The 144,179-nt window shown below is 44.1% G+C and overlaps 5 protein-coding genes across 9 annotated transcripts; 2 read left to right on the top strand and 3 right to left on the bottom strand.

Moving 5' to 3' along the window:
* Positions 1-18,999: 18,999 nt before the first annotated feature.
* On the bottom strand, positions 19,000-34,434 carry LOC308300516 (uncharacterized protein; the record flags this gene model as incomplete). The annotated part of the gene is made up of 5 exons (XM_080744364.1): positions 19,000-23,501; positions 23,946-24,385; positions 26,713-26,872; positions 27,211-27,411; positions 34,371-34,434. The coding sequence occupies 5 exons, from the start codon at positions 34,432-34,434 to the stop codon at positions 19,000-19,002; spliced, it is 5,367 nt and encodes a 1,788-aa protein (XP_080600490.1).
* Positions 34,435-46,855: 12,421 nt separating this feature from the next.
* Positions 46,856-79,929, bottom strand: LOC308303326 (uncharacterized protein). Of its 3 annotated transcripts, XM_080747679.1 has the most exons (13): positions 79,329-79,929; positions 78,090-78,212; positions 75,794-76,226; positions 69,654-69,957; positions 68,270-68,635; positions 67,270-67,818; positions 65,817-66,022; positions 58,888-59,343; positions 57,612-57,726; positions 50,926-51,087; positions 49,235-49,337; positions 47,487-48,304; positions 46,856-47,318 (listed from the first exon to the last, which is right to left on the bottom strand). In XM_080747679.1, exons 1-13 carry the CDS (start codon positions 79,837-79,839, stop codon positions 47,076-47,078), a joined length of 4,389 nt encoding a protein of 1,462 aa, XP_080603805.1. In that variant the 5' UTR covers positions 79,840-79,929; the 3' UTR covers positions 46,856-47,075. The 3 variants fall into 3 exon arrangements, with proteins under 3 accessions (XP_080603805.1, XP_080603804.1, XP_080603806.1); XM_080747678.1 differs by having other exon boundaries at positions 46,856-48,304; XM_080747680.1 differs by lacking the exon at positions 58,888-59,343 and having other exon boundaries at positions 46,856-48,304.
* Positions 79,930-90,917: 10,988 nt separating this feature from the next.
* LOC308303755 (uncharacterized protein) lies at positions 90,918-108,465 on the bottom strand. 2 transcript variants are annotated; one of them, XM_080748251.1, is made up of 7 exons: positions 108,419-108,465; positions 103,179-104,178; positions 101,634-101,850; positions 99,184-99,615; positions 96,326-96,557; positions 92,984-93,263; positions 90,918-92,084 (listed from the first exon to the last, which is right to left on the bottom strand). In XM_080748251.1, exons 2-7 carry the CDS (start codon positions 103,239-103,241, stop codon positions 91,617-91,619), a joined length of 1,692 nt encoding a protein of 563 aa, XP_080604377.1. In that variant the 5' UTR covers positions 103,242-104,178; positions 108,419-108,465; the 3' UTR covers positions 90,918-91,616. The 2 variants fall into 2 exon arrangements, with proteins under 2 accessions (XP_080604377.1, XP_080604376.1); XM_080748250.1 differs by having other exon boundaries at positions 96,326-96,560.
* Positions 108,466-113,783: 5,318 nt separating this feature from the next.
* Positions 113,784-119,537, top strand: LOC308294798 (uncharacterized protein). Its single transcript, XM_080737661.1, has 2 exons — positions 113,784-113,957; positions 118,665-119,537. The coding sequence occupies exon 2, from the start codon at positions 118,674-118,676 to the stop codon at positions 119,247-119,249; it is 576 nt and encodes a 191-aa protein (XP_080593787.1). The 5' UTR covers positions 113,784-113,957; positions 118,665-118,673; the 3' UTR covers positions 119,250-119,537.
* A 4,626-nt stretch (positions 119,538-124,163) lies between these two features.
* On the top strand, positions 124,164-129,678 carry prss1 (serine protease 1). 2 transcript variants are annotated; one of them, XM_080737982.1, is made up of 6 exons: positions 124,164-124,218; positions 125,615-125,777; positions 127,765-128,018; positions 129,089-129,225; positions 129,422-129,529; positions 129,571-129,672. In XM_080737982.1, the coding sequence occupies exons 1-6, from the start codon at positions 124,179-124,181 to the stop codon at positions 129,610-129,612; spliced, it is 744 nt and encodes a 247-aa protein (XP_080594108.1). In that variant the 5' UTR covers positions 124,164-124,178; the 3' UTR covers positions 129,613-129,672. The 2 variants fall into 2 exon arrangements, with proteins under 2 accessions (XP_080594108.1, XP_080594107.1); XM_080737981.1 differs by having other exon boundaries at positions 129,422-129,678.
* Positions 129,679-144,179: the final 14,501 nt, after the last annotated feature.

Here is a 144,179-nt window from a genome sequence, read left to right on the forward strand (position 1 = left end):
TGGGGCCTTTTCCACCAAAAGAACCTTGGTTCAAGAACCAGTGCTGTTCAACTTTCTTGGAACCTTGGGTCGTTCTTGCAAACCGGACGCAAACCGGCTTGCGTTTCCACCAGATTGAACCAGATTGAACCAGATTGAACCAGATTGAACTAGATTGAACCAAGGGTTTTGTGGTTCCAGTTCCGAATCAACTTTTATGTAGGGATGGGACGATATGAGAATTCCATATCACGATTATTGTGACAAAAGAAATCGAGATTTACGATATTATCACGATAATCAAAATCCATTATCCTGGGGCGGAACATTTGCCAAACAATAGCAGAGCTACAAGCTCACAACGCGTTGCAACGCGATGCGTTGTGAGCTTGTAGATCGGCTATCTTTTGGCAACTAGACATTTGATAGAGTGAAAAAAAAAGACTGTATCAAGTACGTATATTATAAGTACCTTTTACCAATAGAGGGTTTAAATGGTACCGGATATGCAGCTCGGCAAATAAAAGTTGAATTGATCCCAGTGCATGACGGAGGATGATATCACGATAAATTAAATCTCCGCGATACGATTATCGTGAGTGTTTTTTATCACGATAAACGATAATATTGCGTATCGTCCCATCCCTGCTTTTACGGTTCAGAACCAACTGGGTTCTCGGTGGAAAAGCTCACCTCTGGATCATCCCATAGGCGGGAGAAAGAACCAGAACCGGTTCTTTGCCCTAAATCTCATCCATCTGGATGTGTTTTCTGTCAGTTCCTTTAATAAATGTATTCAATCGACGCAGCACGTCTCTTTCTGCTATTCATCGTACAACAAAGTAAGTCAGGGTCAATATAAGCGGTGAATAAGTGAATTATATATTATTATATTTGGTTGATTGCAATGTGTTGCATGACCCTGAGACACAGCGGCTGGTAGGAAGGAGGGAGGATGGGAGGTAAGGAGGTCGTAGCTGAATGAGGGAGGATGGGAGGTAAGGAGGTCGTAGCTGAAGGAGGGAGGATGGGAGGTAAGGAGGTCGTAGCTGAATGAGGGAGGATGGGAGGTAAGGAGGTCGTAGCTGAATGAGGGAGGATGGGAGGTAAGGAGGTCGTAGCTGAAGGAGGGAGGATGGGAGGTAAGGAGGTCGTAGCTGAAGGAGGGAGGATGGGAGGTAAGGAGGTCGTAGCTGAAGGAGGGAGGATGGGAGGTAAGGAGGTCGTAGCTGAAGGAGGGAGGATGGGAGGTAAGGAGGTCGTAGCTGAATGAGGGAGGATGGGAGGTAAGGAGGTCGTAGCTGAATGAGGGAGGATGGGAGGTAAGGAGGTCGTAGCTGAATGAGGGAGGATGGGAGGTAAGGAGGTCGTAGCTGAATGAGGGAGGATGGGAGGTAAGGAGGTCGTAGCTGAATGAGGGAGGATGGGAGGTAAGGAGGTCGTAGCTGAAGGAGGGAGGATGGGAGGTAAGGAGGTCGTAGCTGAAGGAGGGAGGATGGGAGGTAAGGAGGTCGTAGCTGAATGAGGGAGGATGGGAGGTAAGGAGGTCGTAGCTGAATGAGGGAGGATGGGAGGTAAGGAGGTCGTAGCTGAATGAGGGAGGATGGGAGGTAAGGAGGTCGTAGCTGAATGAGGGAGGATGGGAGGTAAGGAGGTCGTAGCTGAAGGAGGGAGGATGGGAGGTAAGGAGGTCGTAGCTGAATGAGGGAGGATGGGAGGTAAGGAGGTCGTAGCTGAATGAGGGGAGGATGGGAGGTAAGGAGGTCGTAGCTGAATGAGGGAGGATGGGAGGTAAGGAGGTCGTAGCTGAATGAGGGAGGATGGGAGGTAAGGAGGTCGTAGCTGAATGAGGGAGGATGGGAGGTAAGGAGGTCGTAGCTGAATGAGGGAGGATGGGAGGTAAGGAGGTCATAGCTGAATGAGGGAGGATGGGAGGTAAGGAGGTCGTAGCTGAATGAGGGAGGATGGGAGGTAAGGAGGTCGTAGCTGAATGAGGGAGGATGGGAGGTAAGGAGGTCGTAGCTGAATGAGGGAGGATGGGAGGTAAGGAGGTCGTAGCTGAATGAGGGAGGATGGGAGGTAAGGAGGTCATAGCTGAATGAGGGAGGATGGGAGGTAAGGAGGTCGTAGCTGAATGAGGGAGGATGGGAGGTAAGGAGGTCGTAGCTGAATGAGGGAGGATGGGAGGTAAGGAGGTCGTAGCTGCCACAGAGCGGCCTCTTTGTTTTATGGCTGTGTGAAACAGATAATGTTCTGGGCTTGGTGGAGAAGAATGTGTGATGTTTTGTTTTAGCCAATTATGAACAGACTGTTAGGAGAAGGGAAGCCAGTCTGTCTGTGTGTGCCTTGCTGAAACAACATGTCAGATGTGTCAATGCTAACAGCGTGTAAATACATCTTTCTATAGCAGTCAAAAGAAGTCCAGGAAGTGAGATTCTTCAATTCCGCTTCACTTTTAAGACTGGAGTCCATAAATGAAGACTGTGGTTCTCAACCTCAGGCCGCGACCCCCAAAATAATCATATTTTAATTGGGGACCCCCAAAATAATCATATTTTTTAATTGGGGACCCCCAAAATAATCATATTTTAACTGGGGACCCCAACATAATCAATCATATTTTAACTGGGTACCCCCAAAATAATAATATTTTAACTGGGGACCCCCAAAATAATCATATTTTAACTGGGGACCCCCCCACCACCACTACCAACCTGATGAGCACTAAGAGTTGAGGCATTACATTTTGTATAACACGGTTCTATTGTGAAAATAGCAGATCTACATGCTTGCGAGGCGTTGTGAGCATGTAGATTCTTTCACGATTTCTGCCTAATTTGCCCAATGTTACTAATTTGTCATTTTAGAGGTATTAAAAAGTCCTTAAATTGTCACTTTAGAAATGTGAGGATACCCTATTCAAACGTTATGTTGGTTTGTTTACAGAAAACAATGTTGCACATTAAGTTAATCATCTGGGGACCTGCGAAATAATGTGGGGGCCCCCCCTGGACAGGTTGAGAACCACTGAATTAACTCATTTCCTGCTATCCCCGTCGAAACCGGAGACTTCCCGCTGTACCGCCCTGCTATGCCCGTAGATCCCGGAAATTTTATTAGCTTTAATCATTATGAAACAATTAAAAGTATGATCGCTGTTTATCACCGATTCAGACTCTTTAGGCCCGCCTCCTAACTGTATCCGGCCGTATTTCCTGTTTTGACCAGATCTAGGTTTCCGTATCCGGTCTAAGGCCCAATCATAGCTCCGCTCCCATAGGTTTGCATTGTAAGCAAGGAAGCTGCCTGCACGGCCATAGCATGGTCTTTTTTCACGCGGATTCTTTATTTGGAAGCTGTTATGATTCTTTTACCCGCCTGGCCCACCTTACCGATCATCACCACGAAAGCGTGGGGTGGCTCAAAGTAGCTGACAGAGTACAGCATCTTGCAATGGGCCTGGTGTACAAGATACACTACACCTCCAAGATTCCCATGTACCTGACAAACTACTTCTTAACACAACTCGTGCCTCTTAATCTGAAGGTTGCTTGTTGCCTTGGTGCCGCGCCGTTTCCTCCGTCGGCCGCCGCTATTATTTTGAAGGGCTGGAAGGGGGTTGTTTTTGTTTTTTTGGATTATCACTTGACGGCAACGATTACGTCATCTAGTCACATGACAGTGTGAGCCGAGAAGAGAAACATGGCTGCGCCCTTCCGTGTGTATTGTTTACATCAGATCTGGTGCAAAATGGCTCAAAATGGCTCTTTTGGATTAAATGAAGTATCTTTATGGGCCTCTCCATTGACTTAACATGGAGGAGCTTCACTTCGCGTGCACGCCCAACGTGCGTTTTAAACAAATCGCGGACATTACCGATGCGGCCGCGACCGGGGCGACATTATGTAAGTATTAATACATTTACTGTAAATACAGTAAGATTGACGGTGAGCGCTGTCAACGGCGTCATGTAGTCACCGATTTGAATGACGGTGAGGATCGTCTACAGCAGCAGAACAGTTAAAGGTCAAGGATGTTCACGATCACAACACCAGAGGCAGCTCCACTAATCATCATCAACGTAGATTTAACACTAAACAAGGATCTAACTCGTTCTCCTGCTACACCATCAACATGTGGAACGCCCTTCCACAAGCCTTAAAGGAGAGCAAATCCCTAGCCTCCTTCAAAATTGGTATGAAAAGTCACCTTCAGACAGCTGCTACCCGTGACTTGTAAATAGACTAAGCCCCCATGCTCCCACCCCCCCTTTTCTTTTTTTGTGCCTTTGTATTTGATGTTATGCTTTTGAAACTGATATTATCCTAGATAAAGTACTATGTTCTATCCGTCTGTCTTTCAATGTTATATGAGATACTTAAAGTGTGGTTGCTGTGGAAATAAGCCTCGGCTTTCTAGGATCTCCTTTTAGTTGACCTTGTACCAGTGATTTGTACTGTCATGAAACTGTACTTTTTTCTATTGCAAACTTCTAATAAATTCTTCAATCAATCAAAAGCATATGATCTCCTCACATATCGTCCGCTATGTGCGCGAACGTGCCCTCGCAGGACCAATACTCCAGCTAACACCACTCCCAGATTTTCCACCTTGCACCTCATTGGCTAAGGGCCCTGCCTTTGTACTGTCTGCGACGGGACTGACACGCAGTTCAGCCATGTTTAAAATGGCAGCAAAATTGTTAAGTTAGGATTCAGCGGTGCAGTCAGACCTTTCTTCTTGGGCTGCTGCTGCTGCGGTGTTAGGAACACAAATGTTTACTAAAGAAAATGTCAAACTTTTTGAAATAAAATATAAAACTCAGTTGAGAAGCACATTTCTGCTGGCATGTGACTTTTGTTTGTAGGATATTATATTTTGTTTCATGTACATCAAATGTATATTCTCAATATAACGCTGAAAAAAAAAGTAACTCAAGTTACCCAAGTTACTTTTTCTATGTAACTTGAGTTAAGTTATATTTCTCCAGGGGTATAACTTTAACTTGATCAAGTTGCTGCCATGGTGAGTTACTTGTAACTGTACAAGTTACGCTTTCAAAGTAACTTCCCCAACACTGTGAAAATGTTCTCAATCAACATAGACGGTGTCTTTCTGCCATTCATGGTACAACAGAGTATATCAGGGTGGATATGGGAGGTTCGGTCAGACCTTTCTTCTTGGGCTGCTGCTGCGGCGGTGCTTCCTGGGCCTGGGGCGCCTCAGAGTCGTGGCAGAGCTGGTGTTTCTGCAGAGCCTTGGTCTGGCTGAAGCGCGCGCCACACTCGCGGCACACGTAGGGCGTCTCGCCGGTGTGCGTGCGGCGGTGGTACTTCAGCAGCGTCAGCGTCTTGCAGGGCTTGCCGCAGTCCGTGCAGGCGTAGCCGCCCTCGCCGAAATGCACCTTCTTGTGCAGCGTGAGCTCAGAGGACTTCTTGAAGGCCTGCGAGGAGAGAGGGGGGGGGGGGGTCATCATGAATGATCATAATCACCATAAATAATCCTGACTCTGACATCCATACATACTCTACCTGAGAGCAGGGAAGTGCAGAGAATGTTAAGAGAGGCAGGGGCTTAAAAGTCGGAAAAAAGGCCTTTTGGTGAAAATATGGAAAATAGCAGACCTCCAAGCTCCAAGCGATACTGGAGATGTGGCGTAACCGTGGCATGGATTTCTACACAGAGAGGGCAATTCTTTCAACATAAGATGCTGCATTCAAGTTCAGGAGGGTTTGGACAAGGCAATTCTTCTTGAACGCTGCCTTCAGGTATGGCATGGAAAGAGGGGGCGTTTGCATTTCTTTCACCATAGTAAAAACTGCATTCATGGTCTGGAGAGGGCACTTTTTAAAAAATAATAATTTTGATTTAGTTTTAGTCATAGTCTTTTGAATAAAATGTAATTTAGTTGTAGTCATAATTTAGTCACCTGAAAGGTTTTAGTTTCAGTCTAATTTTAGTGGACTAAATATCATAAGATTTATGCGACTAAATATACAGTTGATTTAGTCGACTAAAAGGTATTTTGGCAGGCCTTGATGGCATCGTAATGACTGATTTTACACTTGGTTGTGTGCTGAAAATAGCAGATCTACAAGCTCACAACGCGTCGCAGCGCGACGCGTTGTGAGCTTGTAGATCTGCTATTTTATATAACATAAAATGACTCTCTTCTCCACTAGTCCCTCCCTAACGTTTTAGTCTAGTTTTTATTTTGTTGACAAAATTGTCAATATATTTAGTCTTAGTTCTAGTCATCACAGCTCGGTTTTTATTTCGTTTTCGTCAGTGAAAAAAAACGCAATCGACAAACATTTTGCGTCATAGTTTTAATTCGACGAAATCAACACTGATGTCTGTGTGTGCAGGACGGTGCTGTGTACCTGTGAGCACAGGGGACACTTGAAGGGCTTCTTCTCCACATGAGCCTTCTGGTGGACCATCAGCTCCGTGGAGTTGGTGAAGTGGCGGTCGCACACGTAGCAGGCGAACAGCGCCTCCCGCAGGATGCACTGCTCGTAGCGCGCAGGGTGGTTGAGCTTCAGGTGGCGCTCCATGCTCTTACTGTCACTGAAGATGATGTGGCACTCCAAGCACTGCAGGGACATCTGGGAGGCTGGGGACACAGGGAGGGGACATTAACCCATTTAGGGCCTAGAATTATTGAAAGCTTTAACCAGTGAAAAATAGCAGATATACAAGCTTACAGCGCGGCACCGAGTGCCGCGCTGCGAGCTTGTAGATCTGCTACCCCAGGGTGCCATGGTATATAGGGCTCACCCCAGGGTGCCATGGTATATAGGGCTCACCCCAGGGTGCCATGGTATATAGGGCTCATGAAAAAGGGGTGAAAATGATTGGATTAACAGAAATAACATTCTGGACGTTCACAACTTGTTGCAACGTGACAAGTTGCAGATCAGCTATTTTTGTATCACAACATTATCAATCACTAGTCTGGGATCGCTTCACTTTTCAGGGTTGTAACCGGCCTGGAGCGGAAACCACAACACGTCATGCTGTAGTACTCAAAGGACCACAATTTGCCGGAAAGATCAAACCGGATTCAGTTTTAACCCAAAATATTCCCCTGCACTCAAGGACATACTTTTATGGCCTACCTAATAAAGTCCTTGATGCGGAGTAGTTTTGCTTTTGAAAAATTTGTTGTATGCATCTTTGTCCAACTGTTAGCGACTGGCAAGACTACACTAGCCTATTCAAGCATTTTAATAGGGATTGGGGAAACAAACGGAGGGAACCAAATCAAAGCGACGCCGCTTCTTCTAGTGGTTTCCGCGCTTTAGGCGGAAACCAAACGGCCTGTAGTGAACGAACACCAGGCTTTCCCCCAGAAAGCCTGGTAGGCGAGGTTAATCAAACACCCTGTAAAGTATGACCAACAATCTCAGACAACTCACAGGAGAGAGGCATGACCACGGGCTTGGACATGTCCATCTTCAGAGGATCAAGAGGCCGTTTGCCCGGGAAGTATCTCCTGGGCAACGGTCCTCCTACTTTCTCCATCTTCTTCTCAGGTCCTCCTACTTTCTCCATCTTCTTCTCAGGTCCTCCTACTTTCTCCATCTTCTTCTCAGGTCCTCCTACTTTCTCCATCTTCTTCAGGCCTGCGGCGGGGCTGGCACTGGGCTTCCACCCCGGGACAGAGGCACTGGGTTTAGGGTTGGTGTCCGTCCGTCCTCCGGGACCGTCCGAGGAGGACTCCGTCCTTGGCTGCTCCGCTGCTTGTGACGCCGTCTCACCGGACACTGACGGAGCACCTGCTGTCTCACCTCCTGGTACAGCTGTCTCACCTCCTGGTACAGCTGTCTCACCTCCTGGTACAGCTGTCTCACCTCCTGGTACAGCTGTCTCACCTCCTGGTACAGCTGTCTGACCTCCTGCTTGTGTACCCGTCTCCCCCTCATCTCCAGGTCGAAGAGCAGCCGTCTCACCTAGGGGTGGGCGATATGGTGATAAATATCGTTGAGAAGATACAATGTCTCCACAATATGCCTTTTCAGAGGTATCATATATACTGTATATCGTGATACAATTGAGGGAGCCTTGTAAAAAATCCTGTTTAATCGTAAATACAGAGATTGCAGAATTCAATTAAACCTGCATTTTGGTCAAAATCAGTAGTTCTCAAACTTTAAAATGTCAAGGTCTCCACTTAACTCTGACAGCATACAAATGAAACCAAATGGACCTGTTACATACTTTTCCCAAAAGGAACCCAGAGAGTCTAGTTTTAGTCAAGTAACTTAAAGAATAACCATAAAAACCAACGTGAAAAAGAATCGCGATAAAATCGTGTGTCGTGATACAGCTTGGGAAAACATTGTGACATCGTATTTTTCCATATCGCCCACCCATAGTCTCACCCTGCAGATGCTGCGTTGATGTTTCACCACCCGTCTCTTCAGATGGTCCTACAGACTCCTGCTGTGATATTAGCGTTAATGTTTCATCACCAGTCTCTTCAGATGGTCCTACAGGCTCCTGCTGTGATATTAGCGTTAATGTTTCATCACCAGCCTCGTCAGATGGTCCTACAGACTGCTGCTGTGATATTAGCGTTAATGTTTCACCACCGGTCTCTTCAGACGTTCCTACGGACTCCTGCTGTGATATTAACGTGATCAGCGCCTCGCTGGTGAACAGCGGCTGCGAGCCCAGCATCATCACGCCGTCAAAGTTAGTGGGACTTCCCGTGACGGGCGTGATGGGCTCGTATTCCACCGCTTGTTGCGACGTGGTCGTTGCTGTTGGGTGTCCGTCGTCCGTCGTGTCCGGTAGCTGTGGTGTTGTGGTCTCAAAGATCTCCAGAGGTGGCGGCGACCCTTCGTCCAGCTCCGCTGGTTCCAGCCCCGTTGTCTCCATCGCCTCCATTGTCCCGGTCAGACCGTAGGGACGGTTCGACCCCCCCTGCCGCCTCCTCAGCGGGACGACGAAGACCTCTACGAAACAAAGACCCTGTGAAGAAGAGTAGAGACGGGACGATATGAACATGTCATGTCAGGATTATTGTGAGCAAAGAAATTGTGATTTATGATATTATTGCGATTAATCAAAATATGCCCAACATCCATTATCCAGGGGTGAAACAGTTACCAAAAAAAAAATAGCAGATCTACAAGCTCACAACGCGTCACAATGCGTCAAAGATGAGCTTGTAGATCGGCTATTTTTTGGCAAAGACAATTAGCCAGTAGCTATGCCCCTCCCAAAAAGCTTTTGTCCAATGCTAGCTTAGAATAACTTCCTGCTTGCCAAGGTTTGCCTTGGCAACAGCCTTGGCAAGCTGCCGGTTGCTAAGCTAGCATTGGACAAAAGCTTTTAGGGGAGGGGCATAGCTACTGGCTAATTGGTAGAGAGTGAAAAATAAAGACTGTATAAAGTACTATTTCCAGGTCCGTTTTAACAATTATAGAGGGTTTAAATGGTACCGGATATGCAGCTCTGAAAATAGAAGGTGAATTGATCCCAGTGCATGATGGAGGACAATATCACGATAAATTAAAAACTCCACAATATGATTATTGTGAGTGTTTTTTTTCACAATAAACACAATAACACAATAACGATTATCATCACATCCCTAGTGAATGAAGAGTGACACAGTGACACACATCTTTACACAGATTAGGGCATTAACGAAAAAGTCGACAAGTCGACTCAGTCGACTTCATTAGCCTATACAAGTTGACTCCCACCAGAGAAAGTCGAAAGTCGAAGTTGAAAAAAATTAATTGTGAAAATAGCAGATCTACATGCTCACAATGCCTCGCGATGCGAGGTGTTGTGAGCATGTATGTATCGGAATATTGATATATTATTGAATTCAGCGGTTACAATTCCAAACATGCAAACATGACCCACTTTAGTTACTTCAGTCTAAATGAGTAGCTTAATGATGACAAGTCTTTTTTTGTATGTCCAATGTGTTTGTATTTAATTTAATAGAGTTTGATTGATTGATTGAAGACTTTATTAGAAGTTTGCATAGGAAAAAGTAGTTTCATGACGGTACAGTTCACTGGTACAAGGTCTACTAAAAGGAGATCCATGAAAAGACTAAGCTTATTTCCACAGGAAACCATTTAAGTATCTCATATAACATTGAATGACAGACGAATAGAACACAGTACTATGCAGTAGATATGTAAAGAAAAGAAAATGAGAGAACAGAAGAAAAAAAAAGAAGGGGCAGGGGAGGGTAGGGTTGGGCTAGGTTAGTTTATTTTTTACCAGTTGCGAACGGCTGCTGCCTGTAAGTGGTTTTTCAGGGCAATTTTAAAGGATGCTAGTGATCCACACTCCTTTAAGGCCTTCGGTAAGGCGTTCCACATTTTGGTGGTATAGCAGAAAAACGAGTTTGACCCTTTGTTGGTTTTGACTCTGGGTTGAAAGTGATCTGTGGCGCTGCCTCTGGTGTTGTAATTATGGACATCCTTAATGTTTATAAAGTATTTTGACAGGTACTTGGGTATCATAGTGGTGTAGTGTATCTTGTACACCAGGCCCATTGCAAGTTGCTGTACTCTGTCATCTACTCTGAGCCACCCCACTCTTAACTGGTGAGTAGCGGTGAGGTGAGTCTGATAGTTTTGTTGAGGTTCCAATTAATACATGGTTAACTGGCGGCCCCCACCTCCACTTAAAGCAGCCTGCAGGTTAATATCGGAATGGAATATTGATATATTATTGAATTCAGCGGTTCAATTCCAAACACGCAAACATGACCCACTTTAATTACTTCAGTCTAAATTAGTAGCTTAATGACTTGACAAGTACTAGTCTTTTTGTCTAGTCACAATTATGTCCAATGTGTTTGTATTCAAAGGAGTATAGTTCAACCCCCAAAAATAGCAACAAAAAAAAAGAATTCAGGATTGTACTGTAATGTATAAATTATATTGTAATAACATACTCTAGTCTAACATACTGTATAAGTTCTATAGTATATTAGTATTAACACTCTACCATACAGATATATACAGATATATTTAGTTATAAAGTATCTATCAATCCATCTGATCTATCTATCTATCTATGCTATCTATCTATAATGACATTTTTTTAAAGTAGCAATGTTAGTCAAACCCTCTAAATGTCCCATAGTCATGAAAGCCAGTAGAATAACATCACATTTACTATTATTGTGTTACTTTTACAAATCAATCCGTGCACTGCTCCCTCCATGCAAGCTGACATGCATGGGTCGACAGATGGGAGCCTGAGAATGAATGAATGAATGAATGAATGGCCTTTCTAACATTTGTATTACAATAGAAAGGAGGGCTGCTGTGCTGTGATGCAGAGGGCAGACACTGCACTGATAACAAAACAACCTCATCATAGTAGCGTCATTTATTCCCATAATAATCCATGAAGCTCGATGAGGGCCCATCAGTCTGGAGGACTAGTTTAACTTCTCAACAACCTTCATGATAATTAAATAAACACCAGACAGACCATAATAACACAAGCACTAATAATAATAGCAGCCTTGTTAGCCCCGATACACGTTCACTCATTACATGCTTGCTTTCTGAGCCAAAAAAGTGGGGCGTCGGAATCGAACCCACACATGTGTGTGTTAGTGTGTGTGTGTTAGTGTGTGTGCGTGCGTGCAGTGATAGACAGATGATGGAGATAAACGTACCTAGATGAGAGTCAATCCTCCCAGATCAGATCATCATCCTAGCTTCTCTCTCTCTCTCTCTCTCTCTCTCTCTCTCTCTCTCTCTCTCTCTCTGCACAAAGCAAGCTGCCTCCTGCAGCTGCAGACCCCGTGACGTCATCGCACGCCGCCAGCCGCGGTGCAACATGGGACGTGTAGTTTTTCTTCCCCCACACACACAGGACAATTTTATGTACCACATTGACCATTATTTGTTTGGTGAAATAATTAAATATTGTGATATCGATATGATATTGTGTATAAGTGGATAATTCTTTCTTTCTTTCTTTTTTGGTGAAAACAAGGTTTGTTAAGTAAAGCTAGAAGAGCTGTTTATTAAATAGAAAATAGTAGGTATTTTCAGGTTGCCCTGGCCAAAATATCCTTTAGGATTCTGATAGAAAAATCCTTTAGAAAATCCCATTAAGAATCCTTTACAGTTTTGGAACAGATCCTATTGGATATTTTCTTATAGGATAATAATCCTATAACAAAAAAAAATTTCCCCTAAACAAATCCTATTGGATTTTTCGTAATGCCTTAGGTGCTTGAGTCCTGTTCTGATGCTCTGCGCCATGGGTGTTTAGACATGCAGTATTAGATTGTGACATTATCATTGACATTGTGGGTGAGATTCGAACTTATAGTCGGGGGATATCTTTAGAAATAGTGTCAAATCCTGGAATAAATTCCTTACCAAAAAAAGTCTTCACCAATGTGTTTGTAAAGGTGTCTAGTAACACATCTCACAAAGACAGAAATTCAGTTTCCCTAGGAAAATCTTTGACAGCTAGGGTAATTCTGGGTCTCATTCACTCACTATACACTACTAGTATGGGGGGGGAAATCACCCCCCCCCCCCCCCCCCCCCCCCCAAAAAAAAAAAAATGCTTTAAGTGGGATGTGAGAGGTCTAACTAGGTGTTTTTAATTATTCTGAATCCATTGCAAGCATTTGTTTTGCACCAAAAACATTCCTTGGGCTAGAAATGGACCCCCATACCACTGTGAAAAGTGATGACTCATCACTAAATCATCATTTTATGGACTGTTTTTAGCCCAATTAATGTTTTTTTGTGCAAAACAAATGCTTGCAATGGATTCTGAATAATTAAAAACACCTAGTTAGACCCCTCACATCCCACTTAAAGCATTTTTTTGGAGAGTGATTTTTTTCCCCTATAGTATAGTGTATAGTGAGTGAATGAGACCCAGAATTACCCTAGCTGTCAAAGATTTTCCTAGGGATACTGAATTTCAGTATTTGTGAGATGTGTTACTAGACACCTTTACTAACACATTGGTGAAGAAATGTTTTGGTAAGGAATTCCAGGACTTTATAAGATATCCCCCGACTATTACTACCTCTGGTGCTTGAGTCCTGTGCTGATGCTCTGCGCCACAGCTCCTGTTAGTAAGAATGGGTGTTGGGCTAGGAGGAGGAGCCGGGAGAGCCGGGGCCTGTACCCACGCGTATCATCACAGTAGTGTATGGCATTACAGTACCATAAAAATGTAGGATCCCTGGCCAAAATATCCTTTAGGATTCTGATAGAAAATCCCATTAAGGACCCAGACCTTTTGTTTAGGGCCCCCTAAAAACCTTGTGCTGATCCTACAGCCCTACTTTAACACCACAAGATACTGCTAACAATAAGCAGGCAACCCGGCCTGTTTCACCAAGGCAGGATATTAATTAGAACGGGTACACATTATTGTGTATCATTATTTTATGCTTTAACAATTGAAAAATAGCAGATATACAAGCTCACAGCGCAGCACCGAGTGCCGCGCTGCGAGCTTGTGGATCTGCTATATTTGAAGAATCGTGAAAATCTGAATTTTGATCCGATTCTATAAGTGTGTTTTGAATCCTTCAAAGGTTTTTTGAAAAAAACTATGTTTCTATGTCATCAATCTGGCCAGCCATCGTCAAAGAAAAGGTCCTTAACTTAACTGGAGCTCAGTTAGTCTGTTCTTGAGAGACTATGTCTGTGGTTCTCAAACCTTTTCATGTAAAGGACCCCCAAAATTATATTTATTTGGCCACGGACCCCCATCTCAAAATATCTAGTTCCAGGGATCCCCCAGGAGGCAAAATATTAGTTACAAACGTTCACTTTGAAAATACATATATTCAAAGATTTGCACACATTTTCACAACTTTTTCCAAAAATAGCAGATCTACTAGCTCGCAGCGCTCGGTGCCGCGCTGTGAGCTTGTATATCTGCTATTTTTCACTGGTTAAAGCATTCAACAATTCTAGGCCTTAAATGGGTTAAGGATTTAACCTGGATTAACCAGCTCGCCTGATTAAAATTAGCGAGGATCAGGGCTCAATCGGTTTCATGAAAGTGGAATTATCTAGGCCGATTAGCCTCGCCATGCAGTTAGCCTGGATATTTTAAGCAAGAAGCCGGTTTCACGAACATTATCCCACATTAGTTACCATGAAGAAGAACCTGTGAAGTTAGCCTGCTCCGTACCAGGCTAGCAGCCAATAAGATTAGTTAATCCAGTGCCATTTTGTTCAGGATTTGTGAAATAGCTGTCCAATTGTAAACAAATTACTTTTTCCACAGTTAATTCAACACCTATGTTAGTATATATGTTACAGTATGTTCAAGAAACCAGTAAAAGTTGTCAAGGAGCACTCGTTTTGACGTTCACCACACACTAATCACCACCAGATGGCGACGTCAGCCACTGCTCTGCCATTCACCAGAGTGTATATAAGAGAGTTACGTCACGCTTTGAACTCGCCGCAGACCGGAAGTGTTTACTCTTTATTTACTAGCCTAGCCTAGCCTAGCCTAGCCATTAGCTCCATTGTAGTCACTTGGACAGGGCGTTTAACGTGCGCTTGCCCAGGCCTTACGGCCTGGGCATAAATATAACGATTGCATTCACCACGGCTTCGTAACTCGCGCGGCGCTCCGCCGGCCGCGCGGCCCTGGCCCGCTCTTCGCGACCACTCGCGCCTGCGGCGCTCGGGGGCGAAGAGCAGGACCAAGGTCCGCTGGCCTTCGCGCCGCTTGGGGCTTCGTGGACCCAGGGGGGCCTCGTAACTCGTTTGGGCTTCGTGGATACAGGGGGGCTTCGGTAGCCGCTCGCAGTGTCGTGGACAATAGAGCGGCGCACCGCCTGGAGTACGTTGTTGTGGCGACCGCTTGCTCCGCCCCGTGCCGCACCACGAGTGCTCCGCGTCTCGAATGTGCTGTTTCTCTAATATACTATGACATATAGACTCATTTGAATTTGCATTAAAATAAAACAATACAAAATACAATAAGACATAATCAATTCATGTGGCCTATTACTGAAATAAGTGTGTGACCATCTCTGTTATAGGCACACTATAATTCATATTGTTGTTAGATGATTGAACGCAGCTCTGTCGTTGGTTCCATGATTGGTCACGATCAAAGTAATCGGTGCTCGACCGCATGGGCTTGTCAAGGGATACATGGATGCGCAATTGCGCATTCAGCCAGACTTAATCCTTGATACTGGCTCGCCAAAGCTGCTGCCTCCCAGTCTGGCTTGGCGTTAGTGGAACGGAATACACAAGGCTATACGGAGGAGGCTTTGGCAAACCTGGATTTGTCTTAGATACTGGATTAGCTAATTCTGCCTTTGTGAAACAGGCCCCCACTAGGGCATTCATGAATAGTGATTTTTAGTATTCGAATTATTCGACCTCAAAGTATTCGAATAGTCGAATGTCCGATAGGACTGGCCAAACTGTCAAACATTAAGTAAGCAAGAGGCGAGCATAGTGAAAATAGCCGATCTACATGCTCACAACGCCTCACGTTTGCGAGGCGTTGTGAGCATGTAGATCTGCTATTTTCACAATATTTACCTGCGGAACCGAGTCACATTAAATATAATACCTACAATTCCAAGTGCTTATCAGGGTGGGGGTCCCCAGTTCAAATATGTTTATTTTGGGGGTCACGGCCTAAAAAGGTTTGAGAACCCCTGGTATAGACTAGAGCATTAACAAATTCATCCACCAGGGGCATTGACAACTCACTCTTATGACTTCCAATCTAGCCAAGTTTTATAAACTATATATTTTTTTTAAAGAGAGTTTTAAAAAACGTTGAATAGTGACTTTGATATTCGAATATTTCGAATATTTGGTGAATGCCCCACTCACATGGATCAAAGACGCAACACATACAACACAATACTTCATACACATCAACTGCAATTTAATTTTAAGCACATATCCAGTTGTAACTTCATTCCTGCAAAAAGCTTCCAACTAAAGTACTGAATGCTTCAAGGTAAAGAGAACGGTTAGCTTGGAAACAATGATGTGCGTGCGTACATTTAAATAGTACTAAACAGTGTCTTTATTCTAGTTCATGATTTTTTCTTTTGTAACTAAGCCAATACAACACACCTAAACAGCTATAGCCCACATGAACCGAACGTCCAAGTCTAAAACTGATGCAGTTAATGCTTTTCACAAATGGGGACGTTTTAATACCTTGAAAAGCTAATTACATACACAAATAAACGCATGGTTTAGTGGTAAATGGTTCCCCAAATGGAAACCCAAGGTGTTATCATTAGCAATATATGCAGCACAGATCTACATAACAGGCCAATATCGGTGCAATTGATAATCTCACAAACATGTCAGGTTCACGTTGATTAAATTGTACAAATTGATTAACCCCCCCCCCCCCCCCCGCCCCCTGTTATGTACAAGAGAACTTCACTCAAATCTCGGTGATGCAGAAGGAGTCTGTATCAACATAATAAACAATAATTAACTGGGTAGGAGTGTTATGGTTTACAAATTAGAGGCTTTTCAATTAGAACTTAGACTAGTATTATTCATGTATGGGCATATGTACTGTAGGGTTGGGCGATACATACTGTAGATATTATACCTACTGTATATCATGAGATATGAAACCAGATATCATCTGGGATTTAGGATCAAAGTTGGGATTAATACTGTGATTTTAAGTCTAGACTTTTCCTGGTTTTGATCACTGAAGTCTTGCTTTAATTCTTTCAAACATTTTCAAAATATTATTAATTTAATTTAAATATTGTTTTGGGGGGAAATAGTCAACCTACAAGCTCCCAAAGCATCACATCACAATGCGTAGGGAGCAAGTAGTTTAAAAGTCTTTTGGAGAAAAAGAAAAAAAAGAGGGCAAAAATAAAATAAAAAAACCAAATCACAATATCGATGGAGGTATTTTTGGTCAACAACATTGTGATATTAGATGACGTCGTCCATATCACCCAGCCCAGGACACACATAAATAAATAAAAAGTATGTTTGATATGTGAAAACCTAACACCCAACTATTTCAATACAAGACTCATCTGGTTGCTCACAGGGGGGATAGCAAGTCAACATCGTTGAGCCACTGAATATAGTTTAAACAAAACATACTCAAACTGGGACAGATTTAACGTAAATAATTTGAGGGGACGATAGTGGGGAGTATGAGTAGTCTCACGTATAGCCAGGCGAGCAGAGGTCTAAATTAGGGATGTCCCGATACCACTTTTTTGCTGACCGAGTACAAGTACGAGTACTTCATTTAGAGTACTCGCCGATACCGAGTACCGATACGAGTACAATTAATAATACAAAATGTCTTTAAATTACGTTTTTTTTTTTTTTATCAGATGTTCCTCACTTTCTGGCTGTATATAACACATTAAATTGCATTGCTTTCCCAGAACATGGCACAACTGCCACACATTTCACTTTTTCTTTCAGGTTTAGCCCATGGAAATTCCTGTACTGTGCATGATCTTCTAGATCTGCTATGCTCAAACTTATTTTTACTTTTGATACTTTAAGAAAGAGAGAGAAAGGCGAAGTAGCGGAACACACAGGGTACTCGGGCGCTTTGTCAGCAGTATCTGATGAGTACCGATACCACAAAATAGGCTGGTATCGGGGCGAGTACCGATACCACGAGTACCGATACCGCATCCCTAGTCTAAATGCAACGAATGGACTAAAACTGGGTGGGAAAAAAAAGGAAATATGGAAACAGTTTCAGAACCAGATCATGACAGAGAGTGTTAGGTTCGTTAGTGATTTCCACCGCCAGTCTAAAAGCCTTTCAATTGGCCCTATTCACGGCCTGTCCACTCAGCAAATTTCTCAGCAACCTCCTGGTGCTGACGTCAGTTTTGAAGGGGAAACTAATTCATAACAGAAATAGCTGGACTTAAAGCCAACAAATCATTATTTCGAACGGCTTTGTGCCTTTTACTATCTTGTGTTCTTGATCATGCTAGCCGTATTTTATACTTTACAATTCGGAAATTGCATTACATTTGCGATTTCTGTGTTAACTCTATGGGCTTTTAGCAGGGTTTTACCCTTCAAAACGTGACTTCAGCACCAGGAAGTTGCTGAGTGGGCGGGCCGTGAATAGGGCTAATAATTCAGATTTCCTCAGTCGTTATCAGTAGTCAAAGACCTCTTATCGCTCGGCTACACCAGACAACAGTAATGTGCAGAAAAGGCAACTTTTTTTGTCCACGCCTGTGGATTTGTTAACTTACAACAGAGATTCACTCTCATGAAACGATACACTCTTTGTACACATTATTCTAGCAACGAGTCCAGTGTGAAGAAAAACCTGAGAATAAGAAAACTAGATGAGCAGTTTATACAGCATTTCTGTTACGAGAGGAAAAAAACAAACATAATCAGAGCAAAACGGTTTGATTAGTCTTAAGGTCCATAAACACACATATATCTTTTAGTTTGAGCTTAATACTGAGGTAGAAGGACTACCGCATAACCTCCACAATCTACCACGTCTGCAGCTGTGTTCAGTTAGTCTAGGCCAAGGGTCTTCAACAGGGGCTCCAGGACCCTTAGGGGGTCCTTAGAGTTACTACAGGGGGTCCTCCAAATCTTTGTGTGAAAAAAGAAAATCTCCTTTTTAACCAGATTCTTAACCAGATTCGGAGAACTTTAGCCAAAAATAGCAGATCTACCAGCTCACAACGCCTCGCAGCGCAAGGCGTTGTGAGCTTGTAGATCGGCTATTTTCGGCAAAGAGGTTTGGTGCAGAGGGGAGAAGTAATTGACAGTTAAAGTGGTTAAATATCTGAAAACACAAATTGACATGAATCCAAAATACACTGATGATTGTGCTGTCAAACAACAAAAACGATATGGAATCTATGATAAGGTTGTGTGGGGGTCCCTGTGATAAGGTTGTGTGGGGGTCCCTGCTTCATCTCTCTCTCCACTAAGGGGTCCTTGGCCTGAGAAGAACCCTGGTCTAGTCTAACAACGACCCGCCAGAGTGTTCCACGTAGTGCTAGTGCAGCTCCGTCTCTAGACCGAAAGATGCTCCACATTCATTCGCGGCGACGACGACCGGGTCGGCGCCGGGCTCGGCGGGCTGCCCGCCGAACTCGACAATACACTTCTGGTGGTGATCGATGAGCTCCTGGATCTGTCTGAAGGTCCTGGGGCAGTACGGGCAAGTGTACGTGTCGCCGTCGTCTGCGTCGGCGCCGTGCTGCGCCTCGTGCTTGGCCAGCGCCGTCGGCGAGAGGAAAGATCTTCCACAATGCCTGCACTTGTGGCTGGTCTGCAGCCGCGCGGCCGGGCTGAGCGCGGTGGGGGACGGCGGGGAGCTGCTGTCCTTCTTGTCGAACGCCGATGCGGCGACGACGACGCTCGTCGGCCTGGGCGGCCGGGAGGAGGCGACGACAGAGGCGCTGAGCCGGTAGCGGAGCTCGATGGGCAGGCGGCGGCGCACCTCGTCGTGCCAGCTCAGGTGCTGCTGCAGCTGCGTCTCCGTCCAGTAGCCGTGGCAGCACAGGGCGCAGCAGAACGGCCGGCTGCGGCCCTGCGTCTTGTGGGCTCCCAGCTGATCCTCCGTCTGGAAGGCCTTGCCACACTTGCCGCACTTGAAGAGGTATTTGACCGTGTTCGACTGCTCGTACGGGCGGCCGGGCGACACGTGCACCTCGACGGCCGCCGCCGCCGTTTCGGGGAGCAGAGTCTCTCGCGCCGGCTCCTGCTTTACGGACAGCAGCTCCTCCTGGTGCCGCGTTGGACTCGGCCCCTGCTTGTTGTGGGAAGGCCCCCACTTTGGAGTCATCTCCTGCTTTGGAGTCACCGCCTGCTTTAGGGTCATCTCCTGCTTTGGGGTCCCCTCCTGCTTTGGGGTCCCCTCCTGCTTTGGGGTCCCCTCCTGCTTTTGGGTCCCCTCCTGCTTTAAGGTGGGCTCCTGCTTTCGGGGGGGCTCCTGCTTTAAGGTGGGCTCCTGCTTTCGGGGGGGCTCCTGGTCGGGCTCCTGCTTAAGCTGAAGGCAGACCTTCTTGTGGTTGCAGAGGCCCCCAGGAGAGTTGTACTTCTTCCCGCAGTGCGGGCAGGGGAAGACGCCCCAGTACTTTAACTTTGTCTTTGACCTCTTTCTTCTTTTGCGTTTGCTCACTGCTGCGACGCCGCCGCTGTGTTTGACGGCAATGCCTTCGCCGGAATGAGCCTGCCATCGGTGGGCGCGCCAGCCTCGGATCTTTGCAAACGTCATGAGACAGAGCGGGCACTGGACCCGGCCTTGTACGATCAACGGGGCGGCTTCAGAGTCACTGGGGTTGGCATCGGTGGCGCTGGGGGTGGCGTCGGTGGCGCTGGGGGTGGCGTCGGTGGCGCTGGGGGTGGCATCGGGCTGTTCCGGGGCCTGGTCGGCTGAGGGTAGCTGTGAGGGCTCTATGGGAGGGTCCGTGGGTTTCAGAGTGCCCCAGTGCTCGCTCTCATAATGCAGGGCTAGCAAGGAACCGCGGGTAAAGGTTTTGTTACATTCTGGACACGACAGCTCCGCGCCACCGCCGTTGCCCTCCGCTCCGCTCTGCTCTGCCTCGGGCCGAGTCTCAGCGGCGTTGGTTTGACCCGGGGTGCAGAAGAGCTGGTGGCGCCGGAGCACACACAGGTAGAAGAAGCCCTTGCCACAGTTCCGACACTGAAACGGTACTTGAGTCGGGTTCGTGTCGCTTTTCCGGTCGCCACTTTTTACCAGCGAAACGGCAAATTTCTTGTCCGTGTGCCACCGCTTGTGAGTCCCGAGGGCCGAGTTGGTGGTGAATCGCCTCCCGCATTCCGTGCACAGGAAAGACCCGGCGGTTTGGTCTCCTGGCTTGGGTTTCTGGAACACGGCGGACAGGGACAGTTTTGGCTTGGCCTTGGGGATGTGACCTGTGACCTTGGGGATGTGACCTGTGACCTTGGGGATGTGACCTGTGCGATGGATAATCTTGTGAAAGTTCAGTGCTCCCACCACCGAGAAGCTCCTGGGACACTCTTTGCACTTGTATTTCAACCTTTCCACCGAGTTCACCGTCTCTGAGCTCGCAGCCGTCTCGGAGCTCGCGGTCGTCTCCGCGACGTCCGGCGTCCGCCGCTCCGTTTTGATTCCGGCGACCGCTTCTTCCGCCGCCGTCGCCACTATGCCGTTTTCCGCCGGAGCGTCCAACGTTTCTCTCTTGACGCACAGTTTGTGGTGAGCCCGCAGAGAGGACTTCTTGTTGAAGTGCGCCAGGCACCGCGGGCACTGCAGCGCCTCCAGCACCACGGCAGAGCGGTCGGCCGCGGCCCTGACCGGGGAGGACGGCGAGTAGCCGGTCTCGTAGCCGTGGCTCCTCATGTGGAACTGCAGCGCCTTGCCGCGCGAGAACAGCTTGCCGCAGTCGGGGCAGCCGTAGGTGTTCTTCTGCACCTGCTCCACCTGGAGCTGGAAGGACTTGGCGGGTGGGGGCAGCACGGCGGCGCTGTGCACCACCTGGTGACGGAGCAGGCTGGAGAAGAGGCGGAAGGAGCGGCCGCACAGCTCGCACTTGTGGTCGCCGTCCTCGTGCTTGCGCATGTGCGACTTCATGATGCCCTTGTGGCGGAACTTGCGGCCGCACACGGGGCACGCCACCTTGCGGGCCCCCGCGGCGTGCGAGGAGCGCCCGTGGTGACCGTTGACGACGGCGGCGCCGCCGCCGCTCAGGCCGTTCCTCTGCCGCAGGTCGGCGCACTGGTTGGGGCTCTGCTTGTGGTGGGAGTACGCGCCCAGCGACCAGAAGCCCTTGGCACACTGCTCACAGTGGTAGAGCTTTGGGCCGAGGAGCGTTTTGGTCGGGTTGAACTCTTTCTTGGCCGGCGAACCGCCCTCGTTCGCGTTGTCGTGGTGTTTACCGACGCAGTGTTTCTGGTGGTTGTACAGGCCGCTGGCGTTAGAGAAGGAGGCGGTGCAGTCCGGACACGGGTAGGGTTTGCTCTTGGCGTGCTGCGTCTGATGAGAGATGAGCGCCGACACGCGAGAGAAGTCGTTTCCGCGTTCGTCGCGCGTCAGCTCCACGCCCTCGCCGCCCTGCCCGGTGGCTTCCTGCTGGTACTTGTGCTTTTTGATGTGATTGATGTGCGTGACGCGGTTGAAGGTCTCGTGGCCACACGTGTCGCACGTGTAGATCCTCTTGGGTTTGCCCGGGTCGCGGGACAGTTTGTTCTTCAGGACGCCGTGCCACAGCCGGTGGACGCGCAGCGACGAGGGGCTGGAGAAACAGCGGGGACACTCGGGACAGTGGAACCTGTCCGGGTGGGCGGCTTTACGCTCCACTCTGGTCATTTCCGATTCCGGCCGCTCCCTCCGGTCATCGTCCGCCCCAAAGTCAATCTGCACAATTTTAAGATCCACCCCTCCTCCTCCCGGCTTTGAGACGAAGGTGCTGACGGAGACCCCGTTCTCCTGGTCGGATTCGCACAGCAGCTCCAGATCGGGGTTCGGGTCTGGAGCGTTCTCCTCCTCCTCCTCGGATTCGCTGGCGCTGATCACCTCCACGTGAAAGTCCGCCGTCTCGTAGCCCTCCTCCTCGTCTTCCTCCATCCCCTCCACGTCCACGAATTCAGAGGAGGCCGCCTCGGCCGCGACGGCGTGCAAGGTCTTCAGCGAGTAGTCGAGGACTTCCGACACGGGCGACGGCATCTCCTCCCTGACGCACTGCGAGGGCTTGTCCTGAGCGACCTGGACAACAGGGCGGGTTGGGAGAGGAGGAGGCGGGCTGCTGGGGACCCTCGGTGTCGGCGGGCTCATCGCGGCAGGGAAGCTCTCCACCCTCCTGGACCGAGGCTCCTTCTCGTCTCCCCGGAACACGTCGGTGTGGTGGAGCTGGTGGGACTGGAGCGCCGAGGCCCGGGAGAACTTCAGGCCGCAGTCGGGACACTGGAAGGCCTTCTTCTGCAGCTGGCACACCTGGTTGAGGAAGGACTTGGCGGCAGTGTCCTCGCTGTGCGCCAGGCGCTGATGCTTGTAGTAGAAGGTGAGCGTCATGAAGACCTTGCCGCACTCCTCGCACGGGAACTTCTTGCCGGCGGTGGCCGAGCGGTTGGCGTGCCAGCGCTGGTGGTTGATGAGGGCGATGTGGCCGCCGAAGCTCTTGCTGCACTCGGTGCACTGGAAGGCTTTCTTGGGCGGCGCCGCGGCGGCGGCTTTGGGCGGCTCCGGGCTCAGCGGGCTGCACTGCGCGTTGCGGCTGAATCGCTGGTGCGTCCTCAGGCGGGACGGGGCCAGGAACGACTTGCCGCAGGTGCACTTGAAAGAGCCGTCGTCCGGAGCTCCGCCGTCCGTCTGGTTTTGATCGTTCTGCTTTGCTCCGTCGGCCTGGACGGCCTGTCCTCCTGCACCCGGGGCCCCTACGGGCCCTTCGGTAGGAACAGTGTCTCCTGCACCCGGGGCCCCCAAGCTGTCCCCTGGGGGCCCTTCAGTGTGGACGTCGTCTCCCGCAGCCTTGTCCTCTACGGGTTCCTCGGTGACATCAGTGTCCCCTGAACCTATGGGTGGGCGATATGGAAAAATACAACGTCACCATATTTTCCCAAGCTGCATCACGATACACGATTTTATCACAATTCTGTTTCACATTGGTTTCTATGGTTATTTACTTGACAAAAACTAGACTCTCTGGGTTCCTTTTGGGAGGTCTAATTTGAACTGTCAACTCTGACTATACAAATGAAACGGGTCCATTTGGTTTCATTTGTATACTGTCAGAGTTAAGTGGAGACCTTGACATTTTAAAGTTTGAAACTACTGATTTAGACCAAAATGCAGGTTTAAATTGAATTCTGCAATGAATCTCTGTATTAACGATTGAACAGGATCTCTTACAAGGCTCCCTCAATTGTATCACGATAGATACGATATCTCTGAAAAGGCATATCGTGGAGACGTTGTATCATCTCAACGATAATTATCACCATATCGCCCAGTCCTACCTGAACACTCCTTGTCCCCTTCAGTGTAAACAGTCTCTCCTGCACGCATGTCTCCTAAGGGTCCATCGGGGCGGACAGAGTCTCCTAAGGGCCCGTCAGTGAGGACAGTGTCTCCTAAGGGCCCGTCAGTGAGGACAGTGTCTCCTAAGGGCCCGTCAGTGAGGACAGTGTCTCCTAAGGGCCAGTCGGTGCGGACAGTGTCTCCTAAGGGCCCGTTGGTGCGGACAGCGTCACCTAAGGGAGACTCTTCGGTGTGAGCAGCGTCTCTCGCGCCCCTTTTGCGCGAGCGGCTGTATTTGCGCTTGATCAGCTGCCCCTCGTGGCAGCGGCGGTGGGCGTCCAGTGCCGAGGCTCGGGAGTAGCTCCGTCCGCACGTCTCGCACTGGAAGGACTTCTTCTTCAGCTGCTCCAGCTCCAGGACCAGAGACTTGGAGGCCAGCCTGGGGACAGATGGAGACATGATGGACGAGGATCGTCATTATTGTTCATGGTGAAAAAGAAACACTCACAATAATCGTATCGTGGAGATTTAACCCATTTAGGCATAGAATTATTGAATGCTTTAACCAGTGAAAAATATAGCAGATATACTAGCTTGCAGTGTGGCACCGAGTGCCGCGCTGCGAGCTTGTAGATCTGCTATTTTTGAAAAAGTCGTGAAAATGTGTGCAAATCTTTGAATATATGTATTTTCAAAGCGAACGTTTGTAACTCAAATTTTGCTTCTGGAGGGTCCCTGGAACGAAATATTTTGAGATGGGGGTCCGTGGCCAAATACATATCATTTTGGGGGTCCTTCACATGAAAAGGTTTGAGAACCACTGACATAGTAGTCTCTCAAGAACAGACTAACTGAGCTCCATTTAAGTGAAAAGGACCTTTTCTTTGATGATGGCTATAGCCAGATTGCTGACATAGAAACATAGGGTTTTTCAAAAAACCTCAGAAGGATTCAAAAGACACTTATAGAATCGGGTCAAAATTCAAATCTTCACGATTTTTCAAAAATAGCAGATCTACAAGCTCGCAGCTGTGAGCTTGTATATCTGCTATGCAAAATGAAGTGTACCCGTTCTAAATGGGTTAAATGTATGGTGTGAATTGTCCTCTGCCATGCACTGGGGATCAATTCACCTTTTATTTGCAGAGCTGCATATTAGGGGTGCTGATCCCCATCACTGTGGCGATTCGTTACCCATCTTGATACACTGCCAGCGATACGATATATTTGCGATACATTGAAATCCTGCCGATACGATGCATAACGATTCACCCGTTCCCAATACGATGCGATTCACCCCTGTTCCCGATTTTATTGTGATTTATTGATATACAATAATACCAGTGATTCTCTAACTTTTACATTTTAAGAACAATCATAACTCAGAGTACAAATGGAATCAAATGAAACATTAACAAGAGTAAAACAAAATGTAAACAATTACTGAAGTCACAGCTGCTGTAAACTGTTCAAGACCCCTCAGAAACACAGGATGGAATGAAATACTACTATGAAAAAACTATTCAAACATGCAGCGAACGATACATCGCGATACGATACATCACGATTTCAGCTGTCAATTGTACCGATAAACACTGAATGAAATGATTCCCTCATATCGCGCGCGTTTGTATCGCAATTGCGATCCATATCGATTCATCTCAGCATCCCTACTTCACATCCCTCTAAAAACCCTTAAATTGGTCAAACAGACCTGGAAATATGTACCTCAAACAGTATTTTATTTTGTATTTTTTGTACTCTCTACCAAATCTCTTTGCTAAAAGAATTAGCTTTTTTGGCAAAGAGAACATTTGCCAAAAAATAGCCGATCTACAAGCTCCTGTCAGCTTGTAGATCTGCTTTTTTAGGCAAATGTTCCACCCCAGGATAATGGCTGTTGAGGATATTTTGATTATCGCGATAATATCGCAAATCGCAACTCTTTTGGACAATAAAGGTCTTTGCACACAGGCGCGTTTATCCGCACAGATAAAACGGACAATTTCATTTTTTTTTAAGAAAACAATGATTCGCTACGACCTCATGCACACCGGATTCAAATTAGCCGTGCGACGAGTGGCTGCGGCTGTGCGTTTTTTTTTCTCGATCGAACCCAGTTCGATTCGTGCGTCTTGTCGCATGCGGTAAAAAAACTCGTCACTCCTTTTATGACTCTTTTTGGGATCCTCGATACACTGACACCGAGTGCCGCGCTGCGAGCTTGTAGATGTGCTATTTTTGAAAAATCGTGAAAATTTGAATTTTTACCCGATTCTATAAGTGTCTTTTGAATCCTTCTAAGATTTTTTGAAAAACCCTATGTTTCTATATGTCAGCAATCTGGATGTCAGCAATCTGGCCAGCCATCGTCAAAGTAAAGGTCCTTTTCACTCAACTGGAGCTCAGTTAATCTGTTCTTGAGAAACTACTATATCAGTGGTTATCAAACCTTTTCATGTGAAGGACCCCCAAAATGATATGTATTTGGCCACAGACCCTCATCTTAAAATATTTAGTTCCAGGGACCACCCAGAGGCAAAATTTGAGTTACAAACGTTCGCTTTGAAAACACATATAGTCAAAGATTTGCACACATTTTCACGACTTTTAAAAAAATAGCAGATCTACAAGCTCACAGCGCTGTGAGCTTGTATATCTGCTATTTTTCACTGGTTAAAGCATTCAATAACTCTAGGGCCTAAATGGGTTAATTTTTATGATAATATGTGACATCCCTAATTTTCATATGTTCCCATCCCCTACCTGTGGACTCTCTGGTGGTTGAGCAGGTATCCCAGCTGGTTGTAGGTCTTCCCGCAGTCCGGACATTCGTAGGTGCATTTGGTCATCGTCTTCCCGCCGGGCGCCCCCTGCAGGCCGGCCGGCACGCGCAGGTCACTGGTCGATTCAGGACAGTGGTTTTCTGGATTAAAGGTGATACACCATGCATTTAAAAAGTATTTATGTCATATTGTTTATGTCCCAAAAACGTTTTTTTTTTTTTTTTTTTAAGATTTTTTTTTTTTGAAAAAAAAAAAAAAAAAAAAGAAATCTTCAAAAACGGCCGTTTATGACGTCACAAACGGCAGCAAATCTGGACAGCCTGTTTTGAGAACCCGTGGGATGCTTTTAACCTCCACCTTCCCAAAACCAGAGAAAGACACAACGGTCTGAAATGGGACTTTGTGAGGATAGAAGGTGCTAGTGGGACCCCCAAAAAAGGTTTTAAAATAGGAAAAGTGAATTTTCATGGTGTATCACCTTTAAGTGAAGCGTCCAGATGTTGGGGGTCTTGGTCATCTGGTCGGGGGTCTTGGTGCTCTGGTCGGGGGTCTTGGCAGACTGCAGGGTGGTCTTCCTCTTCCAGGACAGCCTGGTGGGGGTCCTCGGCGTCGGCAGACGACTCGTGGCTGGAAGGGTCTGCTCCGTCCTGGGAGCATCCTGGGACCACAGGCCCCTCCCCTGGAAAACACAAGATGAGAGGTCTGAGCAACTCCAGTAACAACAACTAAAACACCAATGACCCGGCATGAGTTAAAGTCCATTTCATCTCATATATTCTCATATTTCATGTACCACACATTAGGGCATTAATGAACAAGTCGACAAGTCGACTTAATTACACAAGTCAACTCCCAAAGTCGAAGCTGAAAAAAAAAAGAAATACTTTCTATTGTGAAAATGGTGCACCAGCCAATCTACATGCTCACAACGCCTCGCGTCGAAAAACGTCTCCGACTACTAACACAAATTAATTTACTGAGGAGCAGTCAAGAGAAAGCCTGTTGGCACCAAACAACCACAGTCTGATGTGTCTATTTCAGCATCAGCTTGACATTCATGCTCACGGGTTGAACAAGTGATGTTGGACATAAATATAGACCCTGTTACTCATTCCTAGACAGAAAGAGGACGTTTTATTTAAAAAATAAATCTTTTAATTTTTATCCCACGATTTTGTAACCCATTTTCACCCAGTGCCAATTGCCTATGTAATCCTGGGCTCTGCTCTCCCTCTGCCGTGCCTGGGGAGACAACGGACTGACCTCATGCTTCCTTCAATTCATGCATGGGTAGTAAAAGTTGTTTCTTTTCACCTGACAGGGGGATGGACGTAGCACGTGAAAGGAACACGTTATTCCAACCAGTTCCTTTCCCCTCCATCAGGCGCCCCGGCTGGCCAGGGGGAGGCATTATTGAGACCAGGATTACTGCATGTTTTTGCGAGGGTATCAACCCTAGGAGACACGGGGAGAACATGCAAACTCCACACAGAAAGGCCCTATCGCTGATGACGCAGAGGGAGGAACACGCCCCCAGCACCCACAGCGTCCCCCGGCGGGAATCGAACCCAGGCGAAGCACAACCACTGCGCCACCGTGCCCCCTTGAAAGAGGACGTTTTAAACCAGTGGTTTCTCAAACCTCTGGATGTAAAGGTCAAGGAGCTCCAAATGTATATTTCAACTGAAAATATTTGGTGAACTCCTTTGTGTGTAAATGTTTTCCCAGTATGTTGGCCTATGATGACACGCCCAGAACAGAGGCTAGGGTTGATGTGGTTCAGCAGGTCAGGCCAGGATGACGATGATGATGATGATGATGATGATGATCATAAGACAATAAATACAGTGAACAAAGAGGTTCTTAACGCTGAAGCAGCCATGTCCATCCTCCAAGACCTCAGCAGTGTTTCTCAACCACTGTGCCTGGGGACCTTTGGTGTGCCCCTGAGAAGGGTCAAGTGTGCCCCTTGAAACTGCTTGAAAGCCAGTATTGTATTTATCATTTTAAAAATGATTTAAACTAGTGAAAACAGCCGATCTACAAGCACACAACGCCTCGCACCGCGAGGCGTTGTGTGCTTGTAGATCTGCTGTTTTCACTAGTGTTGTGCGACAGCCTTGTATGATGAAGCAGGGCTTTACTTTGCGAAGAAACGTACACATTTGAAACTTGGAGATACAAGGTTTCTTCCCGACAGCGACGATATTTACGTCCCCGTATTATGTTGGTGTGCCCATGGATTCTTGGGACATGAAAAGTGTGCCCATGCAGAAAAGAGGTTGAGAAACACTGACCTACAGTCATCTTCCGTTTCTAAAGTGTTTGTTGCCTCCTTTTATGCTAAACAGCTGTTTTTAAAATCACCCCATTTAACCCTTTAACACCTGGAATTGTGTCACTTTGGATTGTAAAAGTAGCATAGCGCAAGCTCATAGCGCGGCACTTGTAGATCTGCCATTTTTGAAAAATCATGAAACTTTCTGTAAATCCTTGAACTTATGGGGAACTTAAGGGGGGGGGGCACATAATATAAATATATTGAGAGGTCGGCGGCCAAATGTGTATAATTCTGGGGACAGACATGAAAACTTCGAGAACCACTGAGGCGTTGTGTGCTTGTAGATCGGCTGTTTTCACTAGTTTAGTGCGACAGTCTTGTATGATGAAGCAGGGCTTTGCTTTACCAAAAGACGTACACATTTGAAACTTGGAGAAACAAGTTTTCTGCCCGACAGTGACGATATTTTAGTCATTATGTTGCGAGGTAAACGTTGAAATAATAGCCATTTTGGTTAGAACTGACTGAAAATAACTTTGTAATTCAAGTTTAAAATGATAATAAATATTTTGTGTCCAAATAAATTCCAAATATTATCAAATTATCTCACGGCACCCCAGGGTGCCCCGTCACCCACTTTGACAACCCCTGGGTTAGAGTTTTGGTCTCCTCACTTGACACTTGATCTTCTGTTTCAACCAGCCTGTGTTCTTCACCAGAAAACTACTTTACGACACACCTGTGTGTGTAATCATGTTACTTCTCCCATTATGTATTAAACTTATATCTAAGAAATAAATAAATCCTGATTGATCCAGAATTTCTCTATTAATACAAATGAAAAAAAGAGTGAAACATTTTTTTTAATGGAATATTGTGTTTAGATTGATTGCAAAGAAAACCCTATATTTTGTGCAATGTTCCTGAGGGCCTCTCTCGGTAAAGCCTGTGTACAAGGTGAACAGGCGCAGTCAGATTCAGAACAACATTGAAGCAGGGTCTCAGTCTGCTCACAAAAGGTGTACATTCTCACTAGGAAATTGACTCTCTGCTTTATCTTAGAGATAACCTATCAGCTATAGGATACATACAACCCCAGTATACGTATTCTCCTCCTCTGCTGAAACCTAAAAAATTAAAATAAACACGATCCATAACCCTAATAATAGGGGTGTAGTAACTGAATCGAAAAATCGATTTTAGTTTGCAATGATCTACCATATCGTTTGCAAAAGCAAAATATCGTACCGTTTTGGCTTTGTATTGTTATGTAAATTCTCAGATCGTAATAGCATAGAATATAGAAATTGAATTTCCACAAGGTAGAGTGACAATGAATACAATATATTTATTTAACAACAAAGTTAAGAGCTCTGAGGTACACGCATGCATAGTGTCCTCCCGTTCTCTCAGGCCAGTCTCCTCTTATAGAAGACAGTATTACCAGTAAGACTCCCTAATCGGGAGATAAGCGACCGTAGGTGGCTTATCTCCACAAATAGGGCAAAAATGTGTTTTTCCAAAATCTTCCTGATCCATGTTGATGACATGAGTGTAGACATGCTGTGTAGTGATATTCGTGATTTTAGGGCAAAAACTGTAGGAGCAGTGTCCAAAAATGTGTTTTAAAAATCGGCCTGAAGGTGGCGCTAGAATAGGGCCATGTGAGAAATGAGGGGTGGGGTCTCCGCGTTGCCTTGGCGGACGAATAGGTACCGGCCCCGGCTCTCCCGGACGCTCCTAGCCCGAGTTACGGCATTTTATATGCGCTGCAGTGGCAGGGGGTCCTCCACTGGGGGCGCCACCACTTTTGCATCCGTTCTGGAGCACCAGGAGTCGGTGGTCCCCGGGAATTCCCTGTGAGCAGCCCCGTTGGGGTGGTCATTTGGTCATTTTTGCACATTTGATAATTTTTTACATCTGGGGGTCCCCCAGGGACCTGGGGCTCCGGGGGTCCTTGGAGGTTGTAGTTTGGCAGGCAAGGAGTGTGTGTGTAAAATCTGGCATGGATCGGGTCAACGGGTGCGGAGATATAAGCAGGGAAAAAGTGTGACGTGTGACGTGTGAGCACATTTGGGCATTTTTTACAGCTGGGGGTCCCCCAGGGACCTGGGGGTCCCTGAAGCTCCGGGGGTCCTTGGAGGTTGTAGTTTGGCAGGTAAGGAGTGTGTGTGCAAAATGTGGCATGGATCGGGGCAACGGTTGTGGAGATATGAGCAGGGCAAAAGTGTGACGTGTGACATGTGACGGACTCACTCACAGACAGCCGGTGGAGGTTTTGGTAGTAAATGCGACCTACGGTCGCAACAATAATAGCTGCAGGGGTGTCTACTAAACAGTGTCTAAAGATACAATTATGTTGTGAAGAGTCTTCCGTATGAGTGTAGACATACTGTGTCCCGATTTGCGTGATTTTAGGGCAAAATCTGTAGGAGCAGTGTCCAAAAATGTGTTTAAAAAAGTCGTCCTGATGGTGGCGCTATATGGGCAGATCCATGTTGAAGACATGAGTGTAGACCAAGTGTGTACCGATTTGCGTGATTTTAGGGCAAAATCTGTAGGAGCAGTGTCCAAAAATGTGTTTTGCAAGAATCGGCCTCATGGTGGCGCTAGTAGAGGGCGATGTGAGAATTGATGGGTGGAGGTTGTGGTTTGGCAGGCAAGGAGTGTGTGTGCAACATTTGGCATGGATCAGGGCAACGGTTGCATAGATATGAGCAGGGCTAAAGTGTGACGTGTGACTGACAGACAGACTGACTGACAGCTGGTGGAGGTTTTGATAGTAACTGCGACCTGACGTCGCAATAACCCAGTTACCCAGGAAATCTCTTGAGGCTGACATATTATTCACCATCCAAAAGCTCATGGCTCCACCAGACATCAGATTTTGGTCCTTGAGAGAGTTCCATGGTAGTTCCATGGTACTGTCCCCAACAAAATAAGGAACATACTCTTTTAGATATTAAAAATAATAGTAGATCTAGCTCTCAAGTCTCAACTCATCACTATTAGTGAGAAATGTTGCCAGGACAAATAGCTTGTAGCTCTGCTATTTTTGGCCATAGTACAATAGAAACACCTCACATGGGAGAAGACAAACACAGACAGAACACAGAGAAATGGACAAGCCTGTCCCTTAAAAGGTATTGAGAGATACTGTTGAATAAACTGGAAACGTATAAATAAAATACACACCGAAAAGGAAGTACTTTGCAATGACCAAGAAGATATAGATACTATCATACTAGACATACAGTGGTTCATTCAGGATGTGATTCATTGGAATGGAAAGCCCCTTTGATATATTCCACCATTAATGTGCCTGTGTGTGTTGATTATATCGGGGGTTTTCAAAGTGGGTGACGGGGCACCCTGGGGTGCCGTGACGGCCGTCCAGGGGTGCCGTGAGATAATTTGATAATATTTGGAATTTATTTGGACACTAAAAAATATTTAGTATTATTTTAAACTTGAAGTACAAAGTTATTTTCAGTCAGTTCTAACCAAAATGGCTATTATCTCAACATTTACCTCGCAACATAATCACAGAAACCTTGTATCTCCAAGTTTCAAATGTGTATGTCTTTTGGTAAAGCAAAGCCCTGCTTCATCATACAAGACTGTTGCACATACATTTTATAGATGATAAATACAAAACGAATGGTTTTGAACATACAAGGTTTCCACCCGACAACGACGATATGCTATAAATATAAGGTGCTGGGAGTGAAAATGATAATGTAGGGGTGCCTCGGATTAAAAAAATATTCATGGGAACCCCTGGATTATATAATATACACAAGAAGACACAATCATTCACACCCATAATGATTGACCCTACAGAATTGCATGTAAGAATTGTCCTTTGTATGTTACATAATACAGTAATACCCCATAAACTTCTTACATTTCTGTTCATCTTTGCTGTGGTGTGTGAATGGGTGTCATCATGTCATATGTTGACCCACATACCCCCCCTGGTGGCAGCTAGGTGTGATGATATTAGGGTATGTTTCTGATCAAGACTATATTTGTCTTCAGCAATAAATTAATGACTGACTGTTATAATGTCAAAGACTCTCACAATTATCACATAATCGTCTAATCGCAAATTATTTTAGGTAATCGCAATTATTTTTGCATACTCGTTTCCATGTTGAGAAATGTTAATATAGTTAAAACACTTTAAAAATAGTAGTGGAAATAGCAGATCTACAAGCTCACAACACGTCGCATGGCGACTTGTTGTGAGCTTGTAGATCGGCTATTTCCACTATCAATGTTCTTTTTTAAGTATAAAACGGTCAAATATGTCAGTAATTTCTTTGTATATATAAGTTGTGTCATGATTGCCATATATTCCCCCCCCCCCCCCTCTCCACATTTTTCAAGATCTTTCCATACTGTATGTAACTAACACAACACATCTGCAGCAATAAACACGTATTTATGCTTGTGTAACATTTGTTTTAAATATACATACAGTATGTTTGTATCTGGAATCATTTTTAGGTTTCAGCACCAGTTATCGATACATTTGAATATGTTGTCAGTTATCTTTTTATTATTAATTATGTAGATCTGTTATTATAAAGCTAATTGAGATTTTTTTCCTTGGAGAAAATTATGAATGTAAACCAAAAGTGAAATATTTCTGTTAACTCTCATGTAAATCAGAAAGAAAATATATACATTTTCCAACAAGATAAGAGTGTGAATGCATATAATAATGTGCATGTAACTTCACCAGACATGATACAAAAAAAGAAATGCTAAATCACTCTCATCCATCCATCCATCCATGTTGACAGGCAAGCATTGGATGCAATTTAAAATTGTGCATCCAAATTAACATTTCTGACTAATTGCATTTTCACTCACAAGTTAAGAAAGTATAGCTTTTTCCCCCCTCCACAGACAGAGTTCCACAACAACAACAACAACAACAACACGGATGCAGATTAGGCGTTTTAAACAGCAATCTGTAATAAACGTTACAAAGTGGCAGAGTCTGCAGGATTTTGATAAAACCTTTTTATCTATACCGCAGTACCTGTAGAAAGCTACGGTGTCCATTTCCATTTCTAAACGGTGACATCCGGCCTAAAGCCCGCCTACCCCATAAAACCAGATCCGGTCAGTTCAACACGCACACAAAGCACAGGCAACACACCCATTTCCGTATCCGCTGAAAGCTACCTTGACCGGATATGCAAGCAGGAAGAAGCTAATCGACCCCCAGCCCCCTAAACAGAAGGAAGTAGGAGCACATTGCTGCCTTTATAATAAAAAATAAATAATAATAATAATAATAATAATTATAATGCAATGTCTGCCTATAAACGTCCCATACGCACCGTCCACGGGGTTGTTTCCGTCTCCTTCGTCCTCCGTCGCGACCACGGAGTGTTGTTGGTCCATCGTGGCTCTCACAGCCTGGCGTTACTTTGACATAAAAGTAAAAAAAACAAAAAAACAAAACAGACGTTTAGCTGCTGCTAGATTTAACTCTGAATTAACCTGACTTTAGCCACGTCGGCTAGGCTAGCCGTGTCGCAGCTTTAAGTGGACTGTATGTTGCTCTACAGTCAGGGCATCGTTGTTAGCAGTGGAGGTGATAAAACAACGTTATAATGTCACATTCTCCACATAAACAACAACGTTGTGTTGAGCTAACTAGAGCTAAACACTGCTAGCATGCTGCTCGCACTAGAGGTGGGACGTTCGCGAACGAACCGAGTCTTTTGAACGGCTCTTTGTAAATGAACGGTGGGATCCGGTTCACAGTAGGGGCCCCTGAGGGGCCATTTGATGGAAATATTTTTATATTCCAAATGAATAGACAGTTTCCCCAAAAATGATTAAATTCACTCCCGCACAAGAAAGGAGACCACACCAGTGTATGTCCGTTTTTCTGTTAGTTGTATTGGAAGAATAGTTCCAACGTACAGTAGGCCTACAGCAATTCACCCATAGTGCCTTCTGCCTATACAAAACATAATTTCACAGATATACTTCAGTAGGTACAGGGAAAATAGATTTGTCAAGCATTCATTGGACAGTTAAACATAACAATGAATGATGAGATGGTGTCGTGTTCAGAAGCCAAGGCCATTTACTAATTAGGGTTGTGCTTGGTCTCCCACCTCTGACCCACCTTACCGATCATCACCACGAAAGCGTGGGATGGCTCAAGTAGCTGACAGAGTACAGCATCTTGCAATGGGCCTGGTGTACAAGATACACTACACCTCCAAGATTCCCATGTACCTGACAAACTACTTCTTAAAGGTCAAGGATGTTCACGACCACAACACCAGAGGCAGCTCCACTAATCATCATCAACGTAGATTTAACACTAAACAAGGCTCTAACTCATTCTCCTGCTACACCATCAACATGTGGAACGCCCTTCCTCAAGCCCTAAAGGAGAGCAAATCCCTAGCCTCCTTCAAAATTGGTATGAAAAGTCACCTTCAGACAGCTGCTACCCGTGACTTGTAAATAGACTAAGCCCCCATGCCCCCCCCCCCCTTTTTTATTATTCTTTTTTCTGCCTTTGTATTTGATGTTATGCTTTTGAAACTGATATTATCCTAGATAAAGTACTATGTTCTATCCGTCTGTCTTTCAATGTTATATGAGATACTTAAAGTGTGGTTCCTGTGGAAATAAGCCTCGGCTTTCTAGGATCTCCTTTTAGTTGACCTTGTACCAGTGATTTGTACTGTCATGAAACTGTACTTTTTTCTATTGCAAACTTCTAATAAATTCTTCAATCAATCAATCAAAAAAGGATGTAGAATGTTTTATGAGAGGTTTTCGTTTCTTGGGCCCAGTAACCAGAAGGACAATGCCAAATATGGCTTGGCATTATCCAACGTCCTGGGCAGTCTGACATTTACTGACATTTATCATTTCTCTGGTCAACATCCTTTGTACAGACCTGCAGAGGAGCATATCTCATCACGTGCATTAGTTATTTGTTCAAAAACCTTGACACTTTTAACACTGAAGATGGTGTTTTAAATATAATGGATACAATATATTTTAACCCATCAATAATCCATCACCATTCCTTTTATATATATATATATATATATATATATATATATATATATATATATATATATATATATATATATATATGAGGGGGAGTCAATTCTTTACTAAAGTAAAAGTATTAACCAATGGAGAAATACTGTTACAAGTAAAAGTAGGCCTACAAAAGTGTTGATGTCAAAATGTAGGCCTACTTAAAATACCAATAGTAGAAAGTGTTCATTGTGCAGAATGTCCCATTTCACATGTTCTCCAATGATTAAAATGTAGAAAAATCATAATGTGTCGCGTTGCGACGCATTGTGAGCTTGTAGATCGGCTATTTTCAAATGGCGGAAAATGTACATAGCCAAAATGTATAGGGTTGTAGTGATTTGTAATTATAATCAAAATCTACAAAGTAACTAAATAACTAAAGTAGGCCTAACTAAAATGAGCCAGTCTTTTGAACGGCTCTTTGAAAGGAACGGATCCCAGAGATCCGTCTCACTTCAAAGAGCTATAAATCCCATCTCTCATAACATGTATGTAGGCGGTGAGTGTGTGCGCCTGCGCTGTCCACACCGGGGGTCCAATTTGCAATGTTATTTGTGCATCCGGTCTAAAGCGGATACGGAAACGCCCCGTATGCGTGCCGTGTGTGTACGTAGAAATGACCGGATCCAGTAGGCGGACTCTGGACCGGATGTGATCACTGAGCAGTGAATAGGAACCAGAGGCGCTGCCGTCACCGGATGAAACAACAGAACAGATCTACAAGCTCAGCTCTGACTGACGGTGTGTAGATCTGTTCTGTTGTTTTTGGGGAAGCGACGACCTTGTGTGATAAGAAGTCAGCTTGAATAATAAACCCAACCCCACAACTTCTTGTTTATGTTTATCCACTTAAATGTGCACCTTCAAAGATGTAAAATATGTAGGCCTACTTTGTACTTAAAAATGCACGTGGTTTTGTATGTCCTTTTCAGTTTACGTGCATGCAAATTAAACCAAATATATAGACCTATTTGTATTCTAATACTGTTACTTTTATTGTTATCTCCATTCTCTCACATCTGTCACAAATAACAGAATTAATGTTCATGTTGAGTTTAGTTTTCTAGATACAAATCATCAAGGTCTGGACTGGTAGATTTCCACCTGCAAAAGAAAAAAAAAAGAAAGAAAAGAAAAGGAATAGCCTAAAACATTACTAGGCCTATGTATTCACAAAATTGTATTTTGTATTCACACAATTTGAGTATTCTACAACTATCAGATACAGAAAACAGGAAGGAAAACGATGATTAAGTAGCACTTGTATCCCAGGTAATATACAGTATTGTAACAGCCTGGTGCAATATAGCCTACAATATGTCCAATAATGAAAGTGAATATAGGCTTATCCATGATATACACAGATTCAGATGAAAAATATGTGACAAAGGAAAAAACATACCGGTAGTTAAATCTACCAAGTAATGAGCAACACAGTTTATTAATCAAACGGCAGCTTTTTAATGAATCAAACATCAATCAATCAACTTGGAGAAAACCTTTCCATGTTAAACCAATGGCAATGGACAGACTAGGACACCTCTTTCTGCAAATTCCTTGTTTGTTTTTGTATATTTGTGTATGTTATACATAGCCTACATTCATTCACACACACACACACACACACACACACACACACACACACACACACACACACACACACACACACACACACACACACACACACACACACACACACACACACAGTAAAATATCAATTTATATATTATGGCTACTAACTCTAGCCAAATGGCCAACATCCTCCTAAGGACTTCCCGCAAATTAACACAATTCAATTATCTTTGCAAAGACTGAAAAGGGCATCTTGGCAAGATTGCACGCAAAAAAAACAGTCTAATGAAATCATTTCATTAGACTGTTTCATTAAAAATGTTTGACATGATTGACAAGTTTGAAATGTCTCCAGTCTTGCTCCAAAGAGTAATTTGTTTAAGCCAAAGATTCTCAATGTTTTCCATTACAAACACTCAGTTTCATTATGCAGCATTAGGCCAGGGACCCCCAATCCTACACTGACCATCCTGTGTTCATTTAAATGTGCAAATGGGACCAAATGAGGTCCAAGGACCATAAGTCCCTACAGACCATGTTGTGTACTAATGCACTGTAGTTGTCACCTGAATGTAAAATTGGAGATCTCTTACAAAAGGTTACACAAAAATTATTTGTAAAATCGTCTGAAGTATGTAAACATGATTTGAACATGTGTGAGTGTGGCGGAGAGAGTCGCAGCCCCAGCCTGAAGCCTCAAAAGTCTAGTATCTGCTCTCGTTCCACGATGTCCCTTTGGAGTGATGGTTAAGATATTGGACTTTCCCGCGGGAGACCCGGGTTCGAAGCCGGGTGGAGAGGTTCGGATCACCTCCGTTACATGAGCATGTGTCATTTAAAGGCCCAATATTTGACCAATTGCTACAAAACCTGTAGCTATAGCTAGTCGTTATGGTACCATGCATGTTGAAATCATCTACTCCAGCCAGGGGTCTTCAACTGGGACCCCCAGACTGCAGGGCCAGGGGGTCCACCAAACCTTCTTGTGTGTGTGTGTGTGTGTGATTGGGACTTCTTTCATTAATCACATGAACCCTAGCATCCCTGTTAGGCCACACATAGCCGACCTACAAGCTTGTGAGCTTGTAGATCGACTATCTTCGGCGAAGAGGTTTGGTGTACAGAAAAGAAAGAGCACAATTAGTTTAATTTGCTCTAAATGGTGCAAAATAGATGGTTATTCTGCAGCGTTAGGGCAAGGTCTGCCTTAATAGTAGAGTAATGACAAAACTTCAAATAAATAAAACATTTAATTTATTACAAAATCCATTCTTTGACAAGTGTGTGTCACTCTGTGACCACCACAAATGGCCCAGACATTTTAAAATGCAGATACGACGTCATGGTGTTGTTACAGTAGTACACACACATAGCACTAGTTTGCAGATACCTTTGCAGGGACCACATCTTCAATAATGATTTAAAAAAAGCAGAAAAAAAAGCAATAAGACTTGTGCCAAATCTGCCAATTTGACAAATTAATATCTGGGATTTTGGATATCTTAATGGTGTGATTTAGCTGTGAAAAGTGTTTTCCTGGCTCTAATCACATAAGCCTCATTTTATACTTTCTAAAATGTAAAAGAAAATATGCAAAAAAAACTATCTGTAATCTCCAAGTAGATAGGAAATGTTTGCCATTTTGGAATGAAGAAAATTGGAATTATCAAACGATTGATATTGTAGTATTTCGTGCTTTAAATGGGTACACATTATTGTTGTGTATCATTATTTTATGCTTTAACTATTGAAAAATAGCAGATATACAAGCTCACAGCCGCGCTGTGAGCTTGTATATCTGCCATTTTTGGAAAATTAGAATTTTGACCCGATTCTATAAGTGTCTTTTGAATCCTTCTAAGGTTTTTTGAAAAACCTATGTTTCTATGTCAGCAATCTGGCCAGCCATCGTCAAAGAAAAGGTCCTTTTCACTTCAACTGGAGCTCAGTTAGTCTGTTCTTGAGACACTACTATGTCAGTGGTTCTCAAACCTTTTCGTGTGAAGGACCCCCAAAATGATATGCATTTGGCCGAAGAACCCGAATCTCAAAATATTTAGTTCCAGGGACCCCCCCCAGAAGCAAAATTTGAGTTACAAACGTTCGCTTTGAAAATACATACAGATCCTTCTCGAAAAATTTGAATATTGTGTAAAAGTACATTTTCTTGAAACTTTCATACATTTCTTGAGACTTTCATATTCTACATACAGTGCACATTCAGTGAATTATTCCAAACCTTTTGTTAAAATTTTGAATTTTTATAGCATACAGCTCATGAATATCAAAAGTCCATATTTCAAAATATTACAATATTACAGGAGACCACTCAAAACAAGGATTTATAATAGAGAAATGTCAACCTTCTGAAGTCAGAGTTGCTTGAAGTGCAGTGGGAAGTTTCCGAAGTCGGTTATGATGTGGGGTGCTAGGGCTAGCCTGATAAATCAGTCCGCACATTACCATCCCCTGAAACGTAGTGTGTGAAGAGTCTGACGCTTGCAGCCAGGCAATGCTAGGGCATCTGCAATGCTTTTTCACACAATATTCAAATCTTTCGAGAAGGATCTGTATATTCAAGGACTTTGCACACATTTTTCACGACTTTTTCAAAAATAGGAGATCTACAAGCTCGCAGCGCCGCACTGTGAGCTTGTAGATCTGCTATGTTTCACTGGTTAAAGCATTCAATAATTCTAGACCTAAATGGGTTAATCCAATGAATCTGCCAATGGCCAGACCCAATTGACGTCTCTGGTCGTGGCTGGTTGATGAATAGATTGCTAGGTGTATCAGGGGCTTCAGACTTTAGCTCAGAGCGTTTGGGGAGAGAGGTCACATGGTGGAGTCTTCTGACCCTGTAGTTCATCACAACCGGCCTGGACCAGGAGGACCCACCAGAACATCTGCATGCGTTTTCACAGCCTGATCATTTTCATGATCAATCAAATTTGTTCCAGCTTGGATCAACGGGAAACTAAAATGAAAACTCATTTTCAAGGTTTTACAGAAAAAAAATACCATGTTTTATTTAATAAAAATATCATATTATCATTAAAATGGTAAGTGTTTTGCCAATCATTCGGGGCCCACTTGCGATATCCTCACGGAATCGCTGGTCCGACCCAGTGGTTGGGTTTGTGTTTTTACCCTTCAGGTTGTGTTGTTGTTACCATGTACAGTATACAGTATAGCAACACAATTGTTTTGTCATTTTTAAATAAATATTTCAAGTTTTTTTCTAAAAACTTAGGTCAGGCTTTCGAAGGCATTCTCAGAATTGGCCTTTGGTCTAAATGAGTTAAAGGACAACTTTAGTTTAAAAATGTTTTCATTTGCTTCGTTCTATTGTTTTATCGCGTTTACTGTGCTAAAATGTGGGGCATGCGTACGCATGGGGGCATGTGTACAAGTGGCTAAATATGTCTTTTTAGACACAATAAGCCAGCAGTTTCTTTATTGCTATTTACAGTACCACTTCTAGCCCCCATAAGTCACATCCAACCATGAAAGGTTGCGTTGTATCTTGGGAATGGGCTTATTCTTCGTAAAATGACATATTTAGCCACTTGTACGCATGCCCCCAGCCACTGAAATAAGAATCTCTAAAACAATAGAAAGAAGTAAATGAAATAATGTTAAGACTCATCTTTTATATTCTTTAATTACGATGTAAAATATGAACCCTTGTTGTAAAAAACTAAAGTTGTCCTTTAAAAACCAGAGTTTGTCGGTTACTTTTGATGCAGTCTGCATTCGTCTGTTCTCCTTGTTCCTTCACTTAACCGTCATCTGGGGACCTCTCCCCAAAAACATGTGGGGGGGCCTCGACCCCCAGGTTGAGAACCACTCGGTCTAACTTTGAGTACAAACTTGGCCTAGAAGGAATTAGTCTGGCATCAGCCAGTCTGATAACATGGATTCACTATCAGTGTGTCTAATGCCAGGCCAATGAACTCTACACCACAGTGTGTCTAATGTCAGGATAATGAACTCTACACCACAGTGTGTCTAATGTCAGGATAATGAACTCTACACCACAGTGTGTCTAATGCCAGGATAATGAACTCTACACCACAGTGTGTCTAATGTCAGGATAATGACCTCTACACCACAGTGTGTCTAATGTCAGGATAATGAACTCTACACCACAGTGTGTCTAATGTCAGGATAATGAACTCTACACCACAGTGTGTCTAATGTCAGGCCAATGAACTCTACACCACAGTGTGTCTAATGCCAGGATAATGAACTCTACACCACAGTGTGTCTAATAATGTCAGGATAATGACCTCTACACCACAGTGTGTCTAATGTCAGGATAATGAACTCTACACCACAGTGTGTCTAATAATGTCAGGATAATGACCTCTACACCACAGTGTGTCTAATGTCAGGCTAATGAACTCTACACCACAGTGTGTCTAATGTCAGGATAATGAACTCTACACCACAGTGTGTCTAATGCCAGGCCAATGAACTCTACACCACAGTGTGTCTAATGCCAGGATAATGAACTCTACACCACAGTGTGTCTAATAATGTCAGGATAATGACCTCTACACCACAGTGTGTCTAATGTCAGGCTAATGAACTCTACACCACAGTGTGTCTAATGTCAGGATAATGAACTCTACACCACAGTGTGTCTAATGTCAGGATAATGAACTCTACACCACAGTGTATCTAATGTCAGGATAATGAACTCTACACCACAGTGTGTCTAATGTCAGGATAATGAACTCTACACCACAGTGTGTCTAATGTCAGGATAATGAACTCTACACCACAGTGTATCTAATGTCAGGATAATGAACTCTACACCACAGTGTGTCTAATGTCAGGCTAATGAACTCTACACCACAGTGTGTCTAATGTCAGGCTAATGAACTCTACACCACAGTGTGTCTAATGTCAGGATAATGAACTCTACACCACAGTGTGTCTAATGCCAGGATAATGAACTCTACACCACAGTGTGTCTAATGCCAGGATAATGAACTCTACACCACAGTGTGTCTAATGTCAGGATAATGAACTCTACACCACAGTGTGTCTAATGTCAGGATAATGAACTCTACACCACAGTGTGTCTAATGTCAGGATAATGAACTCTACACCACAGTGTGTCTAATGTCAGGATAATGAACTCTACACCACAGTGTATCTAATGTCAGGATAATGAACTCTACACCACAGTGTGTCTAATGTCAGGCTAATGAACTCTACACCACAGTGTGTCTAATGTCAGGATAATGAACTCTACACCACAGTGTCTCTAATGTCAGGATAATGAACTCTACACCACAGTGTGTCTAATGTCAGGATAATGAACTCTACACCACAGTGTGTCTAATGTCAGGATAATGAACTCTACACCACAGTGTGTCTAATGTCAGGATAATGAACTCTACACCACAGTGTGTCTAATGTCAGGATAATGAACTCTACACCACAGTGTGTCTAATGTCAGGATAATGAACTCTACACCACAGTGTGTCTAATATCAGGATAATGAACTCTACACCACAGTGTGTCTAATGTCAGGATAATGAACTCTACACCACAGTGTGTCTAATGTCAGGATAATGAACTCTACACCACAGTGTGTCTAATGTCAGGATAATGAACTCTACACCACAGTGTGTCTAATGTCAGGATAATGAACTCTACACCACAGTGTGTCTAATGTCAGGATAATGAACTCTACACCACAGTGTGTCTAATGTCAGGATAATGAACTCTACACCACAGTGTGTCTAATGTCAGGATAATGAACTCTACACCACAGTGTGTCTAATAATGTCAGGATAATGAACTCTACACCACAGTGTGTCTAATGTCAGGATAATGAACTCTACACCACAGTGTGTCTAATGTCAGGATAATGAACTCTACACCACAGTGTCTCTAATGCCAGGATAATGAACTCTACACCACAGTGTGTCTAATGTCAGGATAATGAACTCTACACCACAGTGTGTCTAATGTCAGGATAATGAACTCTACACCACAGTGTGTCTAATGTCAGGATAATGAACTCTACACCACAGTGTGTCTAATGTCAGGATAATGAACTCTACACCACAGTGTGTCTAATGTCAAGATAATGAACTCTACACCACAGTGTGTCTAATGTCAGGATAATGAACTCTACACCACAGTGTGTCTAATGTCAGGATAATGAACTCTACACCACAGTGTGTCTAATGTCAGGATAATGAACTCTACACCACAGTGTGTCTAATGTCAGGATAATGAACTCTACACCACAGTGTGTCTAATGTCAGGATAATGAACTCTACACTAGGATGGGACAATGTGAAAAGTTCATATCACGATTATTGTGACAAAAGAAATTATCGATATTATCGCGAAAATCAACATCCATTATCCTGGGGCAGAACATTTGCCAAAAAATAGCAGATCTACAAGCTCACAGAAAAAAAAAGACTGTATCAAGTACATATATTATAAGTTCCTTTTACCAATTATAGAGGGTTTAAGTGGTACCGGATATGCAGCTCGGCAAATAAAAGGTGAATTGATCCCAGTGCATGACGGAGGACGATATCACGATGAAGTAAATCTCAACAATACGATTATATCGCGAGTGTTTTTTATCACGATAAACGATAATATCGCGCATCGTCCCATCCCTCCTCTACACAGACAGTAGACATGCAGACTAGGAAGTAGGGCTGGGCGAAATGGTGATAAATATATCGTTGAGTGTCTCCACGATATGCCTTTTCAGACACATCGTACATATCGTGATACAATGAGTGAAGGCCCATTTCCCACTGGGCCAGATAACAGATAAAAAAAATCTCTTTCTCCAGATATTTTTCCATTCAAGTGGATGGTAGATACAGATCAAAAAAGAATATCTATCACAGATAAAAATTAATATCTGTGACAGATATTTGTTTTATCTGTATCTACCATCCACTTGAATGGAAAAAATATCTGAAGAAAGAGATTTTTTTTATCTGTTATCTGGCCCAGTGGGAATGGGCCTTAAGCCTTATAAAAAAGAAATCCTGTTGAATTGTTAATACAGAGATTCATTGCGGAATTAATTTAAACCTGCATTTTGGTCTAAATCAGTAGTTCTCAAACTTTACAATGGCAAGGTCTCCCCTTAACTCTGACAGCATAGAAATGAAACCAAATGGACCTGTAAGGGTCCAGTTGGTTTCATGTGTATACTGTCAGTTACATACTTGTAAGGGTCAATTTAGACCTCCTAAAAGGAACCCAGAGAGTCCCTGGACCCCACTTTGAGGACCACTGGTCTAAATGGTCTGTTACTCCTTTTATTTTTTAAATAGTTTTTGTTACCTTGTACTGTAGGTGGTTGTACTGTTAAGTAACTTGAAAAATAACCATAGAAACCAAAATGAACAAGAATCGTGATAAGATCGTGTATCGTGATCCCGCTTGGAGAAATACTGTGATATTGTATTTTTCCATATCGCCCACCCCTATTGGGAAGGCACATACGGTTGTGCTCAAAATTATTCAACCCCCCCCCCCCTCTCTGCAAATCTGGTTCATTGGCTAAATTCACAAACTGACAACTGAATGAAATAAATAAATAAATCATACAAGAACAATGTAAATAGCTCAAAAGTAACATTTGTTGTGTTTTTTTTTTTCAAATTCAATGCTAAATGCCACTTTCAACGCCACTTTCACTTTCAATTATTCAACTCTTAATTACACCTGAAAACATCTGTAATCAACTGCAATCGACTAATCAAGGGCTTAAATAGTTGCATCAGATGTGCAATCTGGCCTGACTAGAAGTTTGTTGACTTGTTGACTTTGATTAGAGCAGTTAGAAACATGGCTAAGTTTAAGGATTGGTCAGAAAAGTTCAGAGAAGAGATTGCTTTGTACAAAAAAGGAAAAGGATATAAAACAATTGCAAAGACACTGAATGTTCCAAAAAGTACAGTTTTGAGCTAACCTGACTTTCGCCAGATGGTGGCAGCATTGCGTTGCATTGCTTTACCATCTGGGCTCGGTCCGGCAGAGTTGATAACACTCGTAAAGTCCCGGGCCGGACCAATCAGCGGCAGCTATGGGCAGGCTCTGAGCGGCTCTGAGCCAATAGAGTCTGATTGCAGACCACGTGGAAACCCAGGAGGCAGATTCTGGGTGCAACGTCATGCAGACAGGCCAATATGAGTGGTTGGAGTTGGCACTCCCAGACTGTGACAGAGAGACGGCCACATCCAATCACCTGCTATAGAATTTGAAAAAATGGCCCGCCCCTTACATCGGTTCTGCCGGAGCGAGCCCAGATGGTAAGCAATGCAACGCAATGCTGTCACCATCTGGCGAAAGTCAGGTTAGTTTTGAGCAGAGTTGACAAGTTCTAAGTCAAAAGAAGAGTGGTTACACTAATGAACACATTTGCCAGAGGGGGTTGAATAATTTCGAGAACAACTGTATATGTATATACTGTATACACTGCTACTGTACATGAAGAGAAAACAGGTCGAAACAAGACAACGGTGAAAACAGAACCATCAAAGTACTGATTTAGTCTAAAACTAAATTTCCAATGGCAACGACGAAGAGACGCAGAGGAACTCTAAACCTGCTAGCCAGCCGTTCTGGAGACGAGGCTCCGCCGAACGTTTGGATGAACTTGGAAACACACCGAGGCAGACTGGGACACATGCATACAACAGTAACACACACACACCTTGTTCCATAAAGAAAAGAGACGCCTTTAATGACTACCAAGAGAATTAAACTAATCGTGGGTTTATTTTGCATCACTAAACAAGCCTGGCTCATTTATCAAACCTAAGTTCTTATACGCTAGATAAGGGGTCTTCAACATTTTCAGGCCAAGGACCCCTTAGTTGAGATAGAGATGAAGCAGGGACCCCCCACAACCTGTTCATAGATTCCATAAAGTTTCATCGTTTGACAGCACAATCGTCAGTGTATTTTGTTTCATGTCAATTTGTGTTTTCAGATATTTAACCACATGAACCGTCAATACTTAATAAACTTGACCTTTCACTCTGTACTTAGTCTGCTCTTTTTCCCCTCTACACCAAACGTCTTTGCAAAAATAGCCGATCTACAAGCTCACAACGCCTCGCAGCTCAAGGCGTTGTGAGCTTGTAGATCTGCTATGTTTGGCTAAAGTTCTCAGAATATGGACACTAGGGTTCAAGTGGTTAATATATATAAAAGAAGAAAAAAGTTAGTCCCGGACCCCCTGTTTAAGACCCCTGCGCTAGATAAAAGGAAGGCTTTTACGTAAAAACGAGGCTGTATTGGAAAGAACTTCTAAAAACAAAACTAAGCAAAATCATTTTTAGTTGTGGTTGTCGTTGTTGCGTGTCTCTTGTGTTTAACAGCAGTCATATCTTCCCCTGTGCGTGCTGCATGTAGTGGACCTGCAGGTCCAGCTCGCTGGGAAGGGAGCCGCCGCATATCATGCACTGGAGCAGCCGCTCGGGGGCGAACGGCAGGCGGCCCACCCCGGCCCCCCCCACCTTGTGGGGGTCCGTCCGCACGGCCAGCTGCTGAGGCAGGGACAGGGCCTGGTGGTGGTGGTGGTGGGGCAGGTGGTGGAGTGGGGCTCGGTCGCCGCCCAGGACCGCCTGCGGTGTGAAAAAGATATTTGGCTGTGGGTGTCTGGCAAGAGCAGCACCGACCGCCACAGAATGAAGAGGGTGGGAGCCAGGCAAAGCGTGAAGAGGGGGGAGCGCAGCGAGCGGAGGCGAGAAAAAGGGGGAAGGCTGATTGATGAGAATCTGAGTGCCCGTTACCATGTTGGGTTGGCGCTCCCCGGCGGCGGCGGCGCTCCCCGGCGGTCTGAGCGGCCCGCTGAGCAGGCTCTGAGGATGAGGAGGATGAGGAGGCCTGGTCTGGAAGCCCCACACCGCGGGGCCCATGGCGCCGCGGGGCGGCGGGGGGAAGCACGGAGGCTCGTACGCCATGGAGAAGGGGACCTGCGGAGCGGCCTGAGCCGGAGGCAGGTTGACCCAGCCGGACGGAAGCTGCTGCTGCTGCTGAGGCGCCTTCTGCTGCAACTGGAAGTCCGGAGGAGCTCCCACCACGTTGTTCATGGAGCTCAGGGTCTTTGGGATGGAGTGGAGGTCCCAGGGCGACATACCGCCGCTCTGGTCGGCCTGCGCCGAGGAGGAGGTGGACGCCACGGCCGAGGCCGGGTCTGGCGAAGAAGGCCTCCGTTTCTGCGTCTCGACCCCGCCGTTCCCCGGCTTTTCCGACTGGCTGGCGGCCGCCGCTGGCGGTCCCGTCTGAGGCTTGCCTAGTTCCCCCGAACTGCCGTCGTCCTTTTTAGGAGCGGCAGCGGAGGAGGACGACGACGTGGGCGGCGACTCGCTGGCGGGCTTTTGCGCCGACGTAGCGGCGGTGGCGGAGGTGCTCGACCAGTTGGGAAGGTGGAGCTCGGAGCCTTGTGAAGCAGGCGCCGCGTGGGCGGGTCGTACGCTCCAGAGCGCCGCACCTCCCTCCGGGTGGGGCAGGGAGCTGGAGGAGGAGGAGGAGGGTGGAGGAACTACGTCACTCTGGAGCTGCTGCTCTGCTTCACTCAGCGCTGCAGGGCTGGGTCTCTTTGACACACCTGGAGGGGTTGGTACCATCATGGACATTTATTATTATTATTATAATATCACAGTCAGGGTTCACACACATTTTTACCAATTAATTTCCAAAACTTTTCCTAAACTTTTCCAGAATATTTAAACCAATTTCCAGGACTATATAACAATAATTCAGCTCAATAACAGGTCGCTTACTCCTATGCGCAATGCCCAAAGACAGGTAGTGTATGCCAGTGGTTCTCAACCTTTTCAGGCCGTGACCCCCGAAATAATCATGTTTTAACTGGGGACACCGGCACCCTGACGAGCACTAAGAGTTACATTTTGTATAACACGGTTCTATTGTGAAAATAGCAGATCTACATGCATAACTTGTTTTGTTTTTTTCTCCTGTAAATTAATAATCGATCTACAAGCTCCAAATGTGACCTTGTAGATCTGCTATTCTTGTGTTTCTGAACTTAAATCCTGAAAAAAAGTAACACTTTTGGACGTGAGGTCTCCGACCAGATATATTACAAAATAAACGTGATAATAGATTATTACTGAAATAACTGCAATTAATACTTAAAATAAACATCAATCAGGCTATTGTGTACTACAGGGTTACCACACATTTTTACAAATTAATTTCCAAAACTTTTCCAGAATATTTAATCCAATTTCCAGGACTACAATAATTCAGCTCAATAACAGGTCGCTTACTCCTATGCGCAATGCCCAAAGACAGGCAGTGTATGCCAGTGGTTCTCAACCTTTTCAGGCCGAAATAATCATGTTTTAACTGGGGACCCCGGCACCCTGACGAGCACTAAGAGTTGAGGCATTTTGTATAACACGGTTCTATTGTGAAAATAGCCGATCTACATGCTCACAACGCCTCGCGTTGCGAGGCGTTGTGAGCATGTAGATCTGCTATTTTCACAATTTCTGCCTGTACTAGAACTCACCTGCTGTGCTGTCTTGAGGCTCCAGGCTGTGGATGGAAGCAGGGTCAGGAGGAGACGCCCAGCCCGCTCTGCCCGACTCCGTCTGACCACCAACCTCCTGGCTCTGGAGGAAGGGGATTAGAGTCAACCAAAAATAACCAAAACATCTACTATTATTAAAAAAATAGTTTTTGTTAACTGAACAAAATAAAAACGTCCCTCTTAAGGTGGTTGCACACTGCTGCGTTTTTCTTTGCGAAATGCGTTTTTCAGGGCAAGGAGAGAGAGAGAGAGATAGAGAGAGCAAGGGACCGAGTGGTGCGCGAAACGGGCGGCAGTGTGCAAACGTGACTGACATAACGTGAGGTTGATTTTTTTATTCACGCACTCAGAAATTCACTCCGATATTCGGCCCGAAAAACGCAGCAGTGTGCAACCACCTTTACTCTGACCTTTCTGAATCCTGCACCTGACAAATAACCCAAAGTATGAAAAAAATGAAAACAATAAAACTAATAAATACTATACTAAAACTAAGCGCTTTCACAAAAATAAAAAAAATAAAAAACTAGCAAAACCACTCTAAAGAACTAATTAAAACTAACTGAATTAGAAGATTATTATTATTATATAAATCTTTTTTTTTTTTTTTTTGCGTGTCATGAGCGTGAAGTGTGGGCATCACTTCCTGTTCCTCTTAGATGTTTCATTCTGACCAGGAGGAGAAGGAGGAGAAGATGTTTCCATAAAGCCTCTTAATGCACATTAAGGCTTTTGCGCTTAAATCTTTTTATGGAAACACTTCAAAATCCGAATAAACTCTCATTATCCGCAGAAACCTTTATGCTTTTTTTGAATTTTTTGAATGAAAATGCATTGAACTTGCATGATATTGATTTGGCTGAAGGGAGCTACCAACTTGTTAGCGCCGTGTTCCCTACTACTGTACCTTGCATTGGATGTTTATTTTAGGGCTGTGTGCAAGCCTCGTCCGTCACATCATCCAAGTAAATCCTGGCTAACCCACCCTTCGTCACACCGTGTTGCGTGCCAATGTGGCTGATCTACAAGCTTGCAGCAGTCACAGCAGTGCTCACGTCTCGGATTCGGTCTGAAAAAAATCAGCCCGATCCCAGCTCTGTACACTGTGTGCACAGAGCTGCAGGTCGGTCAGACGGACCCAGGCAGGATCTCCCAAGAATCGCATTTCATCAGTTTAATGGAAACAGGCTAAATTCGCTTTGTCTTAATGCACATTTCTGATAATTCGCTTCTAATATTCGAATAAGTTTATGGAAACGTGACTGATGACCACGGCTATGCACCATGACACTTTCGGTAGCAAAACTCACACTCGATGAATAACATTGGAGTCTATGAGAGCCGGCTGGGACAGCTCATGAACAAAAAAATAATTCTGAACGATTGCGAACTTTGTTGTATAATCGCTCCAGGAATATAAAAGAAGAGGAAAACTATTTTTACAATCACATGCTTTTCGATGTGCACACTGCACAGTACATAATGTTATTGAGGCAGCTAAACAGCGGCAAGTATAGTTTCTGTGTCGGAGATATCGCGAGATTTGGATTCCAGAGAGGGAATGGTGGAGAGTCTCGCGATAAATACGTTGTGCTCTTTAGATGCAAGTTATAAAGTGTACTTAGATAGATACCTTTATTATCCCAAGGGGGAAATTCAGTAGTACTTACCGGCGGTCCCAGGGGGTGAGGGAGGGGTCCCAGGGGGTGAGGGAGGGGTCCCAGGGGGTGAGGGAGGGGTCCCTCCTTCTGCTGCCTGTCCTGCAGGTCACCCTGAGGGGGGAACAGGGGCGTCTGATCCATGGCAGCGGGGTACATGGGCAGCTGATCCATCTGATTGATTGATTGATTGAAGAATTTATTAGAAGTTTGCATAGGAAAAGGTACAGTTTCACGACACAAGGTCAACTAAAAGGATAAGCTCAAGTAAGCACATGACTTACATTTAGATCCTTTTTTTTAACTCATAACATTGAATGACAGACAGATAAAACGAAAGTTACGTATGTAACTACGGTTCTATGAATCCCGAATGACCGCCAGAGGCGGTGCTTAAAGCACTGAATATCTCCCTTCGCGCATGCGCATTCGAGTATGAATACCAACAAAGTCACTTGTGACCCCTGGATGACCCCACAGAGGGTATATCATCCGGGGTTATCCAATGGATCATTTCCTACAGAATCTTCTCGCGAGACCACGAGGATTCTGAGTGACCCAGTGCTCTGGCGGTCATTCGGGATTCATAGAACCGTAGTTACATACGTAACTTTCGTTCTATTTCATCCCTCCTGACCGCCAGAGGCGGTGCTTAAAGCACTGAATGACTATACCAACAAAGTCACGAGGAATCCTGATTACAAACCTCAAAGAGCAGAATCGAAGGATTCTGGGAAGAGAACCACCCCCAATGGATATGGAGTGGCAACAATCACCCAATAGAACCTGGAGAACGTGCCAATGACTGCCATGAGGCAGTGGCACCAATATCTTCCAGGGGTACTACTCTCAGGTAGCCCATGATGTGGGGGCACTATCATTAGAGTGGCACCCTATACCAGATGGCAGGGGACGATTACTCGCCTTGTAGGTGTGGCTGATGGCACCCACAATTAAAAATGGGGCAGGCGCTGTATGGGGAGCGCAATATCTGGGCCATCATAGCCACGGAAGAGCTGTTCTGGCCGCCGAAAGCATGTGGCAGGGCTAACATAAGCTCTATGGGCCCACACTGGGCACAACAGTTCCAGCTTGTCCACCCACTCTCGTGGTGGAGGTTAAGCTGGGCAAGCCTTACAGGCTGGTTGAGGTGCGGCTGAGACAGCACCATTAAGGAGGAACGCTGTGTTCGGCCACATAGCGACACCTCAGCCGTCTAAGAGTCACTGACAGGCAGGGTGTGTAGCTCACTGACACGTCTGTTGAGGTAATGGGCAGGATGAATGCCTTCTCACCTGACCCCAACCTTGACTGCCTGTGTCAAGGGCTTGAAAGGGAGGCCCGCAAAGGGTGTCCCGTACCATGGGAAGATCCCATGATGGAAGTTCTCAGGGCTCTTGAAGGATGCAACCTCAGAGCCCCCTCCGGGAAAAGGAACACTTGACTGTTGTTCCCCACTATGGCTGTGCCATTGTTGATTCTACCATGTCGACATGGTCTTGCAGCTACGTAAAATTTTAGAGTAGACGGAGAGTGGCCCCAGTCTAGGAGGGACTGGTGCGATTCCAGAAAAGCAGACACAGAGCAACGCACTGGGTCTTCACTCTGACCCATATACCAGTTGGAAACAACTTCCCACTGTTATCTTACTGTAACCTAGTGGATGGCCTTGGCCCTCTAGCATTCAGGATGGTATGCATGAATGGATCAGCACAGCTGCCCCGCAGCGGTTCAGCTGGAGGCGTTGAGGATTGGGATGCCAGATCCGACCTCCTAGTCGAGAGGAGACCTCTCCTGTCGTGGAGGGGCTATGGCGCACTGCGACTGAGTCTGTGCAACCGAGGAAACAGTCCTCCCTGGCCAGAAGGAAGCCACCAGTCGAATGGTGTGACCCTCCTGAAGAACTCTTAAGCACTGGTCGTATCAGTGGAAGCAGTAGAATGCATGTGCAGTGCCTCTGGGCATGTGCACATTTCAAAGGAAGGCGCCCTTCGGGCGGCAACCTACTTGGGGCTTTTGAGGTGATTCTACTCACCCGGTAGATAAATTGCCCTTAGGCTAATCGGGCAGGGGGCTGCCCAAGTCATGAGGTCCATGGATGCCTACAGCAGCCGTGCAGACCTGGTTCCGCCCCGATTTACCGGATACGCGGTCAAGGTGTTACGTGACCGCATGAGAATGTGCTTGCCTCTCAGGCACGGCAGAAGGCACTGTAGAGCCAAATACACCACCTGGTGCTGGCTGTTATAGTAGTGGCATTTAAGGCCACAGGTGTTATTGATGTTACAAATCAATGTTATGGTCAGAGATGCTCTAGGCAACTCCTTCCCTTATTTACTGAGCCCTAGATGGGCCATGCAGGACGGGTGACGTGCTGCAACTTGGACACCTGATTCTGGGATGGTACGCACATCAGCCAGTTGCCCAGGTACGACGGGACCCTCATACCCTGAGACTGCAGCGGCACAAGCGCCGCTGCCAGACACCTTGTGAACACCCTCTGGGAGAGGGAGAACCCGAAAGGAAGCATCCTGAGCTTCCAGTGGTGGCCTTGATAGGCATAGCACAGAAACTGCCAGTGTTGACAGGCAGCGGAAACTGTGGGTATCAGTTTGCAGATCATCTGCTGAGGTCAACATATAAGATGACATGACCTTAATATACCTCTTGGGACCCCCCAGACTCAAGAAAGTATGTCGATTAGAACTAGCCTAGCACAGCTAAACAATCCACCCATGTTAAAACAAGGTGGGTACGCTATACTATACTGCCGTTAGTTAGCTGCATTAGTATATAGTCTGGCCAAACCAGGCTAGATTAGAACCTCCTTGTCTGACAGAGGGTCTACAGCCTCGATGGCACCCTTCGTCAGGAGGACGGATAGCTCCAATGTTAGGATTTTTGCTGGGTCACTGACTGCCTTCTTTGCCCCAGCCAGATGTGGGGGGCCGGTGTCGGAACTGATGCTTATATCCGGCGTTTGAGGTGGCAACCACCAACACGTCTAAAGTGTAAGCAGCCCAGTATCTGAGCTGCAGATGGGAAAAAATATCCGACAGCTGGCCCAGTAGCCTCAGCTGCAGCCTGGTCTACCTAGACTGCATGGTTCGCTTCAGTGCTTCCATCACTGCTGAACCAAACTCTACTTCCAGCTCCACTGGGAGACTACAGAGTTCTCCTAGGTGCCTCCGTCAGGTTTAACTGTGAAAGCCACACTCTGGGATGAGTTTGAACTAGGATGGGTATCATCAATCCGAGTTCATGGAAATAAACCCAATGCCTCTGGTGACACGTCACTGAGGGTGATGGGGTCAGCATTCCCATTGCCCTTTGCAAAGACGTTGAGAGGGCAAGCATAAGGTATTATAGGGAGTTGCCCAAACACCTAGCATTCAAACCCCCAGCCACACAGCCCCCTCGGGGAACACAACGTGGAATGTGATGACAGGCTTGATAGCTGGCCTGCAACCCAGGCGAGCAATTGAATCATTCATGGCTGACAGGGGTACAGGCATGAGGAACATAAAAGGCAGTGGAGGGCGGCCTGTGCCTGGCGAGGGTGCTTGGCCTGGTTAGGTGCTGGCATTCCAGGGCTATGCGAATGATAATGCGCATGGAGCTGTACTATGTCCCAGCCAATGGCTCTGAGCTGAGGAGTGGGAGCTTGGCTCTAAGGCCTATGCATCTTCCTTATATTCATGGAAGTGTGTAGCTCAAGCTGCAGGGAAGATCACATCATCCTCTGGAGTCAGCTGTGGCATTGGAGGAGTAGGCACTTAAACATCCTCCAAAGGTAAACAGGTTGGCGGGCAATGGCCCTCATGTAAGCCAACTCAGCAAATAGCCAATCCAAAATGGTTGAAGTCAGACCTTTTCTTCCTGGTACACAGGGCAGAGGTCATGGCCAGCATCCGGCTGGGGAGGAACCTCACACGAGGTGCAAAAGTGGGAGCTCTCCATTGTGGTGGCACCGGTTTCTCTGCACCGGCCAACACACACCAGTCCCAACTAGCCCAGAGCGCGGACGCCACTGGTTGCTAGACAATATTGACCATATGCTGGAGGGAGGGAGCGTGTAACGCTGCCTATACCAGCAAAGGCCATAATTTGAGCAGGATAGACAACTCTTCAGCTTACCAGAGCGTGAACGTCACTGTTAGCTGGAACGTCGACATTAGCTAGACTGTAGAACCTGTATGGTGGGGGAGGAGCGCGTACGCTACTTGTACCACCAGCAGTTGCCCACTCATAAATAACCGGCTTGCATTAGCCGTCAATCTGCTACCATACATCCTTCTTTCAATGCTTATTGTTGCACTGCTTGAGATTTACAAGTTAAGTGCATTAAAAAACCAGAGCGTGAAAGCTGCTCTTAACTGGACTGTGAAACTTGTATGCTGAGTGGAGAGGGAGCGCGTAGGCTGCCTGCATCAGCAGAGGCTGTTAGTTGGTCTGTGGACCACTTGCTGGGGGGAAGGAGCGCTTACGCTGCCTGCACCAGCAGAGGCTATTGTTGCCAAGAAAATGTCTCAACAAAGATTATAAATATATATTACTTAAATGTAACAATAGACTACTGGTAGCTAGCTACACAGTAGATTAGCTGCAGTAGAGGCTATAAGCTGGGGGGAGGGAGCGCTCACGCTGCCTGCACCAGCAGAGGCCGTTGGTTTGGTCTGAAGACAACCTACTGGGGGAAGGGAGCGCTCAAGCTGCCTGCACCAGCAGAGGCCGTCGTTGCCGAAAATTGTATGTCAACCAAAAAAGTTATATAAAAAATATAAAAATATAAAGTTAGGCTATGGAGTACCAGTAGCTACATACCAAGTAGGCTAGCTGCAGCAGATGCCGTAAGCTGGGGGGAGGGGGCGCTCACGCCACCTGCACCAGCAAAATTTTTAATTACAGCATTTAGTCGGCTCTTCAGATAATCAGGACTGTTAACTGGAACACCGCCGTGCTGTTAGTTGGAGCCTGTTCGGTGTGAGAGGAGGAGCGTGTACGCTACCTGTACCACCAACAAAGGCTAACTAATAAACAACCAGCTTACAACCTTCAATAAAGGTTTGGATGCTGCCATCTATGTAGCAGTGTGAGATGCTTCTTATGCCAATGTCTATTGTAGCACTTTGAAAATCTATCCAAATGTAAAGTTGTTTACTATGCAACTTACAACCAGCTTATCATCACCCTCAATAAAGGTTTGGATGCTGCCATCTATGTAGCAGTGTGAGATGCTTCTTATGCCAATGTTTATTGTAGCACTTTGAAATCTATCCAAATGTAAAGTTGTTTACTATGCAACTTACAGACAACCAGCTTATCACTCTCAATAAAGGTTTGGATGCTGCCATTTATGCAGCAGCATGAAATGCTTCCATTGAAAGCTACCCAACGTAAGTTGGTTTATTATTATAAGAAAACGGCAAGTGAACACAGCTTAATATTGACAATTGTCAATTCTTGTTATGCTTGCATTACCAGTAAAAGCTTATCAAGTAGCAAACTAAACAACACTACTTCCAAACACGCTAGTCGTAGTAGTCTGAGTTACAGATCCATGCTGGGATGAGAGAGCGTTATGCAATCTACACCAGCCAAAAGTTTAATATAAAGTTTTGGAAATTAAGCTATGAACGAACTACTGGTAACACCACCAGTAATGGGAACACCATTTATCAAAGCGATTGCGCTACATAGTACAAACTATCGGTAGCTACGGTCAATCAATCATGAATAGAGACCATTTTGCTGAGGCAGGTCGCGCTATACGCTGCCCGCCCTGTACCAGCTGGCTAATAACAAGACAAACTATACAAAATAGCCGTTTACGAAAGCTTGAAGCAAGCCTGAACGCTGCCAAAAGCTATTAGACAATGTCTACCAAAAAATCATAGTAAGTAGGCCGCCATGCTGTGAGCAGGGACGGCTATCGAAACAAACGATAAAGAAACTCGCTAAAAGCAGCGTGTTTTAGCAACAAGAAAAGTAATAATAGTCTGCATCCTTGATAATGGTAGAAACGGAGCGCTAACGGTCCGTTCACAGCAAACGAGAATCTCGTATTGGAGGGAGGCAGCGCCCGCAGCCTTTCGCAACAGTTTATTCTCTTATACAAACAAACACAATGTAACCTCATCGTAGTGCGGAACTTACCGCTAACAACAGTAACCTACCTCTTGTCCGGAGAGTTAAGACCCTCGTCAAGATCGGACGCTTTCGCGTCCACGTGAAATAAACTCCGCTTGTAGAGGAGATAAAGTCGCAGTTCCTGGAGGGCGAACTCTCGCTACCCCGACCAAAACGGCCACGGAACTACTAGCGACTTCAATAATAAGGTAGGTTGCATAATAATGCATCGTATACTGATGCATATTGTAGCTCAATGCAGAGCTTGCAAACGAAACTCGGCGCGCGAGAAGAAAAAAGGAAATGATCCATTGGATAACCCCGGATGATATACCCTCTGTGGGGTCATCCAGGGGTCACAAGTGACTTTGTTGGTATTCATACTCGAATGCGCATGCGCGAAGGGAGATATTCAGTGCTTTAAGCACCGCCTCTGGCGGTCAGGAGGGATGAAATAGAACAAAGTAATACGCAGAGAAAATAAGAAAAACTGTCATAAAAAACACGATGCAAAAATAAACAGTATTTAGTCAGAGGGAGGTTAAGGTTAGGCTTTTGTTTACTGTTACCTGAGCGGGGTACAGGGGCGTCTGATCCATCGGAGCGGGGGGGTACAGGGGCGTCTGATCCATCGGAGCGGGGGGGAACATGGGCGTCTGCTGGGTCGCTGGTCCGTGGTTAGGGCTGTCACCGTCACAGATTTTAAATGTGTGAACATTTTTTCGACAAGGAAACAATTATGACGATTATGCAAAAAAAAAAGAAAAAGAATTGCCATTTTCTCAGATAATTGCCATTAGACCAGGGGTCTTCAACTGGGGGTCCGGGACCCCTAAGGGGTCCTCAGTGTTACTACATGGGGTCCTCCAAATTTTTGAGTGATAGAAAGTTTTTTTCTCCTTTTTTATATTAACCACTTGAACCCTAGTGTCCATATTCGGAGAACTTTAGCCAAAAATAGCAGATCTACAAGCTCGAGCTTGTAGATCGGCTATTTTTGGCAAAAAGCCTTTGTGTAGAGGGGGAAAAGAGCAAACTAAGTACAGAGTGAAAGGTCAAGTTTATTAAGTATTGACGGTTCAAGAGATTAAATATCTGAAAACACAAATTGACAAGAATCCAAAATACACTGACGATTGTGCTGTTCAAACCATGAAACTATATGGAATCTATGAACAGGTGGTGGGGGTCCCTGCTTCAATCTCTCTCTCAACTAAGAGGTCCTTGGCCTGGAAACGTTGAAGACCCCTGCATTAGACCAGGGGTTCCCAAACTTTTTTGTCTCAGGGCACCCCATAAATATTTTTTTAATCCCTACATTATAATTTTCACTCCCAGCACCTTATATTTATAGCATATCGTCGTTGTCGGTTGGAAACCTTATATGTCCAAAACCGTTCATTTTGTATTTATCATCTATAAAATGTACTAAACTAGTGAAAACAGCAGATCTACAAGCACACAACGGCTCGCATCGCGAGGCGTTGTGTGCTTGTAGATCGGCTGTTTTCACTAGTTTTGGGCGACAGTCTTATATGATGAAGCAGGGCTTTGCTTTACCAAAAGACGTACACATCTGAAACTTGGAGATACGAGGTTTCTGCCCGACAGTGGCGATATTTTAGTGATTATGTTGCGAAGAAAACGTTGAGATAATAGCCATTTTGGTTAGAACTGACTGAAAATAACGTTGTACTTCGAGTTTAAAATGATGCTAAATATTGTTTCAAGAGTCCAAATAAATTATCTCGCGGCACCCCTTGACTGCCGACGCGGCACCCTCACCCACTTTGAAAACACCTGCATCATTAGACGATCATTATGTAATAACTGTGCCAGGCTTACCCGAGGTTCTGCCACTCGTGCTCCCTCAGTGCAGGGACCGGGTACGGAGGAGGAGGAGGAGGGTGCTGCTGCTGAGGGCCCAGTGCTGCTGCTGCTGCTGCGGAGGAGGAGAGCTCTCCCGCCGGCCTGGCCTGGGACCACAGCGCCAGCCGCGGCCTGCCCGGCCCCCTGCTGGGGCTGCCCCGGCCCCTGGTCCGCAGGCTGGAGGAGAAGGAGTAGCCGTAGGGGCCGTAGCCCTGCCGCTTGCGCGTGTGGATCTTCTGGTGCACCAGCAGGCTGGTGAACCAGGAGAAGGACTTGTGGCACTCCTCGCAGCGGTGCGGCCGCTCCCCGGTGTGCGTGTTCATGTGGTCGCGCAGCAGGTAGGCCAGGGCGAAGCTCTTGTCACACAGGTGGCACTTGTGGGGCTTGTCACCCGCGTGGGACAGCATGTGCTGCCGCAGCTGCTCCTCGTCACTGTGGGTTGAGGGAGTGTTTTATTAGGGTGCGTTCGGAAATGCGCACTCAACGCACTGGTGTGCCATGTTGTTGTTCGTTTATTCGGTGCACTTGGTGCGTTGTCGTTCGGAAATCCAGTGCGCGGCGCACCGGTGTGCTGAGTGCACGCACTGACCGACCGACCCTACTCAGAAGATGGGGTTTGACGGTGTGGTGCGTCGGTGCGGTGTTTTGATTGGTTGGTTTTCGTGGCTGTGTCTCGCACTTCTCAGCTGTGAACAATGGCGTAGGAAATGATAACAAAATGCACCATTTGCTGCTTTATTGCTCCTTTGGGCTTTATTGTTACACACATCAACGTGTAAACTAACAGCAGGTAGGCCAATGTTATGAATTAAATTACCTATCAATAGCAACGTTAAGTTAGCAACTGCTGCTTTTAAGAACGTTTTCCAACTGAAAAAGCACACAGTTGCCTCTTAAAGGTATATTCAGTGATTGTATTACATTCAAATAAAAATATAATTGGTACATTTTCCATTCATTCTCCTCACTAGAATGTGCTGACCATATAAGGACTTCCACCATGGCCCGTGTTACGAGCATAGCTAGATTCGGGTTTCAGAGGTGGCCAGCCAGTCCTCGACCAATCAGGGTAGAGTATGGCCGTAGTTATGTTATGACGTTTAGTTATGATGGTCAAAATAAAAGTTTTGAGAACCACAGTAGCTCTGAATTAATGCCTAGATTGTAAACTATTGAACTCATAAAACGCCACAGTCTCGTAGTAAATCAGTATGACGAGCATGACAGTATGGTTACTGAACTGCCCCCCTCGGCCGAGGGGGGAACGGCCTTGGTGAACGGAGGAGCTACCGTTGTCCCTGCCCTCCCTGACGAGGAACTGAATATGGACAACATCTCCGCTGAAGAGTGGAGTAGACGAATGAATGCAGAGTTGGAGTCACTCAGGGAAATGTTCGAAGAGGACAGTAATGAAGAAGAGTTTTGTGGATTCCCTGCTTCAGCCGTGGCTGGCCCGAACAGTGAGCAAAGTGAACTGGCAACTGACAACGGAGAGTTGACAGAGGAAGAGGAGGGGGCGGGTACAACCGCCCCATCACCCCAATCCTCCTCTTTCTCACTATCTCCAATGCCTCTTCTAGAATTCACGAATGGAATGAATGAACTCATTAACACTGCGTTAAAAATGACCCCGGCCAGACACACGGTCAATGGCCCGGCGGCACAACCACCACAGGACAAACGCCCGGCACCACAACCACCATCCCTGAAAACGCCTGAAATTGCCCCGGCCGTGCCCCAGAAATCTGTGGCCTGGGTGTTTTCGCCCCCACCCATCCCTCCACGACCACAACGACTGAAGACCCAGGCCTCCCAGCTGGACAATACGTTTAGCCGTTGATGTCAGCTGGGTCCATTATACCCAGCAACTAACGTATCTGGACCCGATGCTCCTTCAAGCGCTTTTATTAAGCAGGCTCACAACATTTCTACTGTAATTTCAAATAGAGAGTCCAGGATAAGCAGTGGCTCTGCTAATTTAGCTAACTTAACTTACATTCCCTGTAGGGGCTATAGTACAGTAAAATGTCATAAAATAAACCTGGCACTTTTTAACATCAGGTCACTTTTAAACAAGTCCTCCTCTGTAAATGATATAATCTGTGAAGAGAAATTAGATATAATCTTTTTAACAGAGACATGGCTGGGCAACGATGGAGCTTTTGCACTTGGTGTCGCCTGCCCACCAAACTATCACTTTATTCAATCAGTGCGCGAAGGAAAAAGAGGCGGAGGCTTGGCATACATTTTCTCTGACATTTTTAAATTCAAGTGCCTGTCCTTTGGAAGTTTTTCATCCTTTGAATATCAAGCTAACTTATTTGAGAGTCAATCCTCTGTTCTAATGATTACGATATATCGCCCACCAAAATGTAGCAAAGCCTTATTTCTTACAGAAATATCTGAACTTCTATCTATCTGTTCCACGGACTATGAGAGAACCCTTATTGCTGGTGATACTAACTTGCATGTGGACACTGTTACTGATCTTACAGCTATGAGTTTCTTACAGTTACTGCATTCCCTTGATTTTGATCAGCATGTTACCGGGCCAACCCACAATCAAGGCCACACCCTTGATCTTGTGATCTCTAAAGGGCTAAATATTTCTATGGACAGGATTATCGCTAAGCCTGATTTATCAGACCACTATTTACTGTGTTTTAATATGACTGTCTCTGATCTAGAAAAAAACAATAGAGAATATACTATAAAAAAGAGATTTTTCGGTTCCTCGGCAGCAGAAGAGTTTGCCAGCCTTCTTGCGTGTGCACCCCGCCTTCCGGATATTCCCTCAGTAAATGATATGGTTCAACGTTTTAATCTTAAATTGGAGTCAGCTCTGGATATAGTGGCTCCTATGAAAACTAAAAAGAAATATAATTCCAAAGTAACACCCTGGATAAACGATCATATACGTTCACTCAAAAAACAATGCCGCAGAGCAGAGCGAGCTTGGAGAAAAAATAAATTAACAATCCACCTACAGATATTTAAGGCGTCAACAGCCACCTATAATAAAACCATGCGTCTGGCTAGGCAGGCCTATTTTTCCGGAATTATTAATGAGAATAAGAACAATGCTAGGGTCTTATTCTCTACCATTGAACGCCTTTTAAACCCCCCCCAGTCCTACAAGCAGTCACTCCCTGCCTCTAAAGCAAAGTGTAATGAGTTTGCATCCTTCTTTGACAACAAAATTGTTAACATTCGAGCTGGTATTACGAATAATACTGTCACAAATGCAAATGCGGTTAATGGTGCCATGTGTAAAAGCATCGATAAATCTAGGGGGAGCCTAGTATCATTTTGTGCAATTGATGAAGAGGAACTTCGTAAAACCATATCGCAAATGACATCGTCTTCTTGCTCGCTGGATGCAATACCCACGCCGTTTCTTAAAGAGGTTGTAGACTGTGTTATTGAAGATATCCTAAAAATAGTAAACAGCTCTATACAATCAGGTGTCTTTCCAGACTCACTGAAAACGGCTGTAGTTAAACCCTTACTCAAAAAACCCAACCTTGACCCGTCCGTGCTGGATAATTATCGACCCATCTCTAATTTGCCTTTTCTGGGCAAGGTCCTAGAAAAAATTATCTTTCATCAATTGGATGTGTTTCTGCAGAACAATAAGGTGCACAACAAATTCCAATCCGGCTTCAGGAAAGGACACAGCACAGAAACTGCACTTTTAAAAGTTATTAATGATCTTAGGGTGGCTGCTGATAACAAAGATGTGTCCGTTCTCCTACTGCTGGACCAATCGGCGGCTTTTGACACAATTGACCATACAATTCTAATACAACGTCTCGAACACTGGGTAGGACTGTCAGGTACAGCTCTGTCCTGGTTTTGCTCTTATCTGACAGGCAGAAGCTACTCTGTTAATCTAGCTGACTTCGAGTCAAACAAACACAACATCTGCTCTGGTATTCCACAGGGCTCGATTCTTGGTCCTTTATTATTCTCCCTCTATATACTGCCGCTGGGAGAACTTATTTCCGCTCACGGTGTGAATTTCCATTTCTATGCTGATGACACCCAGTTGTACCTTTCGGTGGCTACGGACGACCCCTGTGCTCTAGACCCATTGCTGACGTGCGTGTCCAGCATAAAATGCTGGATGAGTGAGAACTTTCTCAAGCTAAATGAGGACAAGACAGAAGTTCTCATAATAGGTTCTACTGCCCAGAGAGAATCAATAATAAATAGACTTGGTAACCTGGCTAAAGAAAATAACACCTCTGTTAAGAACCTGGGGGTGATCATAGATGCTGAATTAAATTTTAATACACACATTAATCATGTCACGAAGATTGCCTTCTTTCACCTTAGAAATATTGCGCGAATTAGAGCCTATCTGTCGCTGAACGATGCAAAAACGCTGATCCACGCTTTTGTTTTCTCTCGGCTTGATTACTGCAACGCACTTCTCTCTGGTCTGCCAAAGAAAACAACTGACAGATTACAACTTGTTCAAAATGCAGCAGCCAGAGTTTTAACAAAAACTAAGATAAGAGAACATATTACTCCAGTTTTAGCGTCGCTACACTGGCTCCCGGTTGTTTTTAGGATTGATTTTAAAATTCTTTTACTTGTTTATAAAGCTCTAAATGGTCTGGCACCTTCGTACCTCTATAACTGCCTGCATAGATATGTTCCAACCCGCCCACTCAGGTCCTCTAGTGCAGACCTACTTGAGGTGCCAACAATGACATATAAAAAATATGGTGAGGCAGCTTTCTGCTTCTATGGACCGACAGCTTGGAATAAACTACCACTACACCTAAGACAGGCAGCCTCGGTGGATAGCTTTAAAGCACAGCTCAAGACCTATTTCTTTACTCTTGCTTTTAGCTACATTTTTTAATCCCTATGCTGCTATTGACGTCCGCACGGCTCTGAAATTGTTCTTCAATGTTCTATGCTTTTATTTTTTCTTGCTTTATTGTAATCATTTTACTTATCTCTTTTTTATGTATTTTTTATTTCTATTTTACTTTTTCTCTGTTAAGCACGTGTGCTTCATTTTATGCTCTGTAAAGCACTTTGAGCTGCATTTCATGTCATGAAAGGTGCTATACAAATAAAGTTTTATTATTATTATTATTATTATCATACATATCCTGAAGCTGGAGACGTAGGCCTACCGATATTCAGTGATTGGGTCTAATGATCAAAACGAGAACATTATAATGGTGTAAAAAATCTATAAAACATTTCCACGCTCTAAGTCCAGTAAGGGACAAGATGACCCCCGACCACTTTCATTATCACTGAATACACCCTTAACTGGTCATTCAAAAATAAGCCACACTGAATGCACTCTCAACGTCACTGCCCACTGCTCTCACTGCACTGAACACACACCCGGTGCGCATTTCCGAACGTACCCTTAGACAAAAGTGGAGAACAGAACGAAGTACAGTCAATACATTAAAATAATGTAGTACAGTACAAGTACAGTTAAACACCCTGCCTAAAACCAGCATCCCAAATAAGTCCTTTTACGGTCTTTTTTTTACGTCGGAAGTCCTTGGTATTCTCATGGACATAACAAATAGCAATAAAATATATATTCTCTCACACACACACACACACACACACACACACACACACACACACACACACACACACACACACACACACACACACACACACACACACACACACACACACACACACACACACACACACACACACACACACACACACACACACACACACACACACACACACACACACACACACACACACACACACACACACACACCCCTGCCCCCGGCAGGTAAATAAAACATCAGGGCAGGTGAAGTTGGCTTTCAGGTTGCCGACAGGGCAAGTGCTCATTTGAGAGGGGACACAAATGTCTTAGTATAAACACAACACGAGATATCTGTCTAAACACCTGAACGTGGCCAGTAAAATAAGAGCACTATTTACTACCTATAATGTGCTGTTTTTACTGTTGCTACATTTAAAAATATAAAATAACAAGTGTGAAACCATAGACATATTCAATCATAGCTAAAGTATTTGGTATTTGGATTTGGAGGTATTGAGGTATGACATTTTATCGCACAGCCCCAGAAAGTAAAGAAATAAGTGTTAAATTGAGCGGTAATAAAATCGTACCTATCATTTTATAATGGACAATTTACTTTTCGGGCAAGTGGGCATTACCTTCGGGCAAGTAGAACATGACCTACCTTAGTGTCAACCCCTGCACATATCATCACAGTTATAAAAGCAGTATACGTACTGTACATGGTAGGGGGAAAAAGGGGGGTGGGGCTAAGGTAAAAGGGGGGGGGTCTCCCTTCTCGCCTGTCAATAGAGTAGTGAAGTGTGATGTAATTTACACATCCTACCTGGTTAGTGGTTTTCTTCCCCCATTCTGAATTCCCATAGACCTTTTTCATATCGCGTCATATAAGAACTGTGTTCTAATTATAAACAAATGATCTCAGCGGTTTGACTCATATGGATATGAAGAATCAACTGATGGTGAGAAAACGCTAATGTTACTGTCGCCGTATTAGTTAAATTTTCACTAGAAACAGGCTTTATCAAATATGAGTGACTGACTATCATAAACCACACAGAGCCACCTCGCCGACAATATCAGAAAGACTGTTTGTTTATTTTTGGACCACAATGCTTATATTAGACGATTTTAAGATGACTCAATGTTATTTATTCTCCATAGAGAATGACTTCATTGGAAAAGGGGGATGAGCGAGTCATGACTTCGTTACTCTATGGGAGAAGTGAAACCTACCTCCTTCTCTGGCCTCCTGAAAGGTGAGTTTTCAGGGCAGTCTTGGAGGAAGCCAGCGAGCTACATGTTCTAAGGGAGGAATTCCACACCTGGGTGGCAGTGATGTAGGAGGAGAATCTACCTGTAGCCCTTGCGGCAGCTGTTGCAGCGGTAGGGTTTCTCCTGGTGCAGCTTCTGGTGCGTCCTCATGTTCTGCAGGAAGGCGAAGTCTTTCCCGCAGTCGGGACACCTGTAGGGCTTCTTCCCTGTGTGTATGATCTGGTGCTGCTGCAGGTAGCTGCTGAAGCGGAAGCTCTTCCCACACTCCTTGCAGCGGTACGGCTTGTCCTTGGAATATAGGGATGTAAAAAGGTGTCCAAAAATGAAAAGCCATTACCATAAGTGTATTATTATTCAGTGGTTCTCAACCTGTGGGTCGGGACCCCCAAGGGGGTCCCCAGATGATTAACTTAATGTGCAACATTGTTTTCTCACTCAACAGTAAACAAACCAACATACAGTTTAAGTGTATAGAGGGTATATGCACATTTCTAAAGTGACAATTTAAGGACATGTTTGTAATACCCCTAAAATGACAAATTAAACATTGGCCAAATTGTCAAATATTAGAGGCAGATATTGTGAAAATAGCAGATCTACATGCTCACAATGGAGCATGTAGATCTGCTATTTTCACAACACAACCGTGTTATACAAAATGTAATGCCTCGACTCTTAGTGCTCGTCAGGGTGGGCGGGTCTACTAGTATTATTAACGATTATTCGAATAGTCGATATTTTATGTTAACAAATAAACCATAAAAATCGGAAAAGCTTTTTTTTATTCTGATATCAACATAAATGTTGCAGAAAAATAACAATTCCAATAAGGTCCTTCTGTAAACGTTAAATCGACACTCATATTATATTATCCAGCTATGTTATGCTAAACATTTAGAACGAGTACACATTATTGTGTATCATTATTTTATGCTTTAACTATTGAAAAATAGCAGATATGCAAGCTCACAGTGCGGCACCGAGTGCTGCGCTGCGAGCTTGTAGATCTGCTATTTTTTTTTTTACCGTGAAAATTATAATTTTGATCCGATTCTATGAGTGTCTTTTGAAGATTTTTTTGAAAAACCTATTTTCTATGTCAGAAATCTGTCTAGCCATCGTCAAAGAAAAGGTCCTTTTCACTTAACTGGAGCTCAGTTAGTCTGTTCTTGAGAGACTTCTATATCAGTGGTTCTCAAACCTTTTCATGTGAAGGACCCCCAAAATGATATGTATTTGTCCACGGACCCGCCTCTCAAAATATTTAGTTCCAGGGACCACCCAGAACTTGAAGCAGAATTTGAGTTACAAACGTTCGCTTTGAAAAATACATCTATTCAAAGACATTTTCACGATTTTTTCAAAAATCGCAGATCTACAAGCTCGCAGCGCGGCACTCGGTGCCGCGCTGTGAGCTTGTATATCTGCTATTTTTCACTGGTTAAAGCATTCAATAATTCTAGGCCTATATGGGTTAATTACATTTTGATAAATCGACTGTGACCTCATAAACGGCTATGGGTTTCCGTCCCTACCTTGGAGTGGATGCGCATGTGCAGCTCCAGCACCGAGCGGTGGCGGAACGTCTTGGCGCACTCGGGACACTTGTAGGTCTTGCTGCTGGCGGCGTCCGGCTTCCACTTGCCCTTGACGTTGTTGCCGGTGCTGAGGTTGACCACCTTGTGGGTTAGGGTCCCCGGCTGGCCCCTCTCCGGCCTCATCTGCTTCAGGTAGTGCGCCGACGAGTTGTGCGCTCTCAGCAGGTGGCCGAACAACATGGGCTCGTCTCGGAAGGTGCTGGGACAGTGTGGACAGGTGTATCCCTCCTCCCAGTTCACGCTCCGCTTGCCCTCGCCCTCCGCGGGCGGCGGCGGCGTCGTCTCTTTGCTCAGCACCGCGTTGTCCAGGGCCTCGAACTCCGCCTCGTGGATCTGCATGTGACCCCTGAGGTCGGCGGGGGAATGGCAGACCTGAGGGCAGAGGGGGCAGTTGTACGAACGCTTCGGTGGTGCCGGCGCCGCAGCCATCGTCTGGCCGGCGTTCTCCTTCCCCGGCCCTCTCGTGTGCGTCTCGTGCGCCGTCGCCTGTGTGGTGGAATTCAGATCAATCAATAATCATGAGAAAATGAGGAGACAAGACAATTATATTAGGTGGTGGTGGTGGTCACGTTTATGTAACATGATATCATGGACAGAAGTACAGTTTAACACTCTGGACAGTGGTAAAGGAGTTCTGCCAAGAAGAATGGTCAGACACTAGAATTATATTGTGTGGCTTCAATGCCTCTGGAACGAGCTGTACCATAACAACACTAGAGTTATACTGTGTGGCTTCAAGGCCTCTGGAACGAGCTGTACCATAACAAGATAGGCTTTACCAAAACAATAGTTACTGAGGCCTACTAAAGACCTCTCGACTCCTAACTATCAAGTATTAGAATCATCATACAGACCTAGATATTAATATAATCAATGAATACATGAACTACTCTATGACGTCACATAATCAATCATGATAATCTCTAATTTACTGCACCTGCTTCCTGGCCCGTGCGGCGGAGGAGAGGGGCAGCACAGGGCCGTGGATCCGGTGCTGGCGGCAGTGAGCCTTCATGTTCTGGGCGAAGGCGAAGGTGCGGCCGCAGTCGGGGCAGCGGAAGGGCTTCTGGCCCGTGTGCAGGTACTGGTGCTGCTGCAGCAGGCTGCTGTACTTGAAGGACTTGCCGCAGGTGGCGCAGCGGTGCGAGGGCACGTTCTCCCAGTGCTTGCGGCGGTGGTCCTCCATCAGAGAGTAGTACTTGAAGGCCATGCCGCAGTCGGGGCACTCGTAGGGCTTGAGGGCGGCGTGGCAGCGCTGGTGCTGCCGCAGGGCCGCGCTGTCCGAGAAGGACTGCTGGCACTCCTGGCAGTAGGGGTGCAGGAAAGAAAAATCGATTCGAATTCGAATCTCGTTTTCCAAAAATCGATAGATTTTATATATTATGTTGTGTTTGTACAAGTTAAAAGAATGTGTACAAGCATGAATAAATCAGACATGCCTTGGATTTACCTTTGTGTGTTTACATCATTGCAATAAGTTGATAAAACCTTTACAATTATCCACCTGTTTCCGCAAGACTTAACTGTAGCATTATCTGCGGGACACTTCCGGTTAACAGCAGACATACAAGCTCACGTCGCGTCGCAGAAGCAACCGTTGTGAGCTTGTAGATCACACTCGGCTGCGACGCCGGAAATGCCACTCGCCTTCTGCGCAAAGCACGATGGGACGTTGGAAAGTTGTGGATAAAAGCTAGGTTAATGTACTCCGTCATGTCATGCCAGCAAACTGGAGTAGATCCTGATATGCTATGAATTGAATCGAGAATTGTTTTGAATTGAGAATCGTTTTTTAAATCGGAAAATAATCGTTTCCTGAATTCAAATGGTTTTGGATTTGAAAGAATCGAAAATAAATTGTGAATCGTGACCACCAAGAATCGATTCCGAATCGACTGGTGGGATACCCAGTAGGGCTGTCACGATATGCCATTTTACATGACGATTAATTGTCACTCAAATAATTGGCGATTAACGATTTAATTGTGTTTTTGTCATTGATAATTACATTTCTGTTTGGCTTTTAGGCTTTGAAGTTGCATATGGTAGATATGACACATAACCTAAACACACAAATAAATTACTGACATATTTGACAACTTACTACTTAAAAAATAACATTGATAGTGGAAATAGCCGATCTACAAGCTCACAACGCGTTGTGAGCTTGCAGATCTGCTATTTCCACTATTTCTGAAATTTTTCAACATTCACGATTATGACGATTATGACAAAATAATTGCGATAATGTCAAATAATCACGATTAGACGATTATGTAATAATTGTGACAGCCCTAATACCCAGTGATTGGCAGCCCTACCTGGCAGGCGAACACGCTCTCCAGCGAGTGGTGCTGCATGTGGACGGTCAGCGAGTTCTTGTACAGGAACTCCTGGCGGCACAGCGGACAGAGGTAGGGTTTCTCCGGGCCGCCGCCGCCGCAGTGGTGGGACCTCAGCCTCTGCACCGAGGAGAAGAACTTCTCGCACGTGGCGCACTTGAAGGACAGAGTCCTCACCTCTCTGCTGGGGGGAGGAGACACCATCTGCTGCTCCTCCTTCTCACGGTGCTCGCTGCGGTGCTTGATGAGGCTGCTGCGCTGCTGGAAGGTCTGGCCGCACTCCCTGCAGGCGGGCATGGGAAGAGAAGCGATATGTATGTTACAGTCAGTTTGGGTAACTCAGTGAGATTGGGGTAAGAGCGCTCGTTTTGTCGTTCACCACACACCCCTAACACCACCTGGATCAATTCACCTTGATAGTCTCTTATCAGCGCACCTGTGTAATTCTGCGTAATCACCATGAGATGGCGACAACAGCCATTCACTTGTGTAGTCGCTGGTGTCACTCGTTTGCGTCACCTCGTTGTTTATCTACAGTCCACATCAGCAGTCGACCTGAGCAGTCGCATTTTCGCTCCGTCCAGGGACAATGGAAAGGAAGGATACTTTTTCTTCTTTTTTTCCTATTGTTTCTTTTATGGTTTGCCGACTCGTGGAACGCTCATAATTGTATATACGGAGAATTATGTGCGGAATGGAGAGGAATCACGCAGTGTTTTTTTTCCTTCACGTTGGATCGGAGCCAACGTGCGGAATGGAGAGGAATCACGCAGTGTTTTTTTTCCTTCACGTTGGATCGGAGCCAAAACATCTTGGCTTCGGTAAACTGACGGTCCTTGGGTCGCTGCTGCTGACTAAGAACAAACCCCAGATAGGCAGAATGGACAGACGGTCCATCATTTACTTTATTCTGCTTCTTTCTGGTGATATTGAGGTTCATCCAGGTCCCGTAGTCACTCGGCAAGCCGCCCGTCTCACGAGGGAATTACAGCTGCTTTCCGAGACAAAGAACCCCAGCGGAGGAAACATCGACACGGGTTCTACTGGTGACGAGTGCTATGGCTGCCCACGCGGCTCTCTACAGCAAAGCCCCAACATTGAGGCTACTCGTGACCAGCTCGCGGCCGTGGTTTTTGAGCCGCCGCCCGATAACAACAGCGCCGACGTGGACCTGGATGTCCCCCTGGATGTCCCCCTGCCGCCCCCCCTCGTCACCGAGGATGTCCCCCTGCCGCCCCCCCTCGTCACCGAGGATGCTGGTGCCCAGCTCGCAGCCGCTGGATCGCCGGAGATGTCCGTCGAGCCGGATGCCCCCCCGCTGGTCCCGCCACCCCCCAGGGATCGTGATCAGTCGTGGCTGGCGCAATATCTTGGCTTTGAAGCTGTCGGCGCCGCTACACCGACCCCCCGTGCGGTCGAAAAGGCATGGATCTCCTCCTGTTTGAGCTCACAGTCAACACAGGAACCTGAGCTCCCCACCCCCACCCCCGCTCCCCCACTTCAGCCTCAACTACAACCGGACTATGATGACCACCTCCCCCCCACGACAAACTTTCCTGTCTCGGTCGTAGACAAAGAGCCCCCCAGCTACGACGATGGCTCGATTACTACAGAGAACATGCACTCTGTTGTTTTTGCCAAACCAGGACTTCATCATGTCCATTTGAACATCAATAGCTTGAATCCCAAAAAACTGGAGTTAATTAAGGGAATGTTTCATGACGGTAAGGCAAAGATTTTATCCTTCTCTGAAACTAAACTTGATGACTCGTTTACGGATGCTAGCATTGAAATTGCCAACTATACTGTAATCAGGAATGATAGAAACAGGTATGGAGGCGGAGTTTGCATGTATGTACACAATGATGTCAATTTTGTCCCCCGTCCAGACTTACACCACAGTTCACTTGAAACTGTATGGATTGAGGTAATCTTTGAACATGCCAAAAACATACTAATATGCGCTGTCTATAGACCACCTGATCAGAATGATTTCTTTGAGCTGTTTGATGAGAGCTTAGCAAAGGTGGACGGTACCGAGTGTCACATTTTGGGCGACTGGAATGTGGACATTTTGCGTAAAGACGCACCCATGTTCAAGTCCTTTGATGGGTTATGCAAGCAATACAGCCTCACTCAGCTTGTCACAGTACCCACCAGGGTGACAGAGCACTCTCAAACCCTCATAGATCTCGTCGTAACCACTGACAAGTCCAAAGTCACCGCTAGCGGGGCTATTGTATGCGGTCTTAGTGATCATTATATGATCTACTCTACCCGAAAAATACACAAACCCAAAGCTAGTGGCCACAGAACTGTCGTTGCTAGAAGCCTGAAGAACTACTCCAGTGAGGCTTTTAATCTCAAACTAGCGGGTGTAGACTTTTCCCCAGAGCTGCAGTGTACAGATGTCGAGGAAGCATGGTGCGGTTTTAAAACCAAATTGACCGATGCTCTAGACGACGTGGCCCCCTTGAATACCACCAGGGTTAAAGCCCGCCAAGAGCCATGGTATAACTCAGATATTGCAGAATCAGCTAGACTCAGAGACAAAAAATACGATGAAAAACGAAAGTGCTGCAAAAAGCTCAAGAAAAAATTCAACCATGACCTCAAAAAACACATTGAGCATCTTACTGCTCAATGCAAGAGACTTAGAAACCAGACAACCGCCCTAGTTAGATCCGCCAAAAAAAACTACATCGACGACAAAATCGGTGAATACAAAAACAACCCACGAGACCTATGGAAGTTGCTTAACAACCAATTAGGCTTAAAATCAAAAACCATATGCCACAACATAAACATCAAAACGGACGCCGCTCTCATTTCTGACAAAGGTGAAGTGGCTACCCATTTTAACAAAACCTTTACCACCACAGCCCGTTCACTGGTCAAAAGACTGGTCGCCCCATCTGGGCGGTATGGTGAAGAATTTGTTAATACATTCTACAAAAAACTGGGCGTCAGTAAAGACAGCTTTAAACTTTCCACAGTGACAACTGATGAAGTGTTTAAAAAATTGAGCGCCCTACCTCAACACAAGGCCACTGGCCTTGATAAAATCCCAGCTAGATTTCTCAGAGATTCAGCCGCCACCATTGCTCCAATCATTACCCACATAATTAACCTTTCCATCGAACAGGGTCATGTCCCCCAGGACTTCAAACTAGCAAAAGTAACCCCCCTGCATAAAAAAGGTAGCAAACTAGACCCTGGAAACTACCGCCCCGTTTCCATTCTTAGCTCCATATCCAAAGTCATGGAGAAAATAGTCTACGAACAGATTGCAAGATATCTCGATGAGAATAATCTGATTTACGAGTTCCAATCTGGATTCAGAAAATCCCATTCCACTGACACATGCCTTCTCTATTTGACTGACCAAATCAAACGCGAAGCGGATCAGGGCAAGTATAGTGGCATGGTCATGATGGACCTCCAGAAGGCATTTGACACCGTGGATCATGCTATTCTGATTGAGAAACTAAAAGCCATCGGTCTTGACAGCGCAGCAGTGAGCTGGATGCAATCTTACCTGGTGGGGAGGGAACAGGTGGTGGAGATTAACGGTACCCTGTCCCCCCCCCTCCCAGTAAGCTGTGGAGTTCCCCAAGGTAGCATACTGGGACCTCTGTTGTTCCTAATATACGTGAACGACATGGCATCTGCTTGCGACTGCAACCTGTTCCTGTTCGCGGATGACTCGGCTCTCCTAGTCTCGGGCAAGGACCACTTGCAGGTTGAAAAGACACTTAACTCTGAACTGAGTAAGATCTGCACATGGCTTAACGACAACAAATTATCAATTCACCTGGGCAAAACCGAGTCCATCCTCTTTGGATCAAATCATAACCTCAAAAAGGTAGAGAACTTCACAATCAAAGTGGGTGACAAGGTCATAACACGAAAAAACGAAATCTCCTACTTAGGATGTATCCTTGAAGCTAATCTTTCCAGCGAAAAGATGACTTCAAAAGTAATACAAAAAATCAACCAACGAACTCGTTTCCTACAGAGGATCGCCCCAATGGTCAACTTCAACACACTGAAGACCATAGCTGGTGCAATAATCCAGCCCCTCTTTGACTATGGAGTCCACGTATGGTATCGTGACGCCCCACAAGCCCTAAAAACTAAACTCCAAACAGCCCAAAATAAACTAATTAGGGTCCTGCTTACCCTTCCCAATCAGACTCACCTCACCGCTACTCACCAGTTAAGAGTGGGGTGGCTCAGAGTAGATGACAGAGTACAGCAACTTGCAATGGGCCTGGTGTACAAGATACACTACACCACTATGATACCCAAGTACCTGTCAAAATACTTTATAAACGTTAAGGATGTCCATAATTACAACACCAGAGGCAGTGCCACAGATCACGTTCAACCCAGAGTCAACTCAAAGAAAGGGTCGAACTCGTTCTTCTGCTACACCACAAAAATGTGGAATGCCTTACCGAAGGCCATAAAGGAGTGTGGATCACTAGCATCCTTTAAAATTGCCCTAAAAAACCACTTACAGGCAGCAGCCGTTCACAACTGGTAAAAACCTAGCCCAACCCTACCCTCCCTGCCCCTTCCTTGTATATACTGTACATACTGATTGTTCAGACTTACTGTTACCTGCCCCTTCCTTGTATATATTGTATATACTGTACTTACTGATTGTATAGACCTACTGTTTTCTTTTTTTCTTTACATGTCTACTGCATAGTACTGTGTTCTATTTGTCTGTCATTCAATGTTATATGAGATACTTTAATGGTTTCCTGTTGAAATAAGCTTAGTCTTTTCATGGATCTCCTTTTAGTAGACCTTGTACCAGTGAACTGTACCGTCATGAATCTGTACATTTTCCTATGCAAACTTCTAATAAAGCCTTCAATCAATCAATCAATCAATACTAGCCCAGCTCGGCTGTGTTTAGCCATTAGCTTACTATGCCCAACTCTAACCCTAACCTTAACCTCTGTAAAACTATGCCTAACCCTAACCCTAACCTCCGTGGGGTGAGGCGCTATCATTCCTGCCGACGCTACGTTGTTGTTGTTGTTGTTGTTGTGGATCAAAGCGACCGCTTGTTCCGCCCCGCGCTGCATGACGAGTGCTCCAGTTCTCAATTTCACTGAAACTAAAAAAAAAAACTTGATATATTATCGTTTATCGTGATAAAAAAAAAACTCACAATAATCGTATTGTGGAGATTTAATTTATCGTGACATCGTCCTCCTTTATGCACTGGGATCAATTCACCTTTTATTTGCCGAGCTGCACATCTGCATATAAACCCTCTAGCCGCGCTGCGAGCTGCTATTTTTGAAAAAGTCGTGAAAATGTGTGCAAATCTTTGAATATGTGTATTTTCAAAGCGAACGTTTGTAACTCAATTTTTTCTTCTGGGGGGTCCCTGGAACTAAATATTTTGAGATGGGGGTCTGTGGCCAAATACATGTAATTTTGGGGGTCCTTCACATGAAAAGGTTTGAGAACCACTGACATAGCAGTCTCTCAAGAACAGACTAACTGAGCTCCAGTCAAGTGAAAAGGACCTTTTCTATGACGATGGCTGGCCAGATTGCTGACATAGAAACATAGGGTTTTTTTAAATCTTAGAAGGATTCAAAAGACACTCATAGAATCGGGTCAAAATTCAAATTTTAACGATTTTTCAAAAGATAGCAGATCTACAAGCTCGCAGCTGTGAGCTTGTATAGCTGCAATTTTTCAATAGTTAAAGTCGTTCTAAATGGGTTAAATCTCCACGATAGGAATATCATGAGTGTTTTTTGTCACGATAAATGATAATATCGATGCCTACCTGCAGGTGAGCGGGTCCAGCTCGTCCTGGTGAGCGTGGGAGTAGCGGTGAAAAGTTTGCTACTCATCACTATGTGTACTTAACCTGCCTACCATGAATACTGAGATCAGACCTGATGAAGACCCGCTAGGGTCGAAACGTTGTTTCTCCTAATAAAAATTGTCGCTGGAGCTACAAGAACAGTGTGCGGACCTCCCTTCTTCCTATGGTGTGTATTTTTTGGTCCAGCACCTGAAACATTTTTGGAGATGTGCGTGCTTCCCTCTCTAGCGGTGGAGGTTGTACATCATATCCCTACCTGCAGGTGAGCGGGTCCAGCTCGTCCTGGTGAGCGTGGGAGTAGCGGTGGAGGTTGTACATCTCCCTCCGAGAGAACTTCATCCCGCACTCCTGGCACTGGAGACGACTCTTCCTCTGCTTCACGGGAGAGTCTTCCTCATCCTCCTCCACGACACCTTCCGCCTCTTCCTCCTCGTCGGCTTTCATTTCCTCCGTGGCCGTCCCGTCGACCGTCTCGCCTTCCGGGCCGCGAACTGCCGCGTCTTTATCGCGGGTGCTTTTCTCGGCGTCGGCGGACGGGGTTCGTTTAGCGTCGACCGCGTCGGTTCCCGGGTCACCGACTGCGTCTTTATCTTTAACGAGGCTTTTCTCCGCGTCGGGGGGTCTGGCGGGTTCTTCTTTCCCGTCGACTCCTTCGCCGTTCCGTTCTCCAGCCACGTCTGTGACTGCGCCTGTTGAGCGACCACAAGAACAATCACGAGTCAGCTTTCATTTTTCACTACAGGGGAGGGCGTCAAAACCGTTTTTCAACAAGTTCCCTGTTTTAACATTATTAGGGCTGTCACAATTATTACATAATCGTCTAATCGTGATTATTTGACATTATCGCAATTATTTTGTCATAATCGTCATAATCATGAATGTTGAAAAATGTCCGAAATAGTGGAAATAGCAGATCTACATAGCAGCTCACAGAGCTTGTAGATCGGCTATTTCCACTATCAAAGTTATTTTTTAAGTAGTAAGTTGTCAAATATGTCAGTAATTTCTTTGTATATTTAGGTTATGTGTCATATCTGCCATGTGCAACTTCAAAGCCTAAAAGCCAAACAGAAACGTAATTGTCAACGACAAAAACACAATTAAATCGTTAATCGCAATTATTTGAGTGACAATTAATCGTCATGTAAAATGTCATATCGTGACAGCCCTAAACATTATGAAAACATCTTAGGACTGCCTGGCATAGTGTACAGTACTACCTTATGACCATAATACATTCACATACGAATGCATCGCATTATTATAACAATTTGATTCAACTACAGTGCCAATCAATAGTCTTTTGTTGTCAGTGTAGCCAAAGGTCTGTGTTTTGAACAAAAACAATACAGCCTTTTCCACATGAATGCACTGTATTGCTATTATATTTACAGTCTAATGACTGTCTTTTTTTTTCAGATGGCAGTGAATGAATGAATGGATTAATTTGGTGATAAAAGGTAAGAAGAGCACATCAGCACTTCCATAACAGAATATCACAGAGAATAAAAACACAATAAAGCCGCATTAAAGCTAATTTTCATTGTGATCAATCAAACAACATGAAAACAACCATATAACACAAGGAACAAGCAGTACTGGGCAGTCATTATCAATTATACAGTGAAACAGCCTAATACACACTTCAATGTATGACTTTATTTCTGACTGTACTGGCGAGACATAAACCACACATTTTGTGAAGGAAGCTGTATAAAATGATCAGCCCTCAGGCCCCTGGCCCACAAGGTAGGGCTTTGGACGTGTCTGTCTGGCAGTACGCATACAGCCTGGTACACCATACAACCTTTTTTCTGCATGGGCACACATTTCATGTCCCAAGAATCCATGGGCACACCAACATAATATGGGGGTGTAAATATCGTCACTGTCGGGAAGAAACCTTGTATCTCCAAGTTTCAAATGTGTACGTTTCTTCGCAAAGTAAAGCCCTGCTTCATCATACAAGGCTGTCGCACAACAGTAGTGAAAACAGCCGATCTACAAGCACACAACGCCTCGCACCGCGAGGCGTTGTGTGCTGTCAAGCGTCTGTCAATCACAGTGAGCGCAGGCGCCCACACAACGCTTGAGGCCAGACCGGTCTGCAGAAGACACACGTTGATGTGAATTCACACAACCGGGAGGCTGTACTCGTGCAATACAAGCGAGATCTGACCTGTATGTCGCGTCTTAAGAGAACAAAGGAAATAAGTTGCAGAGGAGAGAGAGACTGGAAGCGCACAGACAAAATAAAGCCTTTTATTTAGGTGCTAGTACAAAAAACTACTGACATTTCGATGCATCCGGTCATTTTCTGTACTAGCACCTAAATAAAAAGCTCCAGTGTCTCTCTCTACTCAGCAATCTTCTGTCCCTCTGACGCACGCTCCTGTGATGCACTGGACTACAGCCGTTTACGCTGAGGCGCGCTGTAGAACCCCTTTGTTCAATAGGAAATAATCCTTTTGACATATACTGTATGTATAAATATGTTTAATGCATGATGACAATACATTTTTGTCAATAAAAACACGCATCAAAGACTGCACCTTTCTCTACATCAAAGTGGGTTCTGGGTTTGTGGGTGGAGTCTGCATCTTCATCAGAGATATCTTCAATCAGCGAAGAGTCCATCTGCGGCGCTTCAGCTTTCTCCACCTCACTGCTACAGTCTGGGAGAGGGAGGAGCAAACACACTTATTTAAAAATAAATAAACTAAAGGTCTTTCAAGTGTTTGTTTTGGTTAGTGGCGAAACTGTATTTTGTATTTTTACTACAGACAAGGTTCCGCAGCCTTTCCTGCGGGCGAACCGGATCATCACAGACAGCTAATTTAGACCAGCTCACTGGCCTTTGGTTAGAGTGTCTGCCCTGAGACTGTCTGGGAGGTCGGCGTTTGATCCCCGGCCGGGTCATACCAAAGACTGTAGAAAAATGGGACCCAGTGCCTCCCTGCTTGGCACTCAGCAGCGACTTTAAGCTTTGGGACGGCTACGGCAGATGACAACGGTAACCGGAAATTACATTTCGTGTACAGCAATGTATGTGACGAATAGTAGGAATCTTAATAGCGTTAAGAGAACTTCTTCTAATGCTATACGGACCAGAGACCATGTGTGTGTTCATTCAATGAATCTATAACAGTGGTTAAAAATGGAGTTTAAAGTTACACTGGATTTATATACGATGGGGGCGTGTCTGAACATCTAAATATTGAATCAAACAACTTAAAATAAGTGTCTGGGTAGATGTTAAAATGAACCGAGGGCCTAGGGGTGTTTTAAAGTTACATCTGAAATAACTTTCACACTTAATGAAGAGGAAAGCCATCATCACATGGTGCATTTATAAAGCATTGTACACAGCAGACAGCTTGTATGGGCCTGATCATATTCTGTGTTGATCACGTGGTCAAACATCACTGCTCTGATCACGTGACGTGCACACATCAAACAAGCTTGGCCTGCATTATGTAAACAAACGGCACACACACATGCACAATTAGACACACACACACACACACACACACACACACACACACACACACACACACAGTCAATGTCTCTTACTATTATCTTAACTTAAAGAGTACAATTTGAAACACAATGCTTCATGTGGCTCCATTTGAACACTTTTCCTGTTAAATCTCACACACACACACACACACACACACACACACACACACACACACACACACACACACTTAGCATTAGCTTCAAAGCTAACGTCAAGCACCATGCAAACAATCACAATCCAACAACATTAGCTAGCAGACACCCAGACAGACCCGTATCATCCATAGCAGGAGTTCCATCTCCGGGGTCCTCCTCGGCTCCCCGGGAACACCGAGCTCCTCCCGGGGAGGCTGAGGTGTTGTTCCCCCCGGTCCGGGGAGCCCCGAGGCTCCGGGGCGGTGAGGCCTTCTGCTGGTCCTCCTCGCTGTCCTCCGGTGTCTCGCCCGGGGCAGCAGGTCCAGCCTCCTCCTCCTCCTCCACCTCCATATCCTCCGCGCTGCTCCGTGGCTCCTCCAGGCCGGCGGAGGGGCTCCGTGGGCCAGGCAGCCGGGGCTGGGAGCCCGGCGGCGGCGGAGGGCTGGAAGCACCAGCGGGTCCGGTGCGTCCTGCCTCTGGTTCTCCTCGGTCCTCTGGCTCCGCTGCTCCCCGCGGAGGGGCCTCCTCCTCCCCCGGCGGGTCCCTGGCAGCGGCAGCAGCGACGGCCGGGTGAGGAGAAGAGGAGGACCGGGCAGGAGGAGGCTTGTCCTCCGGGGGCTCCGACCACTGTAGTGCTGCAGCGGCCATGTTGGAGCACCGTCTTTCAACACAGAGACTCCCTGTCTGTCTGGGTGCCTTCAACCAACAACTAAACTAACCGTAACAAGCTTCCTTTCCTTCTCGCTGCACGCACACACTCCATACACACACTGTGGTCCAGTGATGGGACTGGGAGAGTGTTTTTTTCAGGTCTTTCAGTCAGAGTGTATCAAAAAAGCAACTGGCTTAAGGCAGCAGAAGCCTGTGATTGGCTATGCGTGCGGGGGTGCTGAAAGTCGAGGGGGGGGGGGGGGGGCTACACCTAAACCTTAATCTTAACCTTAACCGTCCTCAGCTCAGTAAAACTAACGCTGGTGAATGCTAACCTGGTGTAATGTGCTAACCTGCCGACGCTGGTGAATGTTAAACTGGTCGGACCAACGGTGCAGTGATCCCTGAGTGACTAATACGACAAATATGCCTTAATACATTATAATTGTCCTCTATAACTACAATGTAAAATTAAAAACACCTCAATTATTTTATTTCTTCTAGAAATAGCTAATCTTTCACTCAATAGGGGAAATGCCCGTCGCAAGTTGATGATGTCATAAATGTCAAGTGTGATCTAACCCTATGGAATTTATGGCATGCATGTGAAAATAAAAACAAACGTAATACTTCCTATGGTTAATATGAGCATCAAATCAATATTTCAAATGTGTTTGTGTTTTGTTTTTTTGCACATGCATGCCATAAAAATGACACATGACATTTATGACATCATCAACTTGTGACAGGCATTTCCCCTACTGAGTGAAAGATTAGCTATTTCTAGAAGAAATAAAATATTTAAGGTGTTTTTAATTTTACATTGTAGTTATAGAGGACAATTATAATGTATTGTAACGTTTTAGCAGACTGAGTGAGGCAGTTCGCTCCAACCAGGACGCGAACCCCAGCCCCCCACTCAGCAGACGAGGAAGCAACCCGCTGCCCCAAGAAGGCTAGCCCGCTTGGCGGAGCGAGTTACGGCCTGATCTCTTGCAGGGTCGTTACACTACCCCCTCCTCACAGAAGCGCGCCCTCGCGCTTCACGCTTCACTGCCCACGGCCGGTCCCTCACGTCCCTCACGCGAGGGCACGCTCCACGGGTCCATCCCACTTCTGACACCAATGTAACGTTTTAGCAGACTGAGTGAGGCAGTTCGCTCCAACCAGGACGCGAACCCCAGCCCCCCACTCAGCAGACGAGGAAGCAACCCGCTGCCCCAAGAAGGCTAGCCCGCTTGGCGGAGCGAGTTACGGCCTGATCTCTTGCAGGGTCGTTACAGTATTAAGACATATTTGTCGTATTAGTCAGGGATCACTTTAAGCCAGTTGCTTTTTTGATACACTCCGAAAGACCTGCAAAAAACACTCTCCCGTGGTCCCATCGCCCCGAGGGACGCCCCGCGCACTGATTGGTCAGTGCGTTGCTAGTCACCCAGTGACGTTCTGCTTATGATGGTTCATTGCGACCTTAGGTCTCAGTTTAGTATGTGAACGGGTATCTCTGTCTGTCTGTCTGTCTGTCTGTCTGTCTGTCTGTCTGTCTGTCTGTCTGTCTGTCTGTCTGTCTGCCTGGGGTCTCTAACGCCTGACACTGTGGTTCCCCTGACACATCACTGTCTGTGACTGACATCACATGTGACATCACAGTGATGTCAGATCCTCAGAGCAGGGATCTCCATATATGGGCATAACATTGGATCTCCATATATGGGCATAAAAGGGATTGTATGTATGATGTCAGACGACACGGACAGAATCCATATATGGCCAAGACAGATGGCGCGATATCGCCCTTTAGGGCGAGGTCGCTTTTCGCTCTTAGGCGTCTGGTTAGAGTGTCTGTCTGTATGTAGAGTTTCCAGACAGACACTATGAATTGAGTAGGTCTAGCTAACATCATGTCCGGCAGTCCTCGGTCTGACCAAGGACCCCAATGGAAACAAGCCATAGTGCAATCAATCAATCAGTCAGTCAGTCAGTCAGTCTGTCTATCTATCTATCTATCTATCTATCTATCTATCTGACAGACAGACAGACAGACAGACAGACAGACAGACAGACAGACAGACAGACAGACAGACAGACAGACAGACAGACAGACAGACAGACAGATATCTACATCAGATATCTACTATCTCTCCATCTATGCACGTTCTAACTATAACTGCCATCAAGACAACACTAAACACTTCCATCAGATTACAAACATGAAAACATGGCTGATAATGAAAGACTCATGTTATTCTTACTTACATTCAGTACGTGTAAGTGTATTTCTATACATACTGTACAAATATACAGTAGGTTGTCAGTTGTTTAACCTAGCCTGTAACCATGGGTGTCAAACTGTGGTTGGTAAACCATAAAGTTTTAAACCAATGCTATTTTGTGAGACCATGTCCAAAAAGGCCACAAGGTGGCGTCAAAAGCCCAGTCTAGCATAACCACAAAGAACTATCGATGACTTTTTAAACATTTCTTTTAAATGATTAACATTTTATCAGCAGGCGGCAGGCCAGGCACCCAGTGCACGGAAAACATGTTTTGTTAATTAGGCTACATGATGTTTTCTGTAAGGCTATACTAATGTAATGGTGTTAAAATGAACTGACATGGATCATTAGACAAATAGCATTTTTGAAGTAGTGAATCTGAAAACCTGTTATAGTTGAATAGACACTGGAAAATATATAATTTAAAATACTGGACACATTCAAATACATCTTAAAGATCTCACTGTTTATGTGCAAATATATAATATGTATAACATTATTTATTTGATCATTTTATATTTTGGTTATCTGTCTAAAACATAATTTTAAATTGCTGGTTGCGACCGTAGGTCGCTACTTGGATGAAAACCTCCAGCTCATGTCTGTCTGTCTGTCACACCTCATGCTCTTGCAATGATGCAAATGAATTCCATCCTTGTCCCTTTTATGTCCATATATGGAGATCCCTGATGTCATCAATATTAAGCCTGTGTGCGTCACAGTGCGTGACACCTCATCCCAGCTCATCCATATTTGGGAAAATATGGACACATTTTGTCCAACTCAAACAACCAACCGTAACCCGAGTCACACTTGCAAATGAATTCCGTCATCGTCCTTATTATGCCCGTATATGGAGATCCCTGATGTCATATCTGGGAATGCCCATATGGACAGTCTCATGTGGTCTGTGACATCAAACATTTATGATGTCAGTCATCTCCATATTTGGGAATTGGGAATATATGACCACATTTGGTCCAACCTAAACAACCAACCAGGTCTGTGCATTTGTCTTGGTCAAAGTTGATCCCATGCCAAAGCGCCAGCGCTCGCCCAGCAGTCTGTTGTCACCCAGGCGGATGCGTAATGCATAATTTACCACTTGTTGTGGTCACATGTTCAGATACTGGATTCTGATTGGCTTAAAACAGTGGTAAATCAGTCAACAACCTTGAGTTGGCTCATGGACCCCGCCCACTGAAACAATTAATGATTGTACTAAATAACCTTGCAAGTTAAAACTGTGTTTTCTTTCATTTATATGGTAGAAAAGCAATTTACCATTTGAGGGTCATGGGTTGTACCCACTCCCTCTCAAATGGCTTACATCTAAGATAGCAGACTTTATACAATTTGTTTTGTTTCTGTTTTGGTAATAAAAGCAGTATTAAAGTGAACCAGTAGTTATTTATAGGAGACTTTATTAAAGTTTGGTTGATACATTTCAGCAGAACAGAGGCCATCTACAAAATATAAATTGTGCAAAATGATACGCAGATAATTTTATTTTTTTAATTTGTGGTTTTCCTTGCAACACCCTATGTACACGAACGTACTGCATGCAAGATTATTATTATACATAGCCCTACTTATTCATATGGATCCTTTTATCAACTCCACCAGAAACAAAACACCTTAAAAGGTAGGTAAGTTCTTTTTGTGAAACAAAAAAGTATTTTGAAGCAGTGAAAACCGTTTCCAAGCTATAGCTTTGTCTGTCCCGTACATGTCCAGTCCAGAACGGAGAATTGAGGATTGGTCAAGCTTCACATGACAATTTGGCTCTCCAGACAAAATCATTCATTCATTCAGAACTAGAACTAAAGCACATAGAAAGTATAGATCTAGAACACATTGAATACAAATTCACCGCTTCACTTCGAACCGAGGTTCAATTTTTGTTAAAAAGTTATAGCTCTATATTCTTGTAGTAATCACCGCTGTAGTGTTTGTTCAGCAACAGGAGAGTGAAGCCATTCTTCTGCTTCAGTTTGATGGTGTTCCAATAGTTCAGACTTCATCTGCTCACTTAGTTTGTTCCATCACATCAGTGTTGCCAGATGGGAAATGTTGAATTATCGTAGCGGAGGCTCAGAATTATCGTATTTGACATGAAACTATCGTACATAGCCAAAAAAGAGAAATCACCCACGTAAAAAAGTAATTTCACCAAAAAATACGTCTTAAGTGTAAGAAACGACTTTGTTTGAGACTCCTGTGTGACAAAAACACATCACATATGCTGTGTGGAAGCAGGAAACCTCCTGGAGCTTACACAAATAAAAGCCTAAAACTGGTCTGGAAAGACACGAATAGCGTTTTTAATGCTTCCAAGTACAGATCTAGGGTCTGATTGACTGATTTCCTGGCTTATTTTGAGAAGCCAAACCGGATCACAGATCAGCAGCCAGTGAATTTAGTGAATTCACGCTCTTTGTGGCGATATGCCGAAATTATCGTACATTTGGGCATTTTGGGAATTATTGATCGTACATCGTACAGAGGGTCAAATTATCGTACAAATACGATAATTATCGTACATCTGGCAACACTGCATCACATCCCATTTTCATGTACGACTTCGTTCTCTCTCCTGATTGGATGGAATTGGTATCCTCCTGACCGTCAAAATGTCCTGTTTATTAAAAGAACTGGAGCGACAGGGAGACCCCTGTTACTGAACAAACACTCAGTCTACAGCAGGGTCTCCTGCTGCTAGAATGTCCTGTTTATTAAAAGAACTGGAGAGACAGGGACACCCCTGTTACTGAACAAACACTCAGTCTACAGCAGGGTCTCCCAAAGTGGGTGCCATGGCACCCTCGGGTGCCGTGATGCCAGTCCAGGGGTGACTCAGAATACATTGATAATATTTGTAATTCATCAATATCACTTCACTATGCTTAGTAAAACGGACCTGATTTGCACTGTACTTGACTTATTTTCCCATCTACGGCCAACTGAACTATCTTCACCAAAAATAGAAGATCTGCAAGCTTACAGGTCGGCTATATTTGGTGAACCTTCCCCCCATAATTAGCCCTATTCACGGCCCGCCCACTCAGCAAATTTCTCAGCAACTTCCTGGTGCTGACGTCAGTTTTGAAGGGGAAACTATAACAGAAATAGCTGGACTTAAAGCCAACAAATCATTATTTCGAACGGTAAAGTCAATTATAATGCTTTGTGCCTTTTACAATCTTGTGTAAAAGGTATTTTATACTTTACTATTCGGAAATTGCATTACATTTGCGATTTCTGTGTTAACTCTATGGGCTTTTAGCAGGGTTTTACCCTTCAAAACGTGACTTCAGCACTAGGGGGATGCTGAGTGGGCGGGCCGTGAATAGGGCTAATAGGGATGCAAGTATTAAAAGAATTAAGTCAAAACAGTTTGAAAACCCCTGGTCGATAGCAATGATTACTATCACAATACAGAGCTGTGTAATACTTATTTCTTTAACAAAACAATATCACTCACATCTGCTTTTAATTAAAGGACAACTTTGTTTTTCTTTACAACAAGAGTTCATATTATAGATTGTAATTAGAGAAATGAAAAGAAGAGTGTTAAAATGTTTTCATTTACTTCTTTCCTTCGTTTTAACTATTTTGATTTGCATGCATGCACCCAGGTTGGGGGCATGCATGCAAGAGGCTAAATATGTATTTTTAGACACAATAAGCCCATTCCCAAGATGCACCGCAATCTTTCATGGGCAGATGTGACTTATGGGGGCTGGTGTAAACAGTAACAAAGAAAATTGCCGGATTATTGTGTCTAAAAAGACACATTTAGCCACTTGTACGCATTCCCACGCCCACTGAAATCAAAATACTAAAACGATAGAAAGCAGTAAATGAAAACATGTTAACACTCATATTTATTTTCTCTAATTACAATCTAAAATATGAACCCTTGTTGTAAAAAAACAAAGTTGTCCTTTAACTGAAAGTCTACCCGAAGAAAACAGGTTGAAGTGCTTAAAGGAAGCGTGGTCTGCCGGTGCTAATAATCATCACCAAATAACCTTTAATGGTCTTTAATCAAAGATTGATCCTGTTTGTCTCAAAATGCACCGAATAGAATATAATACAACTGTTATTGCCTGACCGTGGCTGTGGAGGGTGGAACGCAGGGCTGGGCACTTCAAACCTAAACATAACGGAAAGTCAGAAACCAAACTTTACAACCAATGACTGACCGAGAGCAGAGCTTGCTCACGGAGGTCAATCCAATAATTGAGAAGCAGTGTTTTATTTTAAAAAAAGTTGCATAACCACTTGTGATTTTTGCAAGTCGACTCGACTCAGTAAAAAGTTGAGTTGAAGTCGACTTTATCGTTTGATGACGTCATCACATCACTCACGACCCCCCAATTATTTTGGGGGGGGGGTCCCCAGATGATTAACTTGATGTGAAACACTGTTTTCTCACTCAACTGTAAACAAACCAACATAAGGTTTAAGTGTATAGAGGGTATCTTCACATTTCTGAAGTGCCAATTTAAGGACTTTCTATTACCTCTAAAATGGCAATTTAAACATTGTCCAAATTGTCAAATATATAGAGGCAGAAATTGTGAAAATAGCCGACCTACAAGCTCACAACGCCTCGTCGCCTCGTTGTGAGCATGTAGATCTGCTATTTTCACAATAGAAAGCATTATTATTCTTTTTCATCTTCGACTTTTGACTTTTTCTGGTGGGAGTCGACTTGTGTAATGAAGTCGACTGAGTCGACTTTTTCGTTAATGCCCTATTGCATATATCAACGAATCGTCACGAAAACGTTTGAATAGATTTAGTTTTATAGTCGACTAAATCAATTCATCGCGGATGAAACACTTAACGGGATGGCTGGATCGATTACTCACCCCCTGGAGACTTGAATTCATTGGTAATAATGGCAAAAGTATTATCCCCTGATACACAATGTTTTCATCACTAATATCAACCAGCAACGACCAGAGGCGTCAATTGGGTATGGCAGTTATCATACCTTGGCTAAAGGGGAAAAAAATTAAATGTACTTCCTAAAATAAATCCATGCCTGTTGATAAGGTATGGCAACATGACTGGTGTGTTGCATGCACGAAGGCACAAAAAGATTAATCCAATGAAGCTGCCAATGGCCATACCCAATGGGTCGTTGCTGGTAATAAAAAATTGCTACATGTATCAGGGGCTTAAAGGGGGACTGCCCATAAGTCCGAAGGTTCATTAGTCCGAATTTAGTTAGGGTTACTGAGGTTAGGGTTAGAGTTAGGCGTAGTATTCTTAACAGATTCGGACTAATGAACCTTCGGACCAATGCCATGGCATCGCTTAAAGCATATTATTAATATTATTATATTAAGACAATAATTTGAATACATTTTGCCCCACTGATTCCAAGTGTCCATGGGGTGAGTAAACCGATTATTATTTTTTTAGTTATTTTGGGGGTAAACTACCCCTTTAAAGGACAACTTTGTTGTTTTACAACAAGGGTTCATGTTTTAGATTGTAATTAGAGAAATGAAAAAGTGAGTGTTAAAATGTTTTCATTTGCTTCGTTCTATTGTTTTATCGTGTTTAAAGTGCTAAAATGCGAACGCATGGGGGTATGCGTACAAGTGGCTAAATATGTATTTTTAGACACAATAAGCCAGCAGTTTCTTTATTGCTATTTACAGTAACACTTCTAGACCACATCACATCCAGCCATGAAAGGTTGCATTGTATCTTGGGAATGGGCTTATGTGTAAAATGACATATTTAGCCACTTGTACGCATGCCCCCAGCCACTGAAATAAGAATCTCTAAAACAATAGAAAGAAGTAAATGAAATAATTTTAACACTCATCTTTTATATTCTTTAATTACAATCTAAAATATGAACCCTTGTTGTAAAAAACTAAAGTTGTCCTTTAAGCTGTGTATTATACTTTACTCGTACAGCGATGGCGAGCGTAAATAGTCGATCTACAAGCTCAGGTGGCGATGCTTTGTGAGCTTCTAGAGCTGCTATTTCTTCTCAACAGTCCTAACCAAGGCAAGTTTGAAATAATCATTGGATGTTGGTTTGGATGTTGGTTTGCAGCGGCCACTAGTGGCCCAGCCCCGGTAGTGTGAAGGTGAAGCTGCTAGTATTACCAAGCACAGACATACAGTACAGTTTGCAGGTAAAGAAGTACAATAATAAGAACTATTAAAGTGGTTCAAACAACTGCAGATTTACAACAACGTCCTTTTCGTGACAAACCTGATGATTGTCTTAATCTCAACGGTTTTCAACCTTTTCTGGATCAGGGCCCGCTTATAAAAAAAGAAAGGGAAAAAAAATCAGTCTTCCAAGAGCGTTCACCCATCTGTGGTCAGATGGGTGGGCCATAAACATTCAGACCCTGTTAAGGTACAGAAAATCAATGTGAGGATGGGCTGCGTTGCATTCTTAAGATGCATGTTTATTTCAACGATCAATCAAATCGATCGGCTTGGATCGATGAAACGAACCTAGTATAACTTTAACTTCGTATTTTCATCGGTATCAAAATTAAAGGGGAAAACCCTAACCCATTTTAAATATTGAACTGTGATCATTAATATACCTTAGAGGAGTGGAAAAAAGAAAAGAAAAAAGAACTGACTTGGAAAATGTCCGCGTGCCCACACAGTACAACACTCAACACGTGCTTTATTCAACAAATACCCAACGTTTGGGTCAACTCAGGGAATATTTCACCAAATATTCGAATATCAAAGTCATTATTTGACGTTGATCACCAAGTCGAATATTGGCTTTTCTTTTTTAATTATTGTTTAGAATGAGTTGTCAATGCCCCTGGTGGATAAATTTGTTAATGCTCTATACCAGGGCTTCTCAAACCTTTTTAGGCCGTGACCCCCAAAATAAACATATATGAACTGGGGACCCCCACCCTGACAAGCACTTGGAATTGTAGTTATTACATTTAATGTGACACTAAATATTGTGAAAATAGCAGATCTACATGCTCACAACGCCTTGCGCTTGCAAGGCGTTGTGAGCATGTAGATCTGCAATTTACACAATGTTCGCCTCTTGCTTACTTAATATTTGCCAGTTTGGCCAGTCCTGTTGAATATTCGACTATTAGAATACTTTGAGGTCGAATAATTCGAATACTAAAAATCACTATTCATGAATGCCCTAGTGTATATGGTGGATGCAATCAGAGTTCAGTGAATAATATTGGGCAGGGATATACAGGTTTGTCTTAAAATAAATTGAATATTGTGTAAAAGAAAAAAAGCATTGCCATTTTTGGGATGCCATAGTGTCCCAAATCATCACTGACTGCGGAAATGTCACACTGGACTCCATGCAACTCTGACATTTCTCTATTTGTTTTGAGTTGGTCTCGTGTAATTTATTGTAAATTAGACACGCTTTGAGCTATATGCCATAACAAAAATCTAAATTAAAACAAAAAAGATTTGGAATATTTCACTGCATGCGCAATGTATCTAGAACAGGGGTTCCCAAACTTTTTAGGCTCGGGGCACCCCTATAAATATTTTTTTCATCCGAGGCACCCCTACATTATTAGGCTTTATTCCTAGTTTTCACTCCCAGCACCTTATATTTATAGCATATCTTAGTGATTATGTTGCGAGGAAAGCGAGATAATAGCCATTTGGTTAGAACTGACTGAAAACAACTTTGTACTTCAAGTTTAAAATGATACTAAATATATTTTTAAATGTCCAAATACATTTCAAATATTATCAAATTATCTCGCGGCACCCCTGGACTACCGTGGACAGTATACAAATGAAACCAAATCATTTGTATACTGTCAGAGTTAAGTGGAGACCTTGACATTTTACATTTTGAGAACTACTGATTTAGACCAAAATGCAGGTTTAAATTGAATGCTGCAATGAATCTCTGTATTAACGATTAAACAGGATTTTTTTATAAGGCTCCATCAATTGTATCACGATATATACAATACCTTTGAAAAGGCATATCGTGGAGAAATTGTAGCGTCTCCACGATAATTATCACCATATATCGCCCACCCCTACTCTGCAGCCTTCGCAGGGATGATGATGATGATGATGATGATGATGATGATGACTCTGTCTGTCTTTTATCTATGATGACTGGTTTAGAGGGGAGTAAGGCTGTCACCATTATGACATTGTACATGCTGATTCATTGTCACTCAAATTATTGCGATTAACGATTTAATTGTGTTTTTGTCGTTGACAATTACAATTCTGTTTGGCTTCTGGGCTTTGAAAGTTGCACATGGCAGATATGAAAAATAACCTAAATAATAAATATACAAAGAAATGACTGACATATTTGACAACGTTATATCTAAAAGAAGAACATTGATAGTTGAAATAGCTGATCTACAAGCTCACAGCGCTTGTTAGCTTGTAGATTAGGTATCTCCGCTTTTTTCAACATGGAGACGAATATGACAAAATAATTACGATTACGTAAAATAATTGCGATTACTAATGTAATAATTGTGACAGGCTTAAGGCTCTAACAGAGTCCAGGGTGAAGAGCTATTCACTTCACCTCGGTGTAGTTTCCTAGCTATCACCTAGGCTTTGTTATGTATTTTTAGGTGATGGCTAGAAAACTACACCGCGGTGAAGTGAATAGCTCTTCACCCTGGACTCTGATAGAAGCTTTAGGGTGGAGGTGTACATTTGGGTGGAGGACCCCCAGGAGATGTACATATGGGTGGAGGACCCCCAAGCTTCCTGCTGGAGAAACAAACCTTGTGCATTTGTTGATTAAACCACAGGACAGCGTTGTACTGCGTGCAGACGGACATTTCCTTACTTTATAGAGGTTTCTTTACGCAGGGCTGATTGTTTTAAGGAAGGACTGCCTGGATGTGCACATATTCGTCATATTATGACTTTTACATAACTTAGTACTGTAGGGTTCATGTGGTTTTAAAAACCTGTACCATGTCAGTCTGATGCGTTCAGCCCACAAGAGGTCAAAGTCATGGGTTTGAAGATGGAGGAGCCGTTCTGACAGGGAGGAGCGGAGACGTGGCATATAATTATTATTATTATTATTATTTACAACAGCGTCAATAGAAAAGAAAAAAGAAAAAGGGAAGAAGAACAGGATTTCAAGCAAGGTGTTCTGACAGCAAGGTTCAAGAGCGCTCGACCCTGTGTGTGTGTGGGTGTGCGTGTGTGCTCGTGTGTGTGTGTAGGTGTGCGCGTGTGCTCGTGTGTGCATGTGCGCGCGTGTGTGTGGGGAGCATAATCTGGTCTGAGTTTTAACAGAAAAGTCAGATTCATACTTTGTTTCGCGTGGCGACGTCTCACGCCCGAGAACGCCCGACCCACAAGCCCACAGCACGTCGCGAACACGATGCACTGTGGGCTTGCAGGTCTGCTGTTCACCGTTTCTCTGCAGCTCTCAGCAGCAGAGCCGGAGCTCCATGAACCAACCAGGCTTTATTAAACTCCCGTCTGTCGTCCTCTTCAGCGCCGTCTCCTCCGCCTGTGGTCCACAGTTCTGCCCCGCCGCGGCGGCCGCTGCTGCTGCTGCAAGGTTCCGTTCACGCCGCCCGCCGCGGCCGCGGGAGGAGGAGGGGCTGCAGCGGCAGCAGCGGGGGGGAGTGGAAGGTCGGAGCGGAAAGTGCCGGTGTGCATCTCTGGCGGGGGCGGCGACGAGGTGGCAACAACCGCCGATGCCGAAGTCGCTGCTGCTGCTGCCGACGGGTTGTTAGACCGCCGGGGGAGTTGCTGTTGTTGTTGTTGTTGTGCTGTGTGTGTCTGCAGCTGCTGCTCTAACTGAGGCTGTGGTTCCACCGGCTGGAGGAGCTGCGTCTGCGTCTGCGTGGGAGGCTGCTGCGCAGGCGGGTTGACATGTTGTAGTTGTGTCTGGTGAGCCTGCTGCACCCGCGGGTGGGGGTGAGGGTGGGGGTGGGGGTGGTGTGGCGGTTGAGGCTGTCAGGGATGCAGAGACGGGATGATATGAAAAATGTTCAGTTAGTCTGTTCTTGAAGAGACTACTCTGTCAGTGGTTCTCAAACCTTTTCACGTGAAGGACCCCCAAAATGATATTTATCTGGCCACGGACCCCCATCTCAAAATATTTAGTTTCCAGGGACCACCCAGAAGCAAAATTTGAGTTACAAACGTTCCCTTTGAAAATACATATAATATATTCAAAGATTTGCACACATTTTCACGACTTTTTCAAAAATAGCAGATCTACAAGCTCGCAGCGCGGCACTCGGTGCCGCGCTGTATATTCATTAGAGGCGCTGTATAGCTTGTATATCTGCTATTTTTCAATAGTTAAAGCATAAAATAATGATACACAATAATGTGTACCCGTTCTAAATGGGTTAATGTGTACCCGTCCAGAATGGCAGAATGGGTTAAAGGTGATACACCATGCATTTAAAAAGTATTTATGTCATATTGTTTAAGTCCCAAAAACGTTTTTCAAAAGGTTTGAGGCTAAATTACCACTCCTGAATTGAGAGCCTCTCATTTTTGAATGGCTCTCAGAGCATTTTCAGCTGCAGTACCACCTTTGCCCCCCCCCCCCCCCCCCCAAAAAAAATCTTTTTGAAAAAAAAACAAAACAACAGAAATCTTCAAAAACGGCCGTTTATGACGTCACAAACGGCAGCAAATCTAGACAGCCTGTTTTGAGAACCCTTGGGATGCTTTTAATCTCCGCCTTCCCAAAACCAGAGAAAGACACAACGGTCTGAAATGGGACTTTGTGAGGATAGAAGGTGCTAGTGGGACCCCAAAAAAAAAGTTTTAAAATAGGAAAAGTGAATTTTCATGGTGTATCACCTTTAAGTAACAAATGTGAGTGTTTTTCTCACCGCTGCGGGCGGCGCTTGCTGCTGCTGCTGCTCCAGAACTCCCAGCAGCCTTTGCAGCAGCAGGTTGTTCTGCTGCAGCGACACGGCCAGGGACTCCTGCGAGGACACCAGCGTCCGCAGGTCCCGGCGGAAGCCCTCCGAGAAGTCCCTCAGGCTCTTCTCCACGCGGTCGCCCAGCTGCACCGCCGCCTCGCCCAGCACCCGCAGCTCCTCCTCCAGCCACGAGCCCCGCGGGGGGGCCTCCAGGGGCCCCGGCTGGGGCCCCAGAGACGGCTGGGGGCTGCCAGGGGGAGGAGAAAGAGAAAGAACGTTGGTTGGGATTACAGTCGTCGACGGAGAGGAGACATAGATAATCCTCCTCTGGTGCCATAGTTTTGTACCTTTTCTGGTTTTCATGTGTCTAGGAGGTTGACAGTACTACATTAGACAGGGGGTGTGGTTGTTATGAGAAATTATGCATTCTCTTTTCATTTGGGTTTTTAGCTGGAGGATGCCACCTGCTGGGTCAGACGTGCCATTCCAAAAACACCCATACTTATTACATCACACAATCAACCCCTCCCCTAATTACCATTCACCCAACACACGTGGGTGTGGCTAACTTCAGCTGGGTCACCACCCACCATGACAACCACGCATACCAATGAACTGGTGGGTGTGGCCACATAAAAACACCATTTTAACTCTTTCTGTACACTTTTTTGGAAAATTTCTTCCTCCTAGTATAATCATAATTGTAGATAATAATGTTTTATAGAGGGGAAAATCATGGCACCCCATCTTTAAAGAGAGAATTGTGGTTGAATCGACTACTTGAAAACTATGGCACCTGTAGGCCTAAACGAAGATTTTGATATTAGGCCTTTTTTTGTAAAGAAACTAATAGAGGGTTTACTGTGGTGATAGTTTGTCTATTACTCTTGTGATTTGGTCAACATGAAGTTTTGAATCAAGTCAGGATCTGATTTCCTTTCAAGAGCCGTTTTTTTAATTTTCTGCATTTTTATAAAAAAGAAAAAAAAAACATTAAAAATATTGTTAGAAAATCATGTATATTCATATGTAATCATGTAACAAAAATAATCATGTAATTTTGTGAATTATGTCCTATTTCTGAATCATGTCTATAATGTATCACTGATATGCGCTCCAGCTCACCACCAGGTGGGGCTAATGATCACCAGTGTCGCAAATGTATATAAAGACATTGTTTCCTACAGTACATCCGGTTATACTGAAGAAGACCCCAGCAGGTCGAAGCGTTTATTTTTTGCTGCTTGTTAAATAATAAAAAATTGGAGCGACCAAGAGAGTGAGTGCGAGCTACCTTCTTTGTTTCTAGTATTGCTGCACTGTCAGTTATAGCTCGGCATCGAAGAACGGAGCATGTGCGTTATTCTTTCTCTAAATGTTGGGATTACAGTCGTCTCAAAGTGAGGAACAGGGTTCCCACACATTTTTACCAATGAATTTCCAAAAACCTTTCCAGAATGTTTAACCCAATTTCCAGGCCTATATTACAACCATTCATTGCAATAATGAGTGTCTTACTCCTATGTGCAACAATGCCCAAAGAAAGGCAGTGTGGCAAAAATAAAGCATAGAAGCCAAATCATTTTCTACACCAGCTATTCTAGGACAGCAGTTCTCAAACTTTTCAGGCCGCGACCCCCAAAATAATCATATTTTAACTGGGGACCCCCCCACGACCACCAAGATTTGAGGCATTACATTTGTGAAAATAGCCGATCTATATGCTCACAACGCCTCGCAACGCGAGGCGTTGTGAGCATATAGATCAGCTATTTTCACCATTTCAGCCTCTAATATTTGACAATTTGGCCAATGTTTAATTTGTCATTTCAGAGGTATTGAAAAAGTCCTTAAATTGTCACTTTAGAAATGTGCAGATATATACCCTCTATACACTTAAACTTCATGTTGGTTTGTTTACTTTTGAGTGAGAAAATAATGTTGCACATTAAGCTAATCATCTGGGGACCCCCCAAAATAATTTGGGGACCCCCCTGGGGGTCTCGACCCACAGGTCGAGAACCACTGTTCTAGGAGTTAAATCCCTTACGCTTCATCACCGATGATTCATGCGTTGTTCTCAATAGTTAGGTTGCACTTCACAGGTTGGCGTCACGTCTCAATAGTTAGGTTGCACTACACAGGTTGGTGTCACGTGACAAAGGAACTGATCTACAGTGTCACACTGCAGCACTTTGTGAGCTTGTAGATCTGTTCTTACTTCTTTTTGCCACACGCATTGGGCAGCAATCAAGCAGCCCGTTTGGTGAAAAACTACTCATGCAATATATGTGTTATGTTATAACCTCCTGGAGAATCAATAGCCAAAAACAATGCATAGACAAAACATTTTTCCAGGACCCTTGATCCAAACCTTTTCCAGCACTGGAAAAAGATTTTTCTAATTTCAAAATATTTCCAGAAATGTCATGAACGTGGGAACCCCGGGAGGAAATAATGACCAAAAACAGATGTCAAAAACGGAAGTACTGGAATTTGGCAAACTTTGGAAGCCAATCTTAGCCAATCAGGAAGGAATATGAAAAATCTGAAAAGACCAGTTTCTTTAATGACTATCGTCAGAGATACTGTGTAACGATGTGCGTGATTTCTTTTTAGGAGTACTTTCCAAATATTCTCCTCTGTGTTGGTGCTATAACAGGCTCATGTGAAAGATTCAGGGCAGAGGTTCTGCTCTGCCACCCAGGGAGTGTGCGTACAAAGTTTCACTGCCATCGTGGCAACGGTGCCAGAGATTAGCTGTTCACAGACAGAATGACGGGACACACGGACGGACGGACAGGGTGCAAAACACAGTCTCCCCATGCCTTTCGGCCTGGCGGAGACAACAACAAAACAATAAGTGGACACCAAAGGAGAACTCTAAGCCAGTGTTTCTCAACCTTTTCAGGCTGCAACCCCCAAAATAATCATATTTGAACTTGTGACCCCCACCCTGCACAAGCACTTGGCTCTTGGAATATAGGAGTTGGCATTACATTTAGTTTGACTCGATCTGTTCCATAGTGAAAATAGCAGATCTACAAGCTCACAACGCCTCGCAGCAATTTCTGCCTCTAATATTAGAAAATCTGACCAATATTTGACCAGAGGTACTAAAAAGGTCTTTAAAGTCCTTAAATTGTCACTTTAGAAATGTGCAGATACCCTCTATACACTTAAACTTTATGTTGGTTTGTTTAAAGTTGAGTGAGAAAACAATGTTGCACATTAAGTTAATCATCTGGTGACCCCCAAAAATAATTTGGGGACCTCCCCTGGACCCCCACTGCTCTAAGCTGTGCTGACCTGGGCGGGGGGCTGCCGTTGAAGAAGGGGGCGCTGTAGAGGGGCGAGGGGGGCAGCCACCGTTCGGAGGGGGGCGGGGGTCCGATGCCCAGGCCCAGCCCCAGGCCCAGCTTCTCCTCCATGCTGTTCTCTGGACCCCCGTCACAGTCGGGGTCCCCCAGGTCCCGGCCGTCCCTCTCCGGGTTGTCCTCGTCCTTCTCCAGGCCGTCCCGCTCAGAGCCGTCCCCTCCTCCTACTGACACACACAGGATCAACACTGTGGCACTGCTCTGTCACCCTGCTAGACCAGGGGTTTTCAAAGTGGGTGACGGGGCACCCTGGGGTGCCGTGACGGCAGTCCAGGGGTGCCGCGAGATCATTTGATAATATTTGGAATTTATTTGGACACTTGAAAACATATTTAGTATCATTTTAAACTTGAAGTACACAGTTATTTCCAGTCAGTTCTCTCAATGTTTTCCTCGCAACGTATTCAAATATCGTCACTGTCTTGGCAGAAACCTCGTATCTCCAAGTTTCAAACGTGTACGTCTTTTAGCAAAGCCCTGCTTCATCATACAAGACTGTCGCACAAAACTAGTGAAAACAGCAGATCTACAAGCACACAACGCCTGGCGATGCGAGGCGTTGTGTGCTTGTAGATCTGCTGTTTTCAATAGTTTAGTACATTTTATTGATGATAAAATACTAAACGAACGGTTTAGGACGTTTCCACCTGACGACGACGATATGCTGTAAATATAAGGTGCTGGGAGTGAAAATTATAATGTAGGGTGCCTCGGATTAAAAAAAATATTTATGGGGTGCCCTGAGACAAAAAAGTTTGGGAACCCCTGTGCTAGACCACAAGTCAAGCAGACAGTGACACATGCCAAACCTCAGTCCTTTTAAGACCGAGTTGTGATCTTTCTTTAGGTGTGATGATATTGATTGATTGAAACATTTATTAGAAGTTTGCAATAGAAAAAAGTACAGTTTCATGACAGTACAAATCGCTGGTACAAGGTCAACTAAAAGGAGATCCTAGAAAGCTGCTATTCTATAAGAATAGAAGTGTGGTTGTGGCCACTGGCCCTGGAGGAACACACAGAGATAGTGTCTCTGGAGCGTAGACACAGTTTTAAAGAGGATAGGGGACATTAAATCAAACTAATACACTTAATGGATTATAAGGTAAAACATAACTGATTTGAAGAAAATAGTCTCTGGAAAAGTGGAGAGAGGATGTTTAGTACCTTGACTAGTTGATCCAACTAGGACACCCCAGAAAGATAGATCCTAACTATAATCATAATAATAACTAGAAAAGATGCAATTTGGGGAATTGCAAGTGTGGTTGCCTATGTATTGTAGCCAACAACTGTTTTTGAAACTTGACTTAAAGGTGTATTCAGTGATAATGAAAGTGGCCGGGGGTCAACTTGTCACAGCGTGGAAATATTTAGTTTTTTATAGATTTTCTACACCATTATAATGTTCTCGTTTTGATCATTAGACCCGATCACTGAATATATCGGTATGTCTCCAGCTTCAGGATATGTATGATACTGATTTACTATGAGACTGTGGCATTTTATGAGTTCACTAGTTTACAATCTAGGCATTTAGCAGACATTCTTAATTCAGAGCGACTGTGGTTCTCAAAACTTTTATTTTGACCATCATAACATAACTACGGCCATACTCTACCCTGATTGGTCGAGGACTGGCTGGCCACCTCTGAAAACGGAATCTAGCTATGCTCGCAACACGGGCCATGGTGGAAGTCCTTATATGGTCAGCACACATTCTAGTGAGGAGAATGAATGGAAAATGTACCAATTATTTTTATTTGAATGAAATACAATCACTGAATATACCTTTAATCCTGGAACTACTACCACTCCCCAGTGAACTCTCTCTCTCTCTGTCCCTCCAATCTTTTGGTGGTTCTTTTTGGCTCATCTTATCAACCCAGGTTTTTCACTCAACTTCTTCACTTCAACTTAAAGGAGCTATAGTCAACTTTTTCATTGTAGGGCCGACACTTTGTTTACATCCTAGTCTATAGACTAGAATGTAAACAAAGTGTCGGTCTGACAATGGCCAAAATGATTATTTTATCATTATTTTACGCTTTTTGTGGTCATTTTTGAATAGAAACACATATATAAAGCTTATTTTTTTATAAAATATTTTCGAAACATAATTGTTATTTTAGCATCCGTTTTTCAAGAAAAAGTTGACTATAGCTCCTTTAATGTATGAATAATGTATAAAGTCTTGTTATAACATACTGGTCTCGCCTTTCAGCCGAGCCCACAACAGGGTTCCCACACATCTTTACCAATTCATTTCCAAAACTTTTCCAAAAACTTTCCAGAATATTTAACCCGATTTCAGGACGATTTCAGGACTATATAACAATAATCCAGCTCAATAACAGGTCGCTTACTCCTATGCGCAATGCCTAAAGACAGGTAGTGTATGCCAGTGGTTCTCAACCTTTTCAGGCTGTGACCCCCGAAATAATCATATTTGAACTGGAGACCCGGGCACCCTGACGAGCACTAAGAGTTGAGGAATTTTTTATAACACGGTTTTATTGTGAAAATAGCAGATCTACATGCTCACAACGCCTGTGAGCTATTTTCACAATTTCTGCCTCTAATATTTGACAATTAGGCCAATGTTTAATTTGTCATTCCAGAGGTATTAACAAAATCAATAACCAAAGACAATGCATAGCTATTTTGTCCAGGACCTTCCAGGACCCTTGAGCAATTCCAAAACTTTTCCATTACTGGAAAATTATTTTTCTAATTTCAAAATATTTCCAGGACTTTCATGACCGTGGGAACCCTGCCACAACAACGTACCTGGATCAGAGTCGGTGAAGCAGGGGAAGCTGATCTTGGCCCTGGTGCTGTGCTTGGAGCGGCCCTGCTGCTGGAGCCTGGGGCTGGCCTGCGAGGGCCGTCCCAGGCCGGAGGAGCCCCGGCCGGACGGCAGGTAGCAGGTGCGGTGGCGGGCGTCGGCCAGTCGGCCGCCGTTGCGTCTCTTCAGGTCGTCCCAGCGCTTCTTGACCTCGCGGAGGGTGCGCGGCACCCGCGACACGGCGTTGACGCGCTCCAGGATGCCCGCCCAGATGCGCTCCCTCTCGCGGCGCCGCAGCCGCCCCGCCGGGCCGAACAGCTCGCCCTCGCAGCGCGTCACCTCCGACACCAGCACCTCCAGCTCCGCCCCGCTGAAGCGGCTCTTCCTCTTGCCCGCTCCGCCTGCCGCCGCCAGCGCTGCTGACATCCCCCTGTCTGCGGGGAGGACACATTGCACACTGTTTAAATTTAGGCCTAGAATTATTGGATGCTTTAACTATTAAAAAATAGCAGATATACAAGCTTACGGTGCCGCGCTGCGAGCTTGTAGATCTGCTATTTTTGAATAAAAGTCGTGAAAATGTGTGCAAATCTTTTGAATATATGTATTTTCAAAGCAAACGTTTGTAACTCAAATTTTGCTTCTGGGGGTTCCTGGAAGTAAATATTTTGAGATGGGGGTCCGTGGCCAAATAAATATCATTTTGGGGGTCCTTGACATGAAAAGGTTTGAGAACCACTGACATAGTAGTCTCTCAAGAACAGACTAACTGAGCTCCAGTTAAGTGAAAAGGACCTTTACTTTGACGATGGCTAAGCCAGATTGCTGACATAGAAACATTTTTTTTTTTTCAAAAAACCTTAAAAGGATTCAAAAGACACTTATAGAATCGGGTCAAAATTCAAATTTTCACGATATTTAAAAAATAGCAGATCTACAAGCTCGGAGTGCCGCGCTGTGAGCTTGTATATCTGCTATTTTTCAATAGTTAAAGCATAAAATGATACACAATACTGTGTAGTGTGTATGCGTTCTAAATGGGTTAACCAAATGAACCCTAACATCCTAACGCTGCTGATATCCCCCTGTCTGCAGGGAGGACACATTACGCACTGTTTAACCAGATGAACCCTAAAAGCCCCTATCAGAGTCTGCGGTGAAGAGCCTGTCACCGCGAATTGTAGGTGATAAGCTATGCACCTAAAGTGAGAAAACAAGTGGAGGCCATCATAGTCAGTCACGGTGAAGTCCTATCACTGTGACTGACTGGTCTAGATCGACCAATCAGTGAACGGGTGATGGGCCGATCTGTCTGATAGTAAAAACAGAGAGATGTGTCGGGGTTCGCGGTGGATAGCTCTTCACCGCGAGTAATGACGCAATGTTGTAGTTTTATGACCTAACTCTTTTACTGCTTCGGACGTTCCTGTCCGCCCCAATTTTGATGGCGGTACGTTGCCAATGCGGCTCGTTCTTTTTACCTCGTCTGATGATTGTAAGCTGATGAGGGGTCGCGCCGCCGCGTACAGTAAAAACATCTCCCGTAACGCTGCTCTCAAAAACCCACCGCACGTTAGCAATAATGGAGTCCCAAATCACTTCCTGGCTGTTTTCTGTGGATCTGTTTTAGAAAATGCATTTCTATGCTGTGAAGGTATGGCAGGCGAAATGGCCCAATTCACATGAATTCTTGCATAAGGCTGCCCTCTGCCGCCAGTTTGACCAAAGCACACATTTGAGGATCCATTTTAAAATGAATTAGTTTAGAAAGAACCAATAGATAATTTTCTATAACGTCGCAAAGGTAAGCTGCTTTTTGCTGGCACCAGCCCCAATACATAAATAGTAACATCTGGCAGTAGGACAGTTAAAAAGACTACACCGCGGTGGATAGCTTATCACTGCGGTGCCTACTATGATAGGGGCCTAACATCACCGCGGTGCTGACATCCCCCTGTCCGCAGGGAGAGGAGAGGGGCTACTCACTCTGTTCTAAAGTTAAAGAGGTGGTGCCATGATTCCCCCCCCCCCATCTAAAACATGATTATCAGGTATTATGAGTATACTAGGAGGAAGACTTTTTCCAAAAAAGTATACAGAAAGAGTTAAAATTGGGTTTTTATGCGGCCACACCCCCAGTTCATTAAGTATGCATGGATGTCATGGTGGGTGGTGACCCAGCTGATATAGCCACACCCCACAGTGTTGGGTGAATGGTAAATAGGGGAGGAGTTGATACTGTGACATACTTAGTATCTGTGTTTTTTAACTGACACTTTTGACCACAAGATGGCAGCCTCCAAGAGAAAACAAACACATACTAAGAGAATACATCATTTCTCATAAAAACCACACCAGGGTGTCTAATGAAGTACTTTCAACCTCCTAGACACATGAAAAACAGAAAAAGTACAAAACTATGGCACCACCTCTTTAAGGTCCTCCTACTCACTGTGTTCCAGGGACAGCAGGTCGTCAGAGGACATGCCGGGGGCCATGATGTTGGGGTGGACCACCACCACGTTGAAGGGCAGCCCCCCCGGCAGGGCCCCCCCTCCTCCTCCCCCTCCCCCGCTGTTCTCACAGCTCCCTTCCGAGTCCTCGTCCTCGCGGGGGAAACCGTCCTCCGACGCGCCCCCTCCCCCCAGGGGGCCCTCGGGCGACTCCACCTGGTGGTCAGCGGTGGGGAAAATAACTCACATTAGCCCCTTTTCCACGAGGAGGTGTGTTAGATAAGGATTGATTGATATCAATATAAAATTACATTTTAATGTTAGACACCACTTTCAGTTTTAAAAGTGTCAAGGTTATTTTGTTTTGATCTAATAAATAATCCATGTGATGAGATATGCTCCACTCCAGGTGTGTACAAAGGATGTTGGCCAGACTAATTATATCCCAAGATACTGGGCCCAAGACACCAAAACATCTGATATCCCTTGGTATGTTTAATTGTCCAATCAGAATGTGACTAATGTATTCTGTAACTCCATATATCTGTGAGATTATGTTTTGTATAGGCAGAAGGCACTATGGGTGAATTGCTGTTCTGTACGTTGAACTCTGCACAATTCTTTCAATACAACTAACAGAAAAACTGACTTGCACTGGTGTGTGGCCTCTTTTATTGTGTGGGACTCTGACTGACTGTGGTTTTACTCTTCTGGGAAAGGATAACTTTCTTAAGGAATTACAAATATGGGAATTAATCTAAAACCCATCAAGGTGGAACCAGAACTTTAAAGCAGGGGTTTTCAAAGTGGGTGACGGGGCACCCTGGGGTGACGGGGCACCCTGGGGTGACGGTCGGGGCACCCTGGGGTGCCGCAACAGCAGTCCAGGGGTGCCGCGAGACAATTTGGTAATATTTGGAATTTATTTGAACACTTAAACAAATATTTGGTATCATTTTAAACTTGAAGTGCAAAGTTATTTTCAGTCAGTTCGAACCAAAATGGCTATTATCTCAACGTTTTCCTCGCAACATAATCACTAAAATATCGTCACTGTCGGGCAGAAACCTTGTATCTCCAAGTTTCAAATGTGTACGTCTTTTGGTAAAGCAAAGCCCTGCTTCATCATACAAGACTGTTGCACAAAACTAGTGAAAACAGCCGATCTACAGGCACACAACGCCTCGCGATGCGAGGCGTTGTGTGCTTGTAGATCTGCTGTTTTCATTGTTTAGTACATTTTCTAATCTAGATGATAAATAGAAAACAAACAGTTTTGGACATATAAGGTTTCCACCCGACAACGACGATATGCTATAAATATAAGGTGCTGGGAGTGAAAATTATAATGTAGGGGTGCCTCGGATTAAAAAAAATGTATGGGGTGCCCTGAGACAAAAAAGTTTGGGAACAAATAACTCAAACGTGCACTTGAGTACAGTACTTAGGTAAATGTCCTCACTGACCTTGATGTGCATGGGAGGGGACTGACCTTGATGTGCATGGGAGGGGACTGACCTTGATGTGCATGGGAGGGGACTGACCTTGATGTGCATGGGGGGGGACTGCTCGTACAGCAGCCCCCCCTCCTCGTAGTACTCCGTCATCAGGTCGGGCGTCGGCTGACTCCCATTGGTCGCTGCACAGGGTCACACTGGTCCCGCCCCCTGAAGCAAGGCCGCGCCTGGCCACGCCCCACAGTGCATGGTGGCCACGCCTTCACATCACCTGGGCCATGGCATTCAGGACTCTGGCTGCTCAACGTGGGGGTCCCTTGAGGGGTTTCCACGGGGGTCCACCAGACAAAACTGGTTTAATTTCCTTGTTATTTCACCAGCTAGAAGTGTTACCGAATGTCTTCGGTAACACTTAATAGTACATGTCTTAGAGTGTACTATTCTTAGGTTTCAGCAGAATAAAAACAAATCTTAAAACTAATAATCTTAATATAATACCACAACAAAAATTATCCTCTTATATATTGGTGGTGGGGTCTCGCTTGGCCACAAACTCTTTTCAAATGGGGTCCGCACGGCCAAATCCCTATGAATTAGGGGGTCCTCGACATGGAAAATGTTTGAGAACCACTGAACTCGAAAAAAATAAAAAATAAAAAACGTTTTCCTCTCGAGTGCCGTTTAAATCAAATCGATTCAATTGTGTCGAATTAGTTTACACAATATTGTAGAGAATATTCACTACTATATATACAGCTGTTCTGTCCATGGAAGCAGACATGTCCATGTGTGAGTTCTATGAGCCTGGGTGGGACTGGTGCTCAGTTCTATGTTAGCTCAGTTCTATGTTAGCTCAGTTCTATGTTAGCTCAGTTCTATGTTAGCTCAGTTCTATGTTAGCTCAGTTCTATGTTAGCTCAGTTCTATGTTAGCTCAGTTCTATGTTAGCTCAGTTCTATGTTAGCTCAGTTCTATGTTAGCTCAGTCCCTCTTCATCCAGACTGTTCAGGTGTTGTGGTACAACAGCTCCTAACATCCAGACAGAGGACCTGAACAGCTCCTAACATCCAGAGGATCCTTCACACCGCTGGAACAGAGAGAACAAACAAACATCTGGCTTTACAACACCAACTTTGGGTTTCTTTTTTTACAACAAAGGTTCATATTTTAGATAGTCATTAGAGAAAATAAAAAGATGTGTTAAAATGTTTTCATTTACTGCTTTCTATCGTTCGTGCACAGATCATGCACTACGCATGTTAGCCGGGGATCCAGTCCCTCATAATGGGAGAGGACCTGTGATGTTCTGCCGCACTTTTTATTTCTGTTTTATCTATTAGTTTGGTCATTAAGGTCCACAGAATGAGAGGTCTGCTCTGCCGGAAACTTCGCGAAAAAAAGTTATGGCCATTTGTATATTCACTGTCCCATTGACTCCACTAGAAATATTTAAAAAAGAAAATAAATCTGCTTTAAGTAGCATGTGAGGGGTCAAACTAGGGGTTCCTCATCATTCTGAATCCATTGCAAGCATTTGTTTTGCATGAAAAACATTCCTTGGGCAAAATTTTGGCCATCCAAAACTGTGAAAAGTGGAAAAAAAGTGATGACTCATCAATATATCCAAGAAGAAGACATGTTTTTTTTTTTTTTCTAAGTGTTGAACTTTGGAAGCGCTTGTCTTCAATACCGCAACGTCCTGCTGCCTCCTGCATTATGTGACATTTAGAACCAGCTGATACACAGGACCGTTGAGTGATTTCCCTCAAGCGCTTCCAATACTCCAATACTTAGAAAAAAATAATCACCTGAACTATCTGTCTATGGTAGATTTTTCTGAAACCAGATGGAAAGGATAAGTCAAGCTTTCCATAGAGCCGCAATACTGGTGAGTTTGACGTCGTTTAATACAATCAGATTTTGACGCATTGAATCCCGATGGGAGGTATTGCAACCCTACACTAGATAAAGAAAATCTAGTGCAATTTGAGGCTAGTTTACACCATGCAGACTTAACAGGATGAGGTGACCATAGACACAAGACAAAGAGCCTATCCAAAACTGTTATATAATGATGCAAAAAGTTTGCATAGTTCTGTGTATATTTGTCTGTCATTTAATGTCTCTATGAATTGAGTACAAAGGACCCCAATGTAAACAAGCCATAGTGCTTTCTTGGGTTTAAATCCTATTAGTAGACCTTGCATCTGAACTATACTATCTGTACTTTTCCTATGAGAACTGCTGATAAAGTATTTATTTAATCAGTCAATCAAGTTAATTCTAGAACAGGGGTCTTCAACGTTTTCAGGCAAAGGACCCCCAGAACTGAGAGAGAGATGAAGCAGCCAGGGACCCCCTCTACATATTGTATAAAACAGATTTTCATCGACTTGTTTGACAGCCCTGTCATCAGTCTATGTTGGATTCGTGTTTTTTTTTTCTTTTTCAGACATTTAACCACTTCAATCGTCGATATGTAGTGAACTTGACCTTTCACTCTGTACTTGGTCTGCTCTTTTTCCCCACTACATCAAACCTCTTTGCTGAAAATAGCCGATCTACAAGCTCTCGGAGATTCTCCTCAGAATAAAGATGCGAGGGTTCAAAGTTTTTAATTGAAGATAAGTATCCTATCACACAAGGATTTGGCGTCCCCCCCTGTAGTAACTCTGAGGACCCCCTAGGGGTCCTGGACCCCCTGTTGAAGACCCCTGCTCTAGAAGTTAGCCTGGTGACATAATAAACATAAACATGACTAGATTCAGATCATAAATGGCCTCCAAAATCATCGGTCGGCCCATCAACCAAGGCTTCCTTGACAGCCAGAATGCTGCAGTAGTGCGTCTGGCCCAAAAAATGGCAGACGGTCCCTCACACCCCCTCCATCAGGAGTTCGAGCTTCTCCCATCGGGGAGGCGGCTCCAAGCCGCGCGGTGCAAGCTGCAAAGGACCAAGAAATCTTTTGTGCCCCATGCCATCACCCTCCTAAACAAGAAGAAGGGGGGTAGATAGGGGAATGAACTTTTAGAATTTTAGAATTGGACAATTTCCGGGTGGACTTGTTTTATTGCCGGTCTTGTGTTGAGTCTGACTCTGTATGTGTCTGTGTTTTTATTGTGATGTTTTTCTGTTTAGTTGTTTCTAATAGGCTGGCACTTGTTGCACATTACAAAAAAATTCTGTGTAAACAGACAATAAACTGACCTGAACTTGAACTTGATAACAGTTCCACTCTCTCCACTCCCATGTCCCTGCACTACCTATCTATTATTCACAGTAACAGTCAGTCACACGGGGGTCCCTCCCTACCCTGGCAGGCTGGCACCACATATTTCCAGATGGGGGACCCCCCTTTCTCTCCACTGCCCCCATCACCCCAACAAAAACACACATCCATTCTGGGGGTCCTTGGCATGAAAATGTACCGATAACCACCCCTCTAAACAAAGTGTACCCTGTGACTGCATAGCAGGTGTAAACAATGTAAACAAGCTTGTAGACCCAGGGTCTTCAATAGGGGGTCCGGGAACCCTAGGGCAGGGGTTCCCAAACTTTTTTGTCTCAGGGCACCTCATGAATATCTTTTTAATCCGAGGCACCCCAAAAATAATTTTCACTCCCAGCACCTTATATTTATAGCATATCGTCGTTGTCGGGTGGAAACCTTGTATGTCCAAAACTGTTTGTTTTGTATTTATCATCTATAAAATGTACTAAACTAGTGAAAACAGTAGATCTAGTGCTTGTAGATCGTCTGTTTTCACTAGTTTTGTGCGACAGAGGTTTCTGCCTGACAGTGACGATATTTTAGTGATTATGTTGCGAGGAAAACGTTGAGATAACAGCCATTTTGGTTAGAACTGACTGAAAATAACTTTGTACTTCAAGTTTAAAATGATATTAAATATTGCATTGTCCAAATAAATTCAAAATATTATCAAATGATCTCGCGGCACCCCTGGACTGCCGTCGCGGCACCCCAGGGTGCCCCGTCACCCACTTTGAAAACCCCTGCCCTAGGGGGTCCTCAGAGTTACTACAGGGGGTCCTCCAAATCTTTGTGTGATAGAACCTTTTTTATATAAACCACTTGAACCCATAGTGTCCTTATTCTGAGAACTTTAGCTCTGCGAGGCGTTGTTGTGAGCTTGTAGATCTGCTATTTTTGTCAAAGAGGTTTGGTGTAGAGGGGAAAAAAGAGCAGACTAAGTACAGAGTAAAAGCTTATTAAGTATTGACGGTTCAAGTGGTTAAATATCTGAAAACACACATTGACATGAATCCAAAATACACTGATGATTGTGCTGTCAAAAACAATGAAACTATATGGAATCTATGGTTGTGGGGGGTCTCTGCTGCTTCATCTCTCTCTCAACTAAGGGGTCCTTGGCCTGAAAACGTTGAAGACCCCTGTTATGTCAGATCATAACAGTTCCACTCTCTCCACTCCCATGTCCCTGCAGTACCAATCTATATATTATTCACAGTAAATGGTACAGCAAAAGAACAACGACAGGGGGGTCCCTACCCTGGCAGGCTGGCACAGTGGCACCACATATTTCCAGATGGAGGACCCCCCCCCCCCATTCTGGGGGTCCTTGACATGAGAATGTACTGATAACCACCACTCTAAAGTGTACCCTGTGACTCTATAGCAGGTGTAAACAATGTAAACAAGCATTTAGACCCAGGGTCTTCAACAGGGGGTCCGGGAGCCCTAGGGGGTCCTCAGAGTCACTACAGGGGGTCCTCCAAATCTTTGTGAAAAAGAACCTTTTTCATATTAACCACTTGAACCCATAATGTTCTTATTCTGAGAACTTTCACCAAAAATAGCAGATCTACAAGCTCACTTGCGAGGCGTTGTGAGCTTGTAGATCTGCTATTTTTGGCAAAGAGGTTTGTTATCAAGTTAAATATCTGAAAACACACATTGACATGAATCCAAAATACACTGATGATTGTGCAGGCAAACAACGAAACTATCTATGAATCTATGAACAGGTTGTGGTGGGGGGTCCCTGCCTGCCTGGCCTGCTTCATCTCTCTCTCTCTCAACTAAGGGGGTCCTTGGCCCTCAGAACGTTGAGGGGACCCCTGCCTGGTGTAGAAGACAGCAGCAGGTAAAACAAGTGTCGCATCGATGCAGCACAACATCCGCAACGGTTGCGCATTCCGCATGCATTACAAGCAGCTGATCATGCACTGTACTGTGCTAGCATGTGAGGCTAACTGGAGGCTAACAGTGTGTGTGTATGGGTGCATGGGTGCATGGGTGTGTATGGGGCAGTGTGGGGGCTCTGTGGGGCTGCTGTTGGCCTTACCTTACAGTTCAGTTCATGGATGATCAACACAACAACAACAACACCAGGATCTGCTCTGTGATGATGATGATGGTCTGATGCCGACGCATTGCTGTGAGCAAACACAGCACACGTCGCTTCTAATTGACGTCACGGAGGTTTTTCTTTTCTTTTTTTTTCTTTTTTTTTTTGAAAGATTTTGGAAACAATTCGTGACAAAAAAAAAAAAAAAAAAAAAAAATAAGAAGGCTGGAACAAACTATTCTTTTGTGTTCACATTTTAATATTTTCGGATATATATTAATATTAAGGATAAAATAAATAAAATGTCCATATACAGTATGGGCATTCCCAGATGATGCCCTGTTAGGGTATATGCCCATATATGGAGATCCCCAGGTATCAAACCCATCTCGCCAAGGCCCTGCTTGGCTTTACTAATTAACATATGTTTTATGCCCATATATGGAGATTCCTATATTGTCAATATTAAGGACATTATTTAGGATTTGGTAAAGTCCATATATGGGCATGTTTTGACATAACATTGTGTTGACTATCATGCATGGGTCTGTCTCCATATATGAGTAACTGGTCCCATATACATCACTGGCCAGATGGCCAAGAATTGGCGCGACCTCGCCTTGACGTTGCATGTCACCCTGAGGTGTCTTACTAGTAATTCCCCCTGGCTATGATTATTTTTAATCTTTTTATGTATTGATAACTTTCTACTAAAAAAAAAAAAAAAAAAAAACTTTTGGTAATTTTATTGTCTAATCAGGCTTTTATGAACACCCTGAACAGATTTTAATTTGCTTGATTAAATATTTAGATATTTGATGTAAATGTTACCAGGCCCTCCTCCTGCAGGAGGCCTCCACATACACACCCATTGTAACTTCAAACTCCATTTTAACCATGATAAGATTCATTAAAAACACCCATTATTTTTTCTGGTGACTCATAATACCCTCCTAATACGTGAGCAGGCCATGTTTTTTCGATAACTTTTTTCATTTATTTTTAATAATATTTTATTGTATTTAATCTTTTCCATTTTCCAAAATAACTATTAAAAATAAATGAAAAAGGTTATTGAAAAAAAGGCCTGCTCACGTATTAGGAGGGTAGTATGAGTCACCAGAAAAAGATAATGGGTGTTTTTAATTAATCTATCATGGTTAAAATGGAGTTTGAAGTTACAATGGGTGTGTATGTGGAGAGGAACTGGGCCTGGAGGGCCTGATAACATTTACATCAAATATCTAAATATTGAATCAAGCAAATTAAAAACTGTTCGGGGTGTTCATAAAAGCCTGATTAGACGATAAAATGACCAAAAGTTTTTTTGAAAGTGGAATATCCCTTTAATTTAATAATAATTCTTGCCAAATTTCACATCCATAAGTCTAAATTTAGTCATTCTAAGCCATCATTTATGTTATTTGAGATTGAAGCCACGCAGTACATTCACACGATTCGTGACTCAAAAAATAAGAAGGCTGAAAAAACTATTCTTTTGTGTTAATATTTTCGATTAGTATAGGCTAATTCCCCCTTGCTATGATTTTTCTTGAATGTATTGATAACTTGTCGTTTGAGTTGTTCTGTGCTGTACTGTCTGTTTTGTATTATCTTGTATGTCATGGAAATAATAATAAACGTTGCGTTAAGCTGAAAAACATCGAGAAAACTGTCAAAAACTGTCAAACTGACAATTTACATACACAAAAAAATGAAGTCAGAATTATGTTTTTTTTTAAGACTAGTAGGCCTATTTATTTTTGACAAAATATCTGAAGTTTTAAAACTATGGTATTGAGCTGACATTTGGCCAAAAAGTCAGAAATTGGAACATACACATTTACATAAACACACACACACACACACACACACACACAGTACACACAGCTACACACAGCTACACACACACACGCACGCACGCACACACACACACACACACACACACACACACACACACACACACACACACACACACACACACACTGTGTTGATCGTGTCCCAAACAACAATACAATAAGATCTGGTTGTCCCAGAGGTGAAGTGGTCCTTTAAGGCCTGCGGGAGGGCGTTCCACATGCATGTTGGTGGTATAGCAGGAGAACGAATTAGAGCCTTTATAGTGTTAAATCGGGGTTGAACATGCATTAATGGAGCTGCCTCTGGTGTTGTGATCGTGGACATCCTTGACCTTTAGGAAGTAGTTTGTCAGGTAATGGGTATCTTGGAGGTGTAGTGTATCTCGTACACCAGTAGTTTGTCAGGTACATGGGTATCTTGGAGGTGTAGTGTATCTCGTACACCTGCAGGCCCATTGCAAGATACTGTACTCTGTCAGCTACTTTGAACCACCCCACGCTTATGTAGTGATAAGTGGTGAGGTGGGCCCGAGAAGGAAGACCAAGCACGACAATAATCAGTTTGTTCTAGGCTGTTTGGAGCTTTAGGGTTAGGGTTAGAGAGTCTTTTGAACGGCTCTTTTGAAATGAACGATGGGATCCGGTTTGCTGTAGTAAAAGTACAAAAGTTTTGGTATCAAAAAGCAGCCTTAAAGTACCAATAGTAGAAAGTACTCATTTTGCAGAATAAAGCTCACAAGCTCACAATACTTCACGTTGTGACACATTGTGAGCTTGTAGTTTGGCTATTTTCAAATTGCGGGAAATGTATATATGGCCCAAATGTATATCAGGTTGAGGTGATTTGTAATTTTAATCCAAATCTACAAACTACAAAGTAACTAGTAACTAAAATGAGAGAGTCAGTTTCTGGAACGGCTCTTTGGAAGAAACGGATCCCAGAGATCCAGCTCACTTCAAAGAGCCATAAATCCCATCTCTAGAAGACTGAACACAGGGGCGTCACACCAAATTCTGGGCCCTGGGTACAAGGATTCACTGCGGGCCCCCCCATGAATGTTAACTATTGAAAAATAGCAGATATACAATCTCACAGCGCGGCACCGAGTGCCGCGCTGCGAGCTTGTAGATCTGCTATTTTTGAAAAATCGTGAAAATGTGTGCAAGAAACTTATGTTTCTATGTCAGTGGTGCTCAAACGTTTTCATGTGAAGGACCCCCAAGATGATATGTATTTGGCCACCGCCAGACCCCCATCTCAAAATATTTAGTTCCAGGGACCCCTCCCCGGAAGCAAAATTTGAGTTACAAATGTTCGCTTAAAAAATACATATTCAAAGATTTGCGCACATTTTTACGACTTTTCAAAAATAGCAGATCTACAAGTGAGCTTGTATATCTGCTATTTTTCAATAGCTAAAGTTACTATAGGGCCCCTCCACCTTGGGCCCTGGTAACTCAGTCCCACTTTCCTCCCCCTTGTGACGCCCCTGGAGGTTTAAATAGAAACCGACTCACATTGGCTGAAAGACTAACAAGACACAGGTGGATTTTGGTACCACCTGTTGCCGCACTTATAAAGTTGACGCCCACTAACTTCAATCAGACAGCTTTGTTTGGAAGCCGTGTGGCAAGGTAAATTTTTATTTGAGCTTTACACTCATTGTTGAAGCGATGTTGTTGAAATGCGTTGAATACGTTTGAATTCATGTTGATCAGTTTGAGTGAAGTTGTTCTCATTGTCCGTCCACACAGGCACACATCGACTTCTTTGAAGTGCAAGTATTCTGTTCCATCCATCCAGCTGCAGCCACTACAGGAGGTATTAGTCAGGTCCACTATGTATTTTTGTTGGATTTTTTGGGAGATTAGTAAAACTATACATTTCTGGAATCTTCAGACCATGGGGAATCCAAAAATCTTTGTTTGCATTTGCACAGACACCTGCAAAGCCGCCATTTTGGACGTTCAAAATGGCCGACATAAAATACCTAATTTGTGCTATCTTGGCTTCTAGACAACCTAGAAACTTAATTAAACATGCCAATCCTATGTTTTCTGGGTCAAGGAATCGACTGAGTAAATGATGGGTGTAAAATGTTCCGGACCCCCACCCCCTTTCTTGGGGTTATCTATTTTGGGTCCTCCCAGAACAGTACGCTAGCCAGTTAATGTCTTTTCATAATATTAGAGTTTTGTAGTTTTTAAAACATCCTGAGTTGATTCATTAGACTTTTAAAGCAGCCAGAATAACCGTTCTGACTTTTGGTTGGGGTCTTTCCTCACCTGGGACCCCCTAGACAGACCCATGAGCCTATCACAGTAATCGCTCTGCTCCTGCTCCAGAACAGTGTTAAATTAGATCATAATTGAAGCATAAAAGTTGTTGTAGCTGGGCTCTGAAAACAAAAATGAGTAAGCAAAATACCAGAGGTCTTCCTCAGGGGGTCCGGGACCCTTGGGGGGTCCTCATAGTTACTACAGGGGGCCCACCAAATCTTAATGGGAAAGGATTTTCTTTTTTATGTATGTTTTTATGTATCCTGGGTTTGTATTGTACTTCGATGATTTATTAGTATTCTCAGTATTATTTATACAATTTTTGTGTTAGACAGTTATGGTTGACAGGTGTTACTGCAGGGATTAAGGTATTGCAACTTCTCACTTTGGGTGTGCAGACTAACGTGTCCATTTATTGCACTGCACTCACACTGACAAAACACACACCTCTTAATCGTCACCCCAAAACCCTCACCCTATCCTCTTAACACATTGCCTGCCCCACGTTTTTAATTAAACTCTTCCAAAACATGTCAGGGTTTTGGAGCATTTTGACTCCTTTTCAATGAATATTTAAAAAATGTGTTTCTTAGCTATGAACAAATGGAGTATACCGATGGAAAGATGAAGAAATATACTTTTACCAATAAATACATGGGGTTTAAATGTTGTTTTCTGATTTTTCCCTGATTTTTTAAGTGACTACTGTACTGGCCCAACATGGGCTAATTTGAATAAAAAAGCCTAAAAAAAAGCCTTTTTATGAAACCAGCATGAATACGTCTCTTATTTAGTTTCAAGCCAATAGATGGCGCTGTGGTACTGTGTGCTCACTCAACACACACGCACACACGCTCACACTCACACACATGCACGCGCATGCGCATGTCTCAAGCAACAAGGAAGGTCACGTGATTTCTCAGATAATGAAACCATGTCATTTTAGGGTAAATGAAACCAATTGCTTACACACACACACACACACACACACACACACACACACACAATCGTGTAACTTTTTCGAAGCTGACGAAAGTTTGGTGGAGTGCAGAGTCTGCATACAGGACAGGAGGACAGGAGGAGGACAGGAGGAGGAGGAGGAGGGGGGGGGGGCGCATCGCTGAGTTTGAGGATCGGCTATTTTCACCGCACACACACCACTGGAACAGAGATGTTTTCTCATGGGGGACAGATGGGGGGGGGTGCATCGGTGCACTCTGGGCAGCACATTACTAGCAGTGAGTGGATGCACCTTTGTTTACTGACTGGATCTATACTCTTTTACATGGCGGATGGGCCGGCGTTTGTGGACTTACTCATTCTGTTTAAATCAATCAATGGATAACATGATGCTTGAATCTTTTACGAGCCATCAGGAGAGAAGGAGGAAATGAGAGGTAGGCGTGTGTGTGTGTGTGTGTGTGTGTGTGTGTGTGTGTGTGTGTGTGATCCATTCCTCCCCTCCCCTCTGTTTTCACGGAGACAGCGTCTCCTCTCCACCTCTCTCCCACTATAAAACTTTCTTCACCTAAATACACTCAAATCTAAACGAATTCTACTGCCATCTCTAGGCTATCAATCAACTATCTAAACTCTAACTCTAACTATAAATATCCTATATTCAAATCTCAACCAAGCCGATCCTCTTTTTTTTTTTTTTTTTCTTTTTCCTCTCTCTGCTGGCTTGTGTTTCTGCATTGTGTCTCCCAAACTGCTAGAGTGGTTGTTGTTGCCTCTCTCTCAATCTGTTATTTTGGATTGTCTGATAACATGTGTTTCAATGCAGTTTTTTGACCTTTTTTCTTCATTCACGTGAATGACCTGGTTCCCTTTGATGTTTCCCTACTGTATTAAGTCACAGGCAGCGGGAGAGCACCATCAACTGTAAAACAATGAAAAGACGATAGCACGTTCATAAACGTGTTGGGCGGTAGATAGCTGGGTTTAATGGAACGTTTATAAACGTGCTGGGCGGCAGATGAGTTAAAGAGCTCATGGTCAATTATGCCCAAAGAGATTCACTAAAATACTGTACATGTCCTCCCTAATTTGCAAGACATATGTGTTGACAGTCTCCACCATAGCATTTGCAGGGAGGAGTGCAACCTACTTTGCAGCCAAATGTGATGGGCTCAAGTACTGCCTTTGGAGCAGGGAGGGCAAGACACCTGACTGGAACATTCCCTCCACTCTCTAAATGCCATCTATTTTCTTCGATTGATCGAAGCTTGGGGCAATTTGTCAGGTATGACAAAGTATGCATCATAATACGATACCTTCATCAAGGGACATGATTTTGTGGAAGTGCACACACATATTCAAGCAAGTTCAAGTTATTGGATGTCACAAATGTCAAGGGTTCCTTGGCCTACATGATTTTTCTGGTGCTGGCTGGGGAAGAGAATTTTGTTAGAATCTCCAAAAAGACATGGGTCAATGCCTACTTGAAGCCTGGTGATGATGACCAAGTCATTAACCACATCAAGGACCTTAAAGGGTTCCATTCCTCCTGAGCTTATTATTGTTGAGCTTCCATCAACATTGCAGTCATTGGAACATTTTGCATGCCATGTTTACAGTTCAAAAGGTCCAACAACCCTGCAATTACTCAGATGGGAACTATTTCTGTCAAAGAACTGAGGGTGAGATGTTACCTCCAACTCGTGCTGCACTGCTACCACATCCGTGCCAACTACATCACAATGCAGGATAAATCATACCTGACAAATTGCCCTGAGCTTCCACCAATCGAAGAAAATAGATGGAATTCAGAGAGTGGAGGGTATGTTCCAGTCACTTACTCAGTTAATACGAATAAGGCAGTACTTGAGCTCATCAAATATGGCTGCAAGGGACGGTGCAGCTGCTCAAGTAACCTGCCTTTCACTCCATGGTGGAGACTGGGTCAACACTATTAGGTTGGACATTGAAGATGACAATGATGAAGACAATAGATCCTGCATGTCTGAAATGACTGCATTGCAGTGAATCTTTTTGGGCATATTTGACCATGGGCTCTTTAAGAGGATAGGGTGAGGGTTTTGGGGTGACAATAACAAAGAGGTGTGTATGTGTATGTGTGTGTGTGTTGTGTTGTCAGTGTGAGTGCAGTGCAATAAATGGACACGTTAGTATGCACAAGTGAGAAGTTGCAATACTTTCATTATGTCAAATTCTGGGTCTGGCCCTTGCCCTTCCCCTGTTCTACCACACTTTGATCGCACCCTCCCCTCCTGTGAACCTGATTGTCAATCTGAACTCCTCCCGGCTTCACAGCTGTGAGCTGTTGCCGGATGACTACCTAGTTGTCCTTTTATGGTTCCCCTGGCATCACAGGGATCTCCATATATGGGCATAAAGGGGATTTGGTTCCCCTGACATCACAGTGATGTCAGAGCGGGATGCCAGAGTGTGTGAGTCAATCAACAAAAAAGCGTTACCCGTCCAGACAGACAGATAGGGTCAAGATGTGACGGTTCTGATAGTAAACTGTGACCTATGGTCGCAAACTGCGACCTATGGCCGCAATAAACCCAGGATACATAAAAACATTCAAAGTTTCAGTTTCAAATGTGAAAAAAAAAAGATCCCATCAAGATTGGCGGGCCCCCTGTAGTAACTCTGAGGACCCAGCAGGGGTCCCGGACCCCCAGTGGAAGACCCCTGGTATTTGCTACTACTCATTTTTGTTTTCAGAGCCCAGCTACAACAACTTTTATGCTTCAATTATGATCTAATTTAACATTGTTCTGGAGCAGGGCAATTACTGAGACAGACCCCTAGACAGGGGTCTGTCTAGGGGGTCCCAGGTGAGGAAAGAGCCCAACCAAAAGTCAGAAAGGTTATTCTGGCTGCTTTAAAAGTCTAATAAATGAACTCGGGATGTTTTAAAACCTACAAAACAACTCTAATATTATGAAAATCGGACATTAACTGGCTAGCGTACTGTTCTGGGAGGTCCCAAAATAGATAACCCCCAGAAAGGGGGTGGGGGTCAAGAACATTTTACATCCATCATTCATTCATTCGATTCCTTGACCCAGAAAACATAGGATTAGCATGTTTAATTACGTTTCTAGGTTGTCTAGAAGCCAAGATAGCACAAATTGTGTATTTTATGTCGGCCATTTTGAACGTCCAAAATGGAGGCTTTGCAGGTGTCTGTGCAAATGCAAACAAAGATTTTTGGATTCCCCATGCTCTGAAGATTCCAAAAATGTATAGTTTTACAAATCTCCAAAAAAATCCAACGAATAAACCTTTATTAACACAGCGAACCTGACTATATGTTTGCTCTGTCCCGGTTCATATTTTTATGTAGTTTTGTGAGCAGTATGCAACCATAAATGCTGCTAGTAAGCTTGTGATTATGCAGAGCTGTCTTATGTTTGAATATTAAGTCTGTAAATGCACTTTTTCTGTTTCTGAACCTGTGTATTTGGACTGGAGGTATGCTTACTCAGGCTTCCTACAAACAGTAAAGTCATATACCCTCTCCTTTTCCTTTGAGAATGAGGGGGGGGGGGGGTAGGGTGTCGTGGGGCTGTTAAGTCTGACTTTATTTTGTAGGCAGAGGAGAATTTTTGGCCCCAGTGCCCGTGAATCTTTTTACTATGTTTACTATTTACACATTTTTCTTCTCTTTGTTGTTGAAAGGAAAGTGGTAGAATTATACCTTAGTCGTTATTTTTGGCTCGGATCTGTTGAAATAGCGAGGAACAGATATTGACAATACATCTTCTTGGAGGTCTGACTACAAAATGATGTCACGGCATAAAAGCCCCACATGGTTTCAAGCCTCTTCCAAGCCTCTTAGATTGAATCAAGCCGAGAGGCTTGGAAGAGAAATGAAACCATAAGACTTCCATAGAGAATGAATTGGACGACACCCTCTCCCCCCCCTCCCTCATTCTCAAAGGACAAGGAGAGGGTATATCATTCTTTAGTGTGAATGCAGCCTCACAGTGCTGTGTGTATTTACTTTTAGCTGCAAATTGCAACATTACATTTTTAATATGTTTAATGTCAGCCAATGCATCCAAAGTTTGGATGCAAAATCTGTTTGGATTCTGAACAGTTTTCTGCTATCTGATTGCATTAAACTATGTCAAATCCACAAACATTTGGGCTATATACAGTATATGGAAAGCTTGCGTTATCCTCTTTCTATCTGCAAAGTGTTGGTTTCATAAAAATCATCAGTGCAGTTTTCTGCTATCTGATTGCATTAAACTATGTCAAATCCACCGACATTTGGGCTATATACAGTATATGGAAAGCTTGCGTTATCCTCTTTCTATCTGCAAAGTGTTGGTTTCATAAAAATCATCAGTGCACATTTACTTAAATAATGTACTTAAAGGGATATTTCACTTAGAACAGTAACTCTTGTGTGGAGCTTTAATTGGGGCCCGAGCACTGCACACTGCACAGTAGTGCGAAGTAGAGATGGAACGATAAGCGATATTGGCGTTTATCGCGATAAAAAACTCAACAAAACATAACAAAAAGGATTGTTGTCAATTAAAATTGGCAGACTGCCATTATATTGGGGTCTTCAACGTTTTCAGGCCGGGGACCCACAAACTGATGGGGAGATGGAGCAGGGACCCCCTACCACCTCGTAGGGTGGGGGGGGGGGGGGGGGGTCTGGGCTATGACATATTTTTTTTATTTTAAACATGTACAAGTTACAGCGAGCAGGGTGGGCCGTACCACTACCATTTCTAAACATACAACTTATTAAATGAGAACCAATGTCAATAATATCAACAATCTGTCAATTGCATAGTAATCATGTATTCAAGCTATTCAAAATGGATAGAATCATGATTTATTTTTTAACATAAATGTGAAAAATGAAAAAAGAAAAAAAAGATTTTTGAAATCTTTTTTTAAGCAATAATTTCACGGACCCCCTGCAGTACCTCCGCGGACCCCCTAGGGGTCGCGGACCCCCTGTTGAAGACCCCTTAACCGATTCATTGCTCTGTAATGTGCTCTAAATCAGCCCTGAAAGTTTCTGAAACACTTTGCAATTGTAGCCTCCAGTGATGCCATTTTGTTTTGCCTAGTGATTAATAATTTCTTTCATTCATTGACAGCGTGTAGAAATGGCGTCCGCCAGCAGTCTGCTCTCTGAAGAGCAGTTCCTGTGTGCCATCTGTATGGACGTGTTCACAGATCCAGTCGCCGTTCCATGTGGACACAGCTACTGCAGAACCTGCATCACCCGCTGCTGGGACGCTGAGGATGTGTGCACGTGTCCACTGTGCGCAAAGACCTTCGAGGAGAGGCCAGAAGTGTCTGTGAACATATTCATGTCTGAGATGGTTCAAAGCTTCAGGGTTCACAAGAGGAAAGAGGAATATGAAGCCAAGACCGAGGCTGAGGTTCAGCAGATGATCCAGGAGAGGCGGCTGAAGATCCAGGAGATCAAGCGCTCGGCAGAGCTCGGCAGGAACGATGCAGATGCGGCCGTGGCAGAAAGTAAGCAGATCTTCACCGCTCTGATCAACAAGCTCAGCCTGGCTTCTCTCAATACAGCTGGTGCTTCTCTCAATACAGCTGGTGCGATGGAAGAGAAGCAGAGAGAAACGGAGAAGCAGGCAGAGGGCTTCTCTCAATACAGCTGGTGCGATGGAAGAGAAGCAGAGAGAAACGGAGAAGCAGGCAGAGGGCTTCGTTGAAGAGCTGCGACTGGAAATCGCTGAATTGGAGAAGAGAAGCTCTGAGCTGAAGCAGCCCTCACAGACTGAAGACCACCTCCCAGCCGTCAACACTGTGTGGAGACCCACCAAGGACTGGACAAGGGTCCGTCTCCAAAATAGTTCACACATGGGGACAGCTGTGACTCGGCTGCAGAAGACACTGAGTCAAGAGATGGTGAATCTGTGCGATGCTGAGCTGAGGGGACTCTGGCAATATGAGGTGGATGTGACTCTGGACCCTGATAATGCACACCCCTGCCTCATCCTGTCTGAGGATGGAAAACAAGTGAGTAATGGCATATGGAAGAATCTCCCAAACAACCCAGAGATATTCACTCGATTTGCATATGTCTTAGGAAAACAAAGCTTCTCCTCAGGAAGGTTTTACTATGAGGTTCAGGTTACAGGGAAGACTGAGTGGGCTTTAGGAGTGGCCAGAGAGTCCATCAACAGGAAGGATGAAATCACACGGAGTCTGACCCCCAACAATGGTTTCTGGACAATAGGGTTGGAGGAAGTGGAGAATGAAAATGGGTATAAGTACTTGCTTTACGATGCTGACCCTCCTGTCCTCCTCGATGTAATCCCTGGGCTCCAGAAAGTGGGCGTGTTTGTGGATTATGAGGAGGGTCTGGTCTCCTTTTATGATGTGGAGAACAGAGTTCAACTCGACTCTTACACTGGCTGCTCCTTCACTGAGAAACTCTATCCATTCTTCTGTCCCTTCTTCTGTGAAAGTAAACCTATGATCATCTCCCCGGTCAATCCCTTTTGAGCCATTTCAGAGTCAATAGGAACTACTGAACTACTCCATAACTTTCCCTCAGAAAGCCTGGTGGGCGAGGTTACTCCTTAACACGGTTTTGCATCATGGTTATTATTGTACTTAAAGCGACACTTTATGAATAAAATGTTTATTAACAACTGTAACATTTAATCCTTTTAAGAACTGGTAACATTTAAACCTTTATTACTGTACCATCCCAAAGTCTTTTTAACTTGAGTTTAACCATTTATACTATAATCACTTACTTTGAAATTAAATAAAGCTCTTGACTTCAATGAACTTGTTTTAGTTTTTTTCCAGCAACATGCTTTTAACTCTATATAATGAAATACTCCGGCTTTTAACTCAAGATAATGACATGCATAGAAAATCATGAAATAAGATAATGACATGCATAGAAAATCATGAAATGATTACGATTTTAACAACACTGTAAAAAATAGTTATATCAATGCCTTCCCTGCAATGCACAATTCCAACCTTTCATTTTCATCATGCTACAAGAGTGGCAAACCAAACTCTGGTTTATAGGGGTGTAACGATACATTTTAATAGCGATTCGATACATATCACGATACATGGTTGACGATACGATACATGGACGATATTGGTTAATTCGTGGTGATACGATTCGATTCAATGATTTAAAAATCGATATAGTAACTATTTAGCAAAGACATTAAATCTGTGTGAAAGGTGTGAATAGTGCAGGTTTTTAAGGGAAACATGTATTATTATGGATATAAGTAAACATTTGTAACTCAAATATACCACCTTCACATGAAAATGTTTGAGCACCAATGTCATAGAAACGGGTTTAAAAAAAAAAAAAACTTAGGATTTGAAATATTCAAAGACTTTTTCACAATAAAAAAAAATATAGATCTACAAGCTCGCTGCGTGGCACTCGGTAATACTAAAAATAATGCCTGGCTGTTTATCTGCTTGTCCATGCTGCTGCTTCATGTGAGATAATTAATTAATTATAATTAGTTAAGGTACAGTTTCATGTTAGTACAAGGTCAACTAAAAGGATAAGCTCAAGTAAGCACATGACTTTTACATTACATTGAGATCCTTTTCCTCTTAAGCCCCAGGGGGGTCCAGGGGAAAAATCCGCCTAAAATGTATGCCCAAATTGGAACAGTTGTGGACACAAAACTACCATGATTGTGGCTACTCTTGACTCACCAAATGTCAGCTAACTCCTGAAAATTCACAAATGCAGTGTAAAACATCACATTTCTCTGACCAAATTGTCCTGCTGTGATCATTTACCAAGGAAAAGATGATTGAAAAAGACCTCCGCCTATGGAAATGTTGCCTTCTGAATAGTGAATGAGCCTCAAGACCTCATTTAAAACATATATAGTGAATAGAAAAATTGTTCACCAAGGTGTCACCAATTGATAGACAAAATTGTATGAATATATTGCAAAGTATGTAAACTCTACAGATGTTTTAGTGAGAGTAGTGCTGTAATATTAGTAATGTTAAAGTATAGGGTGAAAAATGATAAAAACGAGTAACAATAAGTAGTAATAATACTGTAATAGGAGTAATGTATGGATGAAAAGTACAATGGCAGCTGATTACTATGCTGTAGGACCACTGTAACAATAATCAACAAAGAAATTGTAGTTTGATTTGGTCTCTATTGATTTATTGACATTTATTGACAGCTGTTCAGAGGTCAACACCTTTTGCCCCCGCCGGCGGGGGCAATGGGGCTCATGTATAACAGACAGATAGAACACAGTATGCAGAGAAAATTAGAAAGAAAAAAAAAACATTTGTAAAGACAGGATACAACAGATAATTGGTATACAGTAGAGTTATAAGACCTTGTGTAGCAGCTGTGTGAAGCAAACATACTGTAATCCACCAACTTCAATGTTTCTGGCCTTTTTTGTTGCAGTGGCGTACGGTCCCTGGACTTGAACTCACGTGACCTTTCATGTCACTCAGGGACGTGCTGGCCATTGGGAAAAGCGGGACAACTCCCGAACGGCCGGTTCATTCCCGGCCGGTCCAGGCCGGCCATTAGGAAAAAATTGAAAATAAAATGTCGGCCTTAGTTCCATTTTGGGGGCTGGGCGGCCAACAAAGTAAATCGTCACTTATCGGGCAGAAACCTTGTATCTCCAAATTTCAAATGTGTACATTTTTTCGCAAAGCAAAGCCCTGCTTCATCATACAAGGCCGTTGCACAAAAGTAGTGAAAACAGCAGATCTACAAGCACACAACGCCTCGCGGTGCGAGGCATTGTGTGCTTGTAGAACGGCTGTTTTCACTAGTTTAAATCATTTTTAAAATGATAAATACAAAACCGTTTTGGACATACAACAACCACTCAACAACAACGAAATATTGATCACCTGCTAGAGTCGGTGTCCCATTAACTTTACATTTACAGGTAAAAAAAGGTAAAAAATAATCTGCTTTAAGTAGCATATATGAGGGGTCCAACTAGGGGTTTCTCATGATTCTGAATCCATTGCAAGCATCTGTTTTGCACGAAAGACATTCCTTGCGCTAAAAACAACGGTTTAGTGGTTTGACATGTAGGAAGACAAAAATGTAAAAAACGTACGGTCACCTTGGGTGGTACCAATTTGTGAAAATATCAGTATTATCCCCTGGTAGTGAGGGACGTCCTCGTGACCGGTGCCCATGTGTTGGTTCCCACAGCACCAGGTGATGATGATGATAGTGTGGTATATTTTATGTGCAATCCATTTATTGTAGTCTGACTGTCTACGACCTGGAGGTGGATTACTGTGTTTACTTACTCATGTTGTTATAAGTTGTGTGGTGGAGTGTCTGTTTTTTACATTAGCTGTACAATGTTTTCTTTAGGGTTTTAAAACTTGTTGCTGCACAAACTGCTGCATCTTGGGCAGTGGCGTCAGTTCAGAAAAAGCTAAGGTATGGCAACATGACTGGTGTCTTGCACGCGCGAAGGCGCACGTGCAAGACACCAGTCATGTTGCCATACCTTAGCAACAGTTTCTACGGTTTCTTGGGCTGGATACGGCAGCCTAGGAATGGTTGTTCAAGTGCAGCTAAACTTGGCATGTTAGTAAACGTGCCACAATTAACAATAATGCATTGCACCTGTGCAGCTGACCTGCGGAACCTGGGAATATACAATTCTGTCAAGATGGGGCAAATAAAAGTGTGGAGAATATAATTACGATACCTTGTTAAAGTGACCATTTTTTTACATTTTTAGTTATTTTACTGTAATTTAACAACATAATAACCAGCACACATCGACAAAGAGACATTCATGGATTTATATTTAAAAGTAACTTTTATTTTCCCCCCTAACCCAATTTCATGACGCCCCTGATCTTGGGACAAATCAACTTGAACTTGAGCCCTTCTATCTCAGTGCCAGCGGGCCAACACGTTGCACCTTCCCACCGTAGAGGTATTAGAGGTGCAGAACACCGACTGCTGACTGCTGCTGCTGCACATGTTGATTCCCACGTTCCCGGTTCAGTTCTGTTTGATGTCCCTGTGCTGGTCCCAACCGGCCTGCCGGCCAGATAATGAAGGCACAGGGGCGTCGCACCAAATTCTGGGCCCTGGGTACAAGGATTCACTGCGGGCCCCCCCCATGAATGTTAACTATTGAAAAATAGCAGATATACAAGCTCGGTGCCGCGCGAGCTTGTATATCTGCTATTTTTGAAAAATCGTGAAAATGTGTGCAAGAAACCTATGTCAAGGACCCCCAAGATGATATGTATTTGGCCACGGACCCTGATCTCAAAATATTTAGTTCCAGGGACCACCCAGAAGCAAAATTTGAGTTAGAAATGTTCGCTTAAAAAAATACATATATTCAAAGATTTTCACACATTTTCACAACTTTTCAAAAATAGCAGATCTACAAGCTCGCAGCGCGGCACTCGGTGCCGCGCTGTGAGCTTGTATATCTGTTATTTTTCAATAGCTAAAGTTATTAGGGCCCCTCCACCTTGGGCCCCAGTAACTCAGTCCCACTTTCCTACCCCTTGTGACGCCCCTGAATGAAGGCACAGGCAGGCTTTAAAAGCCTCTGCGCGACGGCCGCTGAAACACACCGAGGCGAACCACGGACACACCAACCATGAAGGCTCTCATTCTTCTAGCTCTGTTTGCAGTGGCATGTGAGTATGAAGGAGGAGAAAGAACTGCTATATACCGTCTTTAACGAAGTTGTCTGAAATACTTTGGTGTGTTTTACGATTGGAGCACCTCTAAGGGCCCAAAGGTGATGGTCTGATCGTTGTTCAACTTCAACTTTAGTTTATAGCAGGGACATGCTGGGCCCCTGATTCAGCCCGGGAAAAAGAGTTGGAGAGGCCTCATTGCGCGCTATAGAGGGAGATCTCTCAAAGATTTGCCATTTCAGATCATGACAAGTGACAGATATAGATATTTTAGTATATCAGCTGATATTTTAGTATATCAGCCGATTTCAGCATGCTACAACTGGTCATATGATGCAAAATGCATCATATGACCAGTTGTAGCATGCTGAAATACTAACATATCTAAAAACACAGATTGAACACAAAAAATAATTCAGGATTGTGTTGATCGTGTCCCACACAACAATAAAATAAGATCTGGTTGTCCCAAAGGTGACCTGGTCCTTTAAGCAAAAACAATCTAATTGAACAAAATGAGGGGGGAGTGCTTTAAGAATTTAACAGATTAAAACGACTAGTTTGTGGTTTACCGTCTGGTAAATCAAAAAAAATATCGATATTCAAACATTTAAAAATATGGACTTAGAATGTTTTTCGTCTCAGGTACTCAACTGATTAAATACAGAATAAGAGTGAAAGTAAGGCCACGTCCACATTATGAAACTGTAGCAGTTAGTTACAGTAGTAGTTTGACCCCTCACGTGCTACTTTTTTTAAAATGTTTTAAATATTTCTAGCCCTATTCACGGCCCGCCCACTCAGCAAATTTCTCAGCATCCCCCGGGTGCTGACATCAATTTAGAAGGGGAAACTATAACAGAAATAGCTGGACTTAAAGCCTACAAATCATTATTTCGAACGGTAAAGTAAATTATAATGCTTTGTGCCTTTTACTATCTTGTGTTCTTGATCATGCTAGCCGTATTTTATACTTTACTATTCGGAAATTGCATTAAATTTGTTAACTCTATAGGCTTATAGTAGGATTTTCCCCTTCAAATTGTGACTTCAGCACCCGGGGGATGCTGAGTGGGCGGGCCGTGAATAGGGCTAAATGGGACAGTGAATATACAAATGGCCATAACTTTTTTTCGCGATGTTCCCGGCAGAGCAGGCCTCTCATTCTGTGGACCTTAATGACCAAACTAATAGATGAAACAGAAATAAAAAGTACGGCAAAAAAATCACAGGTTCAACCCTATTCCTTGAGCTTTTGAGCTTGTGGGTCCTCGGCTAAAACATTTCAAGATTTTTTAAAGAACTGTCCTGTTGTCCTGGTGTGTGTGTGTGTGTGTGTGTGTGTGTGTGTGTGTGTGTGTGTGTGTGTGTGTGTGTGTGTGTGTGGTGTCAGTCTCCGCTCCCATCGAGGACGAGGAGGATAAGATCGTTGGAGGCTACGAGTGCAGGAAGAACTCTGCTCCCTACCAGGTGTCTCTGAACTCTGGCTACCACTTCTGTGGGGGGTCCCTGATCTCCTCCACCTGGGTGGTGTCTGCTGCTCACTGCTACAAGTCGTAAGTTACACCACCTTAAAGGAGTTTTTTTCTATTGATTACTCATGCCATGGAGACTTGAGTTCAATAATATATTTTTGTATTTTTTGCATTCCTAAGACAAAAATTTTATTTTAGTAAATCCCATTGATTCCGGATGTTGTGATGAAATTATTGTCTTATGAATGCGACTTATACAAAAAAATACTATTGAACTCAAGTCTCCATGGCATGAGTAATCAATAGAAAGAAAGTCATTTTGGGGGTGAACTACTCCTTTAATGGCTGCCGCTCACTGCTACAAGTCGTAAGTTACACCACCTTAATTACAATAAGCAAGGTAATACATCAATACAATAAGCCAGGTAATAGCCTACATCAATACAATAAGCTGCATCAACATCAATACACCAAATGCATAGAAATATGACTTAGACCAAGCACCTATTCAGTGAAAACTTGATATAAAACCTACAAATGCTATCTAGCTTTCATGTATGGTCATTCATAAATGGTAAAATGGTAAATGGTGCATTTACATGGCGCCTTTATCCAAGGCGCTTTACATAGATTGTGCATTACGTTCCAGGTGGTCCCCAGCTAAATGATGGAGAGTTGGTAACCAACCCATTAAATCGTTTTTGTGTAGTTTATATTTGTTCTGCTGCGTATGTAGGTAGGTAGGTAGGTATGTATGTATGTAGGTATAGGTAGCTGTGTGTGTTTAAGGCTGTATAGCCCAATCAGGGCTACGGGCATTGGCTGTTAACGATGCCATCATTAATGGCGAGGGCCACTATATTTCCACCTTCACTCCAGAGGGCCACTATATTTCCACCTTCACTCCAGAGGGCCACTATATTTCCACCTTCACTCCAGAGGGCCACTATATTTCCACCTTCACTCCAGAGGGCCCCTATATTTCCACCTTCACTCCAGAGGGCCACTATATTTCCACCTTCACTCCAGAGGGCCACTATATTTCCACCTTCACTTCAGAGGGCCACTATATTTCCACCTTCACTCCAGAGGGCCACTATATTTCCACCTTCACTCCAGAGGGCCACTATATTTCCACCTTCACTCCAGAGGGCCACTATATTACAACCTTCACTCCAGAGGGCCACTATATTTCCACCTTCACTCCAGAGGGCCACTATATTTCCACCTTCACTCCAGAGGGCCACTATATTTCCACCTTCACTCCAGAGGGCCACTATATTTCCACCTTCACTCCAGAGGGCCACTATATTTCCACCTTCACTCCAGAGGGCCACTATATTTCCACCTTCACTCCAGAGGGCCACTATATTACCACCTTCATTCCAGAGGGCCACTATATTACCACCTTCACTCCAGAGGGCCACTATATTTCCACCTTCACTCCAGAGGGCCACTATATTTCCACCTTCACTCCAGAGGGCCACTATATTTCCACCTTCACTCCAGAGGGCCACTATATTTCCACCTTCACTCCAGAGGGCCACATTGCATATTGCTTCGTCCTACTTTGTCATTGTACCATCTCATACAAAATAAGCAAAAATAGCAGATCTACAAGCTCAAAAACGCATCGCGCTGCGATGCGTTTTGAGCTTGTAGATCGGCTATTTTTTCTTATTCTTTTGGAATTCTATTGGAATCCTGAAATGTTTTTTGTTATTTTTTAATTGGAATCCTGAAATTTAAGATTTTGATTTAATTTCAAACGCTTTTAGTTGTATACTCATGTTAACTTTATGAACTTGAATACAAATACATTGAACATAAAAAAAAATACATTTTAATACTACTATACTAGTCATTAAGCTACTAATATAGACTGAATTAAAGCAGGTCATGTTTGGAATTGTAACAGCTGAAATCAATAATATATTCAGTATTCCGGTATCAACCTGCGGGCCGCGTTAAGTGAAGGTGGGGGCCGCATGTGGCCCCCGGGCCGCCATGTTACCCATGTATGTTCTGGTTTATATTTAGTTGTCATCCTCTCCTCTCCTCCTCCCAGTCGCGTGCAGGTGCGTCTGGGAGAGCACAACATCGCGGTGAACGAGGGCACAGAGCAGTGGATCAACTCTGCCAAGGTCATCAAGCACCCGCGCTACAGCAGCCGCAACCTGGACAACGACATCATGCTGATCAAGCTGAGCAAGCCCGCCACGCTCAACAGCTACGTGCGCGCCGTCTCCCTGCCCTCCCGCTGCGCCAGCTCTGGTACCCGCTGTCTGGTCTCTGGATGGGGCAACCTGAGCGGCTCTGGAAGTAAGTCACATGCAGGGGACGTGCCGAGGATGAAAATAGCATGCAGACCTCCAAGCTCACAACGCGCCGCGTTGCTTGGCGTTGTGAGCTTGGAGGTCGGCTACTTTCGGTGCTTGATACCACACTGAACTAAGCAATAATCAAGTGACTACTGGAGATGTGGCGTAACAGCATGGATTTCTACACAGAGAGGACGTAGCCAGTAGCTATGCCCCTCCCAAAAACCTTTTGTCCAATGCTAGCTTAGAATAACTTCCTGCTTGCCAAGGTTTGCCTTGGCAACAGCCTTTGCAAGCTGCCGGTTGCTAAGCTAGCATTGGACAAAAGCTTTTAGGGGAGGGGCATAGCTACTGGCTAATTCTCTTGAATGCTGCCTTCAGGTATGGCATGGAAAGGGAGACATTTAGTAAAATTTAGTAAAATTTAGTAAAAACGGCATGATGATAGACCTGCTGTTTCTCTCCTCTACAGCAGGGGTTCTCAAACCTTTTTGTCTCAGGTCACCCCATACATATCTTTTTAATCCGAGGCACCCCTACATTATAATTTTCACTCCCAGCACCTTATATTTATAGCATATCGCCGTTGTCGGGTGGAAAACCTTGTATGTCGAAAAGCGTTCGTTTTGTATTTATCATCTATAAATTGTACTAAACTAGTGAAAACAGCCGATCTACAAGGTGCTTGTAGATCGGCTGTAGAACTGTTGCACTAGTTTTGTGCAACAGTCTTGTATGATGAGGCAGGGCTTTGCTTTACCAAAAGACGTACACATTTGAAACTTGGAGATACGAGGTTTCTGCCCGACTGTGACGATATTTTATTGATAATGTTGCGAGGAAAACGTTGAGATAATAGCCATTTTGGTTAGAGCTGACTGAAAATAACTTTGTACTTCAAGTTTAAAATGATACTAAATATTTTTTCAAGTGTCCAAATAAATTCCAACTATTATCAAATGATCTCGCGGCACCCCTGGACTGCCGTCGCAGCACCCCAGGGTGCCCCGTCACCCACTGCTCTACAGACAACTACCCAGACGGTTTGATGTTTGTTTCTCTCCTCTACAGACAACTCCCCAGACCGTCTGATGTGCCTGGACCTTCCCATCCTGAGTGACAGCACCTGCAAGAGTGCCTATCCTGGTCAGATCACCGGGAACATGTTCTGTGCTGGATTCATGGAGGGAGGCAAGGACTCCTGCCAGGTAAACACCAAGGGCTGTATTTTGAAAATAGCAGATCTACAAGCTCACAGCGCGGCATCGAGTGCCGTGTTAATATATGTTGTGTCCCTCTCATAGGGAGACTCCGGTGGTCCCTGGTGTTAATATATGTTGTGTCCCTCTCATAGGGAGACTCTGGTGGTCCCTGGTGTTAATATATGTTGTGTTCCTGCTATAGGGAGACTCCGGTGGTCCCGTGGTGTGCGGAGGCGTGCTGCAGGGAGTGGTGTCCTGGGGATACGGCTGTGCCCAGAGGAACAAGCCTGGCGTCTACGCCAAGGTGTGCAACTACAACTCCTGGATCTCCCAGACCATGATGAACAACTAAACTACAACTCCTGGATCTCCCAGACCATGATGAACAACTAAACTACAACTGCAAAATACCCAACGTTCACTCTCTCCAACCAGGAAGTGAACAACAAGACAATAAAGATTTATTTCAGCTCTAACTATAATGCCACTGTCTGTCTGTCTGTCTGTCTGTCTGTCTGTCCATTGATCGGATCACAGGGTTTGTAAACAATCTTGTATAGGGTAGTGTTTCTCAAACGTAGAAAAATGTTCAAGGACTTTAACTCTGACAGTGTACAAACCAAATGGACCCCGTTCTATTTGTACACTCTCAGAGTTACAGACTTGTGAAGGGTCCATTTAGAACCTCCTCAACCCTGAGAGTCCCTGGACCGCACCCTACTTACAGCATCTGGCATTTGGCAAGACCCAAAAGAGTGAACATTTTTTACTCAAATCTTTGCTTCTGGGGGTCCCTGGAACAACACATTTTGAGATGGGGGTCCGCGGCCAAATACATATCGTTGTGAAGGCCCTTGACATGACACAGTTTGACAACCACTGATACAGTATAGGTCGATTCTACACATGTCTTCTAAATCCTAACAGTTTTCTGAAAGACCTACTGTATATTGCTATATCAGTGCTTCTCAAACATGTCAAGGACCCCCAAAACAGGGGCGTCAATTGGGTATGGCAGGGGTATGCAGCTGCCATACCCAGGGTCCAGGGGGGAAAATAAAAGTTACTTTTAAATATAAATCCATGAATGAACTCTTTGTCTATCTGTGCTGGTTATTATGATGTTAAATTACAGTAAAATAACTACAAATGCTAAATTTAACAAAATGGTCACTTTAACAAGGCATTATAATTATATTCTCCTCACTTGTATTCTCCCCATCTTGACAAAATGGTATATTCCCAGGTTCCGCAGGTCAGCTGCACAGGTGCAATGCATTATTGTTAATTGTGGCACATTTACTAACATGCCAAGTTTAGCTGCCATATCCAGCCCAATAAACCGTAAGGTATGGCAACATGACTGGTATCTTGCACGTGCGCGAAGGCGTGCGTGCAAGACACCAGTCATGTTGCCATACCTTAGCTTTTTCTGAACTGATGCCACTGCCCCAATGGCCACAGACCCCTATTTCAAAATATTTTGTTCCAGGGACCCCCTGAAGCAAAGATTTTAGTTAAAAATGTTCACTCTTAATGTTGGTCTTGCCCCATGCTAGATGCTGTAAAAGTATACACGCCCCTGGACTAGGGATGGAGCTCGTTATTTTTTTATGATAATGAGCAACTTATCGATCATGCGTATTGAGCCGGGCTTTTATCGAGTCCACTGTTGAGCATTTTCTAATATTTTGTGGAAAGACGAGAGACGACAAACAGAAGTGGTATCTTTTTTTATAGGCCAGTTGTTGTGACTGTGAGTTTGTGGCTGACCACCGTCTATGAAGATGACTATAGAGCAGTGAAGTCATGACGTGACTCGCTCATCCCCCGGTTCATGGAAGTAATTCTCTATGGAGAATAACATTGAGTCATCTTAAAATCATCTCATATAAGCATTGTGGTCCAAAAATAAACAAACGGTTTGCGCGATATTGTCGGGGAGGTGGCTCTGTATGGTTTATGATGGTCAGTCACTGATATATGATACAGTCTGTTTCTAGCCAAAAATGTAACTAATTTGGCGACAGTAACATTAGTGTTTTCTCACCATCAGTTGATTCTTCATATCCATATGAGTCAAACCGCTGACGGGACGTGAACCAGGTAGATTGGGTAAATGACGTCAGACTTCACTGCTCTATTGACAAAAGTAACACATTTTATCATTAAATAGCATTAAAACAATCATTCATTAGTGTTCAATAAGTGTTAAATGGCTTCATATTATGAATAGTACTGTAATAATGTCTTGATGGCCTCTTGTCCTGATTGTTTAAACATGACATCATGGGCCGCTGTGCTCCATAACAAGCTTGATAAGCCCAAAGAACACTGATACCAGGTACTTTTGTTGTGGAGTTTGTTGTTTTGAGCTCCATGCCTACCCTGGACCACCACTAATGTATTCAGAGGTCTTCCACAGGGGCTCAACCAATGACATGTGTTAACAAGAGATTAAAGGAGCTATAGTCAACTTTATCTTGAAAAACGGATGCTAAATTAAAAATAATGTTAATTACATTATTTTATAAAAAAAATATGCTTCAAATATGTGTTTCTGTTCAAAAATGTCCACAAAAAGCATAAAATAATGATAAAATAATAATTTTGGCCATTGTCGGGCCGACACTTTGTTTACATCCTATCAATCCATATAAAAGAATAGACTAGGATCAAGGATGTAAACAAAGTGTCAGTCTGACAATGGCCAAAATGATTATTTTATTATTATTTCACGCTTTTTGTGGACATTTTTGAAAAGAAACACATATATGAAGCATATTCTTTTTATATTTTTTTTTCGAAACATTATTTTTATTTTAGCATCCATTTTTCAAGAAAAAGTTGATTATAGCTCCTTTAAAGGACAACTCCACCCTAAATCACTTCTAGGCTCATTTTCCTACTTATATTGATCCCAAAAGACTGTCCATGGGGTCTATTAGGCAGAAAAGCTCCTGTTGTCCAGTTTCCCCAGCAGCAGCAGCTCTCACAGCATAGAGTGGAGCCTATAAGCCTATCACTTTTATACTATAGGTTGTGGTCAAAAGTTATTTTCTTTTTCATGAATGTGGTACTAGTTGTCATTACAAACACATCCATACCATCGTTGTCCCACACAAGCCACCACAATCTCATAAATAATGTTTTGGGCTGAGCATTCGGCACAAGTGCCAATCAAAGTGACTGCACAGGCCAATCACAGGGCATCTTTTCCGGGACTTGTCAAAAGACATAAAAGCATAACATCTGTTTAGCAGAGTGTGATGGCTTGTGTAGGACAGCGATGACATGGATGTGTTTGTAATGACAACTAGTACCAGATTCATGAAAACACTTTTGACCACAACAAGTAGTGTAAAAGAGAGAGCTGCTGGGTAAACTGGACAACAGGGGCATTTCTGCCTAATAGACATGGACAGTCATTTTGGCTCAATATAAGTAGGAAAATGAGCCTAGAAGTGATTTAGGGAGGAGTTGTCCTTTAAATAATAATTACATTGTATCATTCTGAAGTTCTTTAATTACTATTTTCACATTTCTTAATATATTTGGGCATACAAGGTTTCCACCTGACAGTGAAGACCAAGATTTCCAAAACAGACATACAGTAAGCACGGTGTGCCATTTATTATTTGAAACTGTATTACATATTTTTCCAGATGAAATGTATTTTCACACCTCATCACAGGATCTGGGAGAAATAGAAATAAACTAAACACTCTGCCAGGCTCACCGTCTTCCTGTAACTTCACACAACATATTCACATCCATCCACTTACTGTAACTTCACACAACATATTCACATCCATCCACTTACTGTATACTGGGAAAAAAAAAGCATCTCCGTTCTGTCTAGTCTTCACTCCAGGTTTTTCATGTTAAACTGCAGAACACTCAATACTGCAAGGACAGAAGAAAATAGTGCATTATGTGCAAATCCTCATCCACAAACGTATTCCTTTTTTTGTAAATATTGCTCAAATCCTCAAAATAAATGAAATATCAATAAAGGTTAAAAAAAGGCCTCTAGTGTTCAGAGGGCAACATTCAGCAGAAATAGCAGATCTACAAGCTCAAAGCGTGCCAACTCGTCATGAGCTTGTAGGCCTACAGATGATGGTCTATTTCTGTCCGTTGTGTAGAGCATTGGTTCTCAAAGCGGGGTCCGGGGACCCCTAGGAGTCCTTAAGGCAAAATTATTTAATATTCCGTTTAAAAAATCAGTTAGGGTAACTACTTTAACCTACAAACATCGGCTATTTGGAAATAGACGATCTACAAGCTCCCAAGAAGTCACCGTGCGGTACTTTGTCAGCTTGTAGATCAGCTGACAAAGTAAAATCACTAAAAAAGATGTTGAATATTTATTTTATATTTTTAGTGATTTTTTTTTAAATCTTATATGGGGGTCCCTGTCACAACATATTTTCAGATGGGGAGTCTGTGGCTAAATGCATTTATTTTTCTTTTAAACATAATGTCAACACATGATAAAAAAAAACAGCTTTCTCATCAAACAATGACCAATACTGAAGAGGCTACAAATCAAAGCAGGAATATAATTCATTGTCCTTTTGACCGTTTTATTTTTCCCCAACATGAATATCATTCAGTGTGGAATGTGTATGGTCTGTCAACTCTACATAATGTGTATGGTCTGTCAACTCTACATAATGTGTATGGTCTGTCAACTCTACATAATGTGTATGGTCTGTCAACTCTACATAATGTGCCAACCTTTGCCCTCAGTCGTCAGCCCTGAACTGTGTTGCCACCTCAAGGATGGGCAACTAACACAAAATATAATATAATCTGATATTTAGAACCAAACAACACTTAAAGTTGCTTCAAAATTAAAACACTGAAAATATGTTTTCCCCCCTTATACAGTATATCAACAAATCAACGCAAAAATAACACAATAGATTTTTTTAAATGACCTGTTAAATATTTGACCACTTGACCTTGTACTTCGTTGTACAAAGTCGGCGTAACAGAAATAGTGAAAAAAGCTGATCTACAAGCTGACAAGGCGTCGCACCACGACGTGCTGTGAGCTTTTAGATCTGCTGGATTTTCGTGATCGCCGATTAATCGCAATCGAGGCACACATTTTAAGTGAATCATAATATTTATTTGAATCAATCACCCAGCCCTGACTATGATGTATGATATAAAAAAACTCAAATTTAACAATGTTACATTTTAGTTTTTGGAATGTTAAATTATACATTCCAATATACATTTATTATAAATTATACCAAGTACATTCCTTCTTTCTTATTGTAACGGGTGGGAACAGGCTGATATTTCAAGGACCCCCAGGTACTTCAAGGACCCCCAGTTTGACTAGCTCTGGTCCATCGCGTCTCCTCCCGGAGACGCTCTGACAGACCCGTCGGGAAATGGCTAGACTCGAGATTGTCGGCCCCTCCGAGCGCTCAACATCAGTCAAAATAAACTAAACTACTTCACTACTCACCAAACCAAAGGTAGTTTTGCGTTGTTGAAAGTCTATTCTCCGCTGTGGTAAACCTCTCAGCACCCCACCTACTCTGTAAAATACATTATTTTTGGCATGAAATAAAATGCACACACCTCAGGCCACCTAGCGGCCACCGCAGATACAATGGTTCACAACCCGGAAATAAGCGGCGGTAGAGTTGGATGCACTTTATTTCATGCCAAAAATAATGTATTTTACAGAGTTGGTGGGGTGCTGAGGGGTTCACCACCGCGGAGAATAGACTTTCAACAACGCAAAACTACCTTTGGTTTGGTGAGTAGTGAAGTAGTTTAGTTTATTTTGACTGATGTTGAGCGCTCGGAGGGGCCGACAATCTCGAGTCTAGCCATTTCCCGACGGGTCTGTCAGCGCGATGGACCAGAGCTACAGTTTGACATGCATTAGACCAGTGGTTCTCTACCTTTTCAGACCGGGATCCCCAAAATATTTGAACTGGGGACATTTAGTTTGACTCCACACATGAAAAATAGCAGTATCTTTCAAGTATCTTGAAAGAATGTACAAAATGTAGAATATTTAGTTTAACATAAACCTTATATGGGGGTCCCTGGACACAATAACTTCAGGTGGGGGTCCTCTGCAAAATACATATGTGGTCCTTGACATGAAAAAATAAAAAAAAATAAAAAACTGTTTGAGGCCACAAAAAACTGACCATGATTTCATTGTAGCTGCAGATTTACATTCAATGGAACAGAGAGCACTAAATTACAACTAATTAGAAAGACTAATTAATTAGAGAGAGGGTGTCCACTGACTCTTGGTCATAAACAGTAGAGTTTTGGCAACACACGGAAAATAATCATTTATTTAAGGTGAATCCATGTATATAGAGGCACATACATACATAATGTGAATATCTGCACGATTACTGTTTATCTTTTAGATACTGGGTAAAAAAAAAAGAAAAAAAGATTCCCCACTCACGTAAGGCAAAATGTAACACAAATAAGATGTTGACTCTTTAGTTATTAAAAAAGAAAAAAGAAAATCATGACTTACAACATCATCTTCGGTAACTCTAATCAAACCATTCCTTTTCATTGGATAGTCGACTCTAAAGGTCACAGATCTTAGTTTGGCTAGGCACATTATCAGGTCCTTGGAAAAAGAACAAAAAGGCCATTTGATCAATTGATTCCACAGAAAACATAACTGTCTATTATCCCATTCAGAACGGGTACACATTGTGTATCATTATTTTGTGCTTTAACTATTGAAAAATAGCAGATCTACAAGCTTGTAGATCTGCTATTTTTGAAAAATCGTGAAAATTAGAATTTTGACCCGATTCTATAAGTGTCTTTTGAATCCTTCTAAGGTTTTTTTTGAAAAGCCTATGTTTCTATGTCAGCAATCTGGCCAGCCATCGTCAAAGAAAAGGTCCTTTTCACTTCAACTGGAGCTGTTAGTCTGTTCTTGAGAGACTACTATCAGGTTCTCAAACCTTTTCATGTGATATGTATTTGGCCACGGACCCCCATCTCAAAATATTTAGTTCCAGGGACCCCTCAGAAGCAAAATTTGAATTACAAACGTTCGCTTTGAAAATACATATATTCAAAGATTTGCATACATTTTCACGACTTTTTTTTTTTCACTGGTTAAAGCATTCAATAATTCTAGGTCCTAAATGGGTTATTAAACAACTGGTGTACGTAGTGTAACTGTACTGTGAGGTCAGGGTCAGACTAGTCTCGTGTAGCCAGACTGTTTCAACTTCAAACTGTTCAACTTCAAACGCCTCCGTCAGTCTGGAGCAGGGGGGGGGGGGGGCAACTTTGATGATGTAGATCAGTGTTTCTCAACCACTGTGCCTGGGGACCTTTGGTGTGCCCCTGAGAAGGGTCAAGTGTGCCCCTTGAAACTGCTTGAAAGCCAGTATTGTATTTATCATTTTAAAAATGATTTAAACTAGTGAAAACAGCCGATCTACAAGCACACAACGCCTCGCGGTGCGAGGCGTTGTGTGCTTGTAGATCGGCTGTTTTCACTACTGTTGTGCGACAGCCTTGTATGATGAAGCAGGGCTTTGCTTTGCGAAGAAACGTACACATTTGAAACTTGGAGATACGAGGTTTCTTCCCGACAGCGACGATATTTACACCCCCGTATTATGTTGGTGTGCCCATGGATTCTTCTTGGGACATGAAAAGTGTGCCCATGCAGAAAAAAGATTGAGAAACACTGATGTAGAGGGCCAATATATTTCCACACTCACTCCAGAGGGCCACAATGCACATACTGTCGGGCAGAAACCCTATACATCTCTGAATGTCCTACTTTGTCATTCTGTCACACAAAAGTAGCAAAAATAGCCGATCTACAAGCTCAAAACAAGCTTGTAGATCAGCTATTCTTTTGGAATTAGAATCCTGAAAAGTTAATTTTTTAAAGAAATACAAATACATTGGACATAAATGATATATTTTTTAGTCATTAAGCAACCAATTTAGACTGAAGTAATTAAAGTGGGTCATGCTTGCATGTTTGGAATTGTAACCTCTGAAATCAATAATATAGCAGTATTCTGATATTAAAACAGAAATAAGCAGTTTTCTGCTGACATAAACAGGAATCATGCAATTGCTTATTTTTATTTTATTATATAATAAAATAAAAATAAGCAATTGCATGATGGCGGCTAACAATGCTCCCTAAATAAATCTAGTCTCTGTGGCGCTTCTAGGAGCCGCAGTCTGCCTCCAAAACTATTATTTTATCTGTAAGAAGCTCTGTCACTAGCAGCTCATTGGTGCATGAACCAGCCGACCGGGGCTAAAAGGACTGACAGACAGGTCAACCAATCTGAACAAGAACAAGAGGCGGTCCTGATTGGTCTGTTATTTTGGATGGGCACCCAGTTTAATCGACCAATGACAGAACTTCTCACAGATAAAAATAATAGTTTGGGAGGCAGATTGTAGCCCCAGGAAGTGTCACACACACGACATTTCTTTAGGAAGCATTGTTAGCCGCCTGAATAAAATAACATTTAAATAAAAATAAAAATAAAATTAAATAAGCAATTGCATGATTCCTGCTTATGTCAGCAGAAAACTGCTTATTTCTGCTTTAACCTGTGGGCCGCATTAAGTGAACGTGGGGGCCCCTGATGGTCACGAGTAAAAAGCAAACCGTTGTCTTTACAGCGCACATTCATCCCAACCTAAATCATCTGAGCATGTATAGCTTCCTGCTTAGCAGAAATGGAAAGATTAAAGATATTTCCGTGAACAGAAATGAAGAACAGATAACAGCTTCTGTTACTCGGATTTTGGGAGGTGTACTTAGCAGTCGTCTGGCTACGTGAGACCAGGAGCAGAACGGGCCTTCCAGCTCATCACATCTGCACCTCCTGGCATGTCCTGGCATGTGTCGTCACATCTGCCCCCCCCCCCCCCCTGGCATGTCCTGGCATGTGCCATCACATCTGCCCCCTGGCATGCTTCAGATAATGCTGATAGAGGCGTGCAACGTCAGAAAACGGTCGGCTGCACACGGCACACTTAATGCCGTCGGCTGAGATCTCGTGGTGCCGGGGTTTGGCACAGAGTCTGGAGTAGCCGAGTTTATCGGCCGTCACAGAGGAGGAGGAGGAGGAGGGGGCGGCGTGGGGGATTCGGGTCCAACTCCCTCCCCTTCCATCGTGAACGGGAACGCGCCCTCCTACCCCCCCTGTCTCTGGGAACGACGGCGGGACAGTTCGATGCTGGACGGGCCGCAGGAGGAGTGGTGGTGGTGGGGCGACTACGGAGACCGTGGGGAGCGGTTGTTGTCGGGGGAACTGTGGCGTTGGGTGTTGTGAATGATGAGGACTGGGGAACTGTTGTTGGGGGAACTGTTGTTGGGGGAACTGTTGTTGGGGGACCGCCGTTGGGTGTTGTGAATGATGAGGATTATAACGAGGGCCGCCGATGGCAGACGGAGGAGAAGGCTGGAATCCAGCATGGTGGTGGTGCTGGGGGTGGAGGTGCTGGGGGTGGGGGTGCTGGGGGTGCTGGGGGTGGAGGTGCTGGGGGTGGGGGTGCTGAGGGTGGAGGTGCTGGGGGTGGAGGTGCTGGGGGTGGGGGTGCTGGGGGTGGAGGTGCTGGGGGTGGAGGTGCTGGGGGTGGAGGTGCTGGGGGAGGGGGTGCTGGGGGTGGAGGTGGTGGTGCTGGGGTTGGGGGTGGTGCTGGGGGTGGAGGTGCTGGGGGTGGAGGTGCTGGGGGTGGAGGTGCTGGGGGTGGGGGTGCTGGGGGTGGGGGTGCTGGGGGTGGTGCTGGGGGTGGAGGTGCTGGGGGTGGGGGTGCTGGGGGTGGAGGTGCTGGGGGTGGGGGTGCTGGGGGTGGGGGTGCTGGGGGTGGGGGTGCTGAGGGTGGAGGTGCTGGGGGTGGAGGTGGTGGTGCTGGGGGTGGGGGTGGAGGTGGAGGTGGTGCTGGGGCTGGAGGTGCTGGAGGTGGTGCTGGGGGTGGAGGAGAGGTTGAGGGTGGAGGAAGGCTGTGCTGTAACCGTTGGTGTGAGGAGAGTTCACCGTCTTTGAGGCGGAGTTGGGGGCGGCGCCGTGGGGGTGATGTTCCACGGACAGCTGGAAGTCGGAGTCCTTCTGCGCGTCCTGCGAATATGGGAGGGCGATATGGAAAAACGCGATATCACAATATTTTCCAAACTCTATCACAATACACAATCTTATCACGATTCTTTTTCATGTTGGTTTTTATGGTTATTTTTCAAGTTACTTGACATTACAACCATCTACAAGGTAACACAACCTAAAAGAAAAGGGAGTAAGTAACAGACCATTTAGACCAGTGGTCCTCAAAGTGGGGTCCAGGGACTCTCTGGGTTCCTTTTGGGAGGTCTAAACTGACCCTTACAAGTGTAGGCTATACGGTGTGTGCGTTGCAGCTCGGCTAACACGCCTGGCTCTTTAGTTGAGTAGCAATGCATAAGTGATGGGCAAGCTACTTGGAAAATGAAGTAAGCTAAGCTACAAGCTACTCTTGATGAAATATAGCTTAAGCTACAACGAAGCTACCCACAGAAAATGTAGCAAAGCAAGCTACACGGCAAAAGTAGCTTACTACAACAAAGCAATTTTTCTTTTTTTTCAACTTCATGATCAAGTACAACTTTCCACCAAACAAAGAGGCAGGCGAAAAAGGCTCAGTTCGATTGATTATTATAAAACTGTAAACAAGCCCTCATGTCTGGCTTTTTGTGTCATCCTTTCATTTACTTTTTAAATTAAATGTGAACCTTTTCAGGCTGTGACCCCCCAACAAATCCTATTTGAACTGGGGACCCCACCCTGACAAGCAATTGGAATTAGGATTAGGAGTTGAGGCATTACATTTAGTTTCACATTTCTGTTCCACCAATACATTTTGTGAAAATAGCAGATCTACAAACTCACAGGGCCTCGGAAGACAAGGCGTTTCGAGCTTGTAGATCTGCCACTTTCACAATTTTGCCTCTTTTACTATATTGTCAATTTGGCCAATGTTTGACCCGTTTTTTATAGTTGATAACTTTTGATGCAGTTTTCGTCTTTTATTTATATTTTTTTAGGTATTAAAAATGTCTAAAAGGTCCTTAAATTGCCACTTCACTGTCATTAGTTAGCTGTGGACAAAAGAGTGCACTGACTTCTGTGTGCTGTCAAAACAGCTGATAAGCTGCAGCCAGCGGTGGACAGTAACTGAGTAAATGTACTCGAGTACTTTTACTTTTATTTGTACTTCAAGTAGCTTCAAAGCATGTACCGGTATGTACTCTTGAATACGTACGTTTATTTAAAAGCAAGTACTTTTTTACTCTTACTTGTAACATTTTGACTGAGTTTACTGTGGATTGGAGAAAATGTGACCAGGAGTACTCTGGACTCTTACTCAAGTAGGCTACTCGGGTTGAGTAGGCCTACTGTCCATCTCTGGCTGCAGCGCAGCGCCTCAAGCCTGATTTATGCTCCCCCCCGGAGATCTACAAGCTCACAATGTTGGCATTTGCAACACGATGTGAGCTTGTATGTCAGTACTCACTCAGACGCTCTCTGAACACCTCTATCACCGTGTCGTTGCGGGGAGAGGTGGGACGTCCGCGAACAAATAGAATCTTTTGAACGGCTCTTTGAAGTGAACGATTGGATCCGGTTTGCACAGTAGAGAGCGCTAAGTAGAGAGCGCATAGTGACACCGATCCTTGGCTCGGTCTCACTTCAAAGAGCCATAAATCCCTTGCTTTAGTCTCGTCTACACAGAGGAGGTTCGTTCGTTGAATGAAGACGTGAAAGCAAAGCAGCGCTGCGCAGAACAACATGTTTGGGGATCTGTTGGGAATTATTTTCCTCACAAACTTTATTTAGCAGTCAAATTTCGCAGGGATAGTAACGTGTAGCGTTTGTTGGACGCTACGTCACTACTGGGGTCTAATAATAGCTACGCTACGCTACAGCTACGCTGGTTCAAAAGGAGCTGCGCTAACGTGACACTACTGAGAAATGTAGTTAAGCTATGTAGCGTCGCTACTTGTAGCTCGCTACTGCCCATCACTGGCATACGCCATCGGATATCAGGGTCCCGAGTTCGCCTCCTGACCGAGGCTACACGAGTATGTATGAAACCCTTACGGGTCCAGTTGGTTTCATGTGTAAACGGTCAGAGTTAAGGCCCATTCCCACTGGGCCAGATAACAGATAAAAAAATCTCTTTCTCCAGATATTTTTCCATTCAAAGTGGATGGTAGATACAGATAAAAAACATATCTACCACAGATATTTCCCACAGATACTTTTATCTGTGGCAAATATTTTTTTTATCTGTATCTACCATCCACTTTGAATGGAAAAATATCTGGAGAAAGAGATTTTCTTATCTGTTATCTGGCCCAGTGGGAATGGGCCTTTAACATATGCTGCCAAACCCGAGGAACCCGAGAATTTCGCGATGTACCACCCTGCCACGCCCGAGGAACCCGAGAATTTTTGAAAAAAAAAAAAAAAAATGTTTTTCAAAAAAAAAGATTTTGACCCCAAAACATTTAGTAGGCATGATAGCGATCGCGAAATTGCATGTTTAACCCCCATAGCAACCCCATCTTTCAAACATGGCAGCCATCTTTGTTTACATTTTAGGAAAACATAATGGCTGCTATCTCATGAATGCCTGAACGGATTTCCATTCGGATTTTTTTGTTTGAAAGCTGTGAGCAATGTGGACACACGTGGTGCATTATCTAGGCATGGGTGTGCATGATCCGTGCACTATGAATTACATGGAAGTCTATGGATACAGTTTGGCCTATGAGAGTACGAAGGTTTTGTTAAATGGCAGCAGATGAGTTAAGGGGAGACCTTGCCATTGTAAAGTTTGAGAACTTCTGATTTAGACCAAAATGCAGGTTTAAGTTAAGTAAATTCTGCAATGAATCTCTGTATTAGCAATTCAACAGGATATTTTCATAAGGCTCCCTCATTGTATCACGATACATACCATATCTCATTGTATCACGATACATACCATATCTCATTGTATCACGATACATACGATATCTCATTGTATCACGATACATACGATACATACGATACATACGATACATACCATATCTCTGAAAAGGCGTATCGTGGAGACATTGTATCTTCTCAACCAGGCCTGTCATTTTGTAATTTTAGGGGCGTGGCCACTTGGCCTTTGGTGTTGTCCATTTTTTGCGGGCACAAAGGCCAAATGCCAGGGCAGGAAGGGAGGCCATCAAATAAAACACATTTTAGTGCATTGCAAGAATTGTGTTAGGGATGATAACTTAATTTGCAGTGAAATAGATAAATGATGGTATTTACAATCTGTCACTGGATTGGTTAAAAGATGGGGACTCGGGGGAGTTAAGATTTCAGAATATCAACAAAAGACAGTGGTGTCTACATGACAAGAAAGAGACACCGGAGTCTACTGTCTACATATTGACAAGAAAGAGACAGAGGAGAAAGTGTTTCTGTCAGCTGGGGCATTAAGGCCACTGTGGCCTCAGATCATGCCATTGGTTTGAGGGGCACAAAGCCAAACAGAGGGGCAACGGCCTCCATGGCCTCCATGAAATTCCTGCCCTGGTCTCAACAATATTTATCACTGGGTGCATCCCCCCATTCCGACACTAACCCTATACCCTAAACTCTATGGAAGTGCTGCCACTCAGACACTAACCCTATACCCTAAACTCTATGGAAGTGCTGCCACTCAGACACTAACCCTATACCCTAAACTCTATGGAAGTGCTGCCACTCAGACACTAACCCTATACCCTAAACTCTATGGAAGTGCTGCCACTCAGACACTAACCCTATACCCTAAACTCTATGGAAGTGCTGCCACTCAGACAATTAGAAGTCAATGTCGGAATGGCAGCATGTCGGAATGGAGAGCGGCCCCCTTCATCACACTATGGCCCAGCCCTACCTGCGAGGGAGAGTGACACATCTGGTGTGAGAACAGCCCTACCTGAGAGTGACACATCTGGTGAGAGAACAGCCCTACCTGAGAGTGACACATCTGGTGAGAGAACAGCCCTACCTGAGAGTGAGAGTGACACATCTGGTGAGAGAACAGCCCTACCTGAGAGTGAGAGTGACACATCTGGTGAGAGAACAGCCCTACCTGAGAGTGACACATCTGGTGAGAGAACAGCCCTACCTGAGAGTGACACATCTGGTGAGAGAACAGCCCTACCTGAGAGTGACACATCTGGTGAGAGAACAGCCCTACCTGAGAGGGAGAGTGACACATCTGGTGAGAGAACAGCCCTACCTGAGAGTGACACATCTGGTGAGAGAACAGCCCTACCTGAGAGTGAGAGTGACACATCTGGTGAGAGAACAGCCCTACCTGAGAGTGACACATCTGGTGAGAGAACAGCCCTACCTGAGAGTGAGAGTGACACATCTGGTGTGAGAACAGCCCTACCTGAGAGTGACACATCTGGTGTGAGAACAGCCCTACCTGAGAGGGAGAGTGACACATCTGGTGAGAGAACAGCCCTACCTGAGAGTGACACATCTGGTGAGAGAACAGCCCTACCTGAGAGTGACACATCTGGTGTGAGAACAGCCCTACCTGAGAGTGACACATCTGGTGAGAGAACAGCCCTACCTGAGAGTGACACATCTGGTGAGAGAACAGCCCTACCTGAGAGTGACACATCTGGTGTGAGAACAGCCCTACCTGAGAGTGACACATCTGGTGAGAGAACAGCCCTACCTGAGAGGGAGAGTGACACATCTGGTGAGAGAACAGCCCTACCTGAGAGTGAGAGTGACACATCTGGTGAGAGAACAGCCCTACCTGAGAGTGACACATCTGGTGAGAGAACAGCCCTACCTGAGAGTGAGAGTGACACATCTGGTGAGAGAACAGCCCTACCTGAGAGTGACACATCTGGTGAGAGAACAGCCCTACCT

The sequence above is a fragment of the Nannobrachium achirus genome, assembly GCF_963921795.1.
Source record: "Nannobrachium achirus genome assembly, chromosome: 2".
Taxonomy (NCBI): Eukaryota; Metazoa; Chordata; class Actinopteri; order Myctophiformes; family Myctophidae; genus Nannobrachium; species Nannobrachium achirus.

Bases quoted from the DNA above. Each gene is read 5' to 3' on its own strand.
- LOC308303326 (XM_080747678.1), bottom strand. From the start codon at position 79,839: ATGGCCGCTGCAGCACTACAGTGGTCGGAGCCCCCGGAGGACAAGCCT. The intron at 76,227-78,089 runs GTGCAGTCTTTG...GTCGCTCAACAG, and splicing joins CCACTTTGATGTAGAGAAAG to GCGCAGTCACAGACGTGGCT. The intron at 67,819-68,269 runs GTGCAGTAAATT...TCCACCACACAG, and splicing joins CCGCACGGGCCAGGAAGCAG to GCGACGGCGCACGAGACGCA.
- LOC308303755 (XM_080748250.1), bottom strand. From the start codon at position 103,241: ATGACGGAGTACTACGAGGAGGGGGGGCTGCTGTACGAGCAGTCCCCC. The intron at 101,851-103,178 runs GTCAGTCCCCTC...GCTGACCACCAG, and splicing joins CCCCCCCCATGCACATCAAG to GTGGAGTCGCCCGAGGGCCC. The intron at 92,085-92,983 runs GTGAGAAAAACA...CATCCCTGACAG, and splicing joins AGCAAGCGCCGCCCGCAGCG to CCTCAACCGCCACACCACCC.
- LOC308294798 (XM_080737661.1), top strand. From the start codon at position 118,674: ATGGCGTCCGCCAGCAGTCTGCTCTCTGAAGAGCAGTTCCTGTGTGCC.
- prss1 (XM_080737981.1), top strand. From the start codon at position 124,179: ATGAAGGCTCTCATTCTTCTAGCTCTGTTTGCAGTGGCAT. The intron at 125,778-127,764 runs GTAAGTTACACC...TCCTCCTCCCAG, and splicing joins GCTGCTCACTGCTACAAGTC to TCGCGTGCAGGTGCGTCTGG. The intron at 129,226-129,421 runs GTAAACACCAAG...TTCCTGCTATAG, and splicing joins GAGGCAAGGACTCCTGCCAG to GGAGACTCCGGTGGTCCCGT.